This window comes from Pleurodeles waltl, chromosome 9 (genome assembly GCF_031143425.1).
Source record: "Pleurodeles waltl isolate 20211129_DDA chromosome 9, aPleWal1.hap1.20221129, whole genome shotgun sequence".
Classification (NCBI taxonomy): domain Eukaryota; kingdom Metazoa; phylum Chordata; class Amphibia; order Caudata; family Salamandridae; genus Pleurodeles; species Pleurodeles waltl.
In genome coordinates this window covers 954,465,521-954,609,699 of record NC_090448.1, presented here as the reverse complement: position 1 = coordinate 954,609,699, position 144,179 = coordinate 954,465,521, and positions in this window count along the sequence as shown.

Sequence of the window (144,179 nt, the reverse complement as noted above, 5' to 3'; positions counted from 1 at the left end):
TTGATGAGGTGTGAAGTGGCCTGGGCTTATACAAAGGATGTGCTTGGGGAGGAGATCTGCCTCAGCAGATGGGGAAGGAGGAAGGGAGAAGGACGGCGAAACTGGTCTTCAAAGGAAGGGAAGGACATTTGGAGGAGCCCAACACCTCCCTCACATCCTGCAACCCCAATTAGGTCCCCTGTTAATTAGGAGAGGGCAGAAGAGGGGTGTGCTTAGGGTTTTTAGCCACATCATTGAGTGGGCTTAGCCAGATTTAACCTCCAACAATCTCTTTCAGCCATGTTGGATTTTTAAGAAAAGTTGCTCCCTGGGATTGATTTTTGCCACACTTCCCAGGAAGTGGTCATCAAAGGGGAAGGAGCCTGACTGTGGTTAGGTACCTAAGACCCCCCTGTTCTTCACCCAGGAGCAAGGATAAATATGGCAGAGCAGCACCCACACCTCAGATCCCTACAAGGAACAAAAAGAAAGACTCCCCTGCTGGACCCCTGATCTGCACCTGGACAATGCACTCTGAAGGATGCACCAGCTGCACACTTGGGATTCACCAATAAAAGGACTTTGCCTGCCTTCTATTGCTTCCGGGAGGGACTCCCTGTTTGCTACAGGTATAAAGGAGCTGCCCAGAGTCCCCTGCATCAAGTCCTGCAAGCAGAGCCAAGCTGACCAGCGTCCAGTGGCCATTTGAGGATTCTGATCAGGTGCATTCTGGGAATTGTAGTCCCAACTCCCAAGGAGCAACTCAGAGCTTCTAGAACCTTGGCTCAAGTTGTGGACACATCAATGACCCAAAAAGAACCTCTGGAAGAAGATCCAGAAGTTTGGAGATGTTTGGAGCAACTCCAGTAGTTGAAGAGGTGCATTATGGGAGTTGTAGTCAGGGACTCTAAGAGGCAAACCAGAGCCTCTGAACCCTTGGCTGGTGCTGTGGACCACTTTCCTGAATCAAGAAACACTTCTGAAAATAAGTGTGACAGTGTTACCTCGTGGGTGGCCTGAATTCTCCACGTTGTCCCTTTTTAGTGTGACCTTTTTTAACCCTTTGAGCGCTAGTTGCCTCTATGTGACAGAAAACATGAATTCTTTAAAAATTCATATACCCTGTTCCCCTTATCCGATTTTAATCATGTTGGTGTCATTTTAAAGATAAAGAAATATATTCTATTTTTATAAATTGGTTTTGGATTTTTATTGTGTTTTGTGTTTTACTTATTTACTATTTTGTGATTGTTAAATACTTTACAAACTTGTCTCCTAAATTAAGCCTTGTTGCTTGCTGCCATGCTACCAAGGGTTGAGCTGAGTTCAATTTATTGAGACCTAAATGGAACTAAGTGGAGGTTAGTGGCCTATTGCTAAGTGTAGGTACTTACCTGCCCTTATCAATAATCCACTTTCCAACAATATATATATATATAAAGGTGCCCACCAGGTCCTATACCCTTGGCTGGTGGTATAGTTTAGTCTTTCCTTTGGAAGAACTCCAATATAGGAGCCAAGCGCTCAAAGAGTTTTAGAAAAATAAGAAGAGGCTACCAAACTGTCACCACTCAGCCCCCCATCATAGTTGAGGCCTTCCTGGGTGGTCAAATTCAGACTGCAACCGTTTGAAAGGTTTTGCCTGATTGTGGATAGCCTCGAACTCCCATCAAGAATCAAGGGTCTCAAAGGACTGCTGGACTTTGCCTGCCTGCTGACATTGAGCACAGCACTGGATCCAAGCTACAGAGGACCCCTCCAACAAGCCCCATCAATGAGGATAAGAATCAGAAAAGTTTCCACTTGCATAAGTGAAAGCCTTCAGCAGTACCTGTCAGTGCCCTATATCTGATTGCCGCTCCATTGTGGTCGGCCTAAAACTTTGACTTTGCCAGAAACTCCCAAGTTTGAGACTCATAGACCTCTACAAGTGAAAAGCAATGATTTATGAAACTTTTTGAGTAAGTTGGAGTTATTTATGAAAACGTTTGAACAAATCTTCTCTCCGATACCCTTCATCAGATTTTTGCTGTTTAGGTCTCTATGTATAGCTCAAACTATACGCTAGTTTTATCAATTGGAGTGGGATTTTTATTGTGTTGTGTTTTCTACTTATTGTCTGCTTTGGTACTGGTAAATGCTTTATACTTGATTCCCTAGAGTTAAGCCTGACTGCTCTGTGCCACAGCTACCCAGGCCTGTGCTCAAGTTTAAATGAATGTAACCCAACTGGACCTGATATTGATTAGTGACATTATTACCTGGTGAGATCCTCCAACCGCTCCAACTAATAATCCACATTCCAACACTCACGAGGTCCCTCAGAATTCCATCACAGCTGTCACCCTGTTATCCACAGTGTGAAACCTTGGGGAACATTTAGAAGTCAATTTTTTACCGTAATACTGTTCACTGTTTTCAAATGATGAAATGTAATTGTTATATCAATTATTAGGTGTTGATCTGTCATTGAATCTGTAATCACATTGTTAATAATGTGTTCTTGTTGTAGTTGCATCAAACCATGTAACTCATTTCCTTTTGATTTATTCATATAATTACGTGTAAATTCTATTTTATTATGAATTGGAAATTAATTTGATTCATGAGTTAATATGGTTTATTGTTTTTCTGGTTTATGTAGTGGTAAGTTGAATATGTGAGTTGAAAACATATATTTGGTGTATATTAGGGGCAGGAAAATGAATGTTCACTCCTGATGAAGAGATTCCTATCTCGAAATGTACACAAACCCCCTAGAGGGGGAGACAGAGAATCAACACTTAGAAGGTTAGAGGCTAGACTTATCCTAGAAAAGGATAACAGAGAACTTAACAGTTCTCTATATTGATAATTGAAACATATATATATATACAACAGTTACTGGGTCGTTATAATTAGATTCAGAATTTACTCGCACAAAACCGTAGATATTTAGCAGTTCTAGTTATGGATATCTCAAGTAACTATACCTCTCACTGTAAGGTGAGTAAACTCGTGCCCCCAACATGCAAATTTTTCTCTTAAATAATTTTACAGCTAATGTTACATTGATATTTTTAATGATGTTATAAAAGATGCCATAATACAGTTATATCTGGGGTAATTAGCAGTGCATGGGGAGGATGCAACTTACAATTACCTTAAAGAGAAAGTTTTTAAAGTGAATTTTTAAATTGTATTTCCTAACTATCACGTCCCTATAACCTATGTTTTTTCGTTGAATTTCTAGTTTTTTTTTAATCAAAGTAATTTTAATTACTTTACTTTAATCCAACCACTGTGCACAGCCTTTGGCTGTGTGCGGTTGGCTGCATGGTCTGGTACCTACCCCACACAGCCAACTTACTACGCAGCACACATGGCCTTCGGCCAAGCACAGTAGGCATTGGTCGCAGAGCCTGCCCTGCAGCCAGGCCCTGCATCCCACCCCCTATAAGTGCCAAATGTCATGTCACACATGGCCTTTGCCAAACACAAAAAAAAGAAAATGGGTCTAGGTACAAACACCCTAACACCCTTGTCTTGGTCCTGGGGTCCTCCATGGCCAAAATGATTTTTAAAATAAAAAAACAATGCAGTCTCCCCACTTCTTAGTAATTTGCGCCCTGGTGGGCTAGGCCCCGTGCGCATGCCCAATACAATAGATAAAGAGGGGGGTGCAGAGGGCCCCTCTCCTAGAGCTTTTAAAAGGCCCAAGGACCACCACCTCCCTGGGACTACATTTAATAAATCTACAGGGGGGTCACACAGATCCCCTGGGCCCTGGGACTATCACCTCACCAGGGCTGCATAATTAAATTATTTAGGGGGTCATGCAACCCCCACCAGCTCCCCAGGTCTACATTTAATATGTGAAGGGCTGCGCAGACACCCACAGGCCCCAGAGACCACCATCTCCCCAGGGCTACACTTAATAATTGTAAGTGGGGCCACGTGATCTCCCCAGGCCCCAGGGATCACCACCTCCCCAGGGCCAAATATTTACTTTCAAATCACAGGGGGGGCATAGGGCCCCCTCCCTAGGCTGATTTCAGCCCAGAGGTCAAAATCCCCCAGGGGCCAGCCACATCTTCATGGGTGCCCTGGCCCCACTCTGGGCACCTGGTAGACTTTGATGGGGACCGTGGAGGGAGCCTCAAGGCTCCCCTGGTCCCAGCCAGCTTCCCGCCTCCTTCTAAATATGCAGCTCCCTGTGTTCAGGAGCAATAATTTAATCTTTTTCCATGCCCACATGTCTACAGGCAGAGGAAGAGGTGAAATCTCTGCTTCAAGCAAGTAGGAACATGCTTTCTGCTCTCTCTTTCTGAAAGCAGAGTGTTTGCTTTTGCTAACTAAAACGTTCCTGTAACCTTTGGCATATTTAGTTGAATATACATATATATATATATATATATATATATGTGAGAAAACAGGGCTGATTGCAGAGGCCCCCAAACCTTTTACCCCATTTTCACTTTTTGCTGGTGTTTTCATCACTTTAATGGTGCCCTGGATACTGCTAGCAAATCCCAGGGCCTGTGCTCTGTGTAAAATGAGTATGAAAATTAGGCTAATTATAATTGGCTATGTCAACCTACCTATAAGTCCCTAGCATATCGTGGGGCATGTAGGTCTAGGGACCCCAGCATAGGTAGTGCACCTATGGGTGCACTGCTGAGGTGCCCAGTGTAATTTTAAAGGCACGCCTGCCTTGCTGGCTGCTTTTAAACTAAAGTTAAATGCAAATTCGTCTTTGGAATTAAAAGTGCTTCCAAACCCTTAAACAAACTTATTTTTACACGTAAGTCACCCCTAAGGTGTGCCCTATGTGTCCCTAGGGTTGGGTGCCATGTAACTATAAGCAGGGGCCTCATAAAAATGGTTTTATAAGCCCTGGTGAGGTAAAATAGCCAAAGTAATTTTTCCCTCACTGTAGTGAATGGCTACAATATGCTAACATGGGGAGACTTTATTTTAATTAATAAAGCCCCCTTAACTGGCAGATATCTTGAGTTTGGTATCAAAGTAATTGTTATAATAAATCCCACAACTTACAATTGTTGGACTTAATATAACTAGTTCAGGTGAAGACTTTTAAAACTCTACCTGAAAGTTGCCAACTTCAGCTCTGTAGTGACCTTCTCTGTTTGGCCAGGCTGCCTTGATGAGGTGTGAAGTGGCCTGGGCTTATACAAAGGATGTGCTTGGGGAGGAGATCTGCCTCAGCAGATGGGGAAGGAGGAAGGGAGAAGGACGGCGAAACTGGTCTTCAAAGGAAGGGAAGGACATTTGGAGGAGCCCAACACCTCCCTCACATCCTGCAACCCCAATTAGGTCCCCTGTTAATTAGGAGAGGGCAGAAGAGGGGTGTGCTTAGGGTTTTTAGCCACATCATTGAGTGGGCTTAGCCAGATTTAACCTCCAACAATCTCTTTCAGCCATGTTGGATTTTTAAGAAAAGTTGCTCCCTGGGATTGATTTTTGCCACACTTCCCAGGAAGTGGTCATCAAAGGGGAAGGAGCCTGACTGTGGTTAGGTACCTAAGACCCCCCTGTTCTTCACCCAGGAGCAAGGATAAATATGGCAGAGCAGCACCCACACCTCAGATCCCTACAAGGAACAAAAAGAAAGACTCCCCTGCTGGACCCCTGATCTGCACCTGGACAATGCACTCTGAAGGATGCACCAGCTGCACACTTGGGATTCACCAATAAAAGGACTTTGCCTGCCTTCTATTGCTTCCGGGAGGGACTCCCTGTTTGCTACAGGTATAAAGGAGCTGCCCAGAGTCCCCTGCATCAAGTCCTGCAAGCAGAGCCAAGCTGACCAGCGTCCAGTGGCCATTTGAGGATTCTGATCAGGTGCATTCTGGGAATTGTAGTCCCAACTCCCAAGGAGCAACTCAGAGCTTCTAGAACCTTGGCTCAAGTTGTGGACACATCAATGACCCAAAAAGAACCTCTGGAAGAAGATCCAGAAGTTTGGAGATGTTTGGAGCAACTCCAGTAGTTGAAGAGGTGCATTATGGGAGTTGTAGTCAGGGACTCTAAGAGGCAAACCAGAGCCTCTGAACCCTTGGCTGGTGCTGTGGACCACTTTCCTGAATCAAGAAACACTTCTGAAAATAAGTGTGACAGTGTTACCTCGTGGGTGGCCTGAATTCTCCACGTTGTCCCTTTTTAGTGTGACCTTTTTTAACCCTTTGAGCGCTAGTTGCCTCTATGTGACAGAAAACATGAATTCTTTAAAAATTCATATACCCTGTTCCCCTTATCCGATTTTAATCATGTTGGTGTCATTTTAAAGATAAAGAAATATATTCTATTTTTATAAATTGGTTTTGGATTTTTATTGTGTTTTGTGTTTTACTTATTTACTATTTTGTGATTGTTAAATACTTTACAAACTTGTCTCCTAAATTAAGCCTTGTTGCTTGCTGCCATGCTACCAAGGGTTGAGCTGAGTTCAATTTATTGAGACCTAAATGGAACTATGTGGAGGTTAGTGGCCTATTGCTAAGTGTAGGTACTTACCTGCCCTTATCAATAATCCACTTTCCAACAATATATATATATATATATATATATATATATATATATATATATATATATATATATATATATATATATATATATCCATATATATATTTATATATATATATATATATATATATATATATATATATATACATATATATATATATATATATCTACACACACACACAACACTTTAAGTTATCACTAAATCTTTCCTTTGCTTACTTTAGAAATATGAAAGATAATGCTATCAGAATGTGGCTTGAGCTTTGAACATGGTCTTATTTTCCTGCCATTGCCAGTCTGAACTCTGAAACAGTCAGAAAAATGTTTGCATTTCTATTACACTGAAAAGCAGTACAATGTTTTCTTTGGTATAAACTAGAAAAATCTTCAAAGAGAGAGCGATATCTCAGGCCCATCTTCAACCTAAACTAAGCCTTGACCTTATTCGGAAAACAACGGATTCACTTTGTCAGTTAGTTCAATTATAGTTGAAATTGTTCATGCCTCACAAACTGTAATCATTGCTGGAATACGTTCATCCTATTTACATTTCTTGGAAGCATTTTTGCCTTAATTCGATGAAGACACAGACATTACGTTCCCTCTTACACGGGCAAAACACATTAAACCCTTTAAACGTTTTAACAGCCAAACGCATTCATTTGTACCACGAGTTCCCCTGTTAGCTATTATTTAAAAGCTCCGCATGCCTACACTGATGCTCGTGGTCAGACTGGGACAGGCGATAGGCCCGGGCTCCAAAATGAAAGTGTTCCCGTTTAGTGGATGAAATAGCTAAAAAGGTGGCCCACATTCTGTTAATCAGGCAGCTTTGAAGTTGTAAGGACACAATGTAAAGGTGTTTTGGAAAGTATGGGACAATAAAAGAATTGGTGTTTGCTGCAGTCAATGTTTGTGGAAACATCATGGAACTCAACAGTAAAAAAAAAACGGCCAACCAGGCCATAAAATAACCCAGAAATAGCCACCCTTATCTGCCAGACCAGCCCTTCAAGAAATGCTAGATTTCCCTACAGGCGAATCCGAGCCTGGTGGTACCTTATTACACACCTAGTGCCCTTTCGTGATTCGTTTCTATTATCAGCGATTGTGCAGTTCACGATTTATAGAATAGCGAGTGAACAGATTTGTCACATGGTTACAACTTTGCTAGCTTACCTCCATGCTCTGTGTTGCTATCATTGAACTTTAGTACTTTGCCAGTTGCTATTTTCAGGCACCTAAAGAATGTAAGTAAGCATTCTCATCAAGCAATTGCATTTGATATGTAACCTTTGTGTGCTCGCTTTAAATCCCTCTTATGCCCCCACACAATTACTTTACCAACAAAAATGCCACAATTTGCAGACACTGTTCATATCCCTTGAATATGGCATATATCGTGCGTTTGGCAGCCAGTTCAGTTTTTTCAGGCTTCCTAAACACTAACTGCAAACAAGAGTCTGAGCAGTGAGCAGAATTTCACATAGTGTGATACTTTTCGCAATCTGCTGTAACCACTGACAAATTTCTGCAGGTCAAATTTGTCAAAATTTCTCAAGGGAAAATGCTCAGGAAAAAAGGCAATGCGGAATGTGGTGCTTTAAATATCGATTGTGCATAACATGGCTGCTTTCGAAGAAAACTTTTCTGGATTAGCGGTATTTGCTACATCCACAGCCGCACCCTAGGATAATGGCATCTGCTGAATGTGGTAAATAGATCACTCTTGCCTGGCCCACTTGTAATTGAACCAAAAACAAAGTGATGGCTGTAACTATAGAGTGGCACAGTGTCCAAAAAATGATGGACTGGGATACGGCCCAGTGGTTGCTAGAGGCTTGGATTAAGTCAGTCATTGCATTTATCACTTTTTTGTATTCCACTTGTAATTGGGGCATTAGTCTACCCATTGGATGCATATATCTCCCACGTATCCAAATGAACACCTACGTTGCACATGTTAATCTAATCAGAAAGCTGGTGCAGGGAATTCAAGCATAGTGAGAGATACAATCTGCTCTGAGTGGAGGAGCACGCTTACCAACAACACAATGTGCACTACGCATCACCAGCCCTCAGTTTTCCATACTGCACATGCCACAACAGTTACCTGATTATAAACTACCCCTCCATAGCTAGTGGAAGGTAAAGGACCCGTGCATGACTCTGAAGTGTTTGTGCTGCTTCTTTGAGTCCCCGTTTGTGATTTTCTGTTTTTCCTACTTGTACCCTCATATCACATAACAATCATGCATGTGCACTGAGTGTTCCTTGTGACATGGAACAAGATCCAGACCTGGGCTCTGTGGTCTTCAAGGGCATACCAAGTGCACTCTCTTTTCGTCTGTGGTCAGCTCACTGGGCTGTAGAAGACTGGCAGTCTACCAGCAACAGAGTCTAATGGCAGTCCTTTGTACACATCACCTACTGGCTTAGATTTTAAATTGGTCTGTCACCGTTTGGACAAAATATTGAATTAAATATATTGTAAAACAAAATATTGTCAATAATATTGTGATGTCAGAAATATCATATACACAAATATAGAAGGTAAGAGTATTGTTTTAAGTTCTGTTTTCAATATCATTGTGAAAAATGACATTTTCTCAATTATTGCTGTATGTATTAGGGTTATTTATATATATTTCTAGTTATTTAATTTCTGTTACATGTTAATTATTTTGGTGGATTTTACCTTTCTAATTTATCCTATGTTATTTATAAATATTATAATTCATTTTTTAAATATTACTTAGAGGTAGTTTGTATTTTTACGAGTCATATAATGTTATAGGACCACAGAGTTGGGTTTTATAAGCTAAAAGGTTGGGGAGATTTTTTAAAACATACCTGTACTCATTTTCATGTAAAATTTGGTGTAACAGTTACAACTTATTTTTTTAAAATTTCTTATGCAATTTTCAAATGTAACAATTTCTGTTTTATAAGAAAATATTTTTTCAAATATTTTAAAAACATTTGTTTGAAAAAACATTTATTTTTCGTCTTATTCTATTGCTGTTGTTTTATATTTATTTAATTACTTTTGTAAATTTGATATACAATTTAGTATAAAACATTGCAAATATTTTTTCAAAAAATATTTTGACAAAATTGTATGAAATTTCTGATATAGTTTTGTAGAAAGTTTATACTTCTTGTTTAATGTTAAATTGTATTTCTTTCTTTCTTTATTTATTTATGTAGTCAGTTATATTACTTAAAATGTTTTACATTGTTATATATATTTAATTTTGTAAATATATAAATTTATTACATGTTGTTTTAGAATTGTATATATATTTTATGTAGCTGAAATGCAAACCTTTATATTAAATTAGTTAAACATTGATAGCTTTTTAATTATGTATTAGGTTTTAAATTTAAATACAGCATCTATATATATATATATATATATATATATATGTGTGTATATATATATATATTTTATCGAGTTTTCTCACCCACTAGGACAGGAAATCAAGACACAAAACGGACAGTTCCAGAATATATTGAAAGAAGCAAAATGGTCCTCCTCCCAGCCTCGATAAGTCTGTTTTTTTTTGGGGCTCTATATATATATATATATATATATATATGTAAAAAGATTCCTCAAGTCGGTGAAGGAAAAAACGCACTCCAAAAGTTTCCGTTTTAAAATTTCTGAGCTCCGTATAAATCAAACTTGACACAAAGCTGCCCAACGCGTTTCGGTTATAATGACCTTGTTCACAGGCATTTCCGGTCATGAACCCCTTCTTCTGTATTTATATCTAATTCTTTTTAAACCCTCACAACCAAACAAATATTTACTTCACCTTATCATATGTGTTTCTAACTATTAAATTACTAAGTTATTAACCTACGTGACTAATTATAAATTCAAAAATGAACTAAAATATTGCGTGTGCCCTAATGTGTGAATTCTGCTGCATTGTGGGTATGGTAGTTTATACCTTTAGTTAGAGTATCTTCAGGATTAAATTACATCATAGTGATAAGAGCTTATAGAATAATGTTAGCAAATGCCTTTAGCTGCTTTGAGTATGGTTCTTATCACTAACGGTGCTATACCTGACTATAAATCTGCATGATGATTTATTATTTTAACTATTTCTTCACACTGCAAGAATTCACAACATTAAATTATTTTCCTATAAACAACACATTTGACATGCTGTGTTGGTTTAAAAATTCTCTTATATGTAATGGAAAAAACAGCATATGTTATGAGCATAGTCTGAGTGAAGCGTTTCTAAATGTACAAAAAATTCTTCGTCCTGGTTCATTCCCAAAGGAGTCAAGGTATTTATATATATATATATATATATATATATATATATATATATATATATATATAAGGAAGTTTTGGGATATATATATATATATATATATATATATATATATATATATATATATATATATCCCAAAACTTCCTTCGCCCTCTGTCCAACAAAGGAGCAGACGCTAGCACCCAAACCCAAGCTGTGTACCATGTTCGGCCAAGTGCAGCATGTGCTTGGATGCATTGGTCATTTATTTTTTTCATTGTATTTCTGGATCCTCTGATCCACTTGTGGATTTGTGAATCCACAAATCCAGGTGTGGATCCGTGAATCATCGGATTAGGGTAAAAAATATTGGGCAATTTTTTACCCATGACCGGTCCCTAAAGGGACACCTCTGTGTGTCCTAGGGAGTTAGGATACATGTATCCTCACCCCTTATGTGTTTTTCACTGTTCATTTCCCATCCCCCGACCCAATGCCACAAAAGAAAATGGCTGCCACAACTTTTCTTTAAGGTTGCAGGCCACCAATCAGGGCCTTGCTTTTTCCCTGGATCCGCGGATCAAGATGCATGATTCTGAATCCGCGGCCCTAGATAGCTAGATTTTTTAAAGTCTAATATCTCGGAAACTACTGAACGGATTTACACCAAATCACATAAAGGACAATCTGCATAACAAGGTCTAGCTTCCTGACAGATTTGGTGTATTTCTGTTGAGCAGTTCGGGTTGTAGGCGTGTCTAAAGACCTTGTGGGAAAATGAATGAGGAAAATGCATTTTGGGACAACCACTTTTTCTCGGCCCCCACTTGACGGATCACCCCAAAACTTTTAGGATAGCAGCTAAACTGACCAAAGTATACGTTTTGAAAATTTTGTGAAGATCCGTCAAGCTGCACTAAAGTTGTTCGCAAAACAAAAAACAATCTTCCAATGAGAACTAGGTCCTAACTATAATTACCTACTGGTGACCCTCAGTAGTATATATATGTACATCAGGGTGAGACACCCAGGATACCATCAGAACCACACCTCACTTCTCCAGCAAGAAGGAGCACTCCAGAGGAAATTGGTGATCGAAATACATCAATTCATTGAAAAATGTATTTGGGTGCATCCTACAAACAGCAGCCCAAAACATTTAATCGATCTAGCTGCCTTGTTAACGGGTGAGTTAGAATGTTCACAGCATCATTTTTAAGAACAAAACATCATGAAGTGAAAATAGCAACATAAAGAAAGGACAGGGGTGGTGTGGCCAAAAAGAGTGGCCATTACTAAGATGTTTCCATCATAGTACATCAAACATCTTTATTTCTCACAATCATTCCATAGTCAAATCAAATTAACATCAATCATATTTTGTCAATTGTAAATTGCAAGTTAAATAGAATTAGTTAATATTTTGCCTGGACAGCCTATGTAAGCAAAGTTGGACCAGAGTGGCTGACATATGTAGAGTGGAGAAGTGTGGCACAATGGTTAGAGCGGCAGACCCTGATGCAGAGATCTGGCCCAGGACCAGGGCTCAATTCCTGCCTCAGCGGGTCCTGGGCTCAGTTCTCTTGGACCTGATAATTCTCACCTCGGTGCCTAATCTAATTAATGGGTCCCACTCTGTAACTCTGGGCAATAGCTTGCTTAATTTCCTCAACGTCCTTGACAGCGCTTGGATGCCTGGCTTCACCCTAGGGGTTGCCAAGGAGTGGGCACCTGACAGGGAAAAGCCAGGAGGGGTTCCACAGTGGTATGTGTACAGTGCCTTGAGACCCTAACGGGGGAGTAGTGCTCTATATAAGTGCGAAGTTTTCCATATGTAAGTAACGTATGCTGAATACAGTTGTCATCAAATTCAATTAAACTAAATTCCAGCCCTGCCCAAGAGTCATAGTCATCTTAGCTGACAATAAATAATAGTTGGGTAGTAAATGGAGATCATAATGAAATTACTAGGCAGCCTCAAATTTCCTATATACTCATTTGGTTGCCTATTGTGGTACTGAAATCATTACCTATTGTGAATAAGGTCTCATGGGTATATCCACAATCACTGATTTTGCTGTCCACAATGAAGCCCAAGTGAGCAGTTCATCATCCAAAGTGCAACACAATGAGATAATTACACTTAAATAATATCAATACAAGATAAGTAAGGACACTTATCAGTCCTTCTGGAAATTTAGTATCAACAATATATGGTAAGATACAAACTTTGAGATACTTAAGAAACTGGGACAAAGTTAATCTCGCAAGTGGATATACATCTCATCTACATTCAAACCCTTCAGTACTTTACTGTCCAATTCCAAGATATACCGAGACTCAGGTTGTCTTAATATGCACACTCAATGCCGCCCCTTGCAAAGACCGGTATCCTATCCAGAGTAAAATAAAGTAATAGATCCCTATTGCTGTCATGTTTGTTCTCAAAATGGCGTCCCACTGGGTACTGTCTAACCGTTTTTTGTAGGGCATGTATATGCTCAAGTATGCATTTTTCACAGGAACAGTAGTGCTCCCTACGTAAAGCCTCTTACACAATGGCGGCTGTTGGCATTTGAAAGTGGTGGGGTGTAAAAGTTGTCGATGAGTTTTATGTCAATAGAGAAGTGAGTGAGCTCAACCAACAAAAGCGGGCTTTGGGGGGTTTCCTCCAAGAACATTTAGAAGAAAGTAGCAAATGGTGCATTTTAAAGGACATTTGAGAAGGCATGAAGGCTATAAAGTGACTGTCAACATGTCATCTTGAAACATTTAAACACATTAAAAACTGTCCCATATGCTAAGTAACTCACATATTCCTTTATTTAATTACTTTTACAAATTAAATCTACTAAGAAAATACAAGGCCTACTTATGTGTGGTTGGTCTGACTGAACATCTTATCCAGGGACCAGAGCCTGACGAAATATGATCATATCACTCCTGTACTGATGAAACTCCATCGCTCCCCTTGCTGGAACACTATGGCCATCATTATGACATTGGCGGTTAGTCCTGCTTACTGCCATGCTGACTACCGCCAACATACTGTACTGCAACCGCGGCGGTATACCGCTACCCATATTATGAATCACTCATAGCAATCCGTCATTATATAGACACAGACACAAGTCCACCAGCCCAAAGGTCAGTGATAAACTGGCGGTAGCAAAACCCACACTGTTACGCCAACAGAACTATGCCCACAATATTATGACCCATGAATCACTGCGGTGGACATTCAACCATGGCAAACCATTGGCGGTACATACCGTAATGCTCAAAATACACACACATACATACAAAACAACATCACATTGGAGAATTCAAACTACACACACCTGACACACATACACACCACTATAAAACGCATCCCCACATTACCCACATCCCTTTACGACAACACAAATTGCCACTAGAGAGAGATACAGCAAGAGCACCCACAGAACCAGAGCCACAGAACACCATCACCCATACACCATCCACACACCTCACAGCACACACCCCAACACATCACCCCACACACCCTCACACACACCACTCACACGACACCCATGAGCCACAAAGACAACCCAGGTTCTCAGAGCAGGAGCTAAGGGTTATGGTGGAGGAAATCATCAGGTAGAGCCACAGCTATTCGGATCACAGGTGCAGCAGACATCCATTGCTAGGAAGATGGAGCTATGGCAGAGAATCGTGGACAGGGTCAATGCCATAGGACAGCACCCAAGAACAAGGAATGACATCAGGAAGAGGTAAAATGACCTACGAGGGAAGGTGCGTTCCGAGGTAGCAAGACACCAGATAGCAGTACAGAGGACTGGCGGTGGACCCCCACCTCCTCCCCCACAACTAATAACATGAGAGGAGAAAGTCTTGGCAATACTGCATCCTGAGGGCCTGGTAGGAGTAGCAGGAGGACTGGACTCTGGTAAGTCAAATCTCTATTACTATCAACCCCTACCTGCATGCCATCACATACCCCCACCCCTACCCTCACCCCATCACTCCACCACCTCACATACACCCCACCAACACAACCCGCCCATCCCTGTACCCAGCACTGCGTGCACCACCAATGCATGGACATCACTCACAGTCCTGCATGGACACCCATCACCACAGCATGCACACTAGAGAAAATCACCTAGCCCACAAAATAACTACTCACACAAGGCAAAGCTGACAAGGCACTCACAACCATAGAGGCCAACACACCCATGCACAAGATATCACACGGAGAAACAATAACACTGCATTTAAATCCCCACAGGTCCCCCACACAATGTCACCGGAGAGGAGGTGCCAGCAACATCCAGTCCCCCCCCAGAAGAGGCCCACTGTGATGACCGCAGCTCTGCTTACCAGGATCAGGATGACGAACCTGGCCCATCAGGGACCTCCGGACAGTCGGCTACCCAGGCACAGTCCCATACCACCACAGAGCCTCCTCCCTCAGGAAACACCATCACAGTACCCACCCAGCGGGCCCATACCTCTGTCCTCAGGACAAGTTAATCAGCAGTGTGTCCACCACTACACGGACCCCAGGCCACACCACAAACACAGGACGATCAGGGACCCGGGGTCAGTGGCAGTTGGCACACGGTTCAAAGGACAGAGGCACAGAACAACAGGGAAGCTGGGAGGACTGCTGTGCGACAGGGGTTAGACAGGCCCAGGGAACCGACTCTCCGTGAGGCACTCACCAACATCCTGGGAGCATGCCATCATTCGTAGAAGACGATGAGCTAGATACTGGCCAAGTTGCAGGAGGCCCAGCGGCTGCAGGAGGGAAAATACCTGGGGATCAGGGAGGACCTGAGGGACATCCACACCACCCTGGTCACCATTGCAGGGGTGCTGGCAGACATGGCCAACACCATGAGGGAGGCAGTGGCACACCAATGGGCCCCTGACACTAGCCTAACAGCCCTCCACCTCAAGCTGACGCTAGTGGACAGGAGGCCCCACCACGGGAACAACAGGCCACCAGCACCCCACCCCCTGCAGAAGGAGAACCACCCCGCAAATGGTCCCTGTGAATCAGGCAGATGCAAGAGAACATTGCCAAGACCCCAGCCAGGAAATAAGACTCTCCTGATTGTCACCCTTGTGTCCCACTCTGTCACCCTGTCCACCTTGAACTGCCATTGCGCCACTTCCTATGCCCCCTTGGACAATGCACCTGTGTTACAAATAGACTGGACTCTATCCTGGACTCTCCATCACCACCCCCAGCCTATAGCAATACCCCATCCACCTATTAGCACATGAATAAACATCCTTGAAATAAATACAAGTATTGAGTCTGTCAAGTGATTGAACTATGTATTTGTTTCACAATCTGTATACATTGCAATTCAATTGCACAGTAATGTATACTTAGGTATGACCTGTAGTTTGCTGCAGTCAATTCACCAGGAGCCAGAGTGGGGCACAGATATCTGTAAATCGACATGTGAAAGGGTACAGTACGTGCCCATAGTAGTGGGAATATCAGCCTGCTAGTGTAGGAAGGTAGCCTCTTTCTAGCCTTGCTACCACCACTTTTGGCCTGTTTGTGAGTATATGTGTAGGAGGCTGGACTGGCTTGTAGTGAGTACCAAGGGGTACTTGCACCTTGCACCAGGCCCAGTTATCCCTTATTAGTGTATAGGGTGTCTAGCAGCTTAGGCTGATAGATAATGGTAGCTTAGCAGAGCAGCTTAGGCTGAACTAGGAGACGTGTGAAGCTACTACAGTACCACTTAGTGTCATATGCACAATATCATAAGAAAACACAATACACAGTTATACTAAAAATAAAGGTACTTTATTTTTATGACAATATGCCAAAGTATCTTAGAGTGTACCCTCAGTGAGAGGATAGGAAATATACACAAGATATATATACACAATAGCAAAAATATGCAGTATAGTCTTAGAAAACAGTGCAAACAATGTATAGTTACAATAGGATGCAATGGGGAAACATAGGGATAGGGGCAACACAAACCATATACTCCAAAAGTGGAATGCGAACCACGAATGGACCCCAAACCTATGTGACCTTGTAGAGGGTCGTTGGGACTATTAGAAAATAGTGAGAGTTAGAAAAATAACCCTCCCCAAGACCCTGAAAAGTGAGTGCAAAGTGCACTAAAGTTCCCCTAAGGACAAAGAAGTCGTGTTAGAGGAATAATGCAGGAAAGACACAAACCAGCAATGCAACAACTGTGGATTTCCAATCTAGGGTACCTGTGGAACAAGGGGACCAAGTCCAAAAGTCACAAGCAAGTCGGAGATGGGCAGATGACCAGGAAATGCCAGCTGCGGGTGCAAAGAAGCTTCTACTGGACAGAAGAAGCTGAGGTTTCTGCAGGAACGAAAAGGGCTAGAGACTTCCCCTTTGGTGGACGGATCCCACTCGCCTTGGAGAGTTGTGCAGAAGTGTTTTCCCGCCGAAAGAACTCTAACAAGCCTTGCTAGCTGCAAATCGTGCGGTTAGCGTTTTTGGACGCTGCTGAGGCCCAGGAGGGACCAGGAGGTCGCAAATTGGACAAGCAGAGAGAGGGGACGTCGAGCAAGACAAGGAGCCCTCTCTGAAGCCGGTAGCCCCCGGAGAAGTGCCAGAAACAGGCACTACGAGGATGCGTGAAACGGTGCTCGCCGAAGTTGCACAAAGGAGTCCCACGTCGCCGGAGACCAACTTAGAAAGTCGTGCAATGCAGGTTAGAGTGCTGTGGACCCAGGCTTGGCTGTGCACAAAGGATTTCCGCCGGAAGTGCACAGGGGCCGGAGTAGCTGCAAAGTCGCGGTTCCCAGCAATGCAGCCCAGCGAGGTGAGGCAAGGACTTACCTCCACCAAACTTGGACTGAAGAGTCACTGGACTGTGGGGGTCACTTGGACAGAGTCACTGGATTCGAGGGACCTCGCTCGTCGTGCTGAGAGGAGACCCAAGGGACCGGTAATGCAGCTTTTTGGTGCCTGCGGTTGCAGGGGGAAGATTCCGTCGACCCACGGGAGATTTCTTCGGAGCTTCTGGTGCAGAGAGGAGGCAGACTACCCCCACAGCATGCACAAGCAGGAAAACAGTCGAGAAGGCGGCAGGATCAGCGTTACAGAGTTGCAGTAGTCGTCTTTGCTACTATGTTGCAGGTTTGCAGCCTTCCAGCGCGGTCAGCAGTCGATTCCTTATCAGAAGGTGAAGAGAGAGATGCAGAGGAACTCGGATGAGCTCTTGCATTCGTTATCTGAAGTTTCCCCAGAGACAGAGACCCTAAATAGCCAGAAAAGAGGGTTTGGCTACCTAGGAGAGAGGATAGGCTAGCAACACCTGAAGGAGCCTATCACAAGGAGTCTCTGACGTCACCTGGTGGCACTGGCCACTCAGAGCAGTCCAGTGTGCCAGCAGCACCTCTGTTTCCAAGATGGCAGAGGTCTGGAGCACACTGGAGGAGCTCTGGACACCTCCCAGGGGAGGTGCAGGTCAGGGGAGTGGTCACTCCCCTTTCCTTTGTCCAGTTTCGCGCCAGAGCAGGGCTAAGGGGTCCCCTGAACCGGTGTAGACTGGCTTATGCAGAATTGGGCACATCTGTGCCCAACAAAGCATTTCCAGAGGCTGGGGGAGGCTACTCCTCCCCTGCCTTCACACCATTTTCCAAAGGGAGAGGGTGTCACACCCTCTCTCAGAGGAAGTTCTTTGTTCTGCCATCCTGGGCCAGGCCTGGCTGGACCCCAGGAGGGCAGCTGCCTGTCTGAGGGGTTGGCAGCAGCAGCAGCTGCAGTGAAACCCCAGGAAGGGCAGTTTGGCAGTACCAGGGTCTGTGCTACAGACCACTGGGATCATGGGATTGTGCCAACTATGCCAGGATGGCATAGAGGGGGCAATTCCATGATCATAGACATGTTACATGGCCATATTCGGAGTTACCATTGTGAAGCTACATATAGGTAGTGACCTATATGTAGTGCACGCATGTAATGGTGTCACCGCACTCACAAAGTTCAGGGAATTGGCTCTGAACAATGTGGGGGCACCTTGGCTAGTGCCAGGGTGCCCTCACACTAAGTAACTTTGCACCTAACCTTTACCAGGTAAAGGTTAGACATATAGGTGACTTATAAGTTACTTAAGTGCAGTGTAAAATGGCTGTGAAATAACGTGGACGTTATTTCACTCAGGCTGCAGTGGCAGGCCTGTGTAAGAATTGTCAGAGCTCCCTATGGGTGGCAAAAGAAATGCTGCAGCCCATAGGGATCTCCTGGAACCCCAATACCCTGGGTACCTCAGTACCATATACTAGGGAATTATAAGGGTGTTCCAGTAAGCCAATGTAAATTGGTAAAAATGGTCACTAGCCTGTCAGTGACAATTTGGAAAGAAATTAGAGAGCATAACCACTGAGGTTCTGATTAGCAGAGCCTCAGTGAGACAGTTAGTCACTACACAGGTAACACATTCAGGCACACTTATGAGCACTGGGGCCCTGGGTTACCAGGGTCCCAGTGACACATACAACTAAAACAACATATATACAGTGAAAAATGGGGGTAACATGCCAGGCAAGATGGTGCTTTCCTACACAACCCCCCCCCAAACGAAGGACAATAAGACTAGCCATGACCTGATGAGTCTTCATTGTCTAAGTGGAAATATCTGGAGAGTCCATCTGCATTGGAGTGGCTACTCCCAGGTCTATGTTCCACTGTATAGTCCATGCCCTGTAGGGATATGGACCACCTCAACAATTTAGGATTTTCACCTTTCATTTGTTTTAGCCAAAGTAGAGGTTTGTGGTCTGTCTGAACAATGAAGTGAGTGCCAAACAGGTATGGCCTCAACTTCTTCAGAGCCCAGACCACAGCAAAGGCCTCCCTCTCAATGGCAGACCAACGCTTTTCTCTAGGGGTCAACCTTCTACTAATAAAAGCAACAGGTTGATCCTGGCCCTCAGAATTAAGTTGTGATAGGACTGCCCCTACTCCTAATTCAGATGCATCAGTTTGGACATAGAATTTCTTTAGAGTAACAAGGGCTTTTCAGGACAGGTGCAGAGCACATGGCCTGCTTCAGCTCCTCAAAAGTTTTCTGACAGTTTGCTGTCCATAATACCTTTTTAGGCATTTTCTTGGATGTGAGGTCATTAAGAGGGGCTGCAATGGAGCCATAGTTCTTAATGAACCTCCTGTAATACCCAGTGAGGCCTAGGAAGGCTCTCACCTGAGTCTGAGTGGTAGGGGGAACCCAATCAATAATAGTTTGGATTTTCCCCTGAAGTGGTGCAATCTGTTCCCCACCAACAAGGTGTCCCAGATAAACCACCTTACCCTGCCCTATCTGGCACTTTGAAGCCTTGATAGTGAGGCCTGCCTTTTGCAGGGCCTCCAAAACTTTCCATAGGTGGACCAGGTGATCATCCCAGCTGGAGCTAAAGACAGCTATATCGTCCAAATATGCTGCACTGAAAGCTTCCAGCCCTTGCAGGACTGTGTTTACCAACCTCTGAAAAGTGGCAGGTGCATTTTTCAAACCAAAAGGCATTACAGTAAACTGGTAATGTCCTCCAATGGTAGAAAATGCAGTCTTAGGTTTAGCATCTTCTGACAATTTGATCTGCCAATACCCTGCAGTCAAATCAAAAGTGCTTAGATACTTGGCAGATGCCAGTGTATCTATGAGCTCATCTGCCCTGGGTATAGGGTGAGCATCAGTTTTGGTTACCAAGTTGAGACCTCTATAGTCTACACAAAACCGCATTTCCTTCTTTCCATCTTTGGAATGGGGGTTTGGTACCAGTACCACAGGAGAAGCCCATGGACTGTCAGAGTGCTCAACCACTCCTAGTTCTAACATTTTCTGGACCTCTTGCTTTATGCAGTCCCTGACATGGTCAGGCTGCCTATAGATCTTACTTTTGACAGGTAAACTGTCTCCAGTATCTATAGTGTGCTCACACCAAGAAGTGGTACCTGGCACAGTAGAGAAGAGTTCAGAGAATTGATCTAGGAGATTTATGCAATTATCTTTCTGCTCAGCAGTAAGACAATCAGCCAAAACTACACCTTTCACAAGAGCATCTTGATCTGTGGAAGAGAAGAGATCAGGTAGAGGATCACTGTCTTCTTCCTGTCCCTCATCAGTTGCCATGAGCAGGGTGAGATCAGCCCTGTCATAGTAGGGTGTCAGGCGGTTGACATGGAGCACCCTAAGGGGACTCCTGGGAGTGCCTAAGTCAACTAAATAGGTGACTTCTCCCTTCTTTTCAACAATTGTGTGGGGACCACTCCATTTATCTTGGAGTGCTCTTGGGGCCACAGGCTCCAAGACCCACACTTTCTGCCCTGGTTGGTACTGAACCAAAACAGCCTTCTGATCATGCCATTGCTTCTGGAGCTCTTGGCTGGCCTGAAGGTTTTTACTGGCCTTTTTCATGTACTCAGCCATCCTTGATCTGAGGCCAAGTACATAATCCACAATATCCTGCTAAGGAGCTTTTAAAGGTTGTTTCCAACCCTCCTTTACAAGTGTGAGTGGACCCCTAACAGGGTGTCCAAAAAGAAGTTCAAAGGGGCTGAAGCCCACTCCTTTCTGGGGTAGCTCCCTGTAGGCAAAAAGGAGGCATGGTAGAAGGATATCCCATCTCCTGCGGAGTTTTTCAGGGAGACCCATAATCATGCCTTTGAGAGTTTTATTAAATCTCTCCACCAGTCCATTTGTTTGTGGATGATAGGGTGTTGTGAACTTGTACGTTACACCACACTCCTTCCACATGGCCTTTAAGTATGCAGACATGAAATTGCTTCCCCTGTCTGATACCACTTCCTTTGGGAAGCCCACCCTGGAAAATATTCCCAGGAGGGCCTTTGCCACTGCAGGTGCTGTAGTGGTCCTTAAAGGAATAGCTTCAGGATATCTTGTGGCATGGTCCACTACCACTAAGATAAACCTATTGCCTGAAGCAGTAGGAGGGTCAAGGGGGGCAACTATGTCAACCCCTACCCTTTCAAAGGGAACCCCAACCACAGGCAGTGGGATAAGGGGTGCCTTTGGGGTGCCACCTGTCTTGCCACTGGCTTGACAGGTTTCACAGGACTTACAAAATTCCTTTGTGTCCTCAGACATCCTAGGCCAATGAAACAATGGAACCAATCTGTCCCAAGTTTTCATTTGACCCAGGTGTCCAGCTAGGGGAATGTCATGTGCCAGGGTTAGGAGGAACTTTCTGTACTCCTGAGGAATCACTAATCTCCTGGCAGCTCCAGGTTTAGGATCCCTATGCTCAGTGTACAAGAGGTTGTCCTCCCAGTAAACTCTGTGAGAGTCACTGACATCCCCATTAGCCTGTTTGACAGCTTGCTGTCTGAGACCCTCTAATGTGGGACAGGTTTGCTGTGCCACACTCAGCTCCTCTCTGGCAGGCCCCCCTTCACCCAAAAGCTCAGCAGTGTCTGCTTCCAGCTCCTCTGGTGTAGGTTCTGCACAGGGAGGGAATTCTTCTTCCTCAGAAGTAGAATCCACTGTAGAGGGAGGGATAGTAGGAAGTGGTTTGCTATTACTAGCCCTAGCTTTAGGGAGCACTTGGTCCATTGTTCCAGGATCCAAGCTTCCCTGTCCTTTTTGCTTTTTGGCCTGAGCCCTTGTCAAAGCAAAAATATGCCCTGGGATGCCCAGCATTGCTGCATGGGCTTCCAACTCCACATCTGACCAAGCTGATGTCTCCAAATCATTCCCTAATAGACAGTCTACAGGTAAATCTGAAGCTACCACAACGTTCTTTGGACCAGTAACTCCCCCCCCAGTTGAGATTAACAACAGCCATGGGGTGGCTAAGTGTGTTGTTGTGAGCATCGGTTACTTGGTACTGGTGACCAAGTAGGTGTTGTTCAGGGTGGACCAGTTTCTCTATGACCATAGTCACACTGGCACCAGTGTCCCTGTAGGCCTGAACCTCAACACCATTTATTAGGGGTAGCTGCTTGTACTTATCCATATTAAGGGGACAAGCAACTAAGGTGGCTAAATCAATAGCCCCCTCAGAGACTAACACAGCCTCTGTGGCCTCCCTAACAAGGCCAACCCCAACTAAGTTACCAATAGTGAGCCCAGCTACTCCCTTGGATTGGCTATTAGTAGGTTTGCTCCGACCACCACTGCTATTAGTAGGGACACTAGGTGTAGCAGTAGGGGTTGTAGTGGTAGGAGGCTTGGTGCCTTTCTTTGGACAACTGGGATCTGTTGTCCAATGGCCTTTTATTTTACATAAATAGCACCATGGTTTCTTTTCCTTGTTCTGATTAAAAGAGGATTTGGGCCCACCACCCCCACCAGAGTGTTTTTGTGGGCCTGATGAAGACTAATTTTTAGATTTGTCCCCACCCTTGTCAGAAGACTTACCATCCTTCTTTTTGTTGCCATCTTTGTCACCCCCTGTATGAACTTTTCTGTTCACCCTTGTTCTGACCCATTTGTCTGCCTTCTTTCCCAATTCTTGGGGAGAGGTCAGATCAGAGTCCACCAAGTACTGGTGCAACAAATCAGACACACAATTATTAAGAATATGCTCTCTCAGGATCAAGTTATACAGGCTGTCATAATCAGTAACTTTACTGCCATGTAACCACCCCTCCAAGGCCTTCACTGAATGGTCAATGAAATCAACCCAGTCTTGTGAAGACTCCTTTTTGGTCTCTCTGAACTTTATCCTGTACTGTTCAGTGGTTAAGCCATAACCATCCAGGAGTGCATTCTTAAGAACTTGGAAATTATTAGCATCATTTTCTTTCACAGTAAGGAGCCTATCCCTACCTTTTCCACTAAATGATAGCCATAGGATAGCAGCCCACTGCCTTTGAGGGACATCCTGTACAACACAGGCCCTCTCAAGTGCAGCAAACCACTTGTTAATGTCATCCCCCTCCTTGTAAGGGGGAACTATCTTGTGCAGATTCCTGGAATCATGCTCTTTTGCAGGATGACTATGGGGAATACTGCTGCTGCCACCATGGGTTTCTAAACCCAGTTTCTGTCTCTCCTTCTCTACTTCTAAAGTCTGTCTATCCAAATCCAGCTGTTGCTTCTTGAGCTTCAGTCTGGTTTGTTCCACTCTCAATCTATTGAGCTCCCTTTCTAACAATCTGTCATCAGGGTGGGTGGGAGGGACATGTCTTGAAACAGAAGTATGGTGAGAATGGACAGAAGGAGACCTGTCCCTTACAGAAGCCACCCTAACAGCTTGGCTAACAGAAACATCACTACCAGTATGGTGAGAATAAATGCTTTTGCTATGATGTGAGACAACACTATTTATATGGTGTGGCTCATCATCATTACCAACTATGCTAGACTGTCTAGTAATGGGCAGGCTAGGAAGTTTCTTTCCTGAATCTTTTCCTGGGGGAGTCCCTGGATCAGATTGAGAACCATTAGCTACTTTTTCACCAGATTGGGCACTTATGGCCTTATCCTGTACTCTAAGCATGTTAATTAACAGTTCTAAGGAAGGATTCTTCCCTACACTCAAACCTCTCTCTATGCAGAGATTCCTTGCTCCTTTCCAGCTAAGGTGATCATATGCAAGTTTGGACAGATCAACATTTTGGCCTGTGCCAGACATTTTTAGAGAGAGTTAAAGTGATAGTAAAAGATAAAAAGTTTGTCAGAGCTTTTAGAAAGACAGAGAAAAAAAACTTTTAAAACTTTTTAGAACTTTTTAGAAAGTTAGAAGTACTTTTCAGCACTTTAGAAAAGAGTGAAAAGAGGAAATGCAAAACTTTTTGGCTATGTGTATATACACTGACCTTGTTTTGTATATTTTTCTCTTATGAAAAGTACAATGACAAGAGTGGTAAGTAGTCTCAAAGCACTTATCCCACCGCTGCACAACCAATGTAGGAGGCTGGACTGGCTTGTAGTGAGTACCAAGGGGTACTTGCACCTTGCACCAGGCCCAGTTATCCCTTATTAGTGTATAGGGTGTCTAACAGCTTAGGCTGATAGATAATGGTAGCTTAGCAGAGCAGCTTAGGCTGAACTAGGAGACGTGTGAAGCTACTACAGTACCACTTAGTGTCATATGCACAATATCATAAGAAAACACAATACACAGTTATACTAAAAATAAAGGTACTTTATTTTTATGACAATATGCCAAAGTATCTTAGAGTGTACCCTCAGTGAGAGGATAGGAAATATACACAAGATATATATACACAATAGCAAAAATATGCAGTATAGTCTTAGAAAACAGTGCAAACAATGTATAGTTACAATAGGATGCAATGGGGAAACATAGGGATAGGGGCAACACAAACCATATACTCCAAAAGTGGAATGCGAACCACGAATGGACCCCAAACCTATGTGACCTTGTAGAGGGTCGTTGGGACTATTAGAAAATAGTGAGAGTTAGAAAAATAACCCTCCCCAAGACCCTGAAAAGTGAGTGCAAAGTGCACTAAAGTTCCCCTAAGGACAAAGAAGTCGTGTTAGAGGAAAAATGCAGGAAAGACACAAACCAGCAATGCAACAACTGTGGATTTCCAATCTAGGGTACCTGTGGAACAAGGGGACCAAGTCCAAAAGTCACAAGCAAGTCGGAGATGGGCAGATGCCCAGGAAATGCCAGCTGTGGGTGCAAAGAAGCTTCTACTGGACAGAAGAAGCTGAGGTTTCTGCAGGAACGAAAAGGGCTAGAGACTTCGCCTTTAGTGGACCGATCCCTCTTGCCGTGGAAAGTCGTGCAGAAGTGTTTTCCAGCAAAAAGAACACTAACAAGCCTTGCTAGCTGCAAATCATGCGGTTAGCATTTTTGGACGCTGCTGAAGCCCAGGAGGGACCAGGAGGTCGCAAATTGGAGCAGCAGAGAGAGGGGACATCGAGCAAGACAAGGAGTCCTCTCTGAAGCCGGTAGCACCCGGAGAAGTGCCAGAAACAGGCACTACAAGGATGCATGAAACGGTGCTCGCCGAAGTTACACAAAGGAGTCCCACGTCGCCGGAGACCAACTTAGAAAGTCGTGCAATGTAGGTTAGAGTGCCGTGGACCCAGGCTTGGCTGTGCACAAAGGATTTCCGCCGGAAGTGCACAGGGGCCGGAGTAGCTGCAAAGTCGCGGTTCCCAGCAATGCAGCCCAGCGAGGTGAGGCAAGGACTTACCTCCACCAAACTTGGACTGAAGAGTCACTGGACTGTGGGGGTCACTTGGACTGAGTCACTGGATTCGAGGGACCTCGCTCGTTGTGCTGAGAGGAGACCCAAGGGACCGGTAATGCAGCTTTTTGGTGCCTGCGGTTGCAGGGGGAAGATTCCGTCGACCCACGGGAGATTTCTTCGGAGCTTCTGGTGCAGAGAGGAGGCAGACTACCCCCACAGCATGCACAAGCAGGAAAACAGTCGAGAAGGCGGCAGGATCAGCGTTACATAGTTGCAGTAGTCGTCTTTGCTACTATGTTGCAGGTTTGCAGCCTTCCAGCGCGGTCAGCAGTCGATTCCTTATCAGAAGGTGAAGAGAGAGATGCAGAGGAACTCGGATGAGCTCTTGCATTCGTTATCTGAAGTTTCCCCAGAGACAGAGACCCTAAATAGCCAGAAAAGAGGGTTTGGCTACCTAGGAGAGAGGATAGGCTAGCAACACCTGAAGGAGCCTATCACAAGGAGTCTCTGACGTCACCTGGTGGCACTGGCCACTCAGAGCAGTCCAGTGTGCCAGCAGCACCTCTGTTTCCAAGATGGCAGAGGTCTGGAGCACACTGGAGGAGCTCTTTACACCTCCCAGGGGAGGTGCAGGTCAGGGGAGTGGTCACTCCCCTTTCCTTTGTCCAGTTTCACGCCAGAGCAGGGCTAAGGGGTCCCCTGAACCGGTGTAGACTGGCTTATGCAGAATTGGGCACATCTGTGCCCAACAAAGCATTTCCAGAGGCTGGGGGAGGCTACTCCTCCCCTGCCTTCACACCATTTTCCAAAGGGAGAGGGTGTCACACCCTCTCTCAGAGGAAGTTCTTTGTTCTGCCATCCTGGGCCAGGCCTGGCTGGACCCCAGGAGGGCAGCTGCCTGTCTGAGGGGTTGGCAGCAGCAGCAGCTGCAGTGAAACCCCAGGAAGGGCAGTTTGGCAGTACCAGGGTCTGTGCTACAGACCACTGGGATCATGGGATTGTGCCAACTATGCCAGGATGGTATAGAGGGGGCAATTCCATGATCATAGACATGTTACATGGCCATATTCTGAGTTACCATTGTGAAGCTACATATAGGTAGTGACCTATATGTAGTGCACGCATGTAATGGTGTCACCGCACTCACAAAGTTCAGGGAATTGGCTCTGAACAATGTGGGGGCACCTTGGCTAGTGCCAGGGTGCCCTCACACTAAGTAACTTTGCACCTAACCTTTACCAGGTAAAGGTTAGACATATAGGTGACTTATAAGTTACTTAAGTGCAGTGTAAAATGGCTGTGAAATAACGTGGACGTTATTTCACTCAGGCTGCAGTGGCAGGCCTGTGTAAGAATTGTCAGAGCTCCCTATGGGTGGCAAAAGAAATGCTGCAGCCCATAGGGATCTCCTGGAACCCCAATACCCTGGGTACCTCAGTACCATATACTAGGGAATTATAAGGGTGTTCCAGTAAGCCAATGTAAATTGGTAAAAATGGTCACTAGCCTGTCAGTGACAATTTGGAAAGAAATGAGAGAGCATAACCACTGAGGTTCTGATTAGCAGAGCCTCAGTGAGACAGTTAGTCACTACACAGGTAACACATTCAGGCACACTTATGAGCACTGGGGCCCTGGGTTACCAGGGTCCCAGTGACACATACAACTAAAACAACATATATACAGTGAAAAATGGGGGTAACATGCCAGGCAAGATGGTGCTTTCCTACACAACCCCCCCCCCAAACGAAGGACAATAAGACTAGCCATGACCTGATGAGTCTTCATTGTCTAAGTGGAAATATCTGGAGAGTCCATCTGCATTGGAGTGGCTACTCCCAGGTCTATGTTCCACTGTATAGTCCATGCCCTGTAGGGATATGGACCACCTCAACAATTTAGGATTTTCACCTTTCATTTGTTTTAGCCAAAGTAGAGGTTTGTGGTCTGTCTGAACAATGAAGTGAGTGCCAAACAGGTATGCCTCAACTTCTTCAGAGCCCAGACCACAGCAAAGGCCTCCCTCTCAATGGCAGACCAACGCTTTTCTCTAGGGGTCAACCTTCTACTAATAAAAGCAACAGGTTGATCCTGGCCCTCAGAATTAAGTTGTGATAGGACTGCCCCTACTCCTAATTCAGATGCATCAGTTTGGACATAGAATTTCTTTAGAGTAACAAGGGCTTTTCAGGACAGGTGCAGAGCACATGGCCTGCTTCAGCTCCTCAAAAGTTTTCTGACAGTTTGCTGTCCATAATACCTTTTTAGGCATTTTCTTGGATGTGAGGTCATTAAGAGGGGCTGCAATGGAGCCATAGTTCTTAATGAACCTCCTGTAATACCCAGTGAGGCCTAGGAAGGCTCTCACCTGAGTCTGAGTGGTAGGGGGAACCCAATCAATAATAGTTTGGATTTTCCCCTGAAGTGGTGCAATCTGTTCCCCACCAACAAGGTGTCCCAGATAAACCACCTTACCCTGCCCTATCTGGCACTTTGAAGCCTTGATAGTGAGGCCTGCCTTTTGCAGGGCCTCCAAAACTTTCCATAGGTGGACCAGGTGATCATCCCAGCTGGAGCTAAAGACAGCTATATCGTCCAAATATGCTGCACTGAAAGCTTCCAGCCCTTGCAGGACTGTGTTTACCAACCTCTGAAAAGTGGCAGGTGCATTTTTCAAACCAAAAGGCATTACAGTAAACTGGTAATGTCCTCCAATGGTAGAAAATGCAGTCTTAGGTTTAGCATCTTCTGACAATTTGATCTGCCAATACCCTGCAGTCAAATCAAAAGTGCTTAGATACTTGGCAGATGCCAGTGTATCTATGAGCTCATCTGCCCTGGGTATAGGGTGAGCATCAGTTTTGGTTACCAAGTTGAGACCTCTATAGTCTACACAAAACCGCATTTCCTTCTTTCCATCTTTGGAATGGGGGTTTGGTACCAGTACCACAGGAGAAGCCCATGGACTGTCAGAGTGCTCAACCACTCCTAGTTCTAACATTTTCTGGACCTCTTGCTTTATGCAGTCCCTGACATGGTCAGGCTGCCTATAGATCTTACTTTTGACAGGTAAACTGTCTCCAGTATCTATAGTGTGCTCACACCAAGAAGTGGTACCTGGCACAGTAGAGAAGAGTTCAGAGAATTGATCTAGGAGATTTATGCAATTATCTTTCTGCTCAGCAGTAAGACAATCAGCCAAAACTACACCTTCCACAAGAGCATCTTGATCTGTGGAAGAGAAGAGATCAGGTAGAGGATCACTGTCTTCTTCCTGTCCCTCATCAGTTGCCATGAGCAGGGTGAGATCAGCCCTGTCATAGTAGGGTGTCAGGCGGTTGACATGGAGCACCCTAAGGGGACTCCTGGCAGTGCCTAAGTCAACTAAATAGGTGACTTCTCCCTTCTTTTCAACAATTGTGTGGGGACCACTCCATTTATCTTGGAGTGCTCTTGGGGCCACAGGCTCCAAGACCCACACTTTCTGCCCTGGTTGGTACTGAACCAAAACAGCCTTCTGATCATGCCATTGCTTCTGGAGCTCTTGGCTGGCCTGAAGGTTTTTACTGGCCTTTTTCATGTACTCAGCCATCCTTGATCTGAGGCCAAGTACATAATCCACAATATCCTGCTAAGGAGCTTTTAAAGGTTGTTCCCAACCCTCCTTTACAAGTGTGAGTGGACCCCTAACAGGGTGTCCAAAAAGAAGTTCAAAGGGGCTGAAGCCCACTCCTTTCTGGGGTACCTCCCTGTAGGCAAAAAGGAGGCATGGTAGAAGGATATCCCATCTCCTGCGGAGTTTTTCAGGGAGACCCATAATCATGCTTTTGAGAGTTTTATTAAATCTCTCCACCAGTCCATTTGTTTGTGGATGATAGGGTGTTGTGAACTTGTACGTTACACCACACTCCTTCCACATGGCCTTTAAGTATGCAGACATGAAATTGCTTCCCCTGTCTGATACCACTTCCTTTGGGAAGCCCACCCTGGAAAATATTCCCAGGAGGGCCTTTGCCACTGCAGGTGCTGTAGTGGTCCTTAAAGGAATAGCTTCAGGATATCTTGTGGCATGGTCCACTACCACTAAGATAAACCTATTGCCTGAAGCAGTAGGAGGGTCAAGGGGGCCAACTATGTCAACCCCTAACCTTTCAAAGGGAACCCCAACCACAGGCAGTGGGATAAGGGGTGCCTTTGGGGTGCCACCTGTCTTGCCACTGGCTTGACAGGTTTCACAGGACTTACAAAATTCCTTTGTGTCCTCAGACATCCTAGGCCAATGAAACAATGGAACCAATCTGTCCCAAGTTTTCATTTGACCCAGGTGTCCAGCTAGGGGAATGTCATGTGCCAGGGTTAGGAGGAACTTTCTGTACTCCTGAGGAATCACTAATCTCCTGGCAGCTCCAGGTTTAGGATCCCTATGCTCAGTGTACAAGAGGTTGTCCTCCCAGTAAACTCTGTGAGAGTCACTGACATCCCCATTAGCCTGTTTGACAGCTTGCTGTCTGAGACCCTCTAATGTGGGACAGGTTTGCTGTGCCACACTCAGCTCCTCTCTGGCAGGCCCCCCTTCACCCAAAAGCTCAGCAGTGTCTGCTTCCAGCTCCTCTGGTGTAGGTTCTGCACAGGGAGGGAATTCTTCTTCCTCAGAAGTAGAATCCACTGTAGAGGGAGGGATAGTAGGAAGTGGTTTGCTTCTACTAGCCCTAGCTTTAGGGAGCACTTGGTCCATTGTTCCAGGATCCAAGCTTCCCTGTCCTTTTTGCTTTTTGGCCTGAGCCCTTGTCAAAGCAAAAATATGCCCTGGGATGCCCAGCATTGCTGCATGGGCTTCCAACTCCACATCTGACCAAGCTGATGTCTCCAAATCATTCCCTAATAGACAGTCTACAGGTAAATCTGAAGCTACCACAACGTTCTTTGGACCAGTAACTCCCCCCCCAGTTGAGATTAACAACAGCCATGGGGTGGCTAAGTGTGTTGTTGTGAGCATCGGTTACTTGGTACTGGTGACCAAGTAGGTGTTGTTCAGGGTGGACCAGTTTCTCTATGACCATAGTCACACTGGCACCAGTGTCCCTGTAGGCCTGAACCTCAACACCATTTATTAGGGGTAGCTGCTTGTACTTATCCATATTAAGGGGACAAGCAACTAAGGTGGCTAAATCAATAGCCCCCTCAGAGACTAACACAGCCTCTGTGGCCTCCCTAACAAGGCCAACCCCAACTAAGTTACCAATAGTGAGCCCAGCTACTCCCTTGGATTGGCTATTAGTAGGTTTGCTCCGACCACCACTGCTATTAGTAGGGACACTAGGTGTAGCAGTAGGGGTTGTAGTGGTAGGAGGCTTGGTGCCTTTCTCTGGACAACTGGGATCTGTTGTCCAATGGCCTTTTATTTTACATAAATAGCACCATGGTTTCTTTTCCTTGTTCTGATTAAAAGAGGATTTGGGCCCACCACCCCCACCAGAGTGTTTTTGTGGGCCTGATGAAGACTAATTTTTAGATTTGTCCCCACCCTTGTCAGAAGACTTACCATCCTTCTTTTTGTTGCCATCTTTGTCACCCCCTGTATGAACTTTTCTGTTCACCCTTGTTCTGACCCATTTGTCTGCCTTCTTTCCCAATTCTTGGGGAGAGGTCAGATCAGAGTCCACCAAGTACTGGTGCAACAAATCAGACACACAATTATTAAGAATATGCTCTCTCAGGATCAAGTTATACAGGCTGTCATAATCAGTAACTTTACTGCCATGTAACCACCCCTCCAAGGCCTTCACTGAATGGTCAATGAAATCAACCCAGTCTTGTGAAGACTCCTTTTTGGTCTCTCTGAACTTTATCCTGTACTGTTCAGTGGTTAAGCCATAACCATCCAGGAGTGCATTCTTAAGAACTTGGAAATTATTCGCATCATTTTCTTTCACAGTAAGGAGCCTATCCCTACCTTTTCCACTAAATGATAGCCATAGGATAGCAGCCCACTGCCTTTGAGGGACATCCTGTACAACACAGGCCCTCTCAAGTGCAGCAAACCACTTGTTAATGTCATCCCCCTCCTTGTAAGGGGGAACTATCTTGTGCAGATTCCTGGAATCATGCTCTTTTGCAGGATGACTATGGGGAATACTGCTGCTGCCACCATGGGTTTCTAAACCCAGTTTCTGTCTCTCCTTCTCTACTTCTAAAGTCTGTCTATCCAAATCCAGCTGTTGCTTCTTGAGCTTCAGTCTGGTTTGTTCCACTCTCAATCTATTGAGCTCCCTTTCTAACAATCTGTCATCAGGGTGGGTGGGAGGGACATGTCTTGAAACAGAAGTATGGTGAGAATGGACAGAAGGAGACCTGTCCCTTACAGAAGCCACCCTAACAGCTTGGCTAACAGAAACATCACTACCAGTATGGTGAGAATAAATGCTTTTGCTATGATGTGAGACAACACTATTTATATGGTGTGGCTCATCATCATTACCAACTATGCTAGACTGTCTAGTAATGGGCAGGCTAGGAAGTTTCTTTCCTGAATCTTTTCCTGGGGGAGTCCCTGGATCAGATTGAGAACCATTAGCTACTTTTTCACCAGATTGGGCACTTATGGCCTTATCCTGTACTCTAAGCATGTTAATTAACAGTTCTAAGGAAGGATTCTTCCCTACACTCAAACCTCTCTCTATGCAGAGATTCCTTGCTCCTTTCCAGCTAAGGTGATCATATGCAAGTTTGGACAGATCAACATTTTGGCCTGTGCCAGACATTTTTAGAGAGAGTTAAAGTGATAGTAAAAGATAAAAAGTTTGTCAGAGCTTTTAGAAAGACAGAGAAAAAAAACTTTTAAAACTTTTTAGAACTTTTTAGAAAGTTAGAAGTACTTTTCAGCACTTTAGAAAAGAGTGAAAAGAGGAAATGCAAAACTTTTTGGCTATGTGTATATACACTGACCTTGTTTTGTATATTTTTCTCTTATGAAAAGTACAATGACAAGAGTGGTAAGTAGTCTCAAAGCACTTATCCCACCGCTGCACAACCAATGTAGGAGGCTGGACTGGCTTGTAGTGAGTACCAAGGGGTACTTGCACCTTGCACCAGGCCCAGTTATCCCTTATTAGTGTATAGGGTGTCTAACAACTTAGGCTGATAGATAATGGTAGCTTAGCAGAGCAGCTTAGGCTGAACTAGGAGACGTGTGAAGCTACTACAGTACCACTTAGTGTCATATGCACAATATCATAAGAAAACACAATACACAGTTATACTAAAAATAAAGGTACTTTATTTTTATGACAATATGCCAAAGTATCTTAGAGTGTACCCTCAGTGAGAGGATAGGAAATATACACAAGATATATATACACAATAGCAAAAATATGCAGTATAGTCTTAGAAAACAGTGCAAACAATGTATAGTTACAATAGGATGCAATGGGGAAACATAGGGATAGGGGCAACACAAACCATATACTCCAAAAGTGGAATGCGAACCACGAATGGACCCCAAACCTATGTGACCTTGTAGAGGGTCGTTGGGACTATTAGAAAATAGTGAGAGTTGGAAAAATAACCCTCCCCAAGACCCTGAAAAGTGAGTGCAAAGTGCACTAAAGTTCCCCTAAGGACAAAGAAGTCGTGTTAGAGGAAAAATGCAGGAAAGACACAAACCAGCAATGCAACAACTGTGGATTTCCAATCTAGGGTACCTGTGGAACAAGGGGACCAAGTCCAAAAGTCACAAGCAAGTCGGAGATGGGCAGATGCCCAGGAAATGCCAGCTGTGGGTGCAAAGAAGCTTCTACTGGACAGAAGAAGCTGAGGTTTCTGCAGGAACGAAAAGGGCTAGAGACTTCTCCTTTGGTGGACGGATCCCTCTCGCCGTGGAGAGTTGTGCAAAAGTGTTTTCCCGCCAAAAGAACACTAACAAGCCTTGCTAGCTGCAAATCGTGCGGTTAGCGTTTTTGGACGCTGCTGAAGCCCAGGAGGGACCAGGAGGTCGTAAATTGGACCAGCAGAGAGAGCGGACGTCGAGCAAGACAAGGAGCCCTCTCTGAAGCCGGTAGCACCCGGAGAAGTGCCAGAAACAGGCACTACAAGGATGCATGAAACGGTGCTCGCCGAAGTTACACAAAGGAGCCCCACGTCGCCGGAGACCAACTTAGAAAGTCGTGCAATGCAGGTTAGAGTGCCGTGGACCCAGGCTCTGCTGTGCACAAAGGATTTCCGCCGGAAGTGCACAGGGGCCGGAGTAGCTGCAAAGTTGCGGTTCCCAGCAATGCAGCCCAGCGAGGTGAGGCAAGGACTTACCTCCACCAAACTTGGACTGAAGAGTCACTGGACTGTGGGGGTCACTTGGACTGAGTCACTGGATTCGAGGGACCTCGCTCGTTGTGCTGAGAGGAGACCCAAGGGACCGGTAATGCAGCTTTTTGGTGCCTGCGGTTGCAGGGGGAAGATTCCGTCGACCCACGGGAGATTTCTTCGGAGCTTCTGGTACAGAGAGGAGGCAGACTACCCCCACAGCATGCACAAGCAGGAAAACAGTCGAGAAGGCGGCAGGATCAGCGTTACAGAGTTGCAGTAGTCGTCTTTGCTACTATGTTGCAGGTTTGCAGCCTTCCAGCGCGGTCAGCAGTCGATTCCTTATCAGAAGGTGAAGAGAGAGATGCAGAGGAACTCGGATGAGCTCTTGCATTCGTTATCTGAAGTTTCCCCAGAGACAGAGACCCTAAATAGCCAGAAAAGAGGGTTTGGCTACCTAGGAGAGAGGATAGGCTAGCAACACCTGAAGGAGCCTATCACAAGGAGTCTCTGACGTCACCTGGTGGCACTGGCCACTCAGAGCAGTCCAGTGTGCCAGCAGCACCTCTGTTTCCAAGATGGCAGAGGTCTGGAGCACACTGGAGGAGCTCTGGACACCTCCCAGGGGAGGTGCAGGTCAGGGGAGTGGTCACTCCCCTTTCCTTTGTCCAGTTTCGCGCCAGAGCAGGGCTAAGGGGTCCCCTGAACCGGTGTAGACTGGCTTATGCAGAATTGGGCACATCTGTGCCCAACAAAGCATTTCCAGAGGATGGGGGAGGCTACTCCTCCCCTGCCTTCACACCATTTTCCAAAGGGAGAGGGTGTCACACCCTCTCTCAGAGGAAGTTCTTTGTTCTGCCATCCTGGGCCAGGCCTGGCTGGACCCCAGGAGGGCAGCTGCCTGTCTGAGGGGTTGGCAGCAGCAGCAGCTGCAGTGAAACCCCAGGAAGGGCAGTTTGGCAGTACCAGGGTCTGTGCTACAGACCACTGGGATCATGTGATTGTGCCAACTATGCCAGGATGGCATAGAGGGGACAATTCCATGATCATAGACATGTTACATGGCCATATTCGGAGTTACCATTGTGAAGCTACATATAGGTAGTGACCTATATGTAGTGCACGCATGTAATGGTGTCCCCGCACTCACAAAGTTCAGGGAATTGGCTCTGAACAATGTGGGGGCACCTTGGCTAGTGCCAGGGTGCCCTCACACTAAGTAACTTTGCACCTAACCTTTACCAGGTAAAGGTTAGACATATAGGTGACTTATAAGTTACTTAAGTGCAGTGTAAAATGGCTGTGAAATAACGTGGACGTTATTTCACTCAGGCTGCAGTGGCAGGCCTGTGTAAGAATTGTCAGAGCTCCCTATGGGTGGCAAAAGAAATGCTGCAGCCCATAGGGATCTCCTGGAACCCCAATACCCTGGGTACCTCAGTACCATATACTAGGGAATTATAAGGGTGTTCCAGTAAGCCAATGTAAATTGGTAAAAATGGTCACTAGCCTGTCAGTGACAATTTGGAAAGAAATGAGAGAGCATAACCACTGAGGTTCTGATTAGCAGAGCCTCAGTGAGACAGTTAGTCACTACACAGGTAACACATTCAGGCACACTTATGAGCACTGGGGCCCTGGGTTACCAGGGTCCCAGTGACACATACAACTAAAACAACATATATACAGTGAAAAATGGGGGTAACATGCCAGGCAAGATGGTGCTTTCCTACACAACCCCCCCCCAAACGAAGGACAATAAGACTAGCCATGACCTGATGAGTCTTCATTGTCTAAGTGGAAATATCTGGAGAGTCCATCTGCATTGGAGTGGCTACTCCCAGGTCTATGTTCCACTGTATAGTCCATGCCCTGTAGGGATATGGACCACCTCAACAATTTAGGATTTTCACCTTTCATTTGTTTTAGCCAAAGTAGAGGTTTGTGGTCTGTCTGAACAATGAAGTGAGTGCCAAACAGGTATGGCCTCAACTTCTTCAGAGCCCAGACCACAGCAAAGGCCTCCCTCTCAATGGCAGACCAACGCTTTTCTCTAGGGGTCAACCTTCTACTAATAAAAGCAACAGGTTGATCCTGGCCCTCAGAATTAAGTTGTGATAGGACTGCCCCTACTCCTAATTCAGATGCATCAGTTTGGACATAGAATTTCTTTAGAGTAACAAGGGCTTTTCAGGACAGGTGCAGAGCACATGGCCTGCTTCAGCTCCTCAAAAGTTTTCTGACAGTTTGCTGTCCATAATACCTTTTTAGGCATTTTCTTGGATGTGAGGTCATTAAGAGGGGCTGCAATGGAGCCATAGTTCTTAATGAACCTCCTGTAATACCCAGTGAGGCCTAGGAAGGCTCTCACCTGAGTCTGAGTGGTAGGGGGAACCCAATCAATAATAGTTTGGATTTTCCCCTGAAGTGGTGCAATCTGTTCCCCACCAACAAGGTGTCCCAGATAAACCACCTTACCCTGCCCTATCTGGCACTTTGAAGCCTTGATAGTGAGGCCTGCCTTTTGCAGGGCCTCCAAAACTTTCCATAGGTGGACCAGGTGATCATCCCAGCTGGAGCTAAAGACAGCTATATCGTCCAAATATGCTGCACTGAAAGCTTCCAGCCCTTGCAGGACTGTGTTTACCAACCTCTGAAAAGTGGCAGGTGCATTTTTCAAACCAAAAGGCATTACAGTAAACTGGTAATGTCCTCCAATGGTAGAAAATGCAGTCTTAGGTTTAGCATCTTCTGACAATTTGATCTGCCAATACCCTGCAGTCAAATCAAAAGTGCTTAGATACTTGGCAGATGCCAGTGTATCTATGAGCTCATCTGCCCTGGGTATAGGGTGAGCATCAGTTTTGGTTACCAAGTTGAGACCTCTATAGTCTACACAAAACCGCATTTCCTTCTTTCCATCTTTGGAATGGGGGTTTGGTACCAGTACCACAGGAGAAGCCCATGGACTGTCAGAGTGCTCAACCACTCCTAGTTCTAACATTTTCTGGACCTCTTGCTTTATGCAGTCCCTGACATGGTCAGGCTGCCTATAGATCTTACTTTTGACAGGTAAACTGTCTCCAGTATCTATAGTGTGCTCACACCAAGAAGTGGTACCTGGCACAGTAGAGAAGAGTTCAGAGAATTGATCTAGGAGATTTATGCAATTATCTTTCTGCTCAGCAGTAAGACAATCAGCCAAAACTACACCTTCCACAAGAGCATCTTGATCTGTGGAAGAGAAGAGATCAGGTAGAGGATCACTGTCTTCTTCCTGTCCCTCATCAGTTGCCATGAGCAGGGTGAGATCAGCCCTGTCATAGTAGGGTGTCAGGCGGTTGACATGGAGCACCCTAAGGGGACTCCTGGGAGTGCCTAAGTCAACTAAATAGGTGACTTCTCCCTTCTTTTCAACAATTGTGTGGGGACCACTCCATTTATCTTGGAGTGCTCTTGGGGCCACAGGCTCCAAGACCCACACTTTCTGCCCTGGTTGGTACTGAACCAAAACAGCCTTCTGATCATGCCATTGCTTCTGGAGCTCTTGGCTGGCCTGAAGGTTTTTACTGGCCTTTTTCATGTACTCAGCCATCCTTGATCTGAGGCCAAGTACATAATCCACAATATCCTGCTAAGGAGCTTTTAAAGGTTGTTTCCAACCCTCCTTTACAAGTGTGAGTGGACCCCTAACAGGGTGTCCAAAAAGAAGTTCAAAGGGGCTGAAGCCCACTCCTTTCTGGGGTAGCTCCCTGTAGGCAAAAAGGAGGCATGGTAGAAGGATATCCCATCTCCTGCGGAGTTTTTCAGGGAGACCCATAATCATGCCTTTGAGAGTTTTATTAAATCTCTCCACCAGTCCATTTGTTTGTGGATGATAGGGTGTTGTGAACTTGTACGTTACACCACACTCCTTCCACATGGCCTTTAAGTATGCAGACATGAAATTGCTTCCCCTGTCTGATACCACTTCCTTTGGGAAGCCCACCCTGGAAAATATTCCCAGGAGGGCCTTTGCCACTGCAGGTGCTGTAGTGGTCCTTAAAGGAATAGCTTCAGGATATCTTGTGGCATGGTCCACTACCACTAAGATAAACCTATTGCCTGAAGCAGTAGGAGGGTCAAGGGGGGCAACTATGTCAACCCCTACCCTTTCAAAGGGAACCCCAACCACAGGCAGTGGGATAAGGGGTGCCTTTGGGGTGCCACCTGTCTTGCCACTGGCTTGACAGGTTTCACAGGACTTACAAAATTCCTTTGTGTCCTCAGACATCCTAGGCCAATGAAACAATGGAACCAATCTGTCCCAAGTTTTCATTTGACCCAGGTGTCCAGCTAGGGGAATGTCATGTGCCAGGGTTAGGAGGAACTTTCTGTACTCCTGAGGAATCACTAATCTCCTGGCAGCTCCAGGTTTAGGATCCCTATGCTCAGTGTACAAGAGGTTGTCCTCCCAGTAAACTCTGTGAGAGTCACTGACATCCCCATTAGCCTGTTTGACAGCTTGCTGTCTGAGACCCTCTAATGTGGGACAGGTTTGCTGTGCCACACTCAGCTCCTCTCTGGCAGGCCCCCCTTCACCCAAAAGCTCAGCAGTGTCTGCTTCCAGCTCCTCTGGTGTAGGTTCTGCACAGGGAGGGAATTCTTCTTCCTCAGAAGTAGAATCCACTGTAGAGGGAGGGATAGTAGGAAGTGGTTTGCTATTACTAGCCCTAGCTTTAGGGAGCACTTGGTCCATTGTTCCAGGATCCAAGCTTCCCTGTCCTTTTTGCTTTTTGGCCTGAGCCCTTGTCAAAGCAAAAATATGCCCTGGGATGCCCAGCATTGCTGCATGGGCTTCCAACTCCACATCTGACCAAGCTGATGTCTCCAAATCATTCCCTAATAGACAGTCTACAGGTAAATCTGAAGCTACCACAACGTTCTTTGGACCAGTAACTCCCCCCCCAGTTGAGATTAACAACAGCCATGGGGTGGCTAAGTGTGTTGTTGTGAGCATCGGTTACTTGGTACTGGTGACCAAGTAGGTGTTGTTCAGGGTGGACCAGTTTCTCTATGACCATAGTCACACTGGCACCAGTGTCCCTGTAGGCCTGAACCTCAACACCATTTATTAGGGGTAGCTGCTTGTACTTATCCATATTAAGGGGACAAGCAACTAAGGTGGCTAAATCAATAGCCCCCTCAGAGACTAACACAGCCTCTGTGGCCTCCCTAACAAGGCCAACCCCAACTAAGTTACCAATAGTGAGCCCAGCTACTCCCTTGGATTGGCTATTAGTAGGTTTGCTCCGACCACCACTGCTATTAGTAGGGACACTAGGTGTAGCAGTAGGGGTTGTAGTGGTAGGAGGCTTGGTGCCTTTCTTTGGACAACTGGGATCTGTTGTCCAATGGCCTTTTATTTTACATAAATAGCACCATGGTTTCTTTTCCTTGTTCTGATTAAAAGAGGATTTGGGCCCACCACCCCCACCAGAGTGTTTTTGTGGGCCTGATGAAGACTAATTTTTAGATTTGTCCCCACCCTTGTCAGAAGACTTACCATCCTTCTTTTTGTTGCCATCTTTGTCACCCCCTGTATGAACTTTTCTGTTCACCCTTGTTCTGACCCATTTGTCTGCCTTCTTTCCCAATTCTTGGGGAGAGGTCAGATCAGAGTCCACCAAGTACTGGTGCAACAAATCAGACACACAATTATTAAGAATATGCTCTCTCAGGATCAAGTTATACAGGCTGTCATAATCAGTAACTTTACTGCCATGTAACCACCCCTCCAAGGCCTTCACTGAATGGTCAATGAAATCAACCCAGTCTTGTGAAGACTCCTTTTTGGTCTCTCTGAACTTTATCCTGTACTGTTCAGTGGTTAAGCCATAACCATCCAGGAGTGCATTCTTAAGAACTTGGAAATTATTAGCATCATTTTCTTTCACAGTAAGGAGCCTATCCCTACCTTTTCCACTAAATGATAGCCATAGGATAGCAGCCCACTGCCTTTGAGGGACATCCTGTACAACACAGGCCCTCTCAAGTGCAGCAAACCACTTGTTAATGTCATCCCCCTCCTTGTAAGGGGGAACTATCTTGTGCAGATTCCTGGAATCATGCTCTTTTGCAGGATGACTATGGGGAATACTGCTGCTGCCACCATGGGTTTCTAAACCCAGTTTCTGTCTCTCCTTCTCTACTTCTAAAGTCTGTCTATCCAAATCCAGCTGTTGCTTCTTGAGCTTCAGTCTGGTTTGTTCCACTCTCAATCTATTGAGCTCCCTTTCTAACAATCTGTCATCAGGGTGGGTGGGAGGGACATGTCTTGAAACAGAAGTATGGTGAGAATGGACAGAAGGAGACCTGTCCCTTACAGAAGCCACCCTAACAGCTTGGCTAACAGAAACATCACTACCAGTATGGTGAGAATAAATGCTTTTGCTATGATGTGAGACAACACTATTTATATGGTGTGGCTCATCATCATTACCAACTATGCTAGACTGTCTAGTAATGGGCAGGCTAGGAAGTTTCTTTCCTGAATCTTTTCCTGGGGGAGTCCCTGGATCAGATTGAGAACCATTAGCTACTTTTTCACCAGATTGGGCACTTATGGCCTTATCCTGTACTCTAAGCATGTTAATTAACAGTTCTAAGGAAGGATTCTTCCCTACACTCAAACCTCTCTCTATGCAGAGATTCCTTGCTCCTTTCCAGCTAAGGTGATCATATGCAAGTTTGGACAGATCAACATTTTGGCCTGTGCCAGACATTTTTAGAGAGAGTTAAAGTGATAGTAAAAGATAAAAAGTTTGTCAGAGCTTTTAGAAAGACAGAGAAAAAAAACTTTTAAAACTTTTTAGAACTTTTTAGAAAGTTAGAAGTACTTTTCAGCACTTTAGAAAAGAGTGAAAAGAGGAAATGCAAAACTTTTTGGCTATGTGTATATACACTGACCTTGTTTTGTATATTTTTCTCTTATGAAAAGTACAATGACAAGAGTGGTAAGTAGTCTCAAAGCACTTATCCCACCGCTGCACAACCAATGTAGGAGGCTGGACTGGCTTGTAGTGAGTACCAAGGGGTACTTGCACCTTGCACCAGGCCCAGTTATCCCTTATTAGTGTATAGGGTGTCTAACAGCTTAGGCTGATAGATAATGGTAGCTTAGCAGAGCAGCTTAGGCTGAACTAGGAGACGTGTGAAGCTACTACAGTACCACTTAGTGTCATATGCACAATATCATAAGAAAACACAATACACAGTTATACTAAAAATAAAGGTACTTTATTTTTATGACAATATGCCAAAGTATCTTAGAGTGTACCCTCAGTGAGAAGATAGGAAATATACACAAGATATATATACACAATAGCAAAAATATGCAGTATAGTATTAGAAAACAGTGCAAACAATGTATAGTTACAATAGGATGCAATGGGGAAACATAGGGATAGGGGCAACACAAACCATATACTCCAAAAGTGGAATGCGAACCACGAATGGACCCCAAACCTATGTGACCTTGTAGAGGGTCGTTGGGACTATTAGAAAATAGTGAGAGTTGGAAAAATAACCCTCCCCAAGACCCTGAAAAGTGAGTGCAAAGTGCACTAAAGTTCCCCTAAGGACAAAGAAGTCGTGTTAGAGGAAAAATGCAGGAAAGACACAAACCAGCAATGCAACAACTGTGGATTTCCAATCTAGGGTACCTGTGGAACAAGGGGACCAAGTCCAAAAGTCACAAGCAAGTCGGAGATGGGCAGATGCCCAGGAAATGCCAGCTGTGGGTGCAAAGAAGCTTCTACTGGACAGAAGAAGCTGAGGTTTCTGCAGGAACGAAAAGGGCTAGAGACTTCCCCTTTGGTGGACGGATCCCTCTCGCCGTGCAGAGTCGTGCAGAAGTATTTTCCCGCCAAAAGAACACTAACAAGCCTTGCTAGCTGCAAATCGTGCAGTTAGCGTTTTTGGACGCTGCTGAAGCCCAGGAGGGACCAGGAGGTCGCAAATTGGACCAGCAGAGAGAGCGGACGTCGAGCAAGACAAGGAGCCCTCTCTGAAGCCAGTAGCACCCGGAGAAGTGCCAGAAACAGGAACTACAAGGATGCATGAAACGGTGATCGCCGAAGTTACACAAAGGAGTCCCACGTCGCCGGAGACCAACTTAGAAAGTCGTGCAATGCAGGTTAGAGTGCCGTGGACCCAGGCTTGACTGTGCACAAAGGATTTCCGCCGGAAGTGCACAGGGGCCAGAGTAGCTGCAAAGTCGCGGTTCCCAGCAATGCAGCCCAGCGAGGTGAGGCAAGGACTTACCTCCACCAAACTTGGACTGAAGAGTCACTGGACTGTGGGGGTCACTTGGACTGAGTCACTGGATTCGAGGGACCTCGCTCGTTGTGCTGAGAGGAGACCCAAGGGACCGGTAATGCAGCTTTTTGGTGCCTGCGGTTGCAGGGGGAAGATTCCGTCGACCCACGGGAGATTTCTTCGGAGCTTCTGGTGCAGAGAGGAGGCAGACTACCCCCACAGCATGCACAAGCAGGAAAACAGTCGAGAAGGCGGCAGGATCAGCGTTACAGAGTTGCAGTAGTCGTCTTTGCTACTATGTTGCAGGTTTGCAGCCTTCCAGCGCGGTCAGCAGTCGATTCCTTATCAGAAGGTGAAGAGAGAGATGCAGAGGAACTCGGATGAGCTCTTGCATTCGTTATCTGAAGTTTCCCCAGAGACAGAGACCCTAAATAGCCAGAAAAGAGGGTTTGGCTACCTAGGAGAGAGGATAGGCTAGCAACACCTGAAGGAGCCTATCACAAGGAGTCTCTGACGTCACCTGGTGGCACTGGCCACTCAGAGCAGTCCAGTGTGCCAGCAGCACCTCTGTTTCCAAGATGGCAGAGGTCTGGAGCACACTGGAGGAGCTCTGGACACCTCCCAGGGGAGGTGCAGGTCAGGGGAGTGGTCACTCCCCTTTCCTTTGTCCAGTTTCGCGCCAGAGCAGGGCTAAGGGGTCCCCTGAACCGGTGTAGACTGGCTTATGCAGAATTGGGCACATCTGTGCCCAACAAAGCATTTCCAGAGGCTGGGGAGGCTACTCCTCCCCTGCCTTCACACCATTTTCCAAAGGGAGAGGGTGTCACACCCTCTCTCAGAGGAAGTTCTTTGTTCTGCCATCCTGGGCCAGGCCTGGCTGGACCCCAGGAGGGCAGCTGCCTGTCTGAGGGGTTGGCAGCAGCAGCAGCTGCAGTGAAACCCCAGGAAGGGCAGTTTGGCAGTACCAGGGTCTGTGCTACAGACCACTGGGATCATGGGATTGTGCCAACTATGCCAGGATGGCATAGAGGGGGCAATTCCATGATCATAGACATGTTACATGGCCATATTCGGAGTTACCATTGTGAAGCTACATATAGGTAGTGACCTATATGTAGTGCACGCATGTAATGGTGTCCCCGCACTCACAAAGTTCAGGGAATTGGCTCTGAACAATGTGGGGGCACCTTGGCTAGTGCCAGGGTGCCCTCACACTAAGTAACTTTGCACCTAACCTTTACCAGGTAAAGGTTAGACATATAGGTGACTTATAAGTTACTTAAGTGCAGTGTAAAATGGCTGTGAAATAACGTGGACGTTATTTCACTCAGGCTGCAGTGGCAGGCCTGTGTAAGAATTGTCAGAGCTCCCTATGGGTGGCAAAAGAAATGCTGCAGCCCATAGGGATCTCCTGGAACCCCAATACCCTGGATACCTCAGTACCATATACTAGGGAATTATAAGGGTGTTCCAGTAAGCCAATGTAAATTGGTAAAAATGGTCACTAGCCTGTCAGTGACAATTTGGAAAGAAATGAGAGAGCATAACCACTGAGGTTCTGATTAGCAGAGCCTCAGTGAGACAGTTAGTCACTACACAGGTAACACATTCAGGCACACTTATGAGCACTGGGGCCCTGGGTTACCAGGGTCCCAGTGACACATACAACTAAAACAACATATATACAGTGAAAAATGGGGGTAACATGCCAGGCAAGATGGTGCTTTCCTACACAACCCCCCCCCAAACGAAGGACAATAAGACTAGCCATGACCTGATGAGTCTTCATTGTCTAAGTGGAAATATCTGGAGAGTCCATCTGCATTGGAGTGGCTACTCCCAGGTCTATGTTCCACTGTATAGTCCATGCCCTGTAGGGATATGGACCACCTCAACAATTTAGGATTTTCACCTTTCATTTGTTTTAGCCAAAGTAGAGGTTTGTGGTCTGTCTGAACAATGAAGTGAGTGCCAAACAGGTATGGCCTCAACTTCTTCAGAGCCCAGACCACAGCAAAGGCCTCCCTCTCAATGGCAGACCAACGCTTTTCTCTAGGGGTCAACCTTCTACTAATAAAAGCAACAGGTTGATCCTGGCCCTCAGAATTAAGTTGTGATAGGACTGCCCCTACTCCTAATTCAGATGCATCAGTTTGGACATAGAATTTCTTTAGAGTAACAAGGGCTTTTCAGGACAGGTGCAGAGCACATGGCCTGCTTCAGCTCCTCAAAAGTTTTCTGACAGTTTGCTGTCCATAATACCTTTTTAGGCATTTTCTTGGATGTGAGGTCATTAAGAGGGGCTGCAATGGAGCCATAGTTCTTAATGAACCTCCTGTAATACCCAGTGAGGCCTAGGAAGGCTCTCACCTGAGTCTGAGTGGTAGGGGGAACCCAATCAATAATAGTTTGGATTTTCCCCTGAAGTGGTGCAATCTGTTCCCCACCAACAAGGTGTCCCAGATAAACCACCTTACCCTGCCCTATCTGGCACTTTGAAGCCTTGATAGTGAGGCCTGCCTTTTGCAGGGCCTCCAAAACTTTCCATAGGTGGACCAGGTGATCATCCCAGCTGGAGCTAAAGACAGCTATATCGTCCAAATATGCTGCACTGAAAGCTTCCAGCCCTTGCAGGACTGTGTTTACCAACCTCTGAAAAGTGGCAGGTGCATTTTTCAAACCAAAAGGCATTACAGTAAACTGGTAATGTCCTCCAATGGTAGAAAATGCAGTCTTAGGTTTAGCATCTTCTGACAATTTGATCTGCCAATACCCTGCAGTCAAATCAAAAGTGCTTAGATACTTGGCAGATGCCAGTGTATCTATGAGCTCATCTGCCCTGGGTATAGGGTGAGCATCAGTTTTGGTTACCAAGTTGAGACCTCTATAGTCTACACAAAACCGCATTTCCTTCTTTCCATCTTTGGAATGGGGTTTTGGTACCAGTACCACAGGAGAAGCCCATGGACTGTCAGAGTGCTCAACCACTCCTAGTTCTAACATTTTCTGGACCTCTTGCTTTATGCAGTCCCTGACATGGTCAGGCTGCCTATAGATCTTACTTTTGACAGGTAAACTGTCTCCAGTATCTATAGTGTGCTCACACCAAGAAGTGGTACCTGGCACAGTAGAGAAGAGTTCAGAGAATTGATCTAGGAGATTTATGCAATTATCTTTCTGCTCAGCAGTAAGACAATCAGCCAAAACTACACCTTCCACAAGAGCATCTTGATCTGTGGAAGAGAAGAGATCAGGTAGAGGATCACTGTCTTCTTCCTGTCCCTCATCAGTTGCCATGAGCAGGGTGAGATCAGCCCTGTCATAGTAGGGTGTCAGGCGGTTGACATGGAGCACCCTAAGGGGACTCCTGGCAGTGCCTAAGTCAACTAAATAGGTGACTTCTCCCTTCTTTTCAACAATTGTGTGGGGACCACTCCATTTATCTTGGAGTGCTCTTGGGGCCACAGGCTCCAAGACCCACACTTTCTGCCCTGGTTGGTACTGAACCAAAACAGCCTTCTGATCATGCCATTGCTTCTGGAGCTCTTGGCTGGCCTGAAGGTTTTTACTGGCCTTTTTCATGTACTCAGCCATCCTTGATCTGAGGCCAAGTATATAATCCACAATATCCTGCTAAGGAGCTTTTAAAGGTTGTTCCCAACCCTCCTTTACAAGTGTGAGTGGACCCCTAACAGGGTGTCCAAAAAGAAGTTCAAAGGGGCTGAAGCCCACTCCTTTCTGGGGTACCTCCCTGTAGGCAAAAAGGAGGCATGGTAGAAGGATATCCCATCTCCTGCGGAGTTTTTCAGGGAGACCCATAATCATGCCTTTGAGAGTTTTATTAAATCTCTCCACCAGTCCATTTGTTTGTGGATGATAGGGTGTTGTGAACTTGTACGTTACACCACACTCCTTCCACATGGCCTTTAAGTATGCAGACATGAAATTGCTTCCCCTGTCTGATACCACTTCCTTTGGGAAGCCCACCCTGGAAAATATTCCCAGGAGGGCCTTTGCCACTGCAGGTGCTGTAGTGGTCCTTAAAGGAATAGCTTCAGGATATCTTGTGGCATGGTCCACTACCACTAAGATAAACCTATTGCCTGAAGCAGTAGGAGGGTCAAGGGGGCCAACTATGTCAACCCCTACCCTTTCAAAGGGAACCCCAACCACAGGCAGTGGGATAAGGGGTGCCTTTGGGGTGCCACCTGTCTTGCCACTGGCTTGACAGGTTTCACAGGACTTACAAAATTCCTTTGTGTCCTCAGACATCCTAGGCCAATGAAACAATGGAACCAATCTGTCCCAAGTTTTCATTTGACCCAGGTGTCCAGCTAGGGGAATGTCATGTGCCAGGGTTAGGAGGAACTTTCTGTACTCCTGAGGAATCACTAATCTCCTGGCAGCTCCAGGTTTAGGATCCCTATGCTCAGTGTACAAGAGGTTGTCCTCCCAGTAAACTCTGTGAGAGTCACTGACATCCCCATTAGCCTGTTTGACAGCTTGCTGTCTGAGACCCTCTAATGTGGGACAGGTTTGCTGTGCCACACTCAGCTCCTCTCTGGCAGGCCCCCCTTCACCCAAAAGCTCAGCAGTGTCTGCTTCCAGCTCCTCTGGTGTAGGTTCTGCACAGGGAGGGAATTCTTCTTCCTCAGAAGTAGAATCCACTGTAGAGGGAGGGATAGTAGGAAGTGGTTTGCTTCTACTAGCCCTAGCTTTAGGGAGCACTTGGTCCATTGTTCCAGGATCCAAGCTTCCCTGTCCTTTTTGCTTTTTGGCCTGAGCCCTTGTCAAAGCAAAAATATGCCCTGGGATGCCCAGCATTGCTGCATGGGCTTCCAACTCCACATCTGACCAAGCTGATGTCTCCAAATCATTCCCTAATAGACAGTCTACAGGTAAATCTGAAGCTACCACAACGTTCTTTGGACCAGTAACCCCCCCCCCAGTTGAGATTAACAACAGCCATGGGGTGGCTAAGTGTGTTGTTGTGAGCATCGGTTACTTGGTACTGGTGACCAAGTAGGTGTTGTTCAGGGTGGACCAGTTTCTCTATGACCATAGTCACACTGGCACCAGTGTCCCTGTAGGCCTGAACCTCAACACCATTTATTAGGGGTAGCTGCTTGTACTTATCCATATTAAGGGGACAAGCAACTAAGGTGGCTAAATCAATAGCCCCCTCAGAGACTAACACAGCCTCTGTGGCCTCCCTAACAAGGCCAACCCCAACTAAATTACCAATAGTGAGCCCAGCTACTCCCTTGGATTGGCTATTAGTAGGTTTGCTCCGACCACCACTGCTATTAGTAGGGACACTAGGTGTAGCAGTAGGGGTTGTAGTGGTAGGAGGCTTGGTGCCTTTCTTTGGACAACTGGGATCTGTTGTCCAATGGCCTTTTATTTTACATAAATAGCACCATGGTTTCTTTTCCTTGTTCTGATTAAAAGAGGATTTGGGCCCACCACCCCCACCAGAGTGTTTTTGTGGGCCTGATGAAGACTAATTTTTAGATTTGTCCCCACCCTTGTCAGAAGACTTACCATCCTTCTTTTTGTTGCCATCTTTGTCACCCCCTGTATGAACTTTTCTGTTCACCCTTGTTCTGACCCATTTGTCTGCCTTCTTTCCCAATTCTTGGGGAGAGGTCAGATCAGAGTCCACCAAGTACTGGTGCAACAAATCAGACACACAATTATTAAGAATATGCTCTCTCAGGATCAAGTTATACAGGCTGTCATAATCAGTAACTTTACTGCCATGTAACCACCCCTCCAAGGCCTTCACTGAATGGTCAATGAAATCAACCCAGTCTTGTGAAGACTCCTTTTTGGTCTCTCTGAACTTTATCCTGTACTGTTCAGTGGTTAAGCCATAACCATCCAGGAGTGCATTCTTAAGAACTTGGAAATTATTAGCATCATTTTCTTTCACAGTAAGGAGCCTATCCCTACCTTTTCCACTAAATGATAGCCATAGGATAGCAGCCCACTGCCTTTGAGGGACATCCTGTACAACACAGGCCCTCTCAAGTGCAGCAAACCACTTGTTAATGTCATCCCCCTCCTTGTAAGGGGGAACTATCTTGTGCAGATTCCTGGAATCATGCTCTTTTGCAGGATGACTATGGGGAATACTGCTGCTGCCACCATGGGTTTCTAAACCCAGTTTCTGTCTCTCCTTCTCTACTTCTAAAGTCTGTCTATCCAAATCCAGCTGTTGCTTCTTGAGCTTCAGTCTGGTTTGTTCCACTCTCAATCTATTGAGCTCCCTTTCTAACAATCTGTCATCAGGGTGGGTGGGAGGGACATGTCTTGAAACAGAAGTATGGTGAGAATGGACAGAAGGAGACCTGTCCCTTACAGAAGCCACCCTAACAGCTTGGCTAACAGAAACATCACTACCAGTATGGTGAGAATAAATGCTTTTGCTATGATGTGAGACAACACTATTTATATGGTGTGGCTCATCATCATTACCAACTATGCTAGACTGTCTAGTAATGGGCAGGCTAGGAAGTTTCTTTCCTGAATCTTTTCCTGGGGGAGTCCCTGGATCAGATTGAGAACAATTAGCTACTTTTTCACCAGATTGGGCACTTATGGCCTTATCCTGTACTCTAAGCATGTTAATTAACAGTTCTAAGGAAGGATTCTTCCCTACACTCAAACCTCTCTCTATGCAGAGATTCCTTGCTCCTTTCCAGCTAAGGTGATCATATGCAAGTTTGGACAGATCAACATTTTGGCCTGTGCCAGACATTTTTAGAGAGAGTTAAAGTGATAGTAAAAGTTAAAAAGTTTGTCAGAGCTTTTAGAAAGACAGAGAAAAAAAACTTTTAAAACTTTTTAGAACTTTTTAGAAAGTTAGAAGTACTTTTCAGCACTTTAGAAAAGAGTGAAAAGAGGAAATGCAAAACTTTTTGGCTATGTGTATATACACTGACCTTGTTTTGTATATTTTTCTCTTATGAAAAGTACAATGACAAGAGTGGTAAGTAGTCTCAAAGCACTTATCCCACCGCTGCACAACCAATGTAGGAGGCTGGACTGGCTTGTAGTGAGTACCAAGGGGTACTTGCACCTTGCACCAGGCCCAGTTATCCCTTATTAGTGTATAGGGTGTCTAGCAGCTTAGGCTCATAGATAATGGTAGCTTAGCAGAGCAGCTTAGGCTGAAATAGGAGACGTGTGAAGCTACTACAGTACCACTTAGTGTCATATGCACAATATCATAAGAAAACACAATACACAGTTATACTAAAAATAAAGGTACTTTATTTTTATGACAATATGCCAAAGTATCTTAGAGTGTACCCTCAGTGAGAGGATAGGAAATATACACAAGATATATATACACAATAGCAAAAATATGCAGTATAGTCTTAGAAAACAGTGCAAACAATGTATAGTTACAATAGGATGCAATGGGGAAACATAGGGATAGGGGCAACACAAACCATATACTCCAAAAGTGGAATGCGAACCACGAATGGACCCCAAACCTATGTGACCTTGTAGAGGGTCGTTGGGACTATTAGAAAATAGTGAGAGTTAGAAAAATAACCCTCCCCAAGACCCTGAAAAGTGAGTGCAAAGTGCACTAAAGTTCCCCTAAGGACAAAGAAGTCGTGTTAGAGGAATAATGCAGGAAAGACACAAACCAGCAATGCAACAACTGTGGATTTCCAATCTAGGGTACCTGTGGAACAAGGGGACCAAGTCCAAAAGTCACAAGCAAGTCGGAGATGGGCAGATGCCCAGGAAATGCCAGCTGCGGGTGCAAAGAAGCTTCTACTGGACAGAAGAAGCTGAGGTTTCTGCAGGAACGAAAAGAGCTAGAGACTTTCCCTTTGGTGGACGGATCCCTCTCGCCGTGGAGAGTCGTGCAGAAGTGTTTTCCCGCCAAAAGAACGCTAACAAGCCTTGCTAGCTGCAAATCATGCAGTTAGCGTTTTTGGACGCTGCTGAGGCCCAGGAGGGACCAGGAGGTCGCAAATTGGACCAGCAGAGAGAGGGGACGTCGAGCAAGACAAGGAGCCCTCTCTGAAGCCGGTAGCACCCAGGCACTACGAGGATGCGTGAAATGGTGCTCGCCGAAGTTGCACAAAGGAGTCCCACGTCGCCGGAGACCAACTTAGAAAGTCGTGCAATGCAGGTTAGAGTGCCGTGGACCCAGGCTTGGCTGTGCACAAAGGATTTCCGCCGGAAGTGCACAGGGGCCGGAGTAGCTGCAAAGTCGCGGTTCCCAGCAATGCAGCCCAGCGAGGTGAGGCAAGGACTTACCTCCACCAAACTTGGGCTGAAGAGTCACTGGACTGTGGGGGTCACTTGGACAGCGTCGCTGGATTCGAGGGACCTCGCTCGTCGTGCTGAGAGGAGACCCAAGGGACCGGTAATGCAGCTTTTTGGTGCCTGCGGTTGGAGGGGGAAGATTCCGTCGACCCACGGGAGATTTCTTCGGAGCTTCTGGTGCAGAGAGGAGGCAGACTACCCCCACAGCATGCACAAGCAGGAAAACAGTCGAGAAGGCGGCAGGATCAGCGTTACAGAGTTGCAGTAGTCGTCTTTGCTACTATGTTGCAGGTTTGCAGGCTTCCAGCGCGGTCAGCAGTCGATTCCTTATCAGAAGGTGAAGAGAGAGATGCAGAGGAACTCGGATGAGCTCTTGCATTCGTTATCGGAAGTTTCCCCAGAGACAGAGACCCTAAATAGCCAGAAAAGAGGGTTTGGCTACCTAGGAGAGAGGATAGGCTAGCAACACCTGAAGGAGCCTATCACAAGGAGTCTCTGACGTCACCTGGTGGCACTGGCCACTCAGAGCAGTCCAGTGTGCCAGCAGCACCTCTGTTTCCAAGATGGCAGAGGTCTGGAGCACACTGGAGGAGCTCTGGACACCTCCCAGGGGAGGTGCAGGTCAGGGGAGTGGTCACTCCCCTTTCCTTTGTCCAGTTTCGCGCCAGAGCAGGGCTAAGGGGTCCCCTGAACCGGTGTAGACTGGCTTATGCAGAATTGGGCACATCTGTGCCCAACAAAGCATTTTCAGAGGCTGGGGGAGGCTACTCCTCCCCTGCCTTCACACCATTTTCCAAAGGGAGAGGGTGTCACACCCTCTCTCAGAGGAAGTTCTTTGTTCTGCCATCCTGGGCCAGGCCTGGCTGGACCCCAGGAGGGCAGCTGCCTGTCTGAGGGGTTGGCAGCAGCAGCAGCTGCAGTGAAACCCCAGGAAGGGCAGCCTTTGAATTCCCTAGTATATGGTACCTAGGTACCCAGCGTATTGGGGTTCCAGGAGATCCCTATGGGCTGCAGCATTTGTTTTGCCACCCATAGGGAGCTCAGCCAATTCTTACACAGGACTGCCACTGCAGCCTGAGTGAAATAACGTCCACGTTATTTCACAGCCATTTTACACTGCACTTAAGTAACTTATAAGTCACCTATATGTCTAACCCTCACTTAGTGAAGATTATGTGCACAGTTACTAAGTGTGAGGGCACCCTGGCACTAGCCAAGGTGCCCCACATTGTTCAGGGCAATTTCCCTGGATTTTGTGAGTGCGGGGACACCATTACACACGTGCACTACATATAGGTCAATACCTATATGTAGCATCACAATAGTAACTCCGAACATGCCCATGTAACATGTCTAGGATCATGCAATTGTCATCCCAATACCATTCTGATATGGGGGGACAATTCCATGCATCCCCAGGGCTCCAGCATAGAGGCCGGGTACTGCCAAACTTTCTGGGGTTTTCTCCAAAGCTACCGCTGCTGCCAACCATCAGACAGGTTTCTGCCTCCCTGGGGCCTGGGAAGCCCAGTCCCAGGAAGGCAGAACAAAGGATTTCCTCAGAGAGAGGGCGTTACACCCTTTCCCCTTGGAAATAGGTGTGAAGGGCTGGGGAGGAGTAGCCTCCACTGGCCTCTGGAAATGCTTTGAAGGGCCCAGATGGTGCCCTCCTTGCATAAGCCAGTCTACACCATTTCAGGGATCCCCCAGGCCTGGTCTGGCGTGAAACTGGACAAAGGAAAGGGGAGTGACCATTCCCCTGTCCAGCACCTCCCAGGGGAGGTGCCCAGAGCTTCTCCAGCGTGTCCCAGACCTCTGCCATCTTGGATGCAGAGGTGTGAGGACACAATGGGCACCTCTGAATGGCCAGTGACAGCAGGTGATGTCACTGGCCCTCCTAATAAGTGCTTACCTTTCTCTGTAACCAGTCCTCCTCTGAGGGCTATTTAGGGTCTCTCCTTTGTATCTCACCAGATAACGAATGCAAGAGCTCACCAGAGTTCCTCTGCATTTTCTCTTCGACTTCTGCCAAGCATCGACTGCTGACTGCTCCAGGACGCCTGCAAAACCGCAACAAAGTAGCAAGAAGACTACCATCAACATTGTAGTGCCTCATCCTGCTGGCTTTCTTGACTGCTTCCTGGTGGTGCATGCTCTGAGGGCTGTCTGCCTTCACCCTGAACTGGAAGCCAAGAAGAAATCTCCTGTGGGTCGACGGAATCTTCCCCCTGCCAACGCAGGCACCAAACTTCTGCATCACTGGTCCTCTGGGGCCCCTCTCATCTTGACGTGCGTGGTCCCTGGAACACAGGAGCTGGATCCAAGTGTCCCCGACAGTCCAGTGGCCCTTCTGTCCAAATTTGGTGGAGGTAAGTCCTTGCCTCCCCACGCCAGAAAGCAATCCTGTGTACTGCGTGAACTGCAGCTGCTAGGGCTTCTGTGCACTTTTGCAAGACTTCCTTTGTGCACAGCCTAGCCCAGGTCCCCAGCACTCCGTCCTGCATTGCTTAACTCACTGAGTTGGACTCCGACTTCGTGGGACTTCCTTTTGTTGTGCTGAGTTGACCATCATGCTCAAATCTTCTGAACACCTGTTCAGGTACTTGTGCGGGTGCTGCCTGCTTCTGCATGGGCTCTCTGTGTTGCTGAGTGCCCCCTCTGTCTCCTCCTCCAAGGGGCGACCTCCTGGTCCTTCCTGGGCCCTGGCAGTACCCAAAACCTTCAACCATGACTCTTGCACCTAGCAAGGCTTGTTCACAGTCTTTCTGCGTGGAAACAACTCTGCATCCTCCAGCCCTCTGTGGGACATCTTCTGGCCAAAGGAGAAGTTCCTGGCACCTTCTGTTGCTGCAGAATCTTCAGCTTCTTCCACCCAGAGGCAGCCCTTTTGCACCTTCATCCGAGGTTTAGTGGGCTCCTGCCCCCCCCCGGACACTTGTGTGACTCTTGGACTTGGCCCCCTTCCTTTACAGGTCCTCAGGTCCAGGAATCCATCTTCAGTGCTTTGCAGTCAGTTGTTGTCCTTGCAGAATCCCCTATCTCGACTTTACTGTCTTTCTGGGGCAGTAGGGTAACTTTACTTCTACTTTTCAGGGTCTTGGGTGGGGAATCTTGGACACCCTTAGTTTTTTCGTACACTCCCAGCAACCCTCTACACACCACACCAGGCCTTGGGTCCAGTCGTGGTTCGCATTCCACTTTTGGAGTATATAGTTTGTGTTGCCTCTAGGCCAATTGTCTCCCATTGCATTCTATTGTGTCCTACAGTGTTTGCACTACTTTTCTAACTGTTTACTTACCTGATTTTGGTTTGTGTGTATATTACTTACCTCCTAAGGGAGTATATCCTCTGAGATACTTTTGGCATTTTGTCAGTAAAATAAAGTACCTTTATTTTTAGTAACTCTGAGTATTGTGTTTTCTTGTGATATAATGCTAAATGATATAAGTGGCATAGTAGGAGCTTTGCTTGTCTCCTAGTTCAGCCTAAGCTGCTCTGCTATAGCTATCTCTGTTAGCCTAAGCTTCTAGAACACTTCTAATCCACTAATAAGGGATAACTGGACGTGGCACAAGGTGTAAGTACCACAAGGTACCCACTATAAGCCAGGCCAGCCTCCTACAGCCAGTGAAAACTTACAATACAAAGCTGCAATGGAAGGTGAAGTTACAGTATCTTACCTGTGTGTCACTCAAAGCACTGTCAAATGATTACTGTTCTGTTGTCCACATCCTCATCCTCTGCTTCATCTTTGTCACTGTCCACAGGGTCCACCACTGCCACACGCCCATCTCCAGCCTCATCCTCCTGCAGAAAAGGCACCTGGCGACGTAAGGCAAGGTTTTGCAACATGCGCCATGGCACAATGATCTGGCACACCTTCTTGGGTGAGTACCACAGGGAACCACCTGTTAGATGGAGGCACTGAAAGCTGCCCTTCAGGACGCCAAAGGTTTGCTCTATAATTCTTCTTGTTTGCTCACTTGCCTCATTGTAACGTTCCTCTGCCCTTCTCCTAGGATTCCTCACTGTGGTCAGTAGCCATGAGAGGTTGGGGTAACCAGAGTCACCTGCAAATACCAAGGGATACCTGTTAGCCAGACACTAACCCTTAGGGCCAACCCCATACCCATACACCAACACATACTGGGTGGGGACCATGGGCTCACCTACTAGCCACACTGTGTGCCTCTGGAGTTGAAGCCATCATATATGGGATGCTGCTCTTCCTCAGGATAAAGGCATTATGCACAGACCCAGGATACTTTTAATTCACATGGGAGATGTACTCGTCCGCAAGGCACACTATCTGCACATTCATAGAGTGAAAGCTCTTTTGATTTCTGAACACCTGTTCATTTCTCCAGGGGGGCGGGGGGGGGCAAATGCAATATGTGTACCATCAATTGCCCCAATAATGTTGTGGATATGTCCCAATGCATAGAAGTCAGCTTTCTCTGTGGCCTAATCCTCCACCTGGGGGAAAACGATTTAGCTGTGCATGTGTTTCATCAGGGCAGACAACACTCTGGTCAGCACTATTGAGAACATTGGCTGAGACATTCTTGCTGCCAAGCCCAATGTCACTTGGAAGGAGCCAGTTGCCAAGAAATGGAGCACAGATAGGACTTGCGCAAGAGTTGGGATCCCAGTGGGGTGACGGATAACAGAGATCAGGTTTGGCTCCAATTGGGCACACAGCTCTTAGATTGTTGCCCTGTCAAGTCTGTAGGTGAGGATAATGTGCCTGTCCTCCATTGTTGCCAAGTCCATCAGGGGCCTGGATACGGGGGATGTCTCCATCTCCTATTCATCCTCAGCGGTTGTAATCTAGGGGGAAGAACGATGAGCATCTGGTCAGTTTTCAACATTTCCTAAATGTACAGTACATTGCATGTTGTGACAGAAACAGTATGTTGATGTATAGACACAAATGGTGCCTATGTGTGCTGTGACGCAGTTAGGTGCCATGGCCTGCCCCACCTGAAATGGCGGCCGCCTGTCCTGCATGGATGGACAGATGGAAATGAGGTAAAGCTGCTGACGTTGTGCGCTGTTGTGGGAGGCAGCCGAGTACTGCTGTGCAAATTCTCATTGGTTAACATTGGGCCCTATGGGTTACAGTAGCCAATAGTGATGTATGCCGGCATTGACGGTACACACCGCCACAGACGTGATCGTAATTTTCTGTTCACTCACTTGCTACTTGACCTTCAACAGGAGAGGACCTACACTGCATGTCTGGAACTGACCATGGCTCATGTCACTGGGGAAAGGGCCCCTGCCTTCACCTCTGTGGAGTTGGAGAGACTGGTGGATGGGGTCCTATCTCAGTACCGAATGCTTGATGGGCCTTCAGACCAACAGGTGAGTACACTGTGAGCCTGATGCATAAAGTGCTGTATGTGAGGGCCTCGTGTAAGGGGGGTGGTTGAGGGGTACTGGGCTGCGTGCTGCATGTATGGTGGACAATGTATGTGCGTAAGGGGATGGGAGGGATATGGTGGGCCATTAGTGTAACAGGCCGGACGGTATGGCTGATACCCTTTTTCTATGTGCATTTCCTCTGCAGGTCAGCACCCATCAGAAAAAGGGTATTAGGCGTGCCATCCCCAAGGATGTGCAGACCCAGGAGGCTGAATCCACCGACGGTGAGGGCACCAGTGGGACGGAGGTCAAGGGGAGCACCACGGCGGAGACAGGAAGGGACAGTTCGGACAGTGATACCTCCTCCGATGGATGCTCCCTGGTGGTGGTGGGCACCTCTGTGGCCACCACAACTACAAGTACAGCTGCCACCCCCTGTACCAGTACCACCCTATTAGCAGCACCTCAGCGAGTTTCCCATGCCAGCTCACTGAGGAGGGTGGGCATCTCCTTCACCGCAGGCACCTCAGGCCCTGCCCGAGTTAGCCCTGCTGCCCTGAGTGAGGAGGCTATTGACCTCCCGCGATCCATCTCAGTTGGGCAGTCAACCATAGTGAATGCCATCCAGGACCTGGCAGGGCCTTTGCAACATACAAATGCATTCCTGGAGGGCATTCACCCTGGCGGTGGCCCAATAGAGATCATTCCAGGCTCTGGCCTCCTCCCTGATGGCAGCCATTGTTCCTATCTCTATCCCCCTCCCTGCAACTTCCTCTGCCCAGTCTCTTTCCCCTGAACCACAACCTATTCGAAGTACACATTCAGACCAGCATGCACCCAAGACAACACACAGGAGTGGCTCAAACAAACACAAGCACCACACATCACCCCACAGACACTCACACAAACACCATACAGATGCTGACATAACAACATCCACTGCCTCCACGGTGTCTCCCTCCACCTCGTCGTCCACCTTCCTCCCAGTAGCATCTCCTCTCACACCTGCATGCACTACATCCACACCCACGGCCTCCATCACCATCACACCTATCACTACACGCCCCTCACTGGCAGTCACCATGCCCACATCCATGCATACGTCCCCTGTGTCTTATCCCACTGTGTCTGTGCCCCCTCCTCCCAAAGTACACAAACGCAAACACTCAGACACCCAACGGCTATCCACCTCACAACAGCATACAGCCCATGCATATGCACCCAAACACTGCAACCAGACACCTCCGACAACCCCCACCCTCTTCCTCGACTCCCAAACCTTCACCCTCTTCCTGCCCCAGTGTCCCTAAGAAGCTTTTGCCTCCGTTGTTGACCCCTTCCCTACCTCTCCCCCCCCAGTCCTTCACGTCGGGCCAGGATGGGCAGAACCCAGGCTAGCTCCTCAGCCACCCAGTCCACGTCCACTGTAGTTTCGGCAGCTACTGCAGGTGTGAGAGGCTGCAAGGAAACACCCATCAGCATTGACAGTGTGCCTGCACCAGCTGCCAAGGGGAAGGGCAAGGATGTACCACCAGCTGCCAAGGGCAAGGTGGCACCACCGGCTTACAAGGAGAAGGGCAAGGAGGCACCACCAGCTTACAAGGGGAAGGGCAAGGTGGCACCACCAGCTTACAAGAGGAAGGGCAAGGAGGCACCACCAGACGGCAAGGGGAAGGGCAAGGAGGAACCACCAGATGGCAAGGGCAAGGAGGCACCACCATACGGCAAGGGCAAAGGGCCTGCCCCTGCAGGCAGGAGGGACAGGAGGCCTGGTGCTGTCATTGAATTTGAGCCTCTAACACCAACCTTGGCGCTTCAGCTGTCCGAGGCTGCAGGAGAGCTGGAGCCTCCCACAACCACAGCCGGCTCCGCCACCAGCACTGCCAGCAGCCCCAGTGGGCAGCCGTCCGAGGCTGCAGGGGATGGGCTGGAACCTCCTCCCACCACTGCCATCACCACCACCAGCACCACTGCCAGCAGCAGCAGCCCCAGTGGGCAGCCGATGGAGGTTGCAGAGGATGGGCTGGAGCCTCCCCCCACCACTGCCAGCACTGCCACCAGCACAACTGCCAGCAGCAGCGCCCCAGTGGGCAGCCATCTGAGGCTGCAGGGGATGGTCTGGAGCCTCCCCCCACCACTGGCAGCACCGACACCAGCACCGGCACTGCCACCACTGAGCAGCCGTCGCCGCCGGCGGGCAGTGTGTAGTCCTGCCTCCATGGAGTGTAATGCATCCTGCCCACTGCAAATCATGTGGGTCTGACACCCAGGTGAGTGACTGTGACCTTGCACTCCCAAAGATCTGAATCACATGGCACAAAGCCCCATCCAGAACCAGTGGAAGAAGGCATTCACTCACCCCCTCCTTGCCAGGATGAAGCACACTGGGCACAAAGCCCCCTCCAGAACCAGTGGAAGAAGGCATCCACTCACTGCATCCTTGCTAGGATGAAGCACACTGAGCACAAAGCCCCCTCCAGAACCAGTGGAAAAAGGCATCCACTCACCCCCTCCTTGCCATGATGAAGCACACTGGGCACAAAGCCCCCTCCAGAACCAGTGGAAGAAGGCATCCACTAGAGAGACTGTGGCCTTGCACTCCCCAGGACCAAGCAGTGGGCAACCCACCCACTTGAGAGACTGTGGCTTTGCACTCCCTAGGACATCGCACAGGACATGTTGCCCCCTCTAGGACAAGTGATGTTGTACCATCTCCGGCAGAGATGCCCCCCCATTCCCAGTCGCCCTGAGGCGTCTGTGTATTTCCTACCTGATGCCCCAGCAGTGTTCGCTCCGTGTTGATGCAGAAGTAAGGTGGGGCCTTGGCCTATGTGATGTGGCTCTCTGGCCCACAGATATTAAGGACTGGGCAGTGTCCCTCCATTTGTCAAATCAAATCATTAACATTTATTTTATATATATATTATTATATATATAATATAATATAATATATATATATTATATATATATATTATATATATATTTATACATATATTTGTATATATATAATACTGTTTTGATTTTTGAGGGGACGTATTTCTAGTAGTTTATCTTTTTACACTCACTTAAATCACTTCCTTTTGTCCTTGCATTATTCCTGAGGGGTACAGGGTGGATGTGTAATGCTGTTGCATCTATTTGTGAGTATGTTGTTGGGGTGGAGATGTTGTGTGTTGCATGTGTGTGTCACTATCTTTTTCCTCCCCCCACCCTTGTGTGCTAGGCGGCAGTACTCACCGTGGCCGTCGTCGCCAGCGTTGGTATTCTTGGTGTAGGAGGAGGTAGACCAGCATGGGGAGCACCTGCAGTTTGGGCTTCTTGACAGCGTGGTTCTTCCCTAAGTCTCCAGGGGTGAGTCGTTTGACTTCTGTGATCTGTTTCCGCTGTGCTCTTGTTGTCGTTGGTACTGCCTCAGAAAGGTGGCAGATAGGCTTATTGTAATACATTGGGTGGTACATTGTCTTCCACCTGGCTGCTGGCGGTTACCGCAGCGGTGCTTGTTGCTACCGCCGTGGCGGTCAGTGTGTTAAAGTGGCTGTCTGTGTTGGCGGTTTCCGCCGTGGTCATAATTAAATTTTTTTTTACCGCCCGCTTGTTGGCGGTATTACTGCATCTTTATCACAGACCGCCAGGGTTGTAATGTGGGCCTATATCATCAAAGCTAGCTGCATCATATACAAAGATTGTGAATGATGTAGCTGGTTTTGTTGATGTAGTGGGTCAACAAAGCCATCCTGAAAAGCAGCAATCCCTTTTATCTGAGATTTATGCTTGATTTGGCAACATGTAGGGCTTGCTTCATGATGCAACTTAAAGGGAAGTAGTTCAGGAATGCCATTATTATGATGCTCCCCGTGAACCAACCAACCGACAATATGCTAACGTTTCCTCTCTTGGACTGGCATAAATCCCGAGTAGGCTCTTCACAGCTCAGCAGCTTTGCTGAAATCAAATGTGTTCTCTCTGCAGCACAACTGAGAGCGGACTTAGACAGAGAGATTTAATTTCTACTTACATAACACCATCATTCCTTTTATTTTAATGTTGTTGATAGCACAGTACATTTGGCGTGTATAGCAATGGTGCTGCTCCCACATTTACAGGAAGCAGTGGGTTCCTTATGCTATGAGTGACTAGGACCCGAGGAGCCAGGGGGCGCTGCATTAATTTTTTCAACTGCATTCCATCTTGATATGCAGGATTCTTGCTCAGCTGCCTGCTGCCAATAAAAAGCCCCACCATGCCCACACGCAGTGTGATCTGAGCAACCAACCCATCTCATGGCAGCGGCTGAAATAAAAGCACTGTAAATAGGCAACTGGGGAAAAAAACATTGTACTAATTTAATAGTATTTTACTTTTTTTTATGCAGAAGCCAGCGGGGCAATGAAAATAAGAGGGTCAAGTCCCAGTGCCCCAATAAAGATACCGCTCCTGCCTTAGTTTAGTGTGAGACTAAACTAACTGTCTGATCTATGGGCCTACAACATATTCTTAAACCCATAACTCTTCCAGACAGATGTTATCTGCTATTAAAAGAAAATATATTACTGACAACATAATTAAAACATTTGCCCTGCAAAGAATATAAACAACTGCACTTGTGGACTTTGCAATTGTCTAGGAAAATCAAAGCCCGATGACATCCGTTTTGGGTGCAATAAGGATATTTTGGCCCATATTTATACTTTTTGACGCAAAACTGCGCCAACGCAGTTTTGCGTCAAAAAAATTAGCGCCGGCTAACGCCATTCTGAAGCGCCATGCGGGCGCCGTATTTATTGAATGACGTTAGCCGGCGTTAGCCGCCGGCGCTGTCTGGTGTGCGTTAAAAAAAACGACGTACACCAGGCAGCGCCGGCATAGGGGGAAAATGGCGTATGGGCGTCCAGAAATGGTGCAAGTCAGGCTGAGGCAAAAAAATCGCCACAACCCGATTTGCGCCATTTTTTTACGACGCCCATCCCCCTTAGCAAAGACAGGAGTCATGCCCCCTTGCCCAATAGCCATGGCCAGGGGACTTCTGTCCCCTGGGCATGGTCATTGGGCATAGTGGCATGTAGGGGGGCACAAATCAGGCCCCCCTATGCCACAAAAAAAAACTTACCTGGACTTACCTTAATGTCCCTGGGGTGGGTCCCTCCATCCTTGGGTGTCCTCCTGGGGTGGGCAAGGGGGGCAGGGGGTGTCCCTGGGGGCAGGGGAGGTCACCTCTGGGCTCATTCTGAGCCCACAGGTCCCTTAACGCCTGCCCTGACCCAGGCGCTAAAATCCGGCGCTAATGCGGGTTTTTTAGACCAGCCCACTCCCGGGCGTCATTTTTGCCCGGGAGTATAAATACGACGCATATGCATCGCAGTCATTTTTTAAGACGGGAACGCCTACCTTGCATATCATTAACGCAAGGAAGGTGTTCACTCAAAAAAATGACGCTAACTTCATGAACTTTGGCGCTAGATGCGTCTAAAGCCAAAGTATAAATATGGAGTTAGTTTTGCGTCGAATTTGCGTCGAAAAAAACGACGCAAATTCGGCGCAAACGGAGTATAAATATGCCCCTTTGTCTCAGTTGCTGAAAAGCAACGTAAACCACTGTTACAACTGTTGCCACTGAAAATCTACCAGGGGCACCCACAACTGCGATGACAGCCTCATAAGCAACCCTGACCAGTCACTCTTTTTCTATAAACATTATATTGGCATTTACCAAGCGTGCAGTACTATAACAATTTATACAGCATTTCAAGCCTATCACATCGTATCTGTGAGCCTTGGTAGGGGACTCCATTTGAGTGAATCTGACATTCGTTTTATGACATCCACATCTCTGCCCGGTCACTCTCACACCACACGCAATGCATACGTTTTCCATAACTAAGTTAAACAAGAATCCCTGCGTGTGCCTCTCTGAAGCATTGTCTGCTTGGCATTGTAAACAAACTGTGTAATCTCAGTTGTGTGCTCGAGTGCCCTTTGCTGTGGTAGACCACTGGAGTGCAAAACATTTATGCCATGTCCTTGCTGTAAGGGCAGGAGTAAGTACCTAGGGCTCTCATTCTCTTTACAGGCACCCTTCTCAGTTCATTTAATTCCCTTCGGCTTGAGCTTGAAGTACAAGATTTATCATCATCAATGTCAATACAGACCTTGGCTCTGCTTTGGTCAATGTTCATCATTTGTTCCTTTCATAAATCATGATATTTACCCTTAAGTCAATAGTCACGTAACAGATGGACGCTGCTCTTCAGTGACTGTGTAAATGAAAGAAAGACTAGTGGAGTCGCTCAGATCTCGACTCACACATTTAATTAAATTAAATTAAAAAAAACACTTACCTCTTCAGAGGGGTCTCGGGCCGCGCTCCTCTTCCCTGCTGGCTGTATGCAAGCACAGGCTCCCAGCCTGCCCTGCGGCCAATCCTGATGCTGCTCAAAGCAGCATCAGTATTGGCTGGGAGTGCCCTGGCTGGGCGCTCCCAGGCAGACTGGGAGCCTGTGCAGGCTCTCTCCAGCCTGGCAATTGTGTTGCCGGGCTGGAGAGAGCCTACCATGCATTTTTGTTTCGCCGGCTGGCCAAACATACATGCGCAGTGAGGGGGGGTATTGAGCACTCCCCCTCACTGCTCCTTACCCAAGAGGCCCCTCCCCTTTCACAACGAGGGGATAATAAACATAGTTTATCATCACCTCATTGTGAAAGTTTTGCTGCTTCTGCTGCTGGTGGAGAGCGACGCTCCTTCGCCCTAACGGAGGAGCCGCCCCTGCTCTTACAGGGGCATACCAGAGCATATACGTAGAAATCAGAGTGACACATTAAATATTTGTCAATGCATCTAACTGTGTTGTCCAAAGGGGAACAATACTGCTTCACATTGTGGTTGAAGTTACATGCTTTACGGCTCCCACATGGGTAAAATCCCATAATAGTTTTGCCTGATTTTTTAGGTTTACTGATAACACTATTTTTGCATAACTTTTCCTTGAGTGAACTGCCTTTACCGAAAGTGACATTTGGGTACTCCCCGACCAGATCGGATAATATTCTTCTGTTCTGAGTATGGACCGGTGTTTATTTAATATTTTTCTGTTATCCTTAGCTTTATTGCTGAAGGAAGTGATGAATCTAGCTACCTGTGAGGTTGTCATATCACAAGCTTGTCTGGGGGATAAAAGTGTTTCCCTGCTCACACTCTGAGCTCTCAATAATGCATACTTTAGGACATCTTTGTTGTACCCCCTTTCCCTGACCCTGGCAACTATCACCTTGCTCCCCTCTTCAAAATCTGTATCAGAGCTGAAATTCCTGCATGCCAGTAGGAACTCCCCGTGAGGGATACTTTGAATCAAGTTTCTAGGGTGGCTGCTGTCTGCATGTAATAAAGTGTTGCCCACTGTTGCCTTTCTATATAGTTCAGATATTAGTTTGCCTTTCTTCACTGTTATTCTCACATCCATGACAGCAACACACACATCACTTATATTGATCTCAAATCTCAAATTGTAGCTGTTATTATTCCATTTGGCAATAAAATCAGATGCCTCTTCCTTGCCACCTTTCCACATCAGCAACAGGTCATCTATAAACCATAGCCACACAACTACATGTGTGCCACACTCCTTAAGGTTTAGGGCACCCGTTGCACTCAGCACCTCATGAACAAGTTGGTGTAGCTTGGAGCAAAACAGGTACCCATTGCTGCACCCTGTACTTGCCTGTACAGCTGATTATCAAGGGAGATAAAGTTGTTGGTTAGGCAAAAGTCAATCATAGATAGTAACATTTTTGTATAGAAAAAAGGCAGGGCAGCGTGCATTGAAAAATATATATCCGTGCCTGCACGCCATCCTCATGCTAAAGTAGAGACTGCATGCATCCCGGATAATCAACCAGTAATCCTATTCCCAAAGGACATCATAGATTCTTTGTAGAAAATCTTTAGTATCCTGATTGTATGATGGAAGGGTGGACACAAAAGGTCACAAAAAGTAATCTATGTCTTTGAATGTGTTTTCTAGAAGTGATCCAATAGAGGAGATAATCAGTCTTCAAGGGGAAGAGGAAGGATTTTTATGCAGCTTCAGCAGCAAATACAAAACAGGTAACTTAGGTTGTTTGTAGAGAAGGAAGGAAAATGCCTTCCCCTCAATAAGTCCCCGGTACCTTCAAACCACCAACATGTTATAAAATTTGGAGTTAGAGCGAGCTGTCAATGTCATGATTAGAAATGATGTTGTAATTCTCTGTTTGATTCAATCGCCTCATGCTTCCTTGAGAGGCCAACATTGCCCCCCTTATCAGACTGATAGGTGACATTGCTGTTGTCACTCTCCACGGTTCTTAATTCCAACCTTTCACATTTTTTAAGATTATGTGATTTCCATTTATGTTGACTAGGTAGTCTTTTGAAGTCCTTGATGACCACATTTTCATAGAAATCTATGGAGTCAAAGGGAAGGATAGTATTAAAAATCAACTTAGGCCTGATCTAATTTGGGCAATTTCTATCAAAGTCAATACCCAGGGTCTCTAGGTTCAAGTAAGAGTCTGACTCTGTTTCAAACTCTCACTTTCATTTTATTAGGAAATGTAAATTATTACAAATTTGTACTCAAGAAAAAAATAAGCCCATTCCATATAAACACAATTTGTATAAAGAGGTGGATTCCTTGGATTTATCTAGATAATTTTGTATTGGGGACATTGAAGGCCTGGCTACTTTGGGAGAATTGGTAGTAGGGGGAAGATTGTGGGAAACTGAGAGAGAGTTACTCTGTGATTTGGGACTGAAGGTGGACAGGACAAGAACACATGCTTTCAGGCCAAAGTCTAGATGCAATCCTTCTATACCTTATGATAATATTGATTCTTTCCATGATGGTGTTTTCTTTGATTTATTGAAATTGTGGAAGGAAAGTAAAAACACGTTTGCTAATAATCTTACATCAGGCCAACGCACAGCTCTTAATACACTCAGGGAAGTCACATCTTTTACAATTAAGCCAGCAGACAAAGGTGGTAATGTGGTTTTATGGAATTTAAAGAAATGTCAACAAGAGGCAAGATGACAATTAAAACTATCAGGTTGAGAGGTCAACAGTAAAGGCACATATGTTTCTATTGCTTATTATCATTCTTTGTTTTCTGAATGGTGCTATCAGGGTCTTCTTACAGATGATAAATTGCAATTTCTTATAATAAACAAACCGGTGGTTCCATGTTGCTATAGGTTGCCAAAGATTCATAAAGATCGCATTAATCCACCTGGCAGGCCTATTATTTCAGCTCATGGCAACCTCATTGAAAATTGATCTATCTATCTTGACCATTTCTTATGTCCTTATGTTTTAAGTCTATCTTCCTATTGCAGGGACAGAATGGATTTTGTTACTAAAATTCTAAAATATTCAATGGGAATCTAGCTCTATAATGGTCACCATAGAAGTTGTATCTCTGTACACATGTATAAAACATGATCTCTGCATAAAGGCATGTGAATACTTTTTCAGAGATAATCCACTATTTCTATATGGCCATTCTAAAATGCTTTTGAGGATGTTAAGATTCTGTTTGGAGAAAAACAGTTTCTTATATGAAGAACAATATGTAGGAAGCTGGCTTGATGTGTGGTGGGTACATAAGATACTTACACCTTATACCAGGTACTCCCTATTAGTGTAGTGTAGGCAGCATCTAGAAACCAGGCTCTCTAGAGATAGCTGTGGATGAGCAGCCAAGGCTTATCTAGGAGACATGGAAAGCTCATGCAATACCACTGTAGTCACACAGCACTTCCACACATCAAAGAATACACTCAGTGTTACAAAAATAAAGGTACTTTATTAGGGTAACACAACACCCAAATTACTAAAGAGCCAATACTCCCTTAAGAGGTGAGTAATACACAAGATATATACTCTAGTTGGCAGATATAGGTGTAAGAATAGTTAGAAAGCAGTGCAAACAGTATAAAACACGATAGAGAATAATGGCGCTATGGGGAGCACAAACCATATACTAAAAAATGAAATGCAAGAGTGTCACCCCCACCCAGTTAAGTGGAGTGTGTAGAGGTCACAGGAGGTACCAAGAAAGCACAAATGTAAATACCACAACACCGTCCAGCAACCAGGAAAGCAAGAGTAAACTACTAGAATGTCCCCAGAACACCCACTTAGAAGAAAGGAAGAGAATTGCAAAACCCAGAGATGACTGCCGGAAACAGACGGTGGATTCCTGAAGAGGAAGACCTGTGGAAAGAGGGGACGAAGTCCATAAGGCACAGCAGAGTCCAGTGGGGGCAGGAGCCCCTACCCCCCAAACTGAGGATAGCAGGAGTTGGTCGATGGTGTAGAAGAAGAGTCAACACTGCAGCCCTGGAGTCAAAGTTGAGTGTCTGGAGTAGGCAGGTGATGTCCCATGCCGGAAGCAAGATTGCAGTCGGGTTTGTGTGTTCGGATTCCACCAACAAATCTTGGCACAGGCAAAACTCGCTGTTGGTGGAAAGTGGTGCTGCTGGGGACTAGCAAGGAGTCCCGCAGGATGGGGACACAGGAGGTACAAATGGAGCCCATGCAGCGCTACGGAAATTAGTCATACACTGCAGGAGAGTCACTCAGGTAGCTGTGCATCACAGGAAGTAGTGCTGGGGGCTGAAGCTACAGAAAGACTGAAGACCCCTTGGAAAAAGTGCCAACAAGCCTTGGCAGCTGCAAAAGATGCATTGCACGGGGTAGTGTCCTGCGTGGGAAGAAAAGGGCTTACCTCCACCCAAGTTAGAAAGCTGGTAGAGAGGACCATCTGGACCTCTTCTGACCACCACCCGTGTTGCGCGATCTACATAGCTCAGCAGGAGAGGGGTTCCATGCAGCCGGTTGTTGTTGCTGTATGTGCCTGTAGATGCAGGGGAGTGACTCCTTCACTCCAAGGGAGACTCCTTCTTCTTTCCTGTGCAGACTGAAGCTAGGTTGTCCTCAGAGGATGCACGACTAGGAAAATGTTGCAGAAGCTGGAAGGAGCAGTGGGAACAATGTTGCAGGTGAAGTGTTCACCTTTGTTGCAGATTGTCGGGTCCTGGAGAGTTGAGATGCATTTTCTTTGGTCAGAAGTCAAAGTAAGGGATACAGAGGAATCCTGCTGGAATCTTGCAAGCCAAATTTGAAGAACCACCCAAAGGAGAGACCCTAAATAGCCCTGAAAGGGTGATTGGTCACCTAGCTGGTGGACCACCTATCAGGAGGGGGCTTTAACATCACCTGCCTGGCCTGACCACTCAGATGCTCCTAGAGTTCCCTGCCAACCTTAGATTCAAGATGGCAGAACCCAGGGACCAACTTGAGGAACTCTGGGCACCACCCCTAGGGTGGTCATGGACAGGGGAGTGGTCACTCCCCTTTCCATTGTCCATTTTCACGCCAGAGCAGGGACTGGAGGTCCCTGAACTGGTGTAGACTGGTTTATGAATGGAGGGCACCAAATGTGCCCTTCCAAGCATACTAGTAGCTTGGGTAGGCTACCCCTCCCAAGCCATGTAACCCCTCTCCCAAAGGAAATCCTTTGTGCTGCCTTCCTGGGCTTTAGCTGCTCAGCAACAGGAGGGCAGAAACCTGTCTGTGAGGTGGCAGCAGCTGGGGCTCCCTGGAAAACCTTAGAAGGCTGTAGGAGCAAGGCTGGGGATCTGATGCGGAGCCCCCAGAGTTCATGGAATCATAGAACCAAAAGTATTGGGGTATGATTCCAAACATACAAAACATGCCTAGGTTTGGAGGTACCATTATGTAGCTGGACATAGTTAGTGACCTATTTCAAATGCGTCCCACACTCACAAAGTCCAGAAAAGTGGGTCTTGAGTTTGTGGGGGTACCTCCACTAGTGTAGGGGTGCCCTCACACACAGGTACTTGCACCCTGCCCTCTGGGCTGAGAGGACCTACCATAGGGGTGACTTATAGTGACCTGATGCAGTGACCTATAGTGAAAATGGGTGCATGCACCCGGTTCACACAGTCTGCCATGGCAGTGCTGCAGAACCCTTTGCACGGGCTCCCTATCGGTGGCAGTATAACTGCTGCAGCCCATATGGATTCCCTGGAACCCCAATGCCCTGGGTACCTAGGTACCATTTACTAGGGGCTGATATGGGGCCACCAGTATGCCAATTGTGGGATGAAATACAGAGTTTTTGTGAGAGAAAACATAATCACTGGGGTCCTGGTTAGCAGGATCCCAGTAAAGACAGTCAAACACACTGACATCAGGCAGAAAAGGGGGTAATCATGCCAAGAAAGAGGGTATTTCCTACACAATAGTATAGACAAGTCAGAGGGACAGTGATAGGAGATTGTTTTTCACCCAGTTATGCCTGTTTGCTCATAGGATGGTGGAAAGCCCAACATGTGTGGTGTGCAAAAAATGAAGGATGCATGAAGTATGTAATTTTTTGGACAAGATATATTGACCAATTGTTTATCATTTGGAATAGATCAGAGAAGATTTTGTATGACTTTTTGGAATGGTTATCAGACAATGATCTAAATCTGAGCTTTACGTGTAAAAGTGAAAGATTCTTGATGGATTTTTTGGATATTTTAGTCACAGTGGAAGGGGAGATCCTTCGCACTAGTTTCTTCAGGAAAAGCACTGCGGGCAATAGTATTTTACATGCATAGAGTCATCATCCACCGAGATTGAAGTGGAGCATTCCATATGGAGTTAGTTAGAGACAAGAGGAATAGCAGTAAGGCCGAAACTTTTCTAAAAGAACAAATGAATATGGTGGGAAGATTCAGGTGCAGGGGGTATCCAGTGAAAGTGATTAAGAATGCTTGTGAGGAGGTTTCCAAGATGCAGCAGGATAATCTTCTTATCCCCAAAGAACGAAAGAGGGAGGACAATACAGTGAGATGTATTACCACCTACAATTCTGATTCTGATTGGGTGGTAAGGATTATGAAACAGTATTGGCATTTGATCAGAGCAGATATAGTGATTGGTCGATTGGTTATTCCCAGTCCCAAAATCACATACATAAAGAGTAGTTCATTGAGGGACATGATTGTACATAGTCATCCAATTAGGCAGAAGGATACAAGGTTTAGAGATCAGCAGGGTTTTTACAGAAGCATTACATGCAAGGCTTGTACAAACAGTACTAATCATAAGACCTTTTGTTTACCCACAGGCAGAGAGGTGAAGATAAACAAGCTCAATAATTGTAATTCTGAATTTGTTGTTTATGTTATAACTTGCCCATGTGGACTTCTATATGTGGGCAGAACCACCTTCCCTGTTAAAAAAAAGACTTCTTGGTACAGTGATTTGCTATCAGGAATAATGATGTAAGCTATCCTGTGACATAACACAGTAGACAGGTACACAATGAAGAAATTGATGGTATGTCTTTTTTCAGAATTGACAGGGTGATGCTGACTCAGAGAGGAGGAGTCAGGGAATCCACCCTTAGGAAGATGGAATCTGGATATAGTATCAGCATGAACAGTAACATACCGGTGGACTTAATCATGAAGAAGAACTTTATGTACATGTAGGATGAGAACTAGGTATAGATGGTTTGGATTTGAAGTTGTAGAATTAAAGTAAAAGTGCTTATATTTTTGGTCTTTTCACTTTGTATTATTATCTTTTATTTTTCTTCGTCCTGGGAATTTTGGTTAGTAAATATATGCTCCTTTCTTTCCCTTCATAAAGATCAGACATACATTCGTAAAGTAATTTGGGTCTTTTTGCCACTGGGTATATATATATATATATATATATATATATGTTGTTCTACAGTTCTGTATGATACATAGTGACACCCATCAAATGTGACATGAGAGTAAATATATTGGCTATTTTGCTGAGGTGTGTTTATGTTTAGTATTTTTAACATTTAATATCATCTTATGCTAACTTGTCTTCAATATTGTTGGTAAGTGCTGTAAAGATCGTGGTGGGTGTTTTGATTTGTTTTCAGTAGAAATATAAATAAGAATTATTATTGACTTTTCATGTCTGGAGTGAATATAAATGTAAATTACTTACAGGCGGTTGCCAGTAGGTAGTTATTGTTAGGACCATGTTTCCATAAGAAAATCGTTTTTTGACTTGTCTATAGCTTTGGCACCGTTTGACAAATCTTAACGACATTTTCCCCAAAAAAGTGTCATGGTGATTCCTGTTGGGCATTGAAAGTTTCGGGGGGATCTGTCAAGCAGGGGCTCAGAAAAAGGGGTCTGAAAAAAGGTTGTGTTTCCCATGTTAATTTCCATAGGTCTTTTTAGACGCGACTACAGGCCCAAGCACTTGATGGAATTTGGAACACCAAATTTGACCGAAAGCTAGCTGCCAGTACGCAGATCTTGCTTGTGGTTACTTGGTGTGAATCTGTTCAGTAACTTTTGAGAAATTTAGGAAAATTCTAATTTGCATATCTCTGACTGAAAAGTATTTGCTAATAAAGACAAGCTTGTGCAGGGAAATGCACAGCTCAGATTGGCTGCCAACACTTCAAGCCAGGAAGTGTTGGTAGCCATCTTGGGATTTGGCATGATACGAGTCCCAGATAAAAAGAAAAAAAAAAAGAAAAACAGCCCAAAAAAGTTAAAAAAATAAGCGAAGGCTCTCATGCTTGTTTTTTTTTATAGACCCCCAGGTGGGCCAGGACCTGGGGGCATTACACATTTTGTGTGTGGGGGCCTACTGCCCCACCCACAGCTCTGGGGACCACCACCTCCTCAGACCTTTTTATTTATATATGCGGGGGACCCATGGCCCCACTCTGTGCTCTGGGGACTGCCACCTCCCCAGGGCTTTCAATTTAATATACACGGGGGTCTGTGGTCCTCTGTGCCCTGGGGACCACCACCTCCACAGGGCATCCATTTAAAAATATGTGGGGCCCATGGCCCCCCCACCCTGGGGACCACCACCCTCAGGACTATTCTCATTGGAGTGGGGGCCATGCAGCCCCTCTTGTGGAGCCACTGATGGCCCTGGGGACCGCCACCCCCCAGGGCGGGCTCCTGCTATATCCCTGGGGTGCCCACGCCCAGGACATAGCTGTTTGCAGTGGCTTAGCTGCAGCCAAGGCACAGCAAACAGTTCAGGTTTTGAAAGCGGGACCTGTGGAGCAGGTCCCACTATCAAAATTCGAAATTTCAACTCTGTCCCCTGCAGATGTGCAGGGGACAGAGATGAAATGCTTCTGCAAGCACAGAGCTGCTGTCAAAGCAGATCTGGGCTTGCTGAAGGATTGTCATTGCGGGGGAAGCCTTAAGTCTTTTCTCGCAATTCCAGGTAGCCCGTAAAGGGCGTTTTTTTTTATTTTTTTAAATTAAGTAAAAATATGTATGGGACCACGGGGAAGCCCTAAAGGCTTCCCCGCAGTTCCAGATAGCCCATAAAGGGCTTTCGATTTTTTTTTCAAATGAATTATATGACAGCCCATAAAAGGCTAGAATTTGTTTTATAAAATAAAATTCATACTGAGCTATGGGGGTTCGAGTCCAGCTTGACTCGTTTCCATTTATTATTTTAATTAAACATTTTTTATATTTTAAAATATATATATATGCATTTATTTTCAAAATTGGAGATAAATAACACATTCTAAGTATATCAGACAATAAAGCCTAAAAAGCTCTATCTCTCTCCCTATCACTTTCTTTCTCTCTCTCAATCAATTCTCACACACCCACTCAGACACTTACACACTCACTCACAGACCCATCCATACACTCACGTAGCCACTCACAGACCCACTCAGACCCTCATGCACTCACTCCTAGCCAGTGTCAGACCCTCATGCACCCACTCAGACCCACTCAGTTACCAACTCACTCACACACCCACTCAGACCATCACAAACCAACTAATACACCCACTGATACCCTGATGCACCCACCCACAGACCCGCACACATACTGATGCACCCACTAAAACACTGATGTACGCACTCCCACACTGAGACAGACACTCTGACAGCCACTCTTATCCCCAGATACAGCCTCTCACACCTATTGTCACATCCACAGATGCCGTGGCTAACTTCCGCAGTGCATGTGCAAAGGGCTGTGTACAACATCAGGTTGGGTAGTTAGGTGGGGTTGGCCACAGGGACTGGCTGCAGACCAGCCCTTGCCGGCTACCCCTACTGCTCACGGGAGTGGGCAGTGCACAGTGCAGGGTTGGGGTGCTTGTAGGGGGTTTGGCTCAGGTCCATATATAGCTATATATAGCTTTCAGATAGCAATTAAAATGTCAAGATAACGCTTGTGATTATGTTCCTCCTGCAGAAAGACATCTGACTTTTGTCTAGTGGCAGTATTGATGCCATAAAGTAGCGCGGAATGTTTATATGCCCGTTGCAAAGAACAGATCTGTCTTTTCTGTGAGCTGCTGAGTGGATTAGTAAAGCCAAATCTTACCTGTGCTTTAAAACAAATGAAATGTATGTGCAAGGGGGGCTATGGAGATATGAAGGGCAATTTTGCTGGGTGGTAGTGAGGGAATCCAAGGAGGAGGTCATGGGAGGGGAAACGGCCAAAAAGCTTGTTGCACTGGGAACCACTGGTACTAAAAACTGTGATGATGGGTATGTGGCAAGGTGTAGTAATAGTTTGTCTTTTTGGGGTTTTCTTTTTAGTGTCTTCAGAGAAGCTGCTGATTGGGAGAAGAAACAAAGGTAAGATGACTAACAATTAATCACACATCACACACACACACACTAGTAATTTTGTCCCCGTATCTGCCCTCACGTAAGCTAGTGTTTTAGAAGGACAGTTTAGCCAGCAGCAGAGGTGGCATCTCGTTGGATGACTGCTGCTAAAGCCATAACTCAGGTTACGGCAGACAGCTCTGAGGCATGATCAGAGACTGAGACAGCAGATAGTGAGACAGCATCTAAAGGAGAGGACAATGGAGCAGAATCTTGGAGTAATTTTTCAGTCGGTGGAGTCCCATCCGACAACACCTCTTCCAGTAATTCTGAGGGAGACAATGAAGACAGTAGTGCTGTCCGTTCGCAAGCACAGTCTGTGCAGCGGGACAACAGTGAGTTAGCCAACTCAGAGAGCAGGGTTGTGTGGCGGCAAGCACAGACAGAGTGCTCTGTTGGCAGCCCCACCAATTTAGTTCAACCCCTAATTCCACCATTTACTGGTGGCGCTGGAAGTATGGTTGATACAGCCAACTTTCTGCCAGTCGGCTATGTCCATCTCTTTTTGGATGTTGACGTCCTTCAGCAAATTGTGCAACAGACAAGTGTGTGTGCCAAACAATTTCTGAGGGAGCATGGAGGCATTCTAGGGCCCAGTTATACGGATCACAAGTGGACTCCTATTTCACTGGTGGAGTTGAAGATATTTTTGGGCCTTACGCTCAAAATGGGGTTATGCAGAAACCCACCTTGCAGTCGTGCTGGATGATTTACTCGGTTTGGGTAACCCCATCTACGCACAAGGCCGTGACAGGGAAGGGCCCAAACCATACTGTGGAGACATCAAAATTATCTATCACAAAACAACCTCGTTTTGTGAGGTAGCATTTGTGTTTGGGTCCTGGACTCGGCAGCTACATAAGAAAACCTACCAAACCCAGACATTTCTGAAAACTAGACACCTGGGGGAGTCAACAGAGGTGTGGCTTGTGTGGATTCCTCAAAGTTTTCTTACCCAGAATACATTGCAAATGTATAACATTGAAAAAAGCTTTTTCCCTTGCATTTCTGTCACGCAAACCACAGGAATATGCAGGGATCCGCAAAATTCCTTCAACCCATTTCCCCACTTGTCTTGATAAAAATGCTACCCCACTTGTGTGCCGTGCCTAGTGCCTGTATCAGGAATGGATCACCCTAGGGTCAACAGTAGCCTCATGTAAGGACCACTATTGACCTTTATGTAATCTATTCCTGTCACGAGCACTAAGCCAAGGCACACCAGTGGAGTAGCGTTTTTATCAGGAAAAGCTGGGGAACGTTGGGTGGTATGCAGTTTGTGAATTCCTGCATATTTCTGTAGTTTACGTCACAGAAAGGCAAAGAAAAATAGCACTTTTATTCAACGTTTTACCTTTGCAGGGCATTTTGGGGAAAAAAAAACTTTGTGGAATTTTCACAAATAATGCCTCTCAGGACTCCTCTTAATGTCTAATTTTCAGAAATGTCTGGGTTTGATAGGTTTCCCTAAATGGTTCCCGAGCCCAGGACAAATCAGTACACTCACCTTAGGTATCGTTATCACCACAATACATTTTGGGACCTTCCCTGTTGCAGACACTTGGCCTACCTACACAAGTGAGGTAAAAGTTTTAGCAGGGGCCCTGGCGAAATGCTGGGTGGAAGGAAGTTTGTGGCATCTCTCAGATTCTAGAACTTTCCATCACTGAAATGTGTGGAAAACGTGTTTTTTAGCCACATTTTGAGGTTTGCAAAGGATTCTGTGTCACATAACTTGGTAAGAGCCCACCAAGTCACCCTACTCTGTATTCCCCTATGGGTCTAGTTGTAAAACATGTATAGCTTTGCTAGGTTTCCCTATATGCCAACTGAGTGTGACCCGAAATCCACAGCTAGGCACTTTGCAAAAAACGCGTCCGTTTTCATTGGAAAAATGTGATGTGTCCACGCAGTGTTTTGGGATGTATCCTATCACAGGCACTAGGCCTACCCACACAAGTGAGGCACCATTTTTATTGGGAGGCTTGGGGGAATGCTGAGTGGAAGGAAGTTTGTGGCTTCCCTCAGAGTCCAGAACTTTTCATCGCTGAAATGTGAGGAGATTTTGAGGTTTGCAAATGATTCTAGGTAACAGAACCTGATAAGAGCCCCACAAGTCACCCCCATTCTGGATTTCCCTAGGTGTCTAGTTTTAAAAAATGTATATGTTTGTTAGGTTTCCCTATGTGGCGGCTGAGCTAGAGGCTAAAGCACACAGTTAGGAACTTTGCAAAAAAATTGTAATTTTTCATTGGAAAAATGTGATGTGCCCACATAGCGCTTTGGGGCATTTCATGTCACGGGCAGTAGGTCTACTCACACAAGTGATGTCCCATTTCTATCGGGAGACGTGGGGGAATGCTGGGTGAAGGAAGTTTGTGGCTCCCCTCAGATTACAGAACTTTGCATTGCTGAAATGTGAGGAAAATGTGTTTTTGGATAAATGTTGAGGTTTGCAAAGGATTCTGGGTGACAGAATCCAGTGAGAGCCCCACAAGTCACCTCATTCTGGATTTCCTTATGTGTCTAGTTTTAAAAAATGTATAGGTTTGCTAGGTTTCCCTATGCGCGGGCTGACCTAAAACACAAAATCCACAGATACGCATTTTGCAAAAAACATGTCATTTGGAAAATGTAAGATGTCCATGTCATGCTTTGAGGGGTTATCTGTCGCGGGCACTGGACCTATCAACACAAGTAAAGTACCATTTTCATTGGGAGACTTAGGGATATGCTGGGTGGAAGGAAGTTTGTGGCTCCCCTCAGATTCTGGAAGTTTCCATCACCGAAATGTGAGGAAAATGTGTTTTTCAGACACATTTTGAGGTTTGCAAAGGATTCTAGGTGACAGAATCTAGTGAGAGCCCCACAAGTCACCCCATCCTGGACTTCCTTAGGTGTCTGTGCTTGAAAAATGTGTGGGTTTGGTAGATTTTCCTAAGGTGCGGCTGATCTAGAGCCCAAAATCCATAAGTAGGAACTTTGCAAAAAACACATCAGTTTTCATTGGAAAAATGTGGTGTGTTCACGTTGAGTTTTGGGGCATTTCCTGTTGCAGGAACTAGGCCTACCCACACAAGTGAGGTACCATTTTTATATGTGGACTTGGTAAACACAGAATCGAAGAACAAGTTGTATTGCCAATTGTCCTTCTATACATTTGTGCCTCCAAATGCAAGGCAATGTGTATGAAGTAATTTTTAATAATGCCCTGTAATTCACATGCTAGAAAGAGTAACCCCAAATTCAATGATGTGCAAATAACCACTGCTCCTAAAGTACATATCTTGCGCCCATTTAGGAAATACATAGGTTTCCTTGGGACCAGTTTTTTACACTTTACATTTTACCAAATGAATTGGTGTATACCAGGTATACAATAAAAACCCATTGCAAGGTGCAGCTCATTTATTGGCTCTGGGTACCTTGGGTTGTTGATAAACCTACAAGCCCCATATATCCCTGCAACCAGTAGGGTCCACCAGGTGTAACAGTATATTGCTTTTACAAATCTTCCATAGCTGGAAAAAGTTACAGATGAAGAAATATACAAAAAAGGTTGAGTTTTTCCAAATCAATTTGAATATTTTTTTTATTTCAACTGTTACTTTCTGTAGGAAAACCTTGAAGGAGCTACACAAATGACTCCTTGCTGAATTCAGAATGTTGTCTTCTCTTTAGAAATGTTTAGCTGTTCGGGATCCACCAATAGTTTCACACCTATTTCTGTCACTAACTGGAAGGAGGCTGAAAGCAAAAGAATAGTAAAAATGGGAAATGTCCCAGTAAAATGCCAACACTGCGTTGAAAAATGTGGTTTTCTTATTCAGGTCTGCCTTATGGTGATTTTACAATGCAACCTGTTTGTTGGTCCTATTGGCTGGGAAAAAAAGATGCTTTCTTCTGAAGCACTTTTTTTCCATTTTTCCCCCAAAAAACAAATTAGCTGTATTTTGGCTGATTTCTCTGTCTCCCCCAGGGGAACCCACAAACTCCGGGTTCCTTTAGAATTGCCATGATGTTGATAAAAAAGGACGCAAAATTGGTGTGGGTATCTTATGGGGACACAAAGTTATGGGGGCCTAAGTACAAAGTACCCCAAATGACCAAAAAAGGGGTCAGCACTAGGGGGGATGGGGGTAGGCCCAGCAGCCAAGGGCTTAATAGTTCTGGATCTGGTTGCTCATCAGAGAGGGCTATCAAGATCCTTAAGCCGTTTGGGATACTGTCATTTTCCAGATATTTCTCCAGCGTCACAACTGATGACGCAGAAATGAAGGTTTTACATTTATTAGCGCTTAAACGTAGTGCCGCAATAATCAAGTGTGACTTTAATCGAACGAATAAAGATTGTACGGGGACAAATGTGCCCTCAGAGTAGTTTGCCAACATTTATAAGCGTGCTTTATATAACGTGATGTATTAGAATTGCACGAATCTGACAAAATCGTAAACGTGTGCTATGATTTGCTTGTTTGAAATGTTTTAGCTTAGCATAACTTTAGTGGAGGCTTTGGCCTAGTTGCCTGGTCTCACGGTTTAGATGCTCGTGTTTTTCTAAATGTGCTAATAAACGTGTATTTCTGCTTGAAGCTGTACTTTTCCACTGAGATCGTTCACATGCTTATCTATAGGGTTTCGTGCCAGCCTGGCATCTTCTTCTTTGCTCCAAGGTCAATCTGCAGGTGCGGACAATGGAAGCTCTGAAAGTGAGTTAATTGGTATAAAATGTTGCAACTTACGTACCCGTCTCCAAGGATAATGTATGCCTAGGTAGAAGCTTGAGAACTGTTGTTTTTGATTGGACAATTTGAAGCCAACCTATGAACCCTCCAATGGAAGACCCTACTGGATTTGAACTGTTGTCTATTTAAACCAGGTGCACAAGAAGAAAGCAGCCATTTTGCACCCTTTACAGACATTACCCGCCTTTAGCCATTTTTGCAGCCATTATGGCCCATCTTGCTGACTTCGTCATTTTTGCCATCTTCTACGATGCCAATTGATGTCCGATGCAATTTTGAATGAGACTTTGATGCTTTCTCTAATCGAGAGAAAGAGACTTTAAATAATTCTTGCCCTAGAGACTTCAACTTTGAACTGTCCCTTTGCATGAAGTAGTAGGTTATCTTGCCGCCGTGAGGCAATTGCCCCGTCCACTTTGCCCCTTTGCCCCGTCCCATGCTGATCGGAAAACCGGTACCTGTGAGACGAAGACTTCCTTGAATGCTGATTGTAATTGGTAAATATGAAAGGAAATTGTACAATTGCATTGTGTTTCTTTTAGGTAACCAACTGCTGATTTTGATAAGAGCCCTAGCTAGGAGTTTTCTAAATTAATGTTACTAAATTGTTTTTGCATGAAGTCCCACATGCAGATGCTAATTCGAGGTTAGATGATGAATCATTGGTGCACGATGCAATTTGAGACCTTGTTATGCTGACTAATGTATTCAATTAGCTCATTACAGATTATAGTTTTAGTGGTTTGCGTTGCTATTATCGAATGCATTGTTATTCAAATACTGCATAGATTGCATCTTTTCCGCCGTTATGGACAGCTATTAATGTTCATTTACATATATCAATTGGTGTTGAGACACATCTATATTGTGCTAGCTTTGTTAATATAGGGAAATAAATTAATTAACTTTGAATAAACTGGTGTGGTTATTCATGGCCGAAAGGTCATGGTTTGCCGAAATGTATTCTGGATTAATTGTTAAGTGTTATGTTGATCAGGGTATTGCTTATGTTCGTTATTGATTATTGATTAGATTAAATTGATTGATCTCGGGTGAAGAGAGTCTCACTTAGCCAAAAGATTCATCGACCCGAAGAGCGTCCAAACACAGGTAAATTATTAGGGAGGAACGCTCTACCAGTAGATGGTAGCAGAGGACGGTTTAGACTTTTGAGACCCCACTCGAGAGGTATATGGTGTTGAATTAGATTTTTCTTGGGCTAAACAGATTGAGAGAATGATGATGGGCTAAGTCCCCCGCGACTTTCCCGGGATCTTGGAGCTTGCGAATGGAGAGAATGGAGGTGTGAAATCAGCGTTGGCGGTACTGGTGACGGTATGAGTGAAGTTAGGATTTTGCGCTTGCACAGCTTATTGCCGCAGATTGTTTGAAAAGGTTGCGAGGATTTTAGACAATAGCGGAGGTGCGACTCCGAGTGTAGGAGTAGGGAAGTCGTCGAACTTCATAGAAATAGCGGAGGTGCGACTCCGAGTGTGAGAGTAGGGAAGTCGTCGAACTTCATGTGCATGTGGCGCTTTGTGCAGAAAAAGGTCCACGTGGTTGTTGTTGTTGAGACGGGCCCTGCGAGGTCAAGAGACTCCGGAGTATGTTGAAAAGTGTATGAGACACTTGTTTTATGTTGTGGTCTGGTCGGTTTAGTAGGTTGATCGGGCGTGGTCAACGAGTCGGTACGTGCGTTAAGGGAGTGAAAGAAAACTTCGACTTCGGGCTTTGACAAATTCTAAGTGCACTGGAATAGATCATTGACAAGTTGAGAGCAGTCTGCGGGTCAGATTTGCTTGCGAAAGTGGGGACCGAGAAAGATGGAATAACTGCCGAGGCTAGTGAAAAATCCTTAAGGTCCTGAAGCGATTGTGTTACCCTTCCTATAGTAAACCGACAGATTGTTTTATTATTATTTTTTTGGTAGCTCGCGATATATGCCAGAAGTTGTTACGAGAGGAGCTGAGTGAAGGAGGACAAGCCGCGAGGCTTTGTCAGCCGCAGTGTGTGTGAGTGTGACGTCACTAGGAGCCGCGCTGGGATAGGTTGGTTGCAGAGAAGGGTCACGCACGGATTGGACGCAGTCCGTGGGGCTCGATTGGAAGGGGAAAGGCAAGCGAAGAGTATTCCGGGAATTAAAGTCACTTATTGATTACAAACTTTGTGAAATAAAAGACGAGAAAATGAATTTTTTTTAAAGCATTTAAGAGTGCGATGAAGGGGGAGTCTTACATTAAAGCGAGCGTAGGAGAGGAGACGCCGCCCGAAGGTACACCAGCTTACATTGTAATGGAGGAAAAAGGGGTAGCTCCGTGCCTTTGGCTAAAGCAATGGCACAAGCTGACAGAGAAACATGGGAGCGTAGCGTTCCCGATCCATGGGACATTCAATATAAGGATCCTAGAGAATTTGAGATTCGCGATGTACGACATGAAGGTACCTCCAAGGCCAGCACAGTTTGAGGCTCTAGCGATTTGGGAACTAATGGCTAGACAGCAACAGCAAAATAAGTTCGAGACCAGGATAAGGAAGGTAGAAAAGACACTAGCGGACGCTAGGTGGGATAATGCACAGAAGGTGTGGAGATCAGATGTATTGCAGGGGATAAAATTGTTTCCCGCAATTACTAAGGAAGAAGAGGCGACAGGCAAGAAAGTTACCTGTAAGACAAACAGGAGGTGTTCCAAAGATAGAGAGGACGAGGAAAAGTTAAGGAGAGAAGAGGAGTTAGAGGATGAGGAATTAATAATGCAATTGCTGAACGACCGTCCGCCACCTTATGCAGAGAATGGACAAGGTCCAAGTACCAGTTCTGCCCCTCAGGCACCGGTACAGAATAATGAAACCCCGAGTTCAGGAACGCCATCGGGATCTAAGGACCCGAGTTTACTGTTCACCCCGCAGATACCGCAGGTTAGGAGAATATATCCAGATGTGCCTATACTGAAAACAGCAGAAAATTATCAGCCGCAGGTCCCAAGGCACTACAGCAGTGACAACAGTACGGGAATGACCCTAGATCCAACTGTAATGGGAGTACAGACTGGTCGCAACCCAACATTGGCACAAGCTGAATCAACTCAGTTTTTGATGCCTCAAAAACAGATGCAGGGGGGAACCGCACATGCTCAGATGACGGGGAGTCAGATGGGCATGCCGGCAATGATGACCCATAGTGTGGGAATGAACATGCCTCAGAACATGGGGAATGGACAGAACGTAGATGCGATATCCCTACCCATTACTGTAGGTCCACCGGTACCTTTGTACATTCAGCCTAATTCAGGTACGAGCGGTCAAGGATCAATGGTGCAGAGTGGAATGGAAAGGAGGTGCATACAAAACACTCCAGAGACAACTCCGATAGCGGCTCTGCCAACTGGATCTGGGCCCTTGATGGAGTTCAGTCCCATATGTGCTCAGTCAACAATGGTGAGGTCGAGTCCCCCACTGATGATACCGCTATCATCGAACACTGAAAAGTTGCCGCAACCATCAATGGCAGTCGATGTGAATGCTACACTGATGGGGTTGAATGCGCAACAGCTGACACAGTGGTTCAACAGTCTGAATTCCACACAAAGCTCAGACAATGGGAAGGGAGAAGACTATCTGAATAGGGTCAGGTTGAACATGGAAGCAGAAGAATTGGTGGAAGGGACTATGGGTGTGAATAGGTTAGAGTCCTACTCGGAAGAAGAGTTGAGGTATCTATGTCCCAGGATTACGAGAGAAGTGAACAAGGTACATAGAAGGTTGCAAGAAATAGCTGACAAAAACGGGGTTGAGATAGACAAGACGAAACACTTGAGCAGGAGCTATAGATTGGATTTTGGGACCACAGACTTTGAACACATGAGGTCAGCAGGCATGAAGACACACCTTAGAGAATTGCTGCAGAGTGCGCAAGTGTGGAGGTGCTTAGACAAATGGGAAAGCAGGTGGGTAAAGAGAAAGGAAAAGAGGAAAGACAGTGTCCCAGAGCTCAACGAAAAAAGACCACAGAGCAGTGATGCAATAACCATGTTACCAATGAGGGAGACAGCAGGGGGAAAATTAGTACATGTACCGTGGCACAGGAGCGACATTCAGTCTTTTACGGATGATTTTCCCATACTGAGAGAGAAACCGATAGAATGGTATCAACAGACTGATAGGTTTGTGAAGCTTGCAAAATGTCTCTGGGAAGACCTGAACACCCTCTTTGAGATTGTGGTTCTGGCAGATTTGTGGGAAGACTGCAAAAGGGCTGTAGGTTGGCCGACAAGTGAACCAGAGAGAGACAGGGATACGGGTGCACCATCACCTATGGTGATGAGCTTGTACTATAAGGTGATTGAGCATTTGAAGACGAAAGTTGCTTCGAAAAATGTGGATTGGCAGAAGATTGATCGAACTGCCCAAGAGGCTAAAGAGTCGATTCATAGTTACTATGAGAGGTTGTTGAAGGCGTTCAAGAATTACAGTGGCACGGAAACAATAGAGGCGAAGGACATGCTTCATTTTGTGTTTAGATTTGTGGAAGGGCTGAGACCAGAGATAAGTCAGATGATAAAGTCGCATTTGATTTGTTGGCAGTCGAAACCTATTGATGAGGTGTTGAATTACGCGAAATACTGTAGCGACGAAATTGAAGTGAAACAGAAAAGGTTGAAGGAGAAAGTGATGATGATGCAACTTAAAGCAGCTCAGACAGGTCTAAAAGGGTTGCAAGGGTTCCAACAGCAGATACCGCAGCCGCAGCCGTAGGGAAATATGGTGTTTCAGCCACAGGCGAGAGGCAGAGGCAGAGGAGGTTTTGGAAGTAATGGTCCGGATTTGAACACTGTTGTAATTCCGAATGGTGTGCAGGCAATGAAAAGGGTGATGCCGTGTCACGTGTGCGGAATCGTCGGTCATTGGAAACGCGAGTGCCCGATGGTGGTGCAGGAAGGTGCAGGTGTTGGTCAGCAAAACAATGATGTCAATGCATTCCAGACAATGAGGGGACCGAAAATGAGAGGTCCAAACCCAAATTTTCAGACCATAAATCAGCTGCAGGGGTTACAGCCCATGCAGCCGCAGCAGATGCAGATGCCCCGTATGCAGATGACGCAAATGCAGCCAATGCAACAGCAGTTTCCCATGGTACCTAATCAGCAAATGCAAATACATTTGGCACCAGTGAGTCAGCAGCAAGTGATGGTTCCTCCACAGGTCTCGGGTCAGGTAATGAGTACAAATGGCACCGTACAACAGTTCCCATTACACAGTGAGAGTGGAATAAACAATGTATGGGAGAGTGAAAGTTCAGATGAGGAGGGAAATTGTGTGCTTGCAGCATCCTTGGAAGTTGATCAAAAGGGTCCATATGTGGAGGGAAGAGTTATGGGTCATAGCGTTTCATTCTTGGTCGACACAGGAGCCACACGTTCAACTGTTAGGAGCATTGAAGTACCAAATTTGCCACTCTCAGGGAGGACAGTCCAAGTGGTGGGAGTAGCAAACAGGTACCTGACGAACCCAATCACAGATCCAGTACCAGTCAGCATTGGTAACTATCAAGGGTTACATAAATTCGTGGTATGTGACTCAAGCCCGATAGCACTGTTAGGGAGAGACCTATTGTGCAAATTGGGATGTTCGATTATGTGTTCGAACAATGGAATCAAAATTCAGACGAGCAGTGATGGGGAAGAAGAGGACAGTGAAGAAGGGGATGGGATGGAAACTGTCGATGAAAAATATCCTCTGATTAACCTTTTTCCGATGATAACTGAAGAAGATATTCCAACTGAATTACGAGAAACAGTCGGAAAGGAAGTGTGGGATATGACAGGGAAAGAGGTGGGATTGATGAAAGGAGTGGAACCAGTGAAAGTGACTGCAAAACCCAATGCAATCTTTCCCCAGACCCCACAATACCACATGGCACAAGACACCCTCATGAAAGTCGCCCAACTCATTGACGAGTTTGTAAAACAGGGAGTACTGAAAGAAGTGTTATGCAGTCCATGTAATTCACCAATCATGGGACTAATAAAGCCGAGTGGGAAGGTCCGAATAGTGCAGGACTTGAGGAAAATAAATGACATCATAATTAAATGCTGCCCTGTCGTACCCAATCCAGCTGTGATAATGTTTCAAGTCCCTTGCGATGCCGAGTGGTTCTCAGTCATTGACTTGTCACAAGCATTCTTTTCGGTGCCTCTTCATGAGGACAGCCAATTTCTCTTTTGTTTCAAATTCTTAGGCAGTTGGTGTCGAATTCCTCAAGGGTTTTCGGAGTCACCGTCAATTTTCAATCAGATTCTAAAGAAAGACTTGGAAGCGTTAGAATTGCCATTCGAGTCAACCCTAGTACAGTACATCGATGACTTATTGATTGCATCTAAGACAGAAAGTGGCTGCACAGCCGACACCATTGCGCTACTGAACCATTTGGGAAGGAATGGACACAAGGTGTCTCCTTCAAAGTTGCAGTTCTGTCAGAAGAAAGTAAAATACTTGGGTCATCAAATAGAGAAAGGGTCACGGAGAATAATGAAGGAAAGAATAACAAGTGTACTTCAAATGAGTCCACCAAAGACGAGGAGGGAGGTGAGGAAGTTTTTGGGGATGGTGAGCTACTGTCGCCAGTGGATCCCCAACTTTTCAACTCTAGCAAAGCCTTTACTGAAACTGACCCAGAAGGATGCCTTGGATCAAATTGAGCTGAAAGGAGATGAGATGGATGCTTTTATTGAATTGAAAGAATGCATGTGCAGGGCTCCAGCTTTAGGTATGCCTGATTACACAAAGCCTTTCACATTGTTTTGTCATGAACGCGATGCATGTTCCTTGTCTGTCTTGACTCAAGCCCATGGTGGCATAAACAGACCAGTAGCGTATTTTTCAGCTACTTTGGATCCGGTCGCAGCCGCACTGCCAGGGTGTTTGCGCGCCGTAGCAGCAGTTGGTATCAGCCTCACTCAGAGTGAAGGAATAGTGATGGGACACCCAGTAACAGTCATGGTCCCTCACTCAGTTGAAATACTTTTGACCCGCTCCCGAACGCAACACATGACTGGAGCAAGACTCACAAGGTATGAAACAATAATTCTGGGCTCACCGAATGTGCAGCTGAAAAGGTGCACTACGTTGAATCCAGCAACCTTGCTTCCCGGTGAAAATGCTGAAATTGAGAACGCTGAAGACGTCGAGCACGACTGTCTTCAGGTGACTGAATTTTGCACAAAACCTCGACCTGACATTAAGGATACTAAGCTTGATGAAAATGACCAAATTGTTTTTGTTGATGGATCATGTTTAAGAGATGCATTGGGAATTTTGAAAGCAGGATATGCTGTATGTACTGTAACAGGTGTCTTGGAAGCGTCCTGGCTTCAAGGAGTCTATTCTGCACAAGTAGCAGAACTTGTAGCACTTACAAGAGCATGCCAACTGTCTACATTGATGAAAGTTACCATTTACACTGACAGTCAGTACGGGTTTGGAATTGTGCACGATTTTGGGCAACTATGGTCACAGAGAGGTTTCCTGACCTCTTCAGGGTCCCCAGTGAAAAACGGGGAGAGAATAAGGGAATTGTTACACGCCATCCAAATGCCAGCCGAAGTTGCAGTGGTAAAGTGTAGTGCTCATACAAAAGGACAGGACTATGTTTCTCTGGGAAATGCATATGCGGATCAAGTCGCAAGATTTTGTGCCTTGAACTGTATATTACTCAGGGATGAATGGAATTCGATAAGTGAACCAGAACTCGAACCAGCTGAAGCATTTGCCTTGAAGGTCGTAGATACAATGGATGAACTAAAAGCATTACAGAATAGCGTCAGGGAGGATGAAAGAGATTCCTGGATTAAATCACAGTGTACAAAGAGACCAGATGAGTTATGGGTTTCAAATGAGGGAAAATTTGTTTTACCAAATAGTCTCTTATCGCAGCTAGCGCGGTTCTATCATGGGCAGGCTCACCTAGGGAGAGATGCCATGATAAGATTGTTCAAAACTGATTGGTTTAACCCCAGATTTCGTCAAGCTGCAGAAGCAGTTTGCCATCAATGTGTCATTTGCCAGCAGATGAACCCAGGGAAGGGAACGGTTGTGAACATGGGCCACATTGGCAGGGCAAGTGGCCCTTTCAGCAGAATGCAGATGGACTTTATTGAGATGCCTGTGCATGGAGGTCTGAAGTATGTGTTGGTGATTGTGTGCATTTTTAGTCACTGGATTGAAGCATACCCCACACGTAGGAACGACAGCCTTACAGTTGCAAAACTCTTGTTGAGGGAGTTGATACCACGTTTCGGATTCCCGATCTCTTTAGAATCAGATAGAGGAAGTCACTTCAATAACGAGGTGATAAAGTTACTTTGCGCAGCGCTGAACATTGAGCAAAAACTGCATTGTAGCTATCGCCCTGAAGCCTCAGGACTGGTGGAACAGATGAATGGTACACTGAAATCAAGAATGGCGAAAATATGTGCATCAACAAATTTGAAATGGCCTGACGCATTGCCTTTGGTGTTAATGTCAATGAGAAACACCCCTGACAGAAAGACTGGATTGTCCCCGCACGAAATTCTCATGGGCAGGGCCATGAGACTTCCTGCAGTTCCCGCAAACGCGCTTTTGAATATTACAAATGATATGGTGTTAGACTACTGCAAAGGTCTGGCTGACGTGGTTCGCTCTTTCTCTCACCAGGTGGAAGCAACCACCTTGCCACCGATCCAAGGTCCAGGACACACACTGAAAGCAGGTGACTGGGTCGTGATAAAGAAGCACCTGAGGAAGTCGTGTCTGGAACCCCGTTGGAAAGGCCCTTTCCAAGTGATCCTGACGACCACTACCGCTGTGAAGTGTGCGGGAGTTCCCAACTGGATTCACGCCAGTCACACAAAGAAGGTGTTGTGTCCCACAGATGAGGAAGTTGAAGCGCTGAAACTGCCAGTAACTGATAACACAGTGCCGAGCGCTGAGACAGAGCAAAACAGAACTAGAAGCGAACAGGCAGAAACAGGAGAGAGAGAAATATTTTCTGAGGACGAAACAACCGATTCGCTTGGGGAAGACCAAGGAGAAACCTCAGACAGCGACGAAACAGCTGAAGGTGACAAAGAGCCTGAAGCAGCTGAGGGTAGCAAAGAGCCTGAAGCAGCTGAAGGTGACAAAGAGCCTGAAGCAGCTGAAAGTGATAAAGAGTCTGACGAAAGTAACGGTGACGAAGGGCTCGAAAGAGGTGAAAAAGCAGGAGAGCCTGATCAGAGGAGGGCTTTCCCAGAAGCAGACGGTACAAAAAAGGAAAAGAAAAACCTGATTGACTCCCCAGAAGGAGGGGACAAGGCAAAACAGGACGAAACTGTTCAAAGTTCCTCAGAAGAGATCGCAGGTCCATCAAGTGGACACAATGCAAAGAGGAGACTAAGTACATCACCAGTGAAAGCAAAGACTAGAGAAAAGTTGAACGACGGTGAAGGGCCAAAGGTGAAAGAGAAAAGAAAGGAAGTGTCTGTCGTGGTACCAACACCAAGTGAAGAAAAGGACTTTGCCAAAGAGGAAAGTACCAGTGAGGCAGAATCAAAGAGAGAGGCAAAATTGAAAAGGAAAAGAATCCCAAACAGGAGATATTCCGGTCCAGAATGGGCATATGCAATCAATGACGACTGGACTGACGAATTTGTATCTCTTAGCCTCGAGAACGAAGAAGAAGAGATACCAATAGAAAAGAAAAGTTTTATGGACACTGTTGATTGAAAGGGTGATAAATGACAATGCTTGCTACAATCTAACGTGATACAACCAGCTGAGACATTGCTAAACCGGATGAGACATTTGCTAACTTGATAAGACTTTGATAACCTGATTGACTCTTAAACCCGATTTGAGACAACGTTGCTAACTGATAAAGACTGAGTTATTGCCGAATTGAGACAAATGCTGCTAACCGATAAGTGACTGGGCTCCTAAAGAAAACTGTATGAACATTGCGCTCGTTCAGCTTTGTAACTAAATTGCTAAATCGTTTTCTTTATAGGTGCTTCTAGCTCTCTGATTCTATACAGATCATGGCTACACAAAACAGTAGAGTGAAATATTGTAAATATGTGTGTATAGGCTTGATAACTGCATGTGTACTAATAATAATGGCAGTAGTGCTTGCAACACGTGGAAAGGGTGAGAATGAGAAAATTGATGCTTCTACTTTTGCTCCTGTTACTGTCACTGAACTAACTGCACTGAAAAGATTAGAATTAGATGAGAGACACTTGCATGATAAGAAGGAACTTTCGTATAACGTTTTCTATTGCTTGCTAACGGAATATGTTGAGACTATGGATGCGAAAGATTGTTATGTGTGCACACAGATACCGACATCAGTAAAGAAAGGGGTGACTTATCACCACATGCCTCTTACATACGGGATTACATGTAGTATAGTAACTTCTAGATTTTATGGTCAGACAAACATACAGTATTTTTATTCAAATTATGATGTTACCTTTGCATATGTTCCTATAATAGCGCAGCTAAGTCAGATTGCTAAAGATTGGGATGCTAAAATAATGAGGGAATTTTTCGAGCCAATGCAACCTTTTGAAACGGCTCACGCACATAGGGAAAACCTTACCTGCTCGCTCTCTGCAGTAGAAATAAGCTTTTTAGATCGCACAGATGATAGAAGGGCACAAATGAATGCGAAATTAGAAAAAGAGCTAAGTAAGAGGACTTCAGTAGATCATTATGATTTTGCCGCAATAAAAACACAAGGGAAAATAGCTTTAGATGCTTGGCATGTAGGGAAATTTTTTATATATCGTGGTGAATCTTATTATGACAACATTTTTGTGGGAGCGAGTGAGTGTAAACATACGTTTATCTTTAAAGCCAAATGGACATTCATGATGAACGGACTTGACCCTGTCATACCAGGTGTATATTACATTTGTGGGTATAATGCCTATTATCGTCTTCCAAAAGGGTGGTGGGGGAGATGTTATTTGGGTATAGTGTTCCCAAAGGTTTATCAACTGGATGACTTATCGATGATTCCAAAGACGTCTGGATCCCATCGTATCCAGAAAAGAGAGACTGCAGCTGCTGTGGTAGGAGATATATTTGGAGCCATGATTCCTTCATTGGGAGTTGTGTTGAATTCCATCAAAATAAGAAAGTTGTCTACTATAGTGGATAACATGTTGACAAAGTTTTCAGGTGCTATAATCCTGATGGATGCTGAACTTGCAGCAGAAAGAGCTATGACTCTTCAAAACAGGCTTGCCTTAGACATTCTTTTAGCAAAAGATGGCGGCGTTTGCAAAATGCTTGGTGCGCGTCACTGTTGTACGTATATTCCTGACAACAGTGTAAAGATTAAAACAATGCTTGCTAATCTAACAAAAGAGAGTGCAGACTTGAAGGAATTGAAGGAACCAGGAGTGTGGGAGAAGGTTGGAAAGGGAATTACTTCAGTGGGAAATTGGCTTGGTGGCATTTGGAATGGAATATTACTCAAAATAATACAGGGAATACTAATAGTAATAATTTGCATCTTTGGGATTTGCGGAATAAAAAGGGGAATAATAATGATAATGGAAAGAATTAAGAGAAGGAAGGAAGAGAAAATGATGAAAAGAATGGCAGAAGAATACAAAGAGAGAACAAGGGGAACTAAAAGGAAAAGAGAACTGACAGAATTTTAGTGGAATAAAATTTGTGGGAATAGTTTGTGTGATGACAAGTAGTCATCAGAGGAGGGATTGATGACGCAGAAATGAAGGTTTTACATTTATTAGCGCTTAAACGTAGTGCCGCAATAATCAAGTGTGACTTTAATCGAACGAATAAAGATTGTACGGGGACAAATGTGCCCTCAGAGTAGTTTGCCAACATTTATAAGCGTGCTTTATATAACGTGATGTATTAGAATTGCACGAATCTGACAAAATCGTAAACGTGTGCTATGATTTGCTTGTTTGAAATGTTTTAGCTTAGCATAACTTTAGTGGAGGCTTTGGCCTAGTTGCCTGGTCTCACGGTTTAGATGCTCGTGTTTTTCTAAATGTGCTAATAAACGTGTATTTCTGCTTGAAGCTGTACTTTTCCACTGAGATCGTTCACATGCTTATCTATAAGGTTTCGTGCCAGCCTGGCATCTTCTTCTTTGCTCCAAGGTCAATCTGCAGGTGCGGACAATGGAAGCTCTGAAAGTGAGTTAATTGGTATAAAATGTTGCAACTTACGTACCCGTCTCCAAGGATAATGTATGCCTAGGTAGAAGCTTGAGAACTGTTGTTTTTGATTGGGCAATTTGAAGCCAACCTATGAACCCTCCAATGGAAGACCCTACTGGATTTGAACTGTTGTCTATTTAAACCAGGTGCACAAGAAGAAAGCAGCCATTTTGCACCCTTTACAGACATTACCCGCCTTTAGCCATTTTTGCAGCCATTATGGCCCATCTTGCTGACTTCGTCATTTTTGCCATCTTCTACGATGCCAATTGATGTCCGATGCAATTTTGAATGAGACTTTGATGCTTTCTCTAATCGAGAGAAAGAGACTTTAAATAATTCTTGCCCTAGAGACTTTAACTTTGAACTGTCCCTTTGCATGAAGTAGTAGGTTATCTTGCCGCCGTGAGGCAATTGCCCCGTCCACTTTGCCCCTTTGCCCCGTCCCATGCTGATCGGAAAACCGGTACCTGTGAGACGAAGACTTCCTTGAATGCTGATTGTAATTGGTAAATATGAAAGGAAATTGTACAATTGCATTGTGTTTCTTTTAGGTAACCAACTGCTGATTTTGATAAGAGCCCTGTGAGAAGGTAGCCTCTTTCTAGCCTTGTTACCCCCACTTTTGGCCTGTTTGTGAGTGTATGTCAGGGTGTTTGTCACTGTTTTCACTGTCTCACTGGGATCCTGATAGCCAGGCCTCAGTGCTCATAGTGAAAACACTATGGTTTCAGTATGTTTGTTATGTGTCACTGGGATCCTGCTGGTCAGGACCCCAGTGCTCATAGGTTTGTGGCCTATATGTATGTGTCACTGGGACCCTGTCACACAGGGCCCCAGTGCTCATAGGTGTGCATGTATATGTTCCCTGTGTGGTGCCTAACTGTCTCACTGAGGCTCTGCTAACCAGAACCTCAGTGGTTATGCTCTCTCATTACTTTCAAATTGTCACTAACAGGCTAGTGACCATTTTTACAAATTTACATTGGCTTACTGGAACACCCTTATAATTCCCTAGTATATGGTACTAAGGTACCCAGGGTATTGGGGTTCCAGGAGATCCCTATGGGCTGCAGCATCTCTTTTGCCACCCATAGGGAGCTCTGACAATTCTTACACAGGCCTGCCACTGCAGCCTGAGTGAAATAACGTCCACGTTATTTCACAGCCATTTTACACTGCACTTAAGTAACTTATAAGTCACCTATATGTCTAACCTTTACCTGGTAAAGGTTAGGTGCAAAGTTACTTAGTGTGAGGGCACCCTGGCACTAGCCAAGGTGCCCCCACATTGTTCAGAGCCAATTCACTGAACTTTGTGAGTGCGGGGACACCATTACACGCGTGCACTACATATAGGTCACTATCTATATGTAGCTTCACCATGGTAACTCCGAATATGGCCATGTAACATGTCTATGATCATGGAATTGCCCCCTCTATGCCATCCTGGCATTGTTGGTACAATTCCATGATCCCAGTGGTCTGTAGCACAGACCCTGGTACTGCCAGACTGCCCTTCCTGGGGTTTCACTGCAGCTGCTGCTGCTGCCAACCCCTCAGACAGGCAGCTGCCCTCCTGGGGTCCAGCCAGGCCTGGCCCAGGATGGCAGAACAAAGAACTTCCTCTGAGAGAGGGTGTGACACCCTCTCCCTTTGGAAAATGGTGTGAAGGCAGGGGAGGAGTAGCCTCCCCCAGCCTCTGGAAATGCTTTGTTGGACACAGATGTGCCCAATTCTGCATAAGCCAGTCTACACTGGTTCAGGGACCCCTTAGCCCCTGCTCTGGCGCGAAACTGGACAAAGGAAAGGGGAGTGACCACTCCCCTGACCTGCACCTCCCCTGGGAGGTGTCCAGAGCTCCTCCAGTGTGCTCCAGACCTCTGCCATCTTGGAAACAGAGGTGCTGCTGGCACACTGGACTGCTCTGAGTGGCCAGTGCCACCAGGTGACGTCAGAGACTCCTGCTGATAGGCTCCTTCAGGTGTTAGTAGCCTTTCCTCTCTCCTAGGTAGCCAAACCCTCTTTTCTGGCTATTTAGGGTCTCTGTCTCTGGGGAAACTTTAGATAACGAATGCATGAGCTCAGCCGAGTTCCTCTGCATCTCCCTCTTCACCTTCTGATAAGGAATCGACCGCTGACCGCGCTGGAAGCCTGCAAACCTGCAACATAGTAGCAAAGACGACTACTGCAACTCTGTAACGCTGATCCTGCCGCCTTCTCGACTGTTTTCCTGCTTGTGCATGCTGTGGGGGTAGTCTGCCTCCTCTCTGCACCAGAAGCTCCGAAGAAATCTCCCGTGGGTCAACGGAATCTTCCCCCTGCAACCGCAGGCACCAAAAAGCTGCATCTCCGGTCCCTTGGGTCTCCTCTCAGCATGACGAGCGAGGTCCCTCGAATCCAGCGACACCGTCCAAGTGACCCCCACAGTCCAGTGACTCTTCAGCCCAAGTTTGGTGGAGGTAAGTCCTTGCCTCACCTCGCTGGGCTGCATTGCTGGGAACCGCGACTTTGCAAGCTACTCCGGCCCCTGTGCACTTCCGGCGGAAATCCTTTGTGCACAGCCAAGCCTGGGTCCACGGCACTCTAACCTGCATTGCACGACTTTCTAAGTTGGTCTCCGGCGACGTGGGACTCCTTTGTGCAACTTCGGCGAGCACCGTTTCACGCATCCTCGTAGTGCCTGTTTCTGGCACTTCTCCGGGTGCTACCTGCTTCAGTGAGAGCTCTTTGTCTTGCTCGACGTCCCCTCTCTCTTCAGGTTCAATTTGCGACCTCCTGGTCCCTCCTGGGCCCCAGCAGCGTCCAAAAACGCCAAACGCACGATTTGCGTGTAGCAAGGCTTGTTGGCGTCCATCCGGCGGGAAAACACTTCTGCACGACTCTCCAATGCGTGGGGGATCCATCCTCCAAAGGGGAAGTCTCTAGCCCTTGTCGTTCCTGCAGTATTCACAGTTCTTCAGCCTAGTAAGAGCTTCTTTGCACCAACCGCTGGCATTTCTTGGGCATCTGCCCATCTCCGAGTTGCTTGTGACTTTTGGACTTGGTCCCCTTGTTCCACAGGTACCCTCAGTCAGGAATCCATCGTTGTTGCATTGCTGATTTGTGTTTTCCTTGCATTTTCCCTCTAACACGACTATTTTGTCCTTAGGGGAACTTTAGTGCACTTTGCACTCACTTTTCAGGGTCTTGGGGAGGGTTATTTTGCTAACTCTCACTATTTTCTAATAGTCCCAGCGACCCTCTACAAGGTCACATAGGTTTGGGGTCCATTCGTGGTTCGCATTCCACTTTTGGAGTATATGGTTTGTGTTGCCCCTATCCCTATGTTTCCCCATTGCATCCTATTGTAACTATACATTGTTTGCACTGTTTTCTAAGACTATACTGCATATTTTTGCTATTGTGTATATATATCTTGTGTATATTTCCTATCCTCTCACTGAGGGTACACTCTAAGATACTTTGGCATATTGTCATAAAAATAAAGTACCTTTATTTTTAGTATAACTGTGTATTGTGTTTTCTTATGATATTGTGCATATGACACTAAGTGGTACTGTAGTAGCTTCACACGTCTCCTAGTTCAGCCTAAGCTGCTCTGCTAAGCTACCATTATCTATCAGCCTAAGCTGCTAGACACCCTATACACTAATAAGGGATAACTGGGCCTGGTGCAAGGTGCAAGTACCCCTTGGTACTCACTACAAGCCAGTCCAGCCTCCTACATTGGTTGTGCAGTGGTGGGATAAGTGCTTGAGACTACTTACCACTCTTGTCATTGTACTTTTCATAAGAGAAAAATATACAAAACAAGGTCAGTGTATATACACATAGCCAAAAAGTTTTGCATTTCCTCTTTTCACTCTTTTCTAAGTGCTGAAAAGTACTTCTAAACTTTCAAAAAGTTCTTAAAAGTTTAAAAAGTTTTTTTTCTGTCTTTCCAAAAAGTTCTGAAAACTTTTTTCTCTTTTTCTATCACTTTAACTCTCTCTAAAAAAAATGTCTGACACAGGAAAAAATGTTGAACTGTCCAAACTTGCATATGATCACCTTAGCTGGAAAGGAGCAAGGAGTCTCTGCATAGAGAGAGGTTTGAGTGTAGGGAAGAATCCTTCCTTAGAACTGTTAATTAATATGCTTAGAGTACAGGATAAGGCCATAAGTGCCCAATCTGGTGAAAAAGTAGCTAATGGTTCTCAATCTGATCTAGGGACTCCCCCAGGAAAAGGTTCAGGAAAGAAACTTCTCAGCCTGCCCATTACTAGACAGTCTAGCATAGTTGGTACAGAGGTTGAATCACACCATACTGATGGTGTGCTCTCACATTATACTGGTAGCCAAGCTGTTAGGGTGCCCTCTGTAAGGGACAGGTCTCCTTCTGTTCATTCCCATCATACCTCTGTATCTAGAAATGTCCCTCCCACCCACCCTGATGACAGATTGTTAGAAAGGGAGCTCAATAGATTGAGAGTGGAACAAACCAGACTGAAGCTCAAGAAGCAACAGCTGGATTTGGATAGACAGTCTTTAGAATTAGAGAAGGAAAGACAGAAGTTGGGTTTAGATACCCATGGTGGCAGCAGCAGTATTCCCCATAGTCATCCTGCAAAAGAGCATGATTCCAGGAATCTGCACAAGATAGTTCCCCCTTATAAGGAGGGGGATGACATTAACAAGTGGTTTGCTGCACTTGAGAGGGCCTGTGCTGTACAGGATGTCCCTCAAAAGCAGTGGGCTGCTATCCTATGGCTATCATTTAGTGGAAAGGGTAGGGATAGACTCCTTACTGTGAAAGAAAGTGATGCCAATAATTTTACAGTTCTTAAGAATGCACTCCTGGATGGTTATGGCTTAACCACTGAACAGTACAGGATAAAGTTCAGAGAGACCAAAAAGGAGTCTTCACAAGACTGGGTTGATTTCATTGACCAGGCAGTGAAGGCCTTGGAGGGGTGGTTACATGGCAGTAAAGTTACTGATTATGAAAGCCTGTATAACACAATCCTGAGAGAGCATATACTTAATAATTGTGTGTCTGATTTGTTGCACCAGTACCTGGTAGACTCTGATCTGACCTCTCCCCAAGAATTGGGAAAGAAGGCAGACAAATGGGTCAGAACAAGGGTGAACAGGAAAGTTCATACAGGGGGTGACAAAGATGGCAATAAGAAGAAAGATGGTGAAAAATCTCAAGATAAGCATGGGGATAAGGGTAAAACCAAAGATCCCACTTCAAATCTTAAACACTCTTCAGAGGGTGGGGATAAAACAAATTCTTCCTCTTCTTCCCAACCTGCACACATTAAAAAGCCTTGGTGCTTTGTGTGTAAAAACAGAGGCCATAGGCCAGGGGATAAGTCCTGTCCAGGTAAACCCCCTGAGCCTACCACCACTAATACATCAAGCTCTAGTGGCCCTAGCAGTAGTGGTACTAGTGGTGGGACTGCTGGCAACAGTCAAGCAAAGGGTGTAGTTGGGTTCACTTATGGGTCCATAGTGGAAACTGATGTAATCAGTCCCAAGACAGTTTCTGTCACACCTAGTGGCACTGGCCTTGCCACACTGGCTGCTTGTCCCCTTACAATGGATAAGTACAGGCAGACAGTTTCAATAAATGGTGTTGAGGCCTTGGCCTACAGGGACACAGGTGCCAGTTTCACTTTGGTGACTGAAAACCTAGTGTCTCCTGAACAACACATCATTGGACAACAGTATAAGATTATTGATGTCCATAACTCCACTAAGTTTCTTCCCTTAGCTATAATTCAGTTTAGTTGGGGTGGAGTTACTGGCCCTAAGCAGGTGATGGTATCACCTAGCTTACCTGTAGACTGTCTCTTAGGTAATGACCTAGAGGCCTCAGGTTGGGCTGATGTAGAGTTTTATGCCCATGCAGCCATGCTGGGCATCCCTGAGGAATTGTTCCCTCTCATTTCAAGTGAAATGAAAAAGCAAAGGAGAGAAGGCCTGAAAACTCAGGATCCCTCTCCATCAACAGGTAAAAAGGGTATCACAGTATCCCCTAACCACCCTACCATTCAGGATACTATTCCTGTGGTGGGAGAAACCTCTCCTGGGGTGGCACCTGTTCCAAGGGAATCATCAGCTGGCAAAGCTGGACTCCCTGAGGTGGAAGTACCTCTCTGTGGGATAACTAGCATTGGTGAGAAAAAGAGCACCATTTTAGTTAACATGGAGCATCCCTCCAACCCTCCCAGAGAAACTTTAGTGCAGAAACTCTGCACTGCCTCACAACACTTAGGACAGCATCCCTGCCCTAGTGTGGAGCTCATAGGACAGCATCCCTGCCCTGCTCCAACCCAAGAGAAACAGCATCCCTGTTCTCTCTTCCAGCCATATGGACAAAGTTTTTGCCCAGCTATGGCTTTTCTGAGACAGCATCCCTGTCTGGCATTTCCATCACTACAAATAGGGTCAGTGGACAATTCCCACTGCTCTAAACTAAAACTTACTGATAGAAAATCTGAAAATACATCTTCACATTGTTGCTTAGCTAAAAAAACTTCAAACAGGGTGGTTTACATCCCCACAGAGAAGTAACCATATAGTGGATGATAAAGGGAGTAACCAGTCTATTGCAGAGCTACTCTCTACTTATCACCACTTAGACAATAAAGTCTCAACTGGCCAAGGTTAGCCTTATTGTCCTTCGTTTGGGGGGGGGTTGTGTGAGAAGGTAGCCTCTTTCTAGCCTTGTTACCCCCACTTTTGGCCTGTTTGTGAGTGTATGTCAGGGTGTTTGTCACTGTTTTCACTGTCTCACTGGGATCCTGATAGCCAGGCCTCAGTGCTCATAGTGAAAACACTATGGTTTCAGTATGTTTGTTATGTGTCACTGGGATCCTGCTGGTCAGGACCCCAGTGCTCATAGGTTTGTGGCCTATATGTATGTGTCACTGGGACCCTGTCACACAGGGCCCCAGTGCTCATAGGTGTGCATGTATATGTTCCCTGTGTGGTGCCTAACTGTCTCACTGAGGCTCTGCTAACCAGAACCTCAGTGGTTATGCTCTCTCATTACTTTCAAATTGTCACTAACAGGCTAGTGACCATTTTTACCAATTTACATTGGCTTACTGGAACACCCTTATAATTCCCTAGTATATGGTACTAAGGTACCCAGGGTATTGGGGTTCCAGGAGATCCCTATGGGCTGCAGCATCTCTTTTGCCACCCATAGGGAGCTCTGACAATTCTTACACAGGCCTGCCACTGCAGCCTGAGTGAAATAACGTCCACGTTATTTCACAGCCATTTTACACTGCACTTAAGTAACTTATAAGTCACCTATATGTCTAACCTTTACCTGGTAAAGGTTAGGTGCAAAGTTACTTAGTGTGAGGGCACCCTGGCACTAGCCAAGGTGCCCCCACATTGTTCAGAGCCAATTCACTGAACTTTGTGAGTGCGGGGACACCATTACACGCGTGCACTACATATAGGTCACTACCTATATGTAGCTTCACCATGGTAACTCCGAATATGGCCATGTAACATGTCTATGATCATGGAATTGCCCCCTCTATGCCATCCTGGCATTGTTGGTACAATTCCATGATCCCAGTGGTCTGTAGCACAGACCCTGGTACTGCCAGACTGCCCTTCCTGGGGTTTCACTGCAGCTGCTGCTGCTGCCAACCCCTCAGACAGGCAGCTGCCCTCCTGGGGTCCAGCCAGGCCTGGCCCAGGATGGCAGAACAAAGAACTTCCTCTGAGAGAGGGTGTGACACCCTCTCCCTTTGGAAAATGGTGTGAAGGCAGTGGAGGAGTAGCCTCCCCCAGCCTCTGGAAATGCTTTGTTGGACACAGATGTGCCCAATTCTGCATAAGCCAGTCTACACTGGTTCAGGGACCCCTTAGCCCCTGCTCTGGCGCGAAACTGGACAAAGGAAAGGGGAGTGACCACTCCCCTGACCTGCACCTCCCCTGGGAGGTGTCCAGAGCTCCTCCAGTGTGCTCCAGACCTCTGCCATCTTGGAAACAGAGGTGCTGCTGGCACACTGGACTGCTCTGAGTGGCCAGTGCCACCAGGTGACGTCAGAGACTCCTGCTGATAGGCTCCTTCAGGTGTTAGTAGCCTTTCCTCTCTCCTAGGTAGCCAAACCCTCTTTTCTGGCTATTTAGGGTCTCTGTCTCTGGGGAAACTTTAGATAACGAATGCATGAGCTCAGCCGAGTTCCTCTGCATCTCCCTCTTCACCTTCTGATAAGGAATCGACCGCTGACCGCGCTGGAAGCCTGCAAACCTGCAACATAGTAGCAAAGACGACTACTGCAACTCTGTAACGCTGATCCTGCCGCCTTCTCGACTGTTTTCCTGCTTGTGCATGCTGTGGGGGTAGTCTGCCTCCTCTCTGCACCAGAAGCTCTGAAGAAATCTCCCGTGGGTCGACGGAATCTTCCCCCTGCAACCGCAGGCACCAAAAAGCTGCATCTCCGGTCCCTTGGGTCTCCTCTCAGCACGACGAGCGAGGTCCCTCGAATCCAGCGACACCGTCCAAGTGACCCCCACAGTCCAGTGACTCTTCAGCCCAAGTTTGGTGGAGGTAAGTCCTTGCCTCACCTCGCTGGGCTGCATTGCTGGGAACCGCGACTTTGCAAGCTACTCCGGCCCCTGTGCACTTCCGGCGGAAATCCTTTGTGCACAGCCAAGCCTGGGTCCACGGCACTCTAACCTGCATTGCACGACTTTCTAAGTTGGTCTCCGGCGACGTGGGACTCCTTTGTGCAACTTCGGCGAGCACCGTTTCACGCATCCTCGTAGTGCCTGTTTCTGGCACTTCTCTGGGTGCTACCTGCTTCAGTGAGGGCTCTTTGTCTTGCTCGACGTCCCCTCTCTCTTCAGGTCCAATTTGCGACCTCCTGGTCCCTCCTGGGCCCCAGCAGCGTCCAAAAACGCCAAACGCACGATTTGCGTGTAGCAAGGCTTGTTGGCGTCCATCCGGCGGGAAAACACTTCTGCACGACTCTCCAAGGCGTGGGGGATCCATCCTCCAAAGGGGAAGTCTCTAGCCCTTGTCGTTCCTGCAGTATTCACAGTTCTTCAGCCTAGTAAGAGCTTCTTTGCACCAACCGCTGGCATTTCTTGGGCATCTGCCCATCTCCGAGTTGCTTGTGACTTTTGGACTTGGTCCCCTTGTTCCACAGGTACCCTCAGTCAGGAATCCATCGTTGTTGCATTGCTGATTTGTGTTTTCCTTGCATTTTCCCTCTAACACGACTATTTTGTCCTTAGGGGAACTTTAGTGCACTTTGCACTCACTTTTCAGGGTCTTGGGGAGGGTTATTTTGCTAACTCTCACTATTTTCTAATAGTCCCAGCGACCCTCTACAAGGTCACATAGGTTTGGGGTCCATTCGTGGTTCGCATTCCACTTTTGGAGTATATGGTTTGTGTTGCCCCTATCCCTATGTTTCCCCATTGCATCCTATTGTAACTATACATTGTTTGCACTGTTTTCTAAGACTATACTGCATATTTTTGCTATTGTGTATATATATCTTGTGTATATTTCCTATCCTCTCACTGAGGGTACACTCTAAGATACTTTGGCATATTGTCATAAAAATAAAGTACCTTTATTTTTAGTATAACTTTGTATTGTGTTTTCTTATGATATTGTGCATATGACACTAAGTGGTACTGTAGTAGCTTCACACGTCTCCTAGTTCAGCCTAAGCTGCTCTGCTAAGCTACCATTATCTATCAGCCTAAGTTGCTAGACACCCTATACACTAATAAGGGATAACTGGGCCTGGTGCAAGGTGCAAGTACCCCTTGGTACTCACTACAAGCCAGTCCAGCCTCCTACAAGCCCTAGCTAGGAGTTTTCTAAATTAATGTTACTAAATTGTTTTTGCATGAAGTCCCACATGCAGATGCTAATTCGAGGTTAGATGAGGAATCATTGGTGCACGATGCAATTTGAGACCTTGTTATGCTGACTAATGTATTCAATTAGCTCATTACAGATTATAGTTTTAGTGGTTTGCGTTGCTATTATCGAATGCATTGTTATTCAAATACTGCATAGATTGCATCTTTTCCGCCGTTATGGACAGCTATTAATGTTCATTTACATATATCAATTGGTGTTGAGACACATCTATATTGTGCTAGCTTTGTTAATATAGGGAAATAAATTCATTAACTTTGAATAAACTGGTGTGGTTATTCATGGCCGAAAGGTCATGGTTCGCTGAAATGTATTCTGGATTAATTGTTAAGTGTTATGTTGATCAGGGTATTGCTTATGTTCGTTATTGATTATTGATTAGATTAAATTGATTGATCTCGGGTGAAGAGAGTCTCACTTAGCCAAAAGATTCATCGACCCGAAGAGCGTCCAAACACAGGTAAATTATTAGTACGGAACGCTCTATCACAACCTCCCACCATTTTGCGATTTCTTCCCATAAATGTTTTTCCTAATCATAAAGTTTCTAGTTAACAGCGATATCCACTGCATTGTTGATAATTGCACCCGCCTGTTTATCCCCATGGCAAATAACTTATTTGCTTTATTTCTTCTCGTGGTATCCAGATCATTAGCCATTATTTGTAAGAGATATGCACCAATATATATATCACAAATTGAAGTTTTTTAATTTACCATTCCTCATTCACAGACTCAACCCACTCACTCAGAGGACTCTGTGAAATGTCTCCAAGTTCTCCAATTGAATTGATAAGGTAAACTACCTGCAATGTCTTTTGCAACCCCCTAAATATCTTTAAGAATGCATGAAGCACACGACCATCCAAAAATAAATGCAATGTAGTTGCTCGTTAGTGCCACAAGGATATACGTTCACCCCTACTACAGCAAGAAACACTTCTAGTCCTCTGACCTCTGACTCTATATGATGGTACGAACTGGTTACCGAACATGATCGTGCCATGTATCACGGGTCACAGGCTTCTAAATTTAAATATTTTTTTTCACCATGGCCCCTGGCCAGGCTCCTCTTTTCGTTGCTGCACGTCCGGGTGAGGCCCCCGGGATACCCTCGGAACCACACCTCACTTCAACAGCAAGAAGCGCACACTCCAGAGGAAATAAATTAGCAAAAGCCGTCAGTCTTCGTTGCTAAACGTATTTAGGTGCATCAGCAATCCAATGCATTTCGGCAGACTAACCGCCTTGTTCATGGGTGAGTCAGCATTTTACCAACACCATTTTTCAAAGAACAAGACATCATCAAGTGAAAATACCTACATAAAGAATGGACTGGGGCGGGGCGGCCGAAAAGAGTGGCCATTACTAAGTTTTTTTCCATCATAATGTAGCAAACATAATTTTGTTGTCACAGTCATTCAGAGTCAGATCAAATTAATATCGATCATATTTTCTCAATTGTGTATTGTAAATTAAATAGAATCAATTAATATTTTGCCTGGAGAGCCTATGTAAACAAAGTTGGACCAGAGTGGCTGAGTTATGCTAGCAACATATGCTGAATACAATTGTCATCCAATTCAATTCAATTAAGTTCCCGCTGCATCCAAGAGTCATAGTCGTCTTAGCTGGTAATAAATAACAGTTTGTTAGGAAATAGTGATCGTAATGAAATTGCCAGGCAGTCTCACGTTTCCTATATCCTCATTTGGTTGCCTATTGTGGGTACTGAAATCAATAACTATTATGAATGAAGTCTCATAGGTGTATCCATGATCACTGATGTTAAAGTTCTGATGTTACAGTCCACAATGAAATCCAAGTGGGCAGTTTATCATAGAAAGTGCAGCAAAATGAGATAATTACACATAAATAAATTCGATACAAGATAAGTAAGGACACTTATCAGTCCTCCTGGAAAATGTGTGGCAACGATATATGGTTAAATTAAACCTCATGGGGTAATATAGCATTGTAATTTACAATATGTGCAATCAAACACAAGTGGGCTGAAAATCACAGTGTGTGAAAAGGTACTGAAAAAATAAGATATCTAAGCTCTTTTGCTGACTCCCAGGACATGCGAACAGAAGAATCCAGTAACTGAATATCCATTGAACCAAGTATGCCAGGGCTGAATCCAACCACAAATAGCCCCAATCTGTAGTGAAAACATAAAACACACATTAAGATCAAATCATTATAAAATCAATATGCTGAGTGGATTTCAGTCAAAAGAACAATATTTGCAACACACAGCAACCCTCATTAATGCATTGAAATGTAAGATGCAATCTTTGAGATACATGACAAACTGGGACAAAAGTAATCTCCCCAGTGGATTTACAATATTGTTGTCTACATCCAAATCCTTCAGTATATTACTGTCCAATTTCAAGACATACCTTAATTCCAGTTGTCTTAGTCTGCATACCTGAGCTCCACCCCTAGCAAAGACGGCTACCCTATCCACAGCAAAATAACATAGGAGATCCCTATTACTGTCATATTTGTTCTCAAAATGGCATGCCACTGGGTACTGTCTATCCCTATCCCTTGCATATGCTCAAGCATGCTTTTTTCACAGGAAAAGTAGTGCTCTCTATATAAAGTTTTTACATGGTTATACCAGAGCATATATGCAGAAATCAGAGTGACTCATTAAATGTTTGTCAATGCATCTAACCGTTGTACATAGGGGAATAATATTGCTTCACATTGAGGCTGAATGTACTTGCTTTACAGCTCCCACATGGGTAAGATCCCATAATAGTTTTGCCTGATTGTTTAGGTTTACTGATAACACTGTTTTTTGCATACCTTGTCCTTGAGTGAACTGCCTTTATTGAAAGTAACACTTGGGTACTCCCCCTCAAGAACGGATAATGGTGGTCATTACAACCCTGGCGGTCGGTGTTAAAGCGGCGTTAAAACCGCAAACAGACCAGCGGAAAACAAAATGGAATCACGACCGTGGCGGAAACCGCCAACAAAGACAGCCACTTTAACACTCAGACTGCCACGGCGGTACAAACAAACAGTGCTGCGGTCACCGCCAACAGACAGGCGGAGGACAACGTGCCGCCCACAGTATCTCAACCTACCAATCCACTACCTTTTCCGGGGCGGATTCCCCGCGAACAAAAACACAGCAGAAACAGGACTTCTAAGGGGAAACGCTCACCTCTACACACCCCACGAGGAATCTGGACGCCATGGACCCCGAGCTCCAGATCCTGCCAGCCCTTATCTTCTTGCTCCTCTACCAGGAGCACGGACGCCGGCGGCGAAGACCACGGTGAGTACTGCACCTATGACACAGGGAAGGGGGGAGGGAAAAAAACAGGGACACACACACGCAACACCCCAGCCCCACCCTCACCCACGCCAACACACACACTAATACATATTGATACATTACAGTTACACCCCCCAAACCCCCCGGAAGAATGCAAAGACAAAAGGAAATGAGGTTAACCATTGTAATATATTAAAATCCAGGACGCAAAAATATATATATGTACACTATAAACAAAGTATACACCAAGAATAGTGGTCCAGGTAGTGCTCCATTGAAGTCCGTGTCACACTGGGCCCACACGGTATGGGCGAGGCCCACACTCAATCCACGACCATGACTGAGAGAACACCGCAGGGGCATCAGATAGCAATAAAACAGGCACCTCAGGGGGATGGGAAAGGGGGGCACCTCAGCCGGTTGAGTGCACAATGCCAAATGCACGAGGGGGCCACATGCCCACTGTTCCATCCTGGGGAGTGCAAAGCCACAGTCTCTCAAGTCTCTACAGTGGGTGGTTGCCCACTGTTCCATCCTGGGGAGTGCAAAGCCACAGTCTCTCAAGTCAAACAAGTGGGTGGTTTGCCGACTGCTTTATCCTGGGGAGTGCAAAGCCACCGTCTCTCAAGTCTCTACAGTGGGTGGTTTGCCCACTGTTCCATCCTGGGGAGTGCAAAGCCACAGTCTCTCAAGTCTAACAAGTGGGTGGTTTGCCCACTGCTTTATCCTGGGGAGTGTAAATCCACAGTCTCTCAAGTGGATGCCTTTCTCCACTGGTTCTGGAGGGGGCTTTGTGCCCAGAGTGCTTCATCCTGCCAAGGACTGAGGTAGTGGATGTGATACTCCACTGGTTCTGGAGGGGGCTTTGTGCCCCGAGCGCTTCATCCTGCCAAGGACAGGGGTAGTGGATGTGATACTCTACTGGTTCTGGAGGGGGCTTTGTGCCCAGAGTGTTTCATCCTGCCAAGGACAGAGATAGTGGATGTGATACTCCACTGGTTTTGGAGGGGGCTTGGTGCCCAGAGTGCTTCATCCTGCTTGTGGCGGACTCAGTAGCATCAGTGCCCTTGGCGCCCATGGGGCAGTGGGGCTAGTGGCGGCGGTGCCCTGTTCAGCGGTGCCCTGTTCAGCGGTGCTAGTGGCGGCGGTGCCCTGTTCTGTTCAGCGGTGCTTGTGGCGGCGGTGCCCTGTTCAGCAGTGCTTGTGGCGGCGGTGCCCTGTTCAGCGGTGCTTGTTGCAGCGGGGGCCTTTGCAGTGACTAAGCTGCTGGCGGTCCTGTCTGGCCCAGCGGGGCTGGTGCTGGCAGTCCTGTCTTGCCCAGCGGGGATGGTGCTTGCGGTCCTGTCTGTACCAGCGGGGCTGGTGCTGGCGGTCCTGTCTGGCCCTGGTGCTGCCGGTCCAGTCTGGCCCAGCGGGGCTGGTGCTGCCGGTCCTGTCTGGCCCAGCGGGGATGGTGCTGGCAGTCCTTCATGGCCCAGTTGGGCTGGTGCTGGCGGAGGCCTCCTGGGCAGCAGGGCTGGTGGTGGTCACCTCCTGGGCAGCAGGGCTGGTGGCAGTGACCTCCTGGACAGCAGGGATGGTGGCGGTCGCCTCCTGGGCCGCGGGGATGATGGCGGTCTTCTCCGCCGTGCTGCTCTTCCAAGCCTTGCTGACTTTCTTGGGGCCATTTCCCACCTTGGAAGGTGTTGCAGCTGATTCCACACTCCCACCTGTACCCCTGGGAGCGGCTTTGGTGGCTGGAGTCTTCCCCCTCTCCCGCCGGGCACTGGCCAACTTTTGATGCTTGACAGGTGGGGGACTGTCCATGCTGTGGCTCTGTGCCACACTGGCTGCCCTGGTGGCCGGTGCACTCCAGATTCCGGTGACTACAGAGACCACTGGTCCCGGAGATGTTGTGGCTGAGGTCTAGGTTGGGACCTGGAGAGTCAGGCCCTAGGAGACGGACAGGGTGGGGGAGGTGTGGGAAAGAGGTCAAGGTTGGACAAGAAAATTTTTGGGGGAACACTGGGACGGGTAGCTGGAGGGTGTTTGTGAGTGGAGGAAGAGGTTGTGGTTGTAGGAGGTGTTCGTTTGGTGACTTTGAGTGAAGGTGCATGCGCTGGAGGCTGTTGTGAGATGGATGGCTGTTGGGTGGGTGTGTGCCTGCGTTTGTGTATCTTGGGAGGGGGCGTCAGAGACACACTGGGAGAGGACACAGGGGATGTGTGAATGACAGTGGGGGTGGTGACTGCACGTGAGCGGGGTGTGGTGGTGGGTGTGCTGGTGATGGAAGTAGTGGCGGTAGATGTAGTGCATGCAGGTGTGAGTGTAGACGAGACAGGGAGGGAGGAGGGAGACGAGGAGGAGGGGAACACAGTGGAGGCAGTGGATGTTGGTGTGTCTGCATGTGTGTGATGCTTGCGTGAGTGCCTGTGGGATGTGTGGTGCTTACGTTTGCCAGAGCTTCCCTTGTGTGTTGACATGTGTGCATGCTGGTGTGAAGGTGTGCTTGGGATAGGCTGAGGTAGAGGGGATTGGGTCTGGGTGGAGGAAGTTGGAGGGGGGAGGCTAGAGACAGGGACAATGGCTGCCATCAGTGCTGAGGCCAGAGTCTGAAAAGCTCGCTGAAGGGCCGCCTGACCAGAATGAATGCCCTCCAGGAATGCATTTGTTTATTGCAACTGCCTTTCTACACCCTGGATGGCATTCAAAATGGTAGACTGCCCAACAGTGAGGGACCTAAGGAGGTCAATGGGGGCAGCAGAGGTGACTGGGGCAGGGGCTGAGGTGCCTGGGGCGAAGGTGATGGCCACCCTCCTGGGTGAGCGGGCACGGGGCAAAGGCTGAGGGGCTGCTGGGAGGGCGGTGCTGGTAGGGGGGGTGGCGACTGTACCTGTAGATGCATTACCGCTACCGTTGGCGGACACGACAGACACAGACGCACTACGCCGCGGACTTGGCCTCCACTGTTCAATCCCTGGGACATGGCCTACAAGACTATGGACGACATCTGCACACATGGATGACACAGGAGCCTGACTAGGTGCACTTGGCACTGTACACAGGTGGGTTTGTGGTGCCACAAGGTCTGCCAGAACAAGGGGACCTAACTAGCACACTGGCCCTGGCCTAGGGAAACCCAAAGCCCGCCTCCCTCACCCAGACACCTCCACTGCGCACAAAATCAGCAGAATGAGAGTGTACTCACCCCCTTGTGGCTGCTGTGATGCCCTCAAGCACCCATCCAACTCCGGGTATGCCACTGCCAGGATCCTGAACATCAGGGGGGTCATGGTGCGACGGGCACCTCTCCCACGTTGGGAGGCCATCCCTTGCTGGGCCTCCGCCGTCTTCTTGCTTCAGCGGCGAATGTCCTCCCTTCTCTTACGACAGTGGGTGCTCCGTTTGTGGTAGACCCCTAGGGTCTGGACATCCTTGGCGATGGCACGCCAAATATCTTTTTTCTGGTGGGCGCTGACCTACATGAATTGTACAGGGGGAAAAGAAAAGTTATTACCAAATGTACCGTCACAGTCATTGGCCTCCATCCCTACCCTTGTCATGATGCACATGCACTCACCGTCGTTTCATGCATGCCTCAATCTCCCCCCCCCATCTTTCATCCACCCCACTCCACACAGGCATAGCCCATACAGCATACTCCCAGTCTATTTACCTGTTTGTCAGGAGGACCGTAGAGTAGCGTGTACTGGGGGAGGACCCCATCCACGAGTTTCTCCAACTCCTCCGATGTGAAGGCAGGGGCCCTTTCCCCAGATGCACGAGCCATTTACTCTTCCAGGCCGAGGTCACAGCAGCCCTGCAGTGTAGGTCCACTCCTGTCGAAGATCAGGTATCGAGTGATTGAACAGATAGAAAATGGCAGTCGCGTTACGTCACCGCCGGCGTACATCGTCATTAGCTCCTGTGACCCATAGGGTCCAATGTTCACCAATGCAGCATTGCGCCGCAGTCATCGACTGCCTACAGCGACGATGTACAACGCCAGCACAGTTACCTCACATCCCATTGTCCCACTTTACAGGTCAGGCAGCTGCCATTTCAGGGGCCCACATGGCTTAATTTTTAACTGCGTCACACATACCTAGGCCTTGCCTCAACACTCATACAGGCCAAATATCGGATTATGATTCGTGTTCTGTGTAAGCTGTGGGTACGTACCTCTACGATGGTTGACTCTGTGCTCGCTGTTGTCCTTCATAGGCACCGTGCGCTGGGACATGTCAGGAGATGGTGGCATCCTCCGGTGTACAGACCGCTGGTGGACCTGTCTACAATGGAGGAAAGACATGTGATCATCACCTACAGGCTTGACCGTGCCACAATCCTGGAACTGTGTGTCCAGCTGGAGCCAGACCTGATGTCAGCTATCCGCCATCCCACAGGAATCCTCCCTCAAGTGCAGGTGCTGTCAGTACTCCATTTCCTTTTAAGTGGGTCATTTCAAACAACAGTGGCCATAGCATCAGGGATGTCCCAGCCTATGTTTTCCAACGTGCTGTCCAGAGTGTAGTATGCCCTGCTGAAACACAGGTGGAGCTCCATCATTTTCCCTCAGGTGGAGGATTTGTCTACATTGAAAGGAGACTTCTATGCCATGGGACATATCCCCAACATCATAGGTGCCATTGATGGGACCCATGTGGCTTTGGCACCCCCCGCAGGAGTGAACAGATGTACAGAAACCAGAAGAGTTATCATTCCATGAATGTGCAGATGGTGTGTTTGGCAGACCAGTACATCTCCCATGTTAATGCCAAGTTTCCTGGCTCAGTGCATGACGCTTAGATCCTGCGGAATAGCAGCATCCCTTATGTGAAGGGTCAACTCCAGAGGCACCGTGTGTGGCTATTAGGTGAGCACCTGGAAGCAAGTCTGTGGGAATGGTTGTCTGGGCCTGGGGCTATCCCTACAGGTTAGTGCGTGTCTAACTGTTGGCCCTCGCTTTTTGCAGGTGACTCTGGTTACCCCACCCTGTCATGGCTACTGACCTCAATGAGGAATCCCAGGACAAGGGCAGAGGAACGCTACCATGAGGCCCATGGGCGAACTCAGCAGATAATAGAGCGGACCTTCGGCCTCTTGAAGGCCAGGTTTAGGTGCCTCCATATGACAAGTGGATCCCTATTCTACTCACCAAAGAAGGTGTGCCAGATCATCGTGGCCTGCTGTATGCTTCACAACTTAGCTTTGCGATGACAGGTGCCTTTTCTGCAGGAGGATGGTCCAGACGGCGGTGTTGTTGCAGAATAGGACATAGACAACAGGAACTCGTGATCCTGCAATATTTCCAGTGAGACACAGGTAAGAATACAAACCTGCCTACTACATGTACGTTTACACTACTACCTCTCTACTGTCTGTCGTTTTCACCCAGTGTATGGTCACTGAGTTGTCACTTTCCCTTACGATTTCACAGATGTGGGTCCCATTGTGTGACATCTGCTTTATTTCCTCATGGACTAAAGCTGTGTGACATAGGTATGTTGACATTACATATGAAAGAGCATTTTGACACTGTAATTGCTAATACACTATTTCGAAATCACAGACTGACTCCAGATTGTTTTGTGCTTCAAGGGTGTTTATGTAAGTGCTCAATAATGGTGGGGGTTGTAGAATGGTGAGGGGTAATGGTGGAGGAATGTCCATGGCAGAGTCCAGTCTATTAGCCTCACAGGTGCATTGCCCAAATGGGCATAGGAAGTGGAGCTGGGGCAGTTTGAGGATGGACAGCGTGACAAAGTGGGACAGACAGATGACATTCAGAGTGGTCTCATTTCTTGGCGGGGGTCTTGGCATCGTTCTCTGTCATTGTCCTGGATCTCAGGGATCGCTTGTGGGTGGTTCTCCCTCTGCAGGGGGTGGGGTGCTGGTGTGGTGGTTCTGTGGCTGTGCCTCCTGTCCACTAGCGCCAGCGGATGTGGTGGGCAGTTCATCTTCCAGGCTAGTGTCAGGGCCCCATTGTTGTGCCACAGTGTCCCTACTGGTGTTGAGTACTTCCTTCAGCACCCCTACGATGGTGCCCAGGATGGAATTGATGGCTCTGAGTTCCTCCCTGAAGCCCAAATACTGTTCCTCCTGCAGGCACTGGGTCTCCTGAAACTTGGCCAGTACCGTTGCCATCGTCTCCTGGGAGTAGTGGTAGGCTCCCATGATGTTGGAGAGGGCCTCGTGGAGAGTGGGTTCCCTTGGCCTATCCTCCCCCTGTCACACAGCAGCCCTCCCAGTTCCCCTGTGTTCCTGGGCCTCCGTCCCCTGGACCGTGTGCCCACTACCACTGCCCCCAGGTCCCTGGTGATGATGGGGTGGTGGGTTAGCCTGGGTTCCCTGTAGTGGTGGACACACTGCTGATTGACGTGTCCTGGGGATATGGGCCGGGTATGGGCCCGCTGGGTGGGTGCTGTGCTGGTGTTTCCAGAGGGGGGAAGCTCTGTAGTGGCCTGTGACTGTGTGAGGGGAACCGACTGTCCCGAGGTCCCCGATGGGCCGGGCTGGTCATCTAGATCCAGTTGGACAGAGCTGCTGTCATCACTGTGGGCCTCTTCTGTTGGTGGTGTGGACATGTGTGGACCCTCCTGTCCGGTGATGTTGGGAAGGGTCCTGCATGAGAATAAAGGGATGTTTATTACATCTGTTTGTGCCATGGTGTGCAATGGGTGGGTGGCCATGTACCCCAGTGCTTGCATTCCTGTGTGGGACCTTGTGTGATGGTGGTTTAGGGGGGTGTATGGGTATGTGTAGTGGCCATGCTTTGGTGATGGGTGTCCATGCTTTGTTTTTGCATGCAGGGCTTGGTGTTGGGATGGGTGGTTTGTGATGTTGGGACATTTGTGAGGAATTGGAGTGATGGGGGTGAGGGTGGGGGTATGTGATGGCATGCAGGTAGGGTGGGGGATGTAATATTTAAGATTTGACTTACCAGAGTCCATTCCTCCATCTACTCCTGTGAGGCCCTCAGGGTGCAGAATCGGCAAGATCTGCTCCTCCCATGTTGTTAGTTGTGGGGGAGGAGGTGGGGGTCCGCCGCCAGTCCGCTGAACCGCAAGGTGGTGTCTTGAGACCACGGAACGCACCTTCCCCCGTAAGTCATTCCACCTCTTCCTGATGTCATCCCGATTTCTTGGGTGCTGTCCCACTGCGTTGATCCTGTCCACTATTCTTCACCATAGTTCCATCTTCCTAGTTATGGAGGTGTGCTGCACCTGTGATCCGAATAGCTGTGGCTCTGCCCGGAAGATTTCCTCCACCATGACCCTGAGCTCCTCCTCAGAGAACCTGGGGTGTCTTTGCCGTGCCATGGGGTGGTGTGGGTGATGTGTGGGGTGGTGTGTGTAGTGATAAGTGTGATGATATTTAGTGGTGTGTTGTGTGAGGTGCGTGGAAGTTCTGTGGGTGATGGTATTGTGTGCCTGTGGATGCTTGGTAGTTGTTTGTAGTGTCTCTCTCTGGCCTTCTCTCTGTAATTGTGGTTGTAGGGGTTTGTGGGTGATGTGGGTGTGTGTGTTATATCGTAATGGGTGTGTGGGAGTGGTGTGTGTATGTGTATCAGGTGTGTGTGTTTCGAATTGTCCAATGTGGCTGTGTTTTGTAAATGTGTGTGTATTTTGAGCGCAGCGGTGTGTATCGCCAATGGAATACCGCGGTTGAAAGACCGCCACGTGGATTCGTGTGTCGTGATAGTGTGGGCATATTTCTGTTGGCGTGACAGTGGAGGTTTTGTTTTCGCCAGTTTATCACTGACCTTTGGTGTGGCGGACTTGTGTGGGTGTCTGGATTTTGGCAGATTCCGAGCTGTGGGTCATAATAGCTGTGGCGGATTTCCGCGGCCGCGCACGGTATGTTGGCGGTCTTCTGCACGGCGGTAAGCGGCTTTTACCGCCAATGTTGTAATGACCACCAATGTGTCTTCTGCATTGAATATGGACCAGTGTTTGTTTAATATTTTTCTGACATCCTTAGCTTTATTGCTGAAGGTAGTGATGAATCTGGCTACCTGTGATGTTGTCAGCTCACAAGCAGGTCGGGGGCTAAAAGTGTTTCCCCTCCTCACACCCTGAACTCTGAATAATGCATTTTTCAGAACACCCTTCTTGCGACCCTTTTCTCGGAACCTGGCAAATATCAGCCTGCTCTCCTCCTTGAAGGCTGTATCAGAGCTGCAATTCCTGCATGCGTAGGAACTTCCCATGAGGGATATTTTGAATCAATTTTCTATGGTGGCTGCTGTATGCATGTAATAAAGTATTGCCCACTGTTGCCCTTCTATATCGTTTAGATGTTAGTTTGCCATTCTCCACTGTTATTCTCACATCCAAGACGTTGACATGCACACCACTTTTATTCCCCTCAGATCTTAAATTGTAGCTGTTATTATTCAATTTGGCAATTAAATCAGACGCCTCTCTCTTCCTTTCCACCTTTCCACACCAGCAATAGGTCATCTATAAACTGTAGCCACACAACTACATGTGTGCCAAGCTCTTTCAAGGTTTTAGACACCCGTTGCTCTCACTACCCCACAAACAAGTTGGCGTAGCTGGGAGCAAAGCAGATGCACATCGCTGTACCCTGTACTTGCCTTTACAGCTGATTATCAAAGGAGAAAAAGTTGTTGGTTAAGCAAAGCTTGATTATAGATAGTAGCATTTCTGTATGGAAAAATAGGGAGAGGGTGTGTGCTCTGAGAAAACATCTCCGTGCTTGCACCCCATCCTCATGCCGCATGTTGGTGTAGATACTACATACATCCAGGGTAATGAACCAGTAATCCTCTTCCCAAGGGATATCATAAATTATTTGCAAAAAATCTTTAGTATCCTTGATGTGTGATGGAAGGGAGGATGCCAAAGGACGTAAAAGGTAACTTATGCATTTGGACAATTTTCTAGAAGTGATTCACTAAAGTAGACAATCAGTGTTCCAGAATGAGATGAAGGATTTTTATGCAGCTTCAGCAGCAAATACTAAACAGGTAACCTAAGGTGTTTGTTAAGAAGGAAGGACAATTCCTTGCACTCAATAAGTCCCTGGTCTCTCCAATCCACCAACATACCTTCTTGCAAATACACTATTTTGGAGAGAACAACAACATTACCTCCCTTGTCAGACTGATGGATGACAATTCTGTCCTCCTCTCTAGAGTTCTTAAAGACAATCTTTCACGTTTTGTTAGATTCTCTGATTTCCATTTATGTTGACCAGATAGTCTTTTAAAATCCTTAATGACTACAATTTCTTAGGAATCTATGGCGTCAAAGGAAAGGATGGTGGTTGTGACGGTTTGACCCCCACATTACAAGGTTGGCGGGCAGATCTGCGAACCTACCACCGTCCCCACCAAGATCTTCGATCCCGACAAGCTGACGGCAGGTGCAGGTTGTAATCAGCCAGGGCAGAGCTGAAATCGGCGCTGCCCTGCTGATTACAACCTTGTTCTCCATCAGCCTTTTCATGGCAGTACCACCACCATGAAAAGGCTGACAGAGAACAGGTGCAAGGGGCCACAGCGTGCCCCTGCACTGCCCTTGCCTTTGGCATGAGCATGGGCCGTGCGGGGGTCCCCCTGCCCAGCACCTTCGAATCAGTGCAGACAGTGCACATTTCAAGGGTGCTGGTGCCCCCTGCATGCGGCAGCATTACCACTGACTCAATTATGAGCCAGGGACAATGCTGCTGCCACTTTCCCACTGGCTGACCGGTGGAAACTTTGGTTTACGCGGGTCAGCCCAGTGGGAAAGTCATAATGGGGCCAGTGGGGAGATCACCAGCAGGGCAGCCACCACCCCAATGGGAATTTGGCAGACGGGTGTTCCTGTACGCCAAACTCGTAATGTCACCTCAGTGTCCAATAATTTCCCCTAAATGGCTTAGAATGGAGTAGGAATTGCAATTGTAATCCCTTTAGTTAACATCATATCTTCTAGAGTGGTTTCAATAGTAATGGAAGAAGTAAATGTATCTATTTTAGTGTGCAACATGTTAAATGTGTTATCTTACAGTGTGAGTATTATATGCAATTTTTAAAGTATTGCATTTTCACATAAATGATTAGTAATTACTTTTTTTGAAAGGACAACAAATGCGACAGTTTCTATTTTTTATTTTTCTTTATTTAGTTTTTTTCTATTTTATTTAATGTATATGTTTATATTTTTCAATAGCTATATATTTTGAAGCATAAAATAAAAAGAGTTTTTATTGTTATTTTGTAACAACCTTTCTTTTTTTTTTTGGGAATACAAAACTTTATATATTTTGTTTAACAATTTTTCACATATTGGTATTATTCAACATTTTTGCAAATATGGTACTTTTTAAATCAAATACATTTGCTCCACCTACGTTGTTTTTTCATAACAGATTTGATATATTTTTTAAGGTTTATTATAAATTGTACTTTAGTATACTACTTATGTTTATAGTACTATTTATTGTATTCTTTACATTATTATTTATGTTTATATAATGCATTTAATTACATTTTCAACATATTTTATAATATTTTTACAAATTTTTTACCCATTTTAAATTAATTTTTACCTAAAGTATTATTGTTTTCTACAGAGAGATAGTTTTTTTTTGTTTTCATTTATCGACCATTTGATTAAGCTAAGCACATTTTTGTAGCCTATTCCTATCAATTCTCATCAGATTTGCTGGCAGAGAGTCGTGGTTATTTGCTAGTGATTGTTGGATAAGGTAAGAGCTTTTTTAAGTCTTCCTAGAGGATTTTGCTGGTGGGAGGATGTGGATAGAACTAGTTAATAGCAGTTATAGTGTTGATTTTCATTTATATGGTTGCTTAATCGCAGTTTGTGTTCCGGTGTTTAATAGTGTTGTGCGTTAGACCTACTTAGAGTTTTGTGGAGTCTAGTGTTATTGCGGGCATTGTCTTTGTTAGACCTGCTAGCCTTATGGTGGTCTTCCCCTAGACTTTTGACTCCGCTTCCCATTTTTTCTGATCTCATTTTTGCTGGCCTTAGGACTCTGCACACCTTACCACTGGTAACCAATGATAAAGTGCTTGTGCTCTCCCTCACAAACATCATAATTTTGGCTTATATTCAATTGGCATTTTAAACATGTCTTAGGTTTACCATGGCAGCATTTGTGCGCAGTTTTAACTGCCATTTCAGCTTGGCAAAGTAAACCTTTTTGCCAGGCCCAAATCGTCCTTTTCAATACATATGTCACCCCTAGAGTAGGCCATGGACAGCCCAAAAGGCAGGCTGCAATGTATTCAAAGAGTAGGACGTGTGCTTTTAAGTTTTAGATGTACTTGTAGTGAAAATATTTAAAATACATTTTCCACTACTAGAAGACCCACCTCTCCCAATGAATAACATTGGAGTTATCTTATTACATTTTATAAGTGTATTTTCCAAATGGGAACAGGTGCCTGGTTTATGTTTCGTGTCTCTGGAATCACAGTTCAAAATCATAACTTATAGTGAAGTTGGATTTCAAATTGCAATTTTGAAAATGACACTTTTAGGAAGTTGGCACTTTCTTTGGTGCCTGCAGCCTGTCTCTGGTCACATGACTGGGTGTAACTAACAGTAGGACATTGTGTATTACTCATAGACAGCCACACACAATGGGAGCTTAGGTGTGAATTAATGGGTCACCATGGGCAGGATGACAAGGAGGAGCTGGACACAGCCTCACTTATACTTGAATAGGGTATATCCTGTCCCCACACAAAGGGATAAACAACCCTGTGTTATCACCCCAGCCAGCTTGGAGCCAGGGTAGGGGAGGATAGGAATTCCTTTCAATTCAAAGCCACTGTGTAGAAGCTTCTCCCACTTTACAAAACCACTGCACCACAGTATAAATACATGAGCTCAGACACCACCACTTCAGTACACTTCCGGACCTGTGGGGACTCTGCTAGGAAGAGGACTGCTGTGCTGCTGAAGGACAGTCACTCTGCACTGCTGACTACTGCTGCACTACTGTGCTGCTTTTTGCTTTGCTGACCGGCTGCCTGTTGCCCTCCTGTTGGGGTGAGGAGTTGACCTACATTTCTTGAACCCAGAGTGAATGAAAGGGTTATTTGGCTGTCCTCCTGATCTGAAGCCTCAGAGATATAACAGGCTTCCAACAACCTGATAACTGCACATGAACTCTGCCATCTGTAAGTGTACCCTGCCAAGTGGTGCAACCCCAGTCCTGGACCTGTCGAAGTGGGCCTCAGGTGCTCTGACAGCCTCTGTAGACCCAGCGGAAGTGATGCAGCTCCTCTCCTATGCGGCGCAACCCTGAGCACATGTGACACGTTGCTGTTGCTTTGTGGATCAGAACCATAACAAAGACCTGCATCTCAAGGTTGCCCATTGCCACATGGAAACTGCTGCTGCGCATCCTCAGCATGGGCCTGACCATCCCTCCACTACAGCAGCCTTCATGATAATGCCAGATTCCGCATCCCAGCCTCACAGCTCCTCAGAAAAAAACACATCACCCCGACTGCGCGAGGCATCCCGACTCTCATCACAAGCCCCATTAGATGGGATCTATGACGTAGCAGGACCTCACACTGCAACCTCGCTGCATCTCAGAACCACTGCATCACTTCAGCTGCACGACGCATCTTAACACAGATCCTTGCAATGCTCTGCAAACCAGGTTTGAAGGTACTTTGTTCATTTGGCCTAACTGGGTCTCTGTAGCTGGCCCATTCTCTATCACGGTCTGTCTGGACTTGTGACTTTGGTCTCATTATGATCTCGGTGGTCCAAACAGTGGACCGCCGAGATCACTGCTGCGGCAGGACCGCCATATAATGACGCCTGGTGACACACTGCCATTGATGGCGGTGTGAACTGCCAGACGCCATACTGGTGGTTGGTGGCGGAGGTGGATGCTGCTCCACCTTCACCAGCACGTCAGCCAGACTCCGCCACGCATATTATGATTCAATAATAGGCGTGGCGGTGTATGGAGATGAAGCGCTGCAGGCAGAGCAGCATCTAGGGAGCCCATTCCCTCCTGGAGCAGCACCACGGAAAAAGTAAGTACTGTTCAAGAGGGCAGAGGGGGTGTGGGTCCTGAACAGAGGTGGACGGGTGGGGATGGTGAGGGGGGTTGGGGAGGGCCTACATGGAGATCCGGGGAAGGAGGGGTGATGGTTCGATTTTCAGGGTCGGGTTGGGGGGATCTAGGGGCTTGGGGGAGGTTGGGCGTTGTGGCAGTGGAGGGTATGCCAGGCATGTCACATACTGGTGACAGGAATGAGAATTCCTGTCACCAGTATGCTTTCCGCCAGGGATTACCTGGCGGTGTATCCCGCCAGGAAATCCCTGGTGGAAATGGGATCATTATCCCACCGGTGGTCTATGGTTGACCGCCGGGTCGAAGGTGTCTAACTTCGATCTGGCGGTCGACTCAGCCCTGGCAGTAGGTGGTAGTGAACTGGCTGCTTTGCAGCCAGTTCACAACTTGCATCATTATATGGTGGTCGTGCACTGCCATGCCATCGCCGATCATACAGCCACCGCCGGCATTGCAGTGCTCAACTGCCAGGATCATAATGAGGGTCTTTGTCTCGATCTAGCACAGATATCCACAGTTGGTGCTTTACACCTTTGGTGCTATTTTTACTAACGTCTTTAAAACTGAATACCTCAAGTTCTACTGATAAGATGTTTGTTGTGTCGTTCTTAATTTATTTATTACAAATTACTCCATTTTTTTCTAACTCTGTTGTGGGCTCCTTTTGTGGTGCATTTTCACTGTTTTAAGTGTTGCACAAATACTTTACACATTGCCTCTGAATTAAGTCTGACTGCTCTGTGCCAAACCACCTGAGGGATGAGCACAGGTTAATTTAGGGTTCGCTAGTGAGTTCACCCTGGAAGAACAGTGGTTACTGCTTGAGAAGGATTTCAGCCCCTCAAATAGTAACCCAATTTCTTGCAGTCATGTTATATTTTGTGAATATTACAGCTGTAATGTAATGTTTATATTATTTTTGAAAATATTGCTTTGTGTGGGTGTGTATCATATGTTTTTACAGGTTTATGTAACGGAAGTCATCTAATGAGCTTTTTAAAGCAAATTAATTTGAGTTCTGGTAATCTAATATCATTATTTTTCATTTTGTTTGATTTTGGTGTTTCCTAGAGTGTGTTGTTGTATTTCTTAGGTTTTTAATGGTTCCTTATGGCTTTCAATTACTTCATTGGATTTAACTTAACAAAATATGATAATTAGTTAAATGCATAACTTTGGTCTTGTACAATGATAAACTGCAAGCAAAGTATAGGGACAAAAGAAATCTCAAATACGCAAAGTTGGCTTTCATTTCCAGGGTTATTACATGAGGAGGGTAACCTGCACAGCTAGTCTTGGTGTTGAGAAGTGGGACACCACACACACACACACACACACAGACACACACCTCTTCCACACGTGTGTTCTCCAGGCTCTAGGACAAATCCTGGTTGTTCACAAATCCTCTAGGAAAAGCTACATGAGGCCTATCTGAGGGAAGAGGCAGGCGTAATGCTTTGATGGGGTGTGCCAGAATGGACAAACATTGGACTCTGATCCAACAAGAGCAATGTGCTGTTCGACCCTTGCCTGGCTCAGAAATAATCCCATACAGTAAAAATATGTAGTCTAACCCTAGGAAGAGAGAAGAGTGAAAACTGTCCCACTGAATATCACTACTGCTGACTTGTCACTTTGGTGGGCACCTACGTCTTTCTATCACAGTGGATAGGCACTCTGGCAGAATGTTGGTGATAGTTTTATTCAATATTTTACATCACAATTAGAAAACAGCAGCAAAACAGATGAGAAATCCAACGTGTTTCGGTGTTGCACATGTCCTGGTTGACCTGTGCATGCACGCAACACTGCAGCATCTATCTATCTATCTATCTATCTATCTATCTGCATACATGATAAAACCATAATAAATGAACAACATTTAATAGGTTAAAATATCATAATTAATTGTTCGCAAAAAAATAAATATTAAACATGAAAAATCCAAAAAACACATTCACAAATTTTAAAATAAAAACAAATAGAATTACATAAAGAAAACAATTAATTATATAGACTCTATTTAACCAACATTATTAAAACTATACTGCCTTGGGTTCAGTCAGGTACATTTATTTAGCCTTAAGCTCGACCCTGGTTTGCTTTGTCTGTCAGTTGCAAGGCTTAGCAAAGGAACAATGTGTAAAGCATTTAACAGCACCAAACAACTGAATAAGAACATCACACGACATGAAAGAAACAAGACATCAGTTTAAAAAACATAGAACAGATTGTTATGAACTTTTAGAGACCTTAATCATCAAAATCCAGTGGAGGGTTCCGGAGATACAGATTTTAGAAATCATAAATAATTTTTATATCAACCACAAATGAGCATTGGCCACAAAACACCTGCCAAACTTTTGAAAAGTTTATAAAAGTTAGTTCTACAACTCTGGCCCAGGTTGGGCAACCAAGTCCAGCAGGACCGAGTTCTAGGGAGCCAGAAAAGATGCTTTAGACTGTTACCCGGTCCCAGTGCATTTTTAGAGCAAGATCAAAACTTCACAGGCTGACAATGGAATGGTTCTGATGTTGGCTCAATGATGCTCAAGTATGCTCTTGGCGCCATTCGGTTACCGGGAGTGAAGTCTGGATGAGTCCTCGGTCCACAGGTGAGTGGGGGAGATTCTGTCCATGGATCTCTGGGTCCCCCGTACTCCTTTTTACAGGATTCCAAGGGCTGCTGATGCAGACCTTGCACTTTTGCAACACAACAATCACAGTGCAAATCTTTGGTGGGGGCTAGTGTCCACCTTGGTTGATGAATCTGTTAAAACTAACACCCACACATCCAGCAGACATGGGTGCACCTTTTGGATATCTCTGAATTGTCCTTTGGGGTGTCTGGTGTCTGTTAGTGGCAAAATGTTTGTGGTAGCTACCAGAAGTGTGAGTTGGGCTCTTTCAGCTTTATTGTCACCAGTGACAATCTGGAATGTCAGTCAACTGAACCTTGGAGTCTCTGTTTCAGACTAGGGCTGGGAATCTGCTTTTCCCCAAGCAGGCACACAGAACAGGGTACAAACTCTGCTAGCCCAACTTGCAGCAGGTGCAGTTGCTCCAGCATATCAGCCTCTTTTTGTGTGCTTCTAATGGGTGCAAAGTGGTCTTCTCTTCGTCCTCCTATCAAGTCCAGTGAGCACTGAGGGTCAACCTGCCACGGGTGCCATATTTATCCCAAGAAAGTGCCCTTTAAGGACTACACAGTTTCTAGCCAATGGGCTACTGGGTCCCCTCCTACATAGTGATGAAGGTCCTGTGATGTGTAGCATCTTGCTGCCCCAGAATGCCACATTCTTGCCCCCTTCAAGATGGCACAACCCTTCCTCAGTCATCAGGGGCAATGTAGTTGACTAAAGAGGTGTGGCTACCTGATGGCAACATGCCCATGGTAAAACCGTTTTGGGGGTGAGTTTCCCCTCTCTGTCTCCTTGGTATCTACAGTAACAAAAGGCATCCTAGTCAGGAATGTTTTGCCAGGTGGCCAATAAACGGTGGTTTCTCCTTTAAAGCACACTTTCGGGCTAACCCTCAGAGTGGCCATTCTGGCTGAGGAGGTGACAGCTCACTTCTGCGGCACTGCCTTTGTTCCTGAGTCTGGGGGTTGTTAACATGTCTCACCTGGTGTCTGTATGTGTATGCCTTTTTGAGGCTGCTGGAGGAGCAGAGCACAGAGTAGCAACTTCCTAAAAGTTGCCACCTTTAAAAGTGACATTATGTTCGACCTGGGCATAAGGTTGCATTTAATGCTGCAATTCATTTGAAACCTTATGTGACCCATTTGGTAGGCCCAGGCAAAAGTTAGCCAGGTTGTGAAGCCACCCTGTAACTCTGTATTAGTCAGTGGGGCCAACAGATATACCCACAGCAAAACAGCAATTTGTAAGTGTTGCTGCTAAGACATATTGTAAAACATATGTGCTAATTAACAAATCATAGCTCCCTGCCATAGAGCTCTATAGGCCTTCCTTAGGGGAGATGTACTAGGTAGATGTACAATATTAGGGGATAGGGTGGTTTTGCCATTGGTTTAAATGGCAAAATCGAACTGTGAGTGAAAACACTGCCCTTCCACTCTGCAGGGGCAGGCTGGGAGCCAGCAAGTTGACAAAGAACAGGTGTTCTATTCACTCACAAAGTGAAGGAGCAATAAAAATGCCTTCAAGTCTTGTTTTTATCTTGTCACATTTGCTATGTGTTAAGAGACTGAGGTCAGAAGTCAGTTTCCTTGTCTGACTGCAGCGTACCAGGATTTGACCTGCTGTACAAAGAATGTGAAATGAAAGGCTTTAAGGTGCTGTGTCAGATTTTTTCTAACATACAACATTTAAATAGCTAATACCTCAAATGTACAACAATTTCAAAATATATTTAAATATCTGTGAAAGTTATCTTTTTGTACTTCTGTGTGATTTAAAAGGTTGAAATAAAATCAGAACACTTAAAATATTTGCTTAGAACCACATAATTTGAGACCAATTTGCGGGTCAAGAACATTTCAGTTAGGTAGAGTAGATTAGTTACGTTACTTGAACTGCAGTTCCCGTAACATTTTTATGATTTTTCGAGGCCTGAGTAAGTCAGGCCTTGCAAATTGGGTGTATCCAGTTTGTGATGCAAATTGTATAGGGTTAAAACACAGTTGCACTGTAACAGGCCACAATGCAACAGCTAATATTCCAAATGGGGTCAGAAAGTGGAGGGAAACCTGCAAAAAGCCTGCATCTTAACAAAAGCAACATTAAAAAGTCAATATCATAAAATGATATTAATTACATAAAAACATGATATCCTTGTCAACGATGTGTGCATCACAATATTTGTGTATCACAATATTTCCTCTCCATTATTTCTGCCTCTTAATCCAATATTTTGTCTAAATACCACTACAAAGTCTAAATTGCACTATGGCATTGCATCTCACTTTTCTTTCTCTTAAAAAGTGTTTGTTAGGTAAATTAAATTTCTGAAGTTTCTTGATTTTAAAACTGTGTAGTAACATTCTATCAAGTTGATTCAAATAATTTACTATCCCATTTCAACAATGGCTAAGCTATACAAGATTGAGCTCTTATCCTTTGTGAAGGTTTTGCATATTGTTATTGACTAGTACATGCTTTTACAAATGACAGACACCGTCTTTCTGTCATACCATTCTGGTTGGCTTCACTGGAGTATATTGAACATAGTGTGATATATGTATGCCAGTGTTTGTCAGTGATCAGTACAGGCATTCATTTCAAGGGACCATAACACTGTGTGCACATAGCTGGTTGCATGTGGAGTGAAGGGAAACGAGTACTGCTCTTTGCTGTGTTAGATTTGAGACTCATAGGCCCTCATTATGACCCTGGCAGTAAATCCTGCTTACCGCCATGCTGACGGCTGCCAACTTACCGCTGTGGTGGCGGATATCTGTTCACCATATTATGACACATACACCAATCCGACAGAATTCAGCCACAGACACAAATCCACCAGACCAAAGGTCAGGGATAAAGTGGCGGATTCAAAACCCACACCGTTATGCCAACAGAACAACGTCCACCACATTATGACCCATGAATCACCACAGCGGACATTCAATGGCGGTAACCCATTGGTGGTACATACCGCCGCACTCACAATGGTCACCCACAGACAAAACAATACCACATTGGACAATTCAAACAACACACCTGACACCCATACACACACAACACCCACACCACTATAAAACACACACCCACAGTAAACACAACCCTTCCCGAATACAAATCATTGGCACAAGACTGACACTAAGACAACTGACACAACTACATACACACACCACATACACCCATACATCCCTCACGTACCCCACTTCACACACCCCAACACATTACCCAACCCACCCTCACCAACACACATCACATAACATCCATGGCACCACAAAGGCACCCCTGTTTCACTGAGGAGGAGTTAAGGGTCATGGTAGAGGAAATTGTCAGGGTAGAGCCACAGCTATTTGGAGCACAGGTGCAGCAGATGTCAATAGCCAGGAAGATGGAGCTATGGCGGAGAATCGTGGACAGGGTCAATGCCGTGGGACAGCACCCAAGAACAAGGGGCGACATCAGGAAGAGGTGGAACGACCTATGAGGGAAGGTACGTTCTATAGCAGCAAGACACCAGCTTGCTATACAGAGGACGGGTGGTGGACCCCCATCTCCTCTCCCACAACTCACAGCATGGGAGGAGCAAGTCTTGGCAATACTGCATCCTGAGAGCCTGACCAGAGTCAGAGGAGGACTGGACTCTGGTAAGTGAACTCTCTACTATTATCAACCCCCCTACCTGTATGCCATCACATACCCTCGCCCTCACTCCTATCACTCCACTACATCCCACTCACTCCACCATCACATCTCTTCAATCCCAATGCCAAGCCCTGCATGCTGTACCAATGCATGGACACCCCTCACAGACCTTCATGGACACTCATCACTAAAGCATGCACAGCATAGAGAACTAACAATCCCACCACACACCAACATACACAAGTAAAAGCTGTCAGGGCAATACCAACCATAGAGGGGAAGGCAGGGATGTAAAATATGTCATACACATTAACCATAACATATAATTTACATTCCAACAGGTACCCCAGCCAATATCACCAGAGAGGAGGTGCCAGCACTATCCAGTTCCCCAACTGAAGAGACCCACAGTGATGACAGTAACTGTGGTCTTCAGGATCTAGATGATCTACCTGGCCCACCAGGGACCACTGGACAGCCGGTTACCCAAGCCTAGTCACAGACCACCACAGAGCCTCCCCCATCAGGAACCAACATCACAGCACCCACCCAGCATCCCCAAACCTCTTTCCCCAGGACACGTCAATCAGCAGTAGGCCCACCTGTAAAGGGACCCCAGGCCACACCTCGCACACAAGACAATCAGGGACCTGGATCAGTGGCAGTGGGCACACCGTTCAGGGGACAGAGGCACCAGCCAACAGTGACACTGGGAGGACTGCTGTTCCCCAGGGGGAGGTCAGTCCCAGGGAACTGACTCCCCAGGATGCACTCTCTGAGATCTTGGGAGCCTACCACCATTCCCAGGACACGATGGGCCAGATCCTAGACAGCGTGCAGGAGAACAGGCGGCTGCAGGAGTGACAGTATCAGGGGTTCAGGGAGGACTTGCAGGCCATCAACAACACCCTGATCTCCATAGCAGGGGTGCTGGCAGACATGGCCAACATTATGAGAGAGGCAGTGTCACACCAGCGGGCCCCTGCACAAGCCAATCATCTGAATGGCTTTCCACGTCTGCTGCCGCTAGTGGCCAGGAGGCCCCTGCCACAGGACTCACAGCCACCAGCACCCGTCCCGTGCAGAAGGTGAACCATCCCGCACACGTTCCCTGTGATCCAGACAGAAGCCAGAGACACGTGCCAAGACCCCCCCAGGAAATGAGACTCTCCTGATTGTACTCCTTGTGTCCCACCCAATCACCGTGTCCACCTGAACTGCCATTGCTCTCCTTCCTATGTCTCTATGGACAATGCACCTGTGCTATAATCAGACTGGAACAATACCCTGGACTTTCCTCTACCATCACCCCAATTTTATTGCACTTTCCCCCTTAATTTTACATCATCACAATAAACACCCTTGAACACAACTTGAATGATAGCATTTTATGTGTTGAAAATGTGCATTTATGGGAACAGTCACATCTGGTGCAAATGTTGTGAACACTGTGATAGGATACATTTATTGGCCTGTATCTGTCCGTAGTATTCACATCAGCACACCGTTGTCATATCACCAACATCTGTAAGATTACAAGCCATGGGTGACAGCAAGTGGACATAGAAGTGGCAAATGCCTGCATGCCAATGCCACACAAAATACAACCAAAGTTATTGAAATGTAAATTTGCACTGTCTCACCTGTGTCTCATTGGAAGTACTTCTGTTGTCCACATTCTCATCCTCTGCCTTCTCATTCTCACTGTCCACAGGGTCCACTGCTGCCACAGGGGCATCTCCAGTCTCCTCCTCCTGCAGAAAAGGGACATGGCGTTTGAGGGCCTGGTTGTGCAACATGCAGCATACCACCACTATCTGGCAGACCTTGTTGGGTGAGTAGCACAGGGATCCACCTGTTAGATGGAGGCACCGGAACCTGACCTTCAGGAGGCCAAAAGTCCTTTTAATTACCCTTCTGGTTCACCCATGTGCCTCATTATAACGTTCTTCTGCCCTTGTCCTGGCATTCCTCACAGTGGTCAGCTGCCATGATAGGTTTGGGTAACCCGAGTCACCTGCAAATATTGAGAGACAACATTTAGCCACACACTTTCCCATATGGCCAACACCATAGGCATACAACAACATATACTGGGTGGGAACCAGGGCTCACCTATTAGCCTCACCCTGTGCCTCTGTAGTTGGGCCATCACATTTGAGATGCTGCTATTCCTTAGGACAAAGGCATTATGCACCGACCCAGGATACTTAGCACTGACGTGGGAGATATACTGGTCCCCAAAACACACCATCTGCACATTCATACTGTAAAAACTCTTATGATTCCTGAACACCTGTTAGTTCTGGCTGGGTGGGACAAGTGCAATAAGTGTTCTGTCAATCGCCCCTAATATATTGGGGATATGTCCCATTGCATAAAACCCGGCCTTCACAGTGGCCAAATCCTCAACCTAGGGGAATGGAATGTAGCTCCACATGTGTTTTATCAAGGCAGTCAACACTCTTGTCAGCACTATTGAGAACATTGGCTGTGACATTCCTGCTGCCAAGCCCACTGTCACTTTGAAAGAACCAGTTGCCAGGAAATGGAGAACTGATAGCATTTGCACAAGAGGGGGGATCCCAGTGGGATGACGGATAGCAGATATCAGGTTAGGCTCCATTGGGCACACAGCTCTGAGATTGTGGCGCTGTCCAGTCTATAGGTGAGGATAATGTGCCTGTCCTCCAGTGTAGCCAAGTCCACCAGGGGTCTGTATACAGGGGTATGTCTCCATCTCCTATTCATCTGCAATGGTAGGTATCTAAGGGACAAAAGAGTGAGGAGGCTGTCATAAACTGAACAATGGAGCCACAGCAGTAGTCTGCAATCTGTAAACATGTTATGGGACAGTGTGATTTGTCAAGTATGTGCCTATTTATCCTGTGGCGCAGCAATATTCCATAGGCTTGCCCCGCCCCCAAAATGGCATCCACCTATCCTATGTGGAGGGACAGGTGGAAGTGAGGTAATACCGCTGACGTTGTGCACCATGGCGGGAGGCGGTCGGGAACCGCAGTGCAATTCCTCATTGGTTAATATTGGTCCCTATGGGGTACAGTGGCCAATAGTGATCTACGCCGGCAGAGACGGTATGCACCTCCGCAGACATGACCGCCATTTTCTATCTGATTCCTCATTTGATTCCTGACCTTCATTGGAGAGCACCTACACTGCATGTGCTGCTGTGACCTATGTCTGGAACCTACCATGGCCTGTTTAACTGGGGAAAGGGCCCCAGCCTTCACTTCAGAGGAACTGGAGAGACTGGTGGATGGGGTCCTACCCCAGTACAGACTGCTGTATGGGCTTCCAGACCAACAGGTGAGTACACTGTGGGCATGATGCATGTGGTCTGAATGTATGGAGGTGTGTGTAAAAGCATCGTGTAAGGGGGGGAGGGATGTCCTCTTGGCTGGGTACACATTGAGTGCTGGGCTATGTGTGTGCCAATAGTGATGGAAACGGGTATGGAGAGTCATTCGTGTCACAGGCTGGACTGTTTGTCTAATGGTGTTGTCCTGTCTATATTGCCTCTGCAGGTCAGCCCCATCAAAAGAAGGGTGTATGGTGTGCCATCACCAAGGAGGTGCAGACCCTGGGGGTCTATGGCAGGCCGAGCACCCACTGTTGCAAACCGTGGGAGGACCTGAGACGCTGGGTACGGAAGACCGCGGAGGCCCAGCTGGGAATGGCCTCCCAACGAGGGAGGGGTGCTCATCGAACCATGATCTCCCTGATCGCTTGCATACTGGTGGTAGCATGGATGGGTGCTTGAGGGCATCACAGCAGCCACAAGGAGGTGAGTACAGTGGCCATCATTAAAAGAAACAGCTGGAGGGGTGGTGTCCGGGTGGTGGGTGGGTGTCTGTGGGTGCCCCTAGGCCAGGCCAGACATAGCAGCGTAGGTCCTCTGGTGGGTAAGAGTCTTAAGGGGAAATACTGCCTACCTAGCTTGTTAGCATCCACTACTAGTCAGGGTTGCATGGGTCCCAAGTGGCCTGCAGTTGGAATTGTGTGCTCCTCCTCATGCCTTGGTGGCTAGCAATATCACTGATAGTGCAATGCATAGTGCGTAGGCCTGTACCCTGTGTGTGAGTTGTTGGTGCAGTCAATGACCCAGTGTATCCTTTGTCTCTCTCCCTCCCTTTCTTGTTTTGTCATCCTGTCCTTATGTGCATTAGCATCATCTGGCGGAGGAGCAGAGGCACCAACGATGGAGGGAGCTGCATCCCACAGAACCCAAGAAGCAGAGCCCACCGGCACTGAGGGCACCAGTGGGACGGAGGGTGAGGGGAGCACCACAGCTGAGACTGGAGGGGACAATACAGACACTGATACCTCCTCCGATGGGAGCTCCCGGGTGGTAGTTGACACCTCTGTGACCACCCCAGCTACAGGTACAGCCACCACCCCAATTCCAGCTCTGCCCTCCCAGCAGCCCCTCAGCCAGTTGCCTGTGCCCGCTCACCCAGGAGGGTGGGCATCTCCTTCGCCCCAGGCACCTCAGGCCCTGCCCCAGTGAGCCCTGCTGCCCTGAGTGAGGAGGCTATTGACCTCCTGAGATCCATCTCTGTAGGGCAATCCACCATTGTGAATGCCATCCAGGGGCTGGCAGCCCAGATGAAGCAATCTAATGCATTCCTGGAGGGCATTCACAGTGGATTGGCGGCCCAACAGAGATCAATCCAGAATCTGGCCTCCTCTCTGATGGCAGCCATTGTCCCTGTTTCAACTGTCCCCCCTCCAACTACCACTTCCCAGTCCCATTTTCCTCAACCCCAATCTACCCCAAGCACACAGCCAGACGAGCATGCACACAGGACAACTACCAATAGTGTCACAGGCAAACACAAGCACCACACTTCATCCCACAGGCACTCACACAAACACCATTCCTTTGCAGACACTACAACATCCACTGTTTCACTGTCTCCCCTCCTCCTCCTCCTCCACCTCCCACCCAGTTACGTCCACACTCATACCTGAATGCACTACATCACCATCCACTACCTGCATCATCACCACACCAAGCAGAACACACACCTCACTGGCAGACACCTCCACAACACCCATGCACATGTCCCCTGTGACCTCTCCCACCGTGACTGTCACTGCTCCTAAAGTACACAAACACGAGCACTCAGACACCCAACAGCCATCCACCTCACAACAGCATACAACCCATGCACCTGCACCCAAATCCAGAAAACACCTCCAACAACCACTCCCGCATCCTCCATTCCCTCATCCTCCACTCCCACTACTTCTTCCTCTTCCCGCTCCAGTGTCCCTAAAAAGCTTTTCCTTTCCCAGCCCAGATTGACCTCTTTCCTACCCCTCCCTCCCATCCTACACGTATGGCCAGGGTATCAAGGACCCAGCCAAGCACCTCAGCCAAACAGTCCACGGGCCCAGTTTCATCAGCACCTACTCGTGGTGGAAAGGATTCCAGGCCACAAATACTGAAGGGGAAGGAGCCTGCACCAGCCAGGAAGAAGGGAAAGGAGCCTGCACCATCCAGCGATAAGGGGAAGGATCCTGCACCAGCCGGAAAGAAGGGGAAAGAGCCTGCTCCAGCCAGAAAGAAGAGCAAGGAGCCTGCCCTAGCAGCTGTCACATAGCCCCCACTGCCAGCTGTGGTTGTGCAGCCATCAGTGAGTGCAGGGGCTGAGCATGAGCCTCCCACTACCACCACCACGGTGCAGCCATCGGAGGGCGCAGGGGTTGAGCAGGAGCCTCCAACTACCACCACCACAGTGCGGTCATCAGAGGGTGCATGGGCTGAGCAGGAGCCTCCCACTACCACCACCACAGTGCAGCCGTCACAGCCGGCGGATGCCATATGATCCAGCCTCCATGGGCTGCTGTGCGGCCTGCCACCACCAGAACCTGTGGGCAAGTCACCCACCTGAGAGACTATGGCTTTGCACTCCCCAGGACCAAGCACAGGGCATGTTGCGCTCTCCAGACCCAGTGGACAAGACACCCACTTGAGAGACTGTGGCCCTGCACTCCCCAGGACCAATCACAAGGCATCTTGCCCTCTCCAGAACCAGTGGGCAAGACACCCACTCAAGAGACTGTGGCCCTGCACTCCCCAGGACCAAGCACAGGGCATGTTGCCCCCTCCAGAGCCAGTGGTCTTGTTTCTGCATCTGGCTGGTGTTCTTCCCTCCCCCTGTGGTACCTGCCTATTTGCCAACTGATGCCCCTGCAGTGTTCTCTCTGTATTGGTGCAGGGATCGAGTGGGGCCTTGGACTTTGCCAGGTGGACATGTGGCCCCTGTGAACTGTGCACTGGGCATTGTCCCTTTTTTGTACATTTGTACATATCTGTTGTATTGAAACATCCACTTTTTATTTTTGATGTTGATCTTATCACAATCACTTTAACCAATTCCTGTTGTCCTTGCATTATTCAGCAAATTTTGGGGGATACATTGTTTTCTTGTGCAGCTGGTTGTGTGTATGGTGTGTGTGTATGGGGTGTGTGTTGTACGTGTGTGTGTGTGTCACTCTCATTTTCCTCCCCCACTCCCTTGTGTGCTAGGCAGCTGTATTCACTGTCATCGTCTTTGCCGGGGTTGGTGTTCGTGGTGGAGCATAACGTAGAAGATCATCGGAAAGACTTGCAGTTCCAGGTTCCATGGCAGTGTGGTTCTTTCCTGTGTCTCCAATGATGAGTCCTTTTAATTCTGAGCTTTGTTTGTGCCAGGCTTTTGATGGCGTTGATACCACCCCGGAAAAGGTGGTGGATTGCCATGTCATAATATGGTGGGCAGAACTTTGTCTTCCTCCTGGCTATAGGTGGCTACTGCCGTGGTGCCTGTTGTTTCCGCCCTGACGGTAGGTGTGGTACATTGGCGGTCGTTCTGAGATATTACCGCCATGGTCATAATTTGGCGGTAGTTACCGCCAGCCTGTTGGCGGTATTGCCGCCACTTTATCACCAACTGCCAGGGTCGTAATGAGGGCCATAGTCTGTTTTTCTAAAATCACCATCAGTGATGCGTAGACATGTGTCAAAGACCTTGAGCTTAGGTGTGCTGCATGAATGGATGTTTCCCAAGTTATGCCATCACCGCAGATCAGGTCAATTTCATTAATTCAAGGGACTGATGGGACTGATTACGACTTAAGGCATGAAATAGTGTGAGAGAGTCTTCATCAACAGTTGAACTTTTTAGAGCAGCTGTCTCTCCACCCATCCTGGCCACTATCTGATATTGAAAGATTCCTTCCCAGTGGACTGGAGCATCTTTGATCGGGTGTTCAGGTTCAGACCTGTCCTTGCTGTCACTTGAGGAGCAATAAGCTTCATATCCAACCACCCTCCCTGCCTGAGACTGGTGCCTCAGAGTTTGAGCTTACTGGCACTCTGATGTAGAGTTCCTGCCATCTAGCCCGTACAGGCACAGCACATCATGGTGTCAATCTGGGAGTTTTGTGATTACTAGTGGCAATGCCTCCATGGGCATGTTTACTGCTTGCATCAGTGGCACACATGGTCCATATTCACTCACCTGACCTTGTTGAAAGTTGAACCACTTTCAACTTTCAGGTGGCACCTTCTCCCAAGTACTAACAATTTTGAATCCTGTTCTGTATATGGTGTATCACTATTTAATTTCATCACATGATGGTCAGAAATGGTCCTGCATGTGCCAGTGTGGTTGAAGACAGAGGCAATCTTGGGCGTGGGCCAGAAAGACCCAGAAAATGTGCATCTTCCCAAGTTGTTATAAAATAAATGAGGTAAAAAAATTGTAAACAATGTAAAAATACTGAGGTCAGCACAACCCCCAAAGTCAATATAAGTGATCTGGCAGGGGGCTCAAATATTGACTACAGGTGACACCCAAACTGCTCCCTTATCTACTTAATGTGACCTCTCCAGATATAGACCAAATACGGAATGGGAAGAGCAGCTCACTCCAATCATTGCTTATAATCCAAGTGGGACCTGGACACCTAGCCTGCCACTTGCTTGTGGCTTCCAGTTCCTGCTTTTCCAAGCTGATCCAGTGACTTCACAGCTGCCTGGGTTTTCCCTCTGAGGTTTTCCCGACCAGGTTTTCCCACTCACTGTTCTTCCCACAACAGAAGCCCTGCCCACCCCAGGACCTACTTAATGCAGGCTTCACCGCGACCACATTAGTGTGCATCTGGACACCTAGCCTGCCACTTGCCTGCGGCTTCCAGTTCCTGGTTTTCTAGACTGATGCAGTAACTTTGCTGCTCCCTGTGTTTTCCTGACAGGGTTTTCTCACTCACCACTCTTCCAGCCAACAGAAGCCTCGCCCACCCCAGGACTTAATTCATGCAGGCTGTAGTGCAACCATGCAGTGGGTATGCTGCTGGCACAGGCAAGCCCATTTGTACCCATATGCACCTTGACCACTCCCAGCGCCATGACCCCTGGCCCCCCCTCCCATCGAAGATACACCATCGCTGAGCTCTACACCCTCAGCCCCTGATACCACAACAAACACTGCCACCCCACTGACCCACGCTCCACATTAGGACCCATTACCTGCACCCACTACCATTTCACATGCCATAGCACACACACCAGCTCACCAACTAGCCGCCACCCCAAACACACCAGAGATACCACCTGAACAAAAACATCAACTAGCAAGCACACACGGTCACTATGTAAGCATTCCACTAAATTATGGGACCTCATCGCCACCCTCACACCTGACATTGTCTTCCTCACTGAGACCTTGCTCGACCCCACATCCATCCCAGACATTCCCACAGCGATTCCCAATGGATATAAAATCACTCACCAGGACCGCACAAACAAGCCGGGAGGAGGAACAGCCATCATCCACAAAGAAACTATATAGTGCACTACCACCACCAACAACACCACCACGGCCATGGAACATCTCAACTTCAAGCTCCACATGGATGAGAAAACAATCATCAGAGGCACCCTTGCATACTGACCCCTAGTCCTGCACTCCAGCTTCTACAACACCATTGCAGACTTCATTGCACCCTTAGCCTTAGACTCCAAGGACTACATCTTCCTCAGTGACCTAAATTTCCACATCGACAACCCCAACAACAATAACACTGCACACCTCCTCAACAGTATGAGCTGCCTCGGATTGGCCCAGATCATCCGCGATCCCAACATACACCCTGAACCCCATTTTCACCTCCAGCAACTGCATCAAAAACAGCCATGTAATGGAACTCACATGGACCGATCACTCCATTGTCCACTTCAGCATCTCCAGCCCCCACACCACCCCCAAGATGACCGCACCCCTCACCAGAGGTGGAACAAAATCTCAGAGACCAGCTGGGCAGATACCCTTAACACCTCCAACCCCGCTATTGCCACCAACGTCGAACAGGGAGTGAAAAACTTCAACACCTGGGTCACCAATTGTGCCAACAGCATCATCCCCATCAAGAGCAACACACAGAGAAAATCCTCCAAAAAGGCCAGCTCGTATACCCAAGAACTCAGAAAAGTGAAACAAGACAGCAAACAGCTGGAGAGGAAATGGCGTGCCAGCAAGGACACCTTAGACAGAGCAGCTTTCAAGACCTCCCTCAAATTGTACAACTGCCTGCTGAGGGCAACAAAGAAGACAGCCCTTGCTCATGCATCAAAACCAGCACCAACAACACCAAGAAACTTTTCAACATCGTTGAGGAATTCTCCAACCCGGTTGCCAGTGAAAACAACATCACACCCTCACAGGAGCTCCGTGAAAACCTTGCTCACTTCTTCCATGACAAGATCACAACTTTATTAAGATACTTCAAACCCTACCAACACCTACGGGCCGCTTTCAACTGATACACCACCACCGTAATCGACATGAACCACGTACTGACCACCTGGAACATCCTCTCCACCCAGGGCATCACCTCCACCATGAAATCCATCCACTTGGGAGCTCCCACAGATCCATGCCTGCACTACATCTTCAACCTTGGAAACCAAAGGATCGGCCAGGAACTCACCACCCTGTTCAACACCTCTATCAACACAGCAACATTTCCCGACACCTGGAAGCACGCCAAAGTCAGACCACTACTAAAAAAAAAAAAAAAACTACAGGCCGATCTCCCTGCTCCCATCCCAACGAAGGTACTGGAAAAGATCTTCAACAAGCAACTCATGAAATACCTTGAGCAGAACCAACTACTCAATGCCTCCCAATCTGGCTTCCGCAGAAATCACACCACCGAAACTGCCATGATCGCAGCTACTAATGACATCCGAATCCTCCTTGACTAAGGACAAACAGCAGCTTTGATCCTCCCCTCCCTTTAGTCAGCCTTCGACATGGTATCCCACCACATGCTGATCAAAAGACTCCAACACATCAGCATCCAAGAGGACACGTTCAGATGGATCACTTCTTTCATCACCAGAAGAACCCAGAAGATCTACCTCCACCTTTCATCTCTGTACCCATGGAGATCACCTGCAGTGTCCCCCAGGGCTTATCCCTCAGCCCCCAAGCTCTTGAACACATATATGACCCCACTGGCCAACATCGTCAGATCCCACAGTCTAAAAATATTTTCCTAAGCAGACGACACCCAACTCATTTTTTTACTCACCAACGACCCCTCCACCACCAGAACCAGCCTCCTCAGATGCATGACAAGAGTCACTGATTGGATGAATAACAACTGCCTGCTGCTGAACACAGACAAGACGGAAGTACTGATCTTTGGCAACAGCAGCAACACATGGAATGACTCCTGGTGGCCATCAGACCTAGGACCCACACCCACTCCCTCGGACCATGCAAGGAACCTCAGAATCATCATTGACAACAAGCTCACTATGAAATTACAGATCAACGCCGTTTCCTCCGCCTGCATCCTCACTAGGCGCATTCTACAAAAGATCTTCAAGTTGCTACCTCTACACACGAGACACACTGTGACACAGGCCCTCAACCCCAGCCGACTGGGCTATGGCGACACCCCTCTACATAGGAATCGCTGCGCACCTCCTACAGACACTTCAGACCATACAGAACGCCTCAGCCAGACTCATCCTCGGCCTTCCCTGACGAGCCCACATCACACCCCACCTCAGGCAACTTCACTGGCTCCCCATTCAGAAGAGATGTCAATTCAAGCTGCTGACCCACGCACACAAGGCTCTACACAACCAAGGACCCACATACATTAACCACCACCTGAACTTCCACCAACCATCGAGATGACTACGCTATGCTTCCCTCTCACTTGCCCATACTCCTCGCATATACAGAAGCAGAAGTGGAAGACACTCCTTCTCTTAGGTTGCAGCAAAAAACCCGGAACAGCCTCTCCACACAACTCTGGATCATCACCTCACCTCCAGAATTCCGAAAGGCCCTCAAAACCTGGCTGTTCGAATAAGCCTCTGGGACTTGCAAGTGCCTGGATAGCCTTTTGGGTAATTAGCTGCACCTTATAAATCCTGATTGGTTGATTGATTGATTGCTAATTCCAGAATGAGAGGGCATCAACTGAATGACCATTGGTGGCTGTGATCCCTTTAAACTCTTGCACAGCATCGAGAAAAAGGCTGTTGTGCAATAAGTCCTCTTAAGTGGGCTTCCATAAATAAAAGCTACAGTTAATGTATCTTTTCCTTATTCTGAGGTGGATTATATAAGTACTGAGAAACACTTGAGTTGAGCAATAAACTCACAAGCTGCTTATAATTTTCTGTTATTTTATGGTATGTTGAATTGTATAGCACACTAATCACCCAAGAGGGTATCCAGGTGCTTGGGTAGGTTTGTAAGTGTGTGGTCCCCAAGCTGTTTATAGAAGAGCCAGGTTTTCATCTTAATGTGGATCTCAAGAAGTGAGGAAGAGGCTGTGATGTGTTGAGGGAGGTTCCATGTCTCGGGTGAGATGAGGAGAATGAACTACCTTTTGTTTTCCTTTTGCAGATGTGGGGAATGTGTGCAAGTGAAAGTGAGGTACAGCGCAGGTATCTGATGGGTTTATGAAAGTGTATGCAGCTGTTCAGGTATTTTGGTCCTGTATGGGTAGGACTTTAAGGCTTCAGGGACTTGTTATGTACCTGTAGTTCATGCAAGAGGCTAGCCAACTAGTCCTTGCAGTCATTTTAGGTGATCATGGTTTTAAGGAGATTATTCAGTTCTCTTTCAAGCTGCAAGACAGTCGTTCAAGCACCAAGGCACTCCTCTGGGGGTCAAGGCAGTCCTTCTGAAGTCTTCCACAGGTCCAAGAATGTAGTGAGGACGTTTTCTAAGGGTCCTATATTTATACACATTTCCAGCCTTTGAAGTTGGAGGATTACCTCCTCATTTGGCCCTGGGAAGATAATATCTTCCCTTGCCAAGGATCCAATAAGTATGTGGTGACAAAAGGCTGATATCTTGGTCCTTTGTGTGTGCTAGAGGCAAGCCCTTTGAAGTGTAAGTGGGGCAGGCAACCGCTCTGCCCCGGCCTTACTGAAAGGATGGCCCATGCTACTCACACCTAGTCTCCTATTGTCTCACTGTCTGGGAGGAATGCATAAAGCCCATCATCAGAGTCATTCACAGTCATGTGCCCTAGGACACCAGTAGACCCACAAATGTTCAAGAACATAGCAACTTTCTAAAGGAGTCTTCTTCTAGAATTGTAACTTAAAATCTGACTTTACCCCATTAATGAGTATTTTAAATTACAATCCATTTGAGTCTAAACATGATATCACCATCTCCTCCCAATCGAAGTTAACACCTATTAAATGTAATAAGGTATTCCAATGTTATCCATTGGGAGAGATTAGCCTTCCACTAGTGAAAAACACATTTGCAATTTATTTACTACTGAGACATGTAAAATTTAAACCCACATGTCCCTACTTCTTCCATACAATTTGCCCTGCACTATGTGCTTTTAGAGCCTACCATAGGAGTGGCTTAAAAGTATTACAAAGGAAGGTTCTAAAGTAGCAAATATTTTATTTTGCAAGGTCAAAATGACAGTTCAAAACTTCATTAGAGGGCTTTGGATCCAGCAGATATAACAGAAAATTGACACTGGTGCGGTGTCAAAAGGCAGGTATGCAGCAGCACAGCACCACAAACTGTTCCGGCCCACTTACTCTAGCTTGATTGGGTCATAGTGTGTACTGAATGATGGTAAGGCAGAGCCAGAGGTGAAATAGTTTGAGACCCTACCGCAAACGTAACTGCTATTCTCAACAGGTTGCTCTCTGTTATAGTTGAAAAGCAAAACAGTTTCAATTGTAACATTGGAGGTGCCAGTACCCTGTACACAGGTGTTCGTAAATGTAATGTATCATAGGGGCCACAGTGCACCCTGCGCATATGTTGTAAAAATTGACACATGGTATAGCATTCCGAATCGGTGCCTGCCTTTGTGAGCCACAGTGCCATTTAATTCTTTGATTCATTAGAGTTAAACCGGATTTTTAAACAATGGTAAAAATACGAGGGCGACCCGACCTGGTCTGCAAGCATTCTGAAAGCAGTGGTTCATGCCCTGAGCAAGCCTTGCCTTTATCACAGCAGTCTCCTTAGTTAGCTTCCGCTTGGCATCGATTTTTCCAAGTGGAACCCGTCCCATCAAGGCTATTTGCCACAAATTCAGTGAGAGCACAGGCTGTTCTCTCTTTATTTTTGAAACAATTTTCTTCCTTGCTGCCAGGAATGTTTCAGCAATCTGTCTTTTTAACTTAGAGACACCCTTAATTTGTGAAGTGTCACCCATTACCGCAAAAACTGGCGTACAACCCACCTTCTCGTGTTTCATCCTTGCAAATCTCTGCGTTATTTCTCTTGCCATAACCAATAATGAAAAAGGCAGGCAGAACACATGAATCTTGATAATGACAGCCAATTAAACTTAAATTCAATTATTTGCCCAGTTAAAATGCTGCCTCCTTGCACCGAACACATTAGAGGCCTTTTTATGTGAACTCTTACATATTAACATGGACTGCAACGTTTAATTGATATGTGTGTTTTGCTATGCTTAAGTACAATTTCTTTCTCAAGCTTGCCTTCAGGAGAAGCTTAATCAGAATTCTGGCCCTCTCTGTCAAATGTACGTAAACGGAATGGTGGCTACGCTTGTCATTTAGAGCTTTGTGCTAAAGACACCATTGGCAAAAAGCACAGCGTCACAAAGGATCAATCATGGTGCCTAGACATTTAATTAATTTGTTTTTTTACAGCACCAAACCTCTTTGACGTTCTGCTACTTCAGTGTGCCTGGTATGCATACCACAGTAAAAGGTTATATTTTATGAGGAGCTACGCCTTTGGTGATGTGCCTTTTGGGGATTGTGCTCACTGCAGGCCCATAGCGTTCTGCCACATGAATATTGTCCTATCATGATTTAAAGATTTGTCATTTTGAGTGTGATGTTTGATTTAAGTGGCTATACTTTATTTATTTGTTTCGTCAGATATCTGTCCATGAACTTCATGGACTCTATCTTCACGTAACCCCTTTCCTAACCCACACCATGGTTTCCCTGAATTCCACCTTTTCAGGGGCAATTACCCTATTACTCCTAAATCTCTTTCACGACCTAATGTAAGAATTGATATCTTAAATTTAGAAGCTTAGATAATTCTTTTGACCTCTTTCTAAATGAAAAAATCCAGTAATTATGTTGTTATATTTTTGGATCTAACCAAAATGGCAAATGCTTTTTACTTACTCAAATACTATCAATATGACCCTTGGTGAAAAAAGAGGAGGCGTGGATTTTAGGAAAAAGAATAGTTTTAATGGTGTGTATTTTTGTACTACAAAAGAAAAAAAGTTTAGACCATCTGTCCCTGGAATCAGTTGAAGTACTGAGAGAAAGTTAACAACTTCTGATGTTTTATTGTATACTTCATTAAATTTGTATCAGATTTCTGCCTATGTACTTGAAGTTAGTACTCAAACGGACATATGAGATATTTTAAAAACGTATTTCAGAAAAAGATAGTTTCTCACAAATGCTCTCCTAGCATAGATTATGGTTGAAAATCAGACCGAGCTATCTGACTTGTTTCACCTATGCAATCATATGCTCATGAAAATCCTACATTTCATGGCATTGAAGTTTCCAAAATGTAGTCTTTTGCTTACATTTCAAACTGCTGCTTGTATGAATTGGTGAACTAAACTAGGCTACTTGGTTACGGTAGGCTCTTAGGAGTTTGGGCCAGCATAGTAGCATCATTAGCAATATTACTGGTAGTGTTTTCTTCCATGCGAAAAACAAATCAGTGTCATCCCAGATCAACTAAAATAATATTTTATATGTGAAAGCTAGGAGACAGCCCTGTTCTACCAATGGGCATTGTAGTGTTTTTAGTTTGTAAGCGAGTGGGCCCATGTATTAGTGTACACCTTGCTATATTTATTATTATCAATTTATTTCAAAGCAGAACCCTAAAATCCATGGATCAGAAAAATATAATGTGATATTTCATGTTAGTCCTGGCTCTCTCACTTGGGGTATATTGTAATTAATAGGTTGTACATGCACATTCAAGTTTTGCATATCCTTGTGGTAAAACACTCCTAAATTTGTTTTTCACTACTGTGAAGTCTACTTGAGGACAGATAAGCATTCCAGGTTTGGTGTCTAAGGAACTGCAATTAAAAGTCCTCTTTAACGATAAATTCCGATTTTGAATTACAATTCTGAAAATGTCACTTTTAGAAAGTTGATATTTTTTTCCTACCCTCATTTGGTGCCTGCAGCGTATCCTAGGTCACATGACTGGGTGTAGTTCGCAGTTAAGCTTTGTAAATTCTCCCAGACAGTTACAGAATAGAGGGATTAGGTGTGCCAGAGTGCTGGCAGGATGGGGGGCGGAGTTTGGCACAGCCCCACTTGCAACAAAAAAGAATGCACTCTGCTTTCGCACTAAAGGCTTGTAACCACTGCATTGTTCCTGCAGCCAGCTTGGAGCTAGGGCAGAGGAGTCAGGAAATCCCAAGCACTTCAAAGAGAAACCTCTAGAAATTTCTACTATTTTGAAGACAGCACCAGGTATTAAAATAGGGCCATCAGACCCACACATTAGTTCACTTTCTGGAGCTGCAAAAGGATCCTCAGATTACTGCCTGCTGCTGTGGCCAGCTGTGTACTCTACAAACTGCTTTACTGCACCTTAAAGGACAGTTTTTCTGATTGGAGCCTGTCTTGAACCCTAGGAGGCCTGCCCTGCTGCTTGAGTTCAGCTTCATCACTTAAACTGTGGTCTACTCTTGGAGGCACTCCAAGAGCTAGTTTACTAGCCTCCTGTTCACAGCCACAAGGACTTAACAGGCTCCCATATATTGAACCCACACTTGAATCCAGTCTGAGTGAATACTAATCCCACCAAGTGGTGCCTCTCCAGTCTTGGACCCTTGGTGGTAGTGCTAAAGGTGCCAAGATAGCCATAATTGAAACTTGAGTACTTTGAAAATGTTTAGCTAAAAACTGGTCTGATAACTGAGGGAAGACCAGGGCTTACCCGCTTGTCAATCCGCCGGAGAAGCATTACTGATTGGACTCACTTCACAGTAGCTCCCACTATGTTCTTTTCTGCAGCAGCAAATCCTGTTCAGTGTCCCTTTGCCATAGCAGAATCCAGCCTTCTTGATTTCTCGTCAGCTTTCTGCCTTGTCTCTCCAGAGATTTTCAACTTCCAAAAAAGTGACTAAGGGCCTGATTACGAGTTTGGCAGCCCATTCACCACCATGGTGGCAGCGGTGGTCTGACCACCGTCGGCTTGGCAGTCAGACCACCGTATCATAATGCATGCGGTTCCTTAGACCAAAGACTGCCATGGTCCCACTGGCACCGCCAGGCATTGCAGACACCTGCGGTGGCGAGAAAGACCAGAGAGGCCATTGGAGCTAGTGTTTCTGCCAGACACATTATGATGTGGAATTCCGTCAACGTGACCAACACAACCAACGGTAAGGCAAAACACCTACCCGTGTCTCCAAACTCACCAACAGATCGAGGCACAGCTGTCTACCTGGTATGTAGGTTACTCTATGGGGACAAAGTACACTTGTCCTTGTGTCCCGGATCAGAGTAGTACACAACGGATGACCCATACAAAACCACATGATGCCTCCTTTGGGCAGATCACAGACACTGCACCATTACACAACACAAAAACACATGTATGCTCCTCACAGTTTCAGGGACAGTGAAGTGTTTAGAGCACTGTGTCACACAACAGCCGCACCACATCAGGATCACACATAATTCAACTGACACCCTCACCTTGATCACATGCCATGGACTGTCATGAGATTCAAAACACATATGTATGGCTGTGTCATTTAACACAAATACCCCTTCGATGTAACATCCCTGTTATGAACCCACACAAATCACCCACCCATCGCAAAACAATGAAAGGTCAAAGGGATGCGCAATATTTTATGAGACAAATATCCCAATTTCACAATGGAAACAATAGCTGCACAATAAGGGTGGGGGACAATGGAGCACTCCATGAAAGATACTGACCTGGGCCACATACCACTTTGCACATGGCCCAAAACACCATTTGCACAGGAACTGGCCTTCATGTATCGCAGGGACAAACAATCGTAGAGTCAAGTGACAACCTCTCTGCCAAATGTGTAAGTGCAAGTCAAGAAAGCATATACAACAGCAACAGCATGTGCCGTACATTTATATGAAGTAGCTGGAAAGTACACACATCAAAATGGACACATAGTCAGTCAAAAGTATAGGAAGGTAGCACAATTAAACACCCGCCATGTGTGGACAAGTAAAACTCTAGCTTCCACACATGAGGTGAATATCCAATCCATATCAGGGGGAAAAAACGAACCCAGTAAATGCTGACATTGGCCAACCCAAGATGAAATACTTATCATATCAAACAAAACACAATGCAATGACACTCCAATCGGATTACCAACCACATATCCATACAGTGAACATCTACCCTTGTCGAGGGTGACACCAGCACTGCCCTCAAAGTCAGATTTTGCCAAACACAACAAATGGACACAATCAGGGTGAAACACACACAACTGTAGGCATACAACACAAAACACTCAGGAACAACAAAGAGGTAGAAAAGCAATGACAGGATAAAAGTGCACCCTAACAACAACAATTTGGGTTTATTCATTGTAAATGCTAAATAGCAAAGGCCATTGGCCAGTCCAATGTGTATTATAACAAGCACATGATTGTGCCCAAGCTTGACTCCAATCACTACCAGGTAACCTGCATTGAAAGGGGCATCAGGTGGGCATATAGGCACCTCAAGGATCATGCTTTGGTAGAGTGGGGTCAGATTTGGGACAGTGGGTTTGGGTTTGGGAGGAGTGGCCTGTTTCTGTGGCTGGGTGGGCTTCTTCTTTGGGGGAGTGGTATGGGTGCTTGCAGGTGGGGCAGGTATGACAGGGGAGGACTTTGATGTAGAGGGGATGGGTAAGGATGTGAGTGGGTGCCATTTGTGTTTTGGTGGGGGTGGAGATCACAGGGGTAAGAGCAAGCTCAAAAAGGAAACTTTACTTTGGGAAACAGGTAGGGTTTTCAGAAGGGACTGGGGATTTGGGGGTTGAGGGAGTGGTGGTCTTGCCTATGGATGTTGATGCTTTTGGTGTGTGCATGTGTGAGGTATGCTTGGGTTTGGGTGGTGTCTGTTGAGGGTGTAATTGTGGGTGTTTGCATGTCTTGGGGACTGTGAGGTGTAAGTGCTGGATGACGTGGGAGTGGTGGATATATGTGGGGTTTGGGGTGGGGTTTGAGGGTATGATGAATGTGGTGGGTGTGTCTGTCAGTGTTGTGGTGGTGTCTGGGTGGATGGTGTCTGAAGTGTGTGGGTCTGTGGGTTGTGAGGTGTTGTCTGGGTATATGGAGGGTATGGTGGATGTGTCACTAGGTGTTGTGGTGGTGTCTGTGGGTATGGTGTCTGCAGTGTGTGGGTTGTGAGGTACTGTCTGGGTATATGGTGGGTGTTGTGGATGTGCCACTGGGTGTTGTAGTGGTGCCTGTGGACATGGTGGTTGTGGTGTGTGGGTCAGTGGGGGTGGTGGGGTGTCTGTGGGATTAGTGGTTTTTGTGGTGTCTGTGGGTGACTATTGAGTGTTTGTGTGCCAGTGTGTCTTGTGGTGCTACTGTTTATGTGTGCTGTTTATGTAAGTTTAGGAGGGTGCATGCGGATGTGTCTGTGTGCTTGGGACAGATAGGGGAATAGGGAATTTGGATTGGGAAAGGGGGGGTGGGGGAGGATTGTGGGGGTGGATGGCTGCCATCTGTGAGAAGGCCGCATCCTAAAAAGATCTCGCTAGGCCAGACCTGCCTTCCAGGTATGCATTCATCTGCTGGAGCTGGCTGGCCAAACCCTGGATGACATTCAGAATGGCCCTACAGAGATACTCATCAGGAGGTCAATAAGCTCCTCACTCAGGGCAGCAGGGGTAACAGGGGCTAGGGGTTGGGATGCCTGGGGCAATGGAGATGCCCACCCTCTTGAGTGAATGGGCATAGCCAACAGAGTGGGGAGCAAAAGAGAGGGTGGGGATGGAACTGGGGGTGGCAGACAAGGATGGTACAGGAGCAGGTCCTGATGGGTCCATCACCACTATGCAGTGGCCACTGGGAGTAGAGTCAAAAGATGATGCAGTCGATCCTGTGTCCTTCGTGGCATTCCCCTCACCCTCCTAGGCACTGGGTCCCTCTATGTCAGTGGTGTCATGACTGGAGGTACCATGTCCAGATGCTTCCCTAGGTGGTTCCACCTTGTCTCCTTCACTTGCCTGGGATGATGCTGAAAATAGAAAGAGAAGTAGTGTCACTACATGTTCCTTATCACACTTGAACAACAGCTGTGATTAGCCAACAATACCATGCCATAAAGTAGGCCTGAGCAGCAAACTCCACTGAAGTGGCTGCTACATTTGCCACACCATATGCATGCATGCCACATTAGCTGACAACAGTTGCTCCCAGGAAATTCACAATCACAGACAACTCCAGTTGCATCGGTGAAGTTGTGCCATCACAGTACCCATTTAACAAGCAGGAGACCATCTCACCTTCAATGGTTTGACTCATGTTGTATTCTTCAGTTACCTGTTGTCACACAATAGTAGGGCAATGCCAAGTTCATTTACACAGATCACACACAAGGTCATGCATACAGTTAATCGTCACATACCCAATAGTATATTATGAAGAAATGATGGTCCAAAATCCTGGCATGTTGCTGATAGAAATACAGAAGCCTGAAGAAGGTGACACAGAAATGCCCAAGTCACACTGGAAACAAATCAACAATACCTACCTCACCATGTGTACATTGTCCTAATACAGGTTGTACTAATGTTGCTCAGATAGATAACACATCTAGCACTGAAATGTACACTGGAGACAAATTGTGCAAAATGTCAGGGAAATATGTCTACAAAATCCACAACACAATGAATCAGCTAGCTCTAGGAAAATCACCTCTCTTGAGTGCTAGCCCTGACATTAACATACTCTGATTGCATCAGTAGAAGCAAATAGTCCTTTGAATGATGGGGAGGTCCAGGGATTCTCAACTACTTGTAGAAGGCCCTCAACATGTTGCCCAACGGGAAGCCATATTACTGTCTCCATTTTTGTCCTGCAAATACAGATTTCCATGGATTATTGGTTGTACACACCCACACATGATCCCCACAGAATTGCAAGTCGCTCCATGATGCATGCCAACACCGAGTTAACAAACCTTCTCCATTTTACATGTGCAAAGCACTTTGCTACATGATGCCACATCAAAGGCAAGGAAATGCACATTGTGGGTAAAAACCTGCAATCATACCTGTCATGTCTGACTGGTGAGGGTATGTGTGAGCCAACAATCAAAGGTGGAACACTCCTGTCTGTGGCACCACATGACATGTAGCCCCAAGACATATGTCCACTTCCAACACTTGTGAACACACCATAACTGTAAAGCACTTATGCTGTTAAATACACACTAACCCACTACCTCTACCACTATTGGCCAACATTGACTAAGAAAAACTACTGACATCGGGTAGGCCAGGCTCAAGCAACATGTACTGTGATGTGAGCCACAATGAAACACAACATTGTGCCTTCTGAAGGGTAAACTCCTTGGGCCTCACTGGACCAACACATTTACACTCTGCAACATTGATTCACTCTATACAGTCCATTCAGGCAAATACCATAGTGCAAATTTCACCCTTACACTTGACTGACAATAAAAGGGCTGGCATGGTGGCCATGGAAAGTCTCTTCCCTGTGCATTTGTGGACATGTGGCCTACCAAATGCAGACTCATGCCACTTCAGGTTGGGTTTCTGTTGTATGTGCCTGAACCACAGAACACACCTTTGACAATATGTGGCAAACCTACAAAGATGACCTCCAACATACAAAGGTATGTTTGGTTTAATTCCTGCTAAGCAACCATGCCACTGTGTCACATGTCATGGCCTCCCTGGAATCCTCACACTATCCGCACTGTGGGTTTGTCAAATGCACAATACGTCTGTATTGGAAAAATATGACTTATGTGAAGTTGACAACAGAGCTGTGGAGTAAGGGACCTGTCATGAGTGAAAGACACGCAATGACAATAATGCAAAATGCACATATGGACTAGTTCACAGATTTACCTCAGTACCCATTCCCTATCTAGTCAATGGACTGAGGCATTCAGGGCAAGTTTTGCCACTAGAGCCTCTTATTGGCCACATGCCGGATCTGCAGATCTACAGGGAGTGGGCAC